The sequence below is a fragment of the Periplaneta americana genome, chromosome 13 (genome assembly GCF_040183065.1).
Source record: "Periplaneta americana isolate PAMFEO1 chromosome 13, P.americana_PAMFEO1_priV1, whole genome shotgun sequence".
NCBI lineage: Eukaryota > Metazoa > Arthropoda > Insecta > Blattodea > Blattidae > Periplaneta > Periplaneta americana.
In genome coordinates this window covers 43088552-43202952 of record NC_091129.1, presented here as the reverse complement: position 1 = coordinate 43202952, position 114401 = coordinate 43088552, and the positions used below count along the sequence as shown (strand labels likewise).

Below are 114401 nucleotides of genomic sequence, written 5' to 3'. Positions count from 1 at the left end.
CCATTTTGAAACAAACCATACTCAGTTTCATGACAAGAATATTGATTTCTTTGATAGAAAACGTGGTGAGTTACTAAATTCACAAAAGTTCTTAGCTCAGTCATCTTATAGTACAAATGAAAAAGCAACATAGGCATCTTTCATTGTAAGCTACAGAATGACTCAGGCAGGTGAGTCCCACAAAATAGCCGAAAAATTAATAAAACCCTGCGCGATTGACATGGTTAAGTGCATGCTCAATGAGAAGGAGGCTAAAAAATTATCTTCCGTGCCGCTTTCAAATGACACAGTGGCTCGTCGCATTCAAGATATGGCAGCTTACGTCAAGGAAGAATTAAACCGTCGGCTGAGATCATGTCAATTTGCACTAGAGATAAACGAGTCAAGTGATGTAGCAGATCTTGAAGTTGTACTAGTGTTTGTCCGTTAACATTATGAAGGTGCTATTGAAGAAGATATGCTAATACGTAAACCACTGCCAGCTAATGCAACAGAATCTGAAATTTTCAGACTTGTTAGTGAGTACTTTGAAGAAAATCATATACCCTGGGACAATTGTGTTCATGTCTGCACGGATGGTGCAAAGGCAGTGGTTGGGAAAACAGTTGGTGAAGTATCGTGCAAAACGTCAGTTGCAAAAAATTGCAAAATCAGTCCTTCTATTTTGCACCGTCAAGCTTTGGCCATATCAAAAATTCTAGTGTCCCTCAAAAATGTTCTTAATGAAGCAGTAAAAATCGTTAATTTTATCAAGTCCAGAAAACTAAATTCAAGACTCTTCAAAATAATTTGTGACGACATGGGAAGCCTTCATAAATATCTGCTTCTCTATACAGAAATGAGATAAGTTTCTTGTGGAAAAACTTTAAGTAGACTCTTCGAACTTAAGGCTGAGGTGATGGCTTTCTTCATTGATCACCATTTCGAGTTGGACGATCGTTTGGGTGACAATCAATGGCTCTTGAGATTTGCCTATTTAGCAGCATTTTCATGCTAATATTTTCAATGCAGAAAATAAAATCAGGGCTTTCAGGAAAAAATTGCAGCTCTGGATGAGAAGTCTAGCTGGCCGTGAATTAGAGAGCTTCCCTGCTTTGAAAGATTTCCGTTAGGAGAACGAAGAAACTCTCCGATAACTTGATGAAATCAATGAAGAATTTGTAAAGCATTTGGAGAATATGCGCCACACTGTAGAGCAGTATTTTCCAGAACAGGAAAGTGAAAACAATTGTCAAAACTTGTGAATCAAAAATCCATTTGTTATCAAAGAAAAAACCTTCCCTCGCTTCTGAAGGATATGAAGCATTACTGGAAGTGACGTTTGATTCATCCCTGCAACCTCGGTTTAAGAATCTCCCTGTGGTGGATTTTTGGCACAGCCTGAGAAGAGAGTACCCAGTTTTATCAAAGAAAGCTATCACAATTCTACTTCCTATTGTAAGTACTTATCTATGTGAAACTGAGTTTTCAGTGTATACGTCTATCAAAACTAAATACCGAAACAGACTGGATGCAGAACCGGACATGAGCTTTCCAACATTAAACCCGGTATTAAAGAAATATGCAGGCGTAAACAACAAAACCACTCGTCCCTCTAATCTATTTCAAATAGGTGTTTTTTTTTCTGAAAAAAAATTAAGTACCTGAATTTTAGTGTGAATATCAAAACAGTGTTAACAATGCAAGTGGACTTAATTTCATTTATACTTGTTATATATTTACTGACAAAAACATGTTAGTGGTAAAACTAAGCCAGAATTACTAATCTTTGTAATAACAGCAAATATAGTTCAACAATATTATTTATAATTTTTAAATATACATAATATGTGACATCAATAAAAATGTGTAATGTTAGTGGTAAAAATACATTTGGTAATTTAATATATATATATATATATATCACTAATATTCCTTTGGGTTCCGTAGAAAGAAAAGTTTGAGAAACGCTGGTTTAGACAATGCAACTTCAACTTGAGATCTGAGGCTGCACTCGGACATAGCTCGTTACTGATGAGGTTTCTTATCCAAAGTTTCCTCCTAATGAAAGCATGTTAGGCAATTCCATGGTGAATCTCATCAACAAATCCAACAGGAAATGCAATACATCTTCAGACTGTGGTACATATTTTAATATGGAAAACTAATAGAAAAAAAAAAAGGCTCAGGTAGATTCCCTTTACCCATCCCTGCATGCAAGCAAACTTCCCCATGTACAATGAAGAGATACTTACTCTCTGACTGAGTTCAATAATTGACGTGGCGGCCGAAATTGCGGCGGTGCTTCTGGGGAGGCCGCTAGTGGAGGCAACGTGCTTGGCCGCAGCAATGTCTGGAAGCACCAGTTCTCCAGCATCCAGGGCGCGAGTGGGAGTGGGAGCGGGAACGGGGCGAACCTAAATATTTGTATACATAGGCTATTCACACAAATAAGGGAAGGCAAAAATGGAAAATAAATTCAGTGATACTTATGCCATGTTAATACTGTAGTATGTAAATGTACGTAGTCTACGTAAGCTGACTGAAAATAACAGTGTATTAATTCTGAAATATATATCTCTCAAAATATTGTTGTCCATGTCCGAAGACGTGTTATTACTTAATTATACCTGTGTTATCATGTCGCCAATGTAGTATGTATACTAAGCCTACTGGAAAGAGCGATCTGTTAATTTTTGAAATACTATTTTCTCAAACCATTATTTTTCAATTATGTATAATATAAAATAAAAGTGATATAATTAATACAATACCTACGTGTATGATTTCATTTATGATGTCATATTTAAAAAATCGGGTATGATAAAAGTATGCGTATAGCAGTCAAGGGATAAAGAATTCTTCAATTTATATTATAAATATGTATATATATAATTTTATTTATATATTGAATCTTTTGTACGACCGACAGATAGTAAAATTTTAATCCACCCGTCACCCAGAGGGGTTCAGACTGGGAATAATAGAATTCCCTATTTATCGTTAACTGTCTTTAAATGTCAAGCGAAAGCACACAATTATAGAAAATTACATGAAATGTATGTCAGCACAGCTTTAGATCAATGTAGAACATTGGGTCAATGATAAACGGACGTAAAGGTACCAAAGGGTATGTTTTTGTTTAGCTAAACTACAAGACGTTCGGTGTCTGAAGGTCAGCTATTTTAAATTGAGTTAATCCTAGCAGGCGTTTTGGCTAAGAAAATCATTAATTCATGTAAGTGACGGTATGTAAAAATTCATCTTTAAGGACGAAGGAAAGCCTAGTAACGACAGTAATTGCATAGTTGCCCTTCTTTTGAAATATGGAAAACTAATAGAAAAAAAAGGCTTAGGTGGATTCCTTTTGCCCATCCCTACATGCAGGCAACTTCCACATGCACATTCAAGAGATACTTACTCCCTGACTGTATTCTATAATTGACGTGGCGACTGAAATTGCGGCGGAGCTTCTGGGGAAGCCACTGGTGGGGAGGTCATGCTTGGCTGCAGCGATGTCTGGAAGCACCAGTTCTCCAGCATCCAGGGTGGGAGTGGGAGTGCGAGCGGGAGCGGGGCGAACCTAAATATTTATATACATAGGCTATTTACACTAAAAAAGGGAAGGCAAAAATGGAAAATAAATTCAGTGATACTTATGCCATGTTGCTACTGTAGTATGTAAATGTACGTAGTGTACGTAAGCTGACTGAAAATAACAGTGTATTAATTCTAAAATATATATCTCTCAAAATATTGTTGTCCATGTCCGAAGACGTGATATTACTTAATTATACCTGTGTAATCATGTAGCCAATGTAGTATGTATGCTAAGCCTACTGCAAAGAACGATCTGTTAATTTTTGAAATACTATTTTCTCAAAACATTCCATTTTTTGCCGGAACATAAAATAAATTTATACAAACTTATCACATTTATTAATATTGGTTACAACATTTACATGAATATTATTATTAACAGACAACACACCAAGTCATTTCAATTATTCATTGCTATGCTTGTCATTGAAATTAATGTAAACGTGCGATTATTACAGTTATTAATATTAGTTACAAAATTTAGATGAATAAAATCAGGATTTATTTCTTTGCTTATTTCAAAGTCCTCTTTTGTCACAGCTAACTGAATCCTCCATAATAACTACCTCTTCGGAAACACTGGAGCCTGCTTCTCCGCAAAGAACCCTTCAACCCACTTCTTTCTTGTTACTTAAGCTATCGGCTACAAAACTTTTCATAAAGGATATTTCCAGAAGGGACTAACTTCAGAATTTTTTCCCAAACTACAGTCAGCCGCCGACGTAGGTCAGTCGGCCAAGGTGCTTGTCTGCCGATCCGGAGTTGCGCTCGGACGCGGGTTCGATTTCCGCTTGGGTTAATTACCTAGTTGGGTTTTACGAGGTTTTCCTCAACAATAAGGCAAATGTCAGGTGATCTATGGCGAATCCTCGGTCTCAGCTTGCCAATTATCATCCCGATATCATCAATTCTTTCGACGTTAAATAATCTCGTAGTTGATATAGTGTTGTTATATAACCAAGTAAAAAAAAGTGAAATGGTAATGTCTGAAATTTGTAATGGAGTATATATATATATATATATATATATATATATATATATATATATGTAAAACATATTTTCACAGAAATTAGAAATTAGCCTACAACTTTTTCTACAGACAATGTAGTAGGGCCGTTGTTGACCTATTTCATACTGAAAAAATATCTACTTTCTCAAACTTAACACAAAACCCCTACTTTAACAGTTTGATTATGAAATTTTGAGGTCAGAAATTCAACAATAAATATCATAGACTCTAATCAGATTCACTTTCAGACCCACTGTTATGGGTCAGTGCTTGTACTTTGTCAGATTTAAGATATAAGTAGTATGGTTTATTTTCAACACAGAAATACTGCATAAGGTTTAAAACATCGCCCAGTTCTAGAGCTTTCACAGGTAAGTCAGTTACATAAACAGATTCTGTGGGCATGCTTCTGATTTGTATGTCTGGTTTTACCATTTTGCATGCAATGTTATATGCGCCTTCATTATAGTTTCGTCGTTTACATTGAACTTAAAAAAGTTTGTACTTGCTTATAAACTTCTTATCTTCACAATGAACTTTTGTTTATAATAGTATGTAGGTACTCCACTGAAGTTCTTTACTATGTCCCTTCCCACTTTTACAACAGGATAACTCTCTTCTATCAAACTATTCCACCCTTCATAAGTTTCAGCTCTTCCTATTTTCCTTTGTTTTCTCTCAATCACGTCAAAGTGCCTATCACAAGAAGTTACCTAATTCCCTTTCACGGAAATGGTGAAGAACCTTAGTAAATCTCCTATTTATTACAAGTGACTGCAAAAATCTCAACATCGTTATATTTTGATTTTGCCCTCGACTATCATCAGTGAAAACATGCAGTTGTTTTACAGTTTGAAGCCCAGATCATATACAGGGTGATTCAGTCCGAAAATAAGTCATTTATTTCGGAAACTAGTGCATTAAAATTTGAGACAAAAATATTTCTAACTAAAGCACATGTGAACTTTCACTTGAGCTTTATTTCATCAATCAGCCTTATCAGGAAATAGGGTCAGTGGCGTATCACTTTAAAACTTCAAATGGGAGTCGGGGTCAAGTAAGGTACCATGTGATAGAGCTCTTCAAAACAAAAAAATCTTTCATAGGAAACATTTATCAATTCCTACTCTTTCAATGAGAAAACGTACGAAAAGACAATGCCATTAATTTTTACGAATGTACAAACTGTCTGCCGTTCTGAGTAGCACACACCCGTACTCTTCTTCTAACACTGTCAGTGACTCCTAACACTTAGGCGTTGTCAAGTGACTGGAAGGTCTCTCGGATTCGCTGTTTCATGTCATCTCTTGTTGTGGGACGATCTTGTTAGACGATGTTTTTAACAGTCCCCAAAGACAGAAATTCAAAAGGTTCAAGTCAGGAGATCGTGCTGGCCATGCTAGAGGACAGCATCTGTTTGTAGTAGCTACGTAGGAGGTATTTGTAATCACTCTTAACTTTTAGATACTTATTTTGTTAGTCACAAACGTAATTGAAAATTAGAAAAATGTACATAAGGTAGGTGTCCCTGATATGGCCATGCCAAGGTTTGAGAATTTTTCTAGCCGCCATTTTGAAAAAATGTAAACCACTTTTTTCTTACTCTTTCTCAGTCTAATGGACTTTCTTAAAACAACTTCCTTTCCCCATAAAAATAGCTTTAATTGTCCAAAAAGTTCCAAATTCCAAAAGTCTACCTAGCGGCCATATCAGGAACATGTGCACATGATATGGCCACCCTTGTTCCATGTTCTACAAATCGTGATTGTTTTCAGTTTGATAGCGCAGTTGTGTTAAAATTAAATAATTTTGGTATAAAATGAATAAAAATGATAATTAATAATCTTTTTTATAATTCAAAAGTGTAGTCAAAACAAGTTTTTCCATAAAAAATTAAATTGTTTTTCTTAAAATACAAAATGTTTGCGTAATCCCAGCTATAAGGCATGTAAATTTGTCAGCTGAAAAAATAAAAGTGAAATGAACTTGATATGGCCATGGTGCATTTTATATGGTCATATCAGAAGCAGGTAAGCTTTCACGAAAATTGTTTGATTATGAACAACTCGTAAAAGATACGCCATCAACTACAACACAAATCAACAGAACATTAAAAACTAAACGGAGTACGATGGTTTTCATGAAACAAGTCATTGAAAAACATGCATAAAACAAAGGAGACTTACCAGAGTAAAATAAGAAGAGGTCACATGAAAACCGCAAAACAGGCAACTGACACCATATTGCACAACCTGACTGGATGGAAAACGATCAAGTGACATACCAGGATGCCCTTTCACTGGATGCTGCTGCAATTTAGCGGATTTTTTGGTTAACTAACTCACAATAGGGAGGTGGCCATATCAGGAACATGGCCATAACAGGAGCACCCACCTTACGTAGATACAGAGAAAACAAAACACTTCCTTCTTATTGTATATTGTTGGGCAAGGCCACCTGAGCTTATTACCTGGCTAAGTACAGTCTCCATGTAGACCTGGCCGTAGATACTGTATTGGGGTGACTAAAGGAAACACTGGTGAGCGAGGAAGGGGAAGGGGTAGTTTACATGTATTCACCCCTCGACGGTGCTGTCGGCCACCAGGTCTGCGCTCAACCAAGTAATTGTGCGTGTGTACTCTGTCAACATTAAATGTACTTATCTAGTTTACATTATATATATGGGCTATTATTTTGGTTATTTAATAACGGTATATAAACTACTAGGTTATTTACCGTCAACGAGACTGGTAATGCGAGATGGTATTTGGTGAGATGAGGCCGAGGATTCGGCATTTATCTGACATTCATCTTACAGTTGGGGAAAACCTTGGTAAACCTCCAAACAGGTTATTGCCCGAACGAGAATGCAAGTCACTCCCGAGCGGACCTCAGATATCTTTCGACTACTGTGGGGCAGTTCTAAAAATATGTTAAGGGATTATAAGGATATAACATGCAAAATATAATTAATAATTTATTCTCTTCCTTTCACTCATATTTATACGTTTTCCAGGAAATCTGTGGTTCAGTAATTACTTACTTGTGATGAACATGACTGACATATTCACCAAATAATTTCAAGTTTGAAAGAAAATATCAAGACAAGTGGAATACGTCTGTGCTAGCTGGATGTTGATTTTCAGTAGTGAAGGGTGTGAAAGATGCTTCTGAGGTCGACTACAAGTTTAAAGCTATAAAATGACGTCTGTAATAGAAGGAAATTATAACCAGTGTTGAGAAAGATGTCTCTTAACTACGAGTATTTTTTTTTTTCAAATTACGACAAATAGGAATACATGTGATAATTTTGCGACCATTTTTATATTCTGTATAAAAATAATGAATTTCATTAGATATTTCAATTACTTGTTCTGACGACGACGTGGATGGAGTTACTAGGTATCTTCTAGTAAGAATTCTTAGAACTAAGCTGTTGTCAAATTTGAAGTATACCTGAAAACGATGTAAATTATTTAATAGAAGGGTGGATATTGAGCCACTACCTTTAAATTGAAAATGATCCGGAAAAAGACTGACTAAATTGAAACCATCAGCTAGTTCCCAGGATAAAATAAAAAATATTAATTTATCTTTGATTAACTGTGACTATAATTATAAAAAAAAAATTGAAAATGATACCGAAGGGAAGAGAAGATGGCAACGAATAAAATCAAATATGCAGAGTTTAATTAGGTCAGAAGGGAAGAACATAAGTACAGCGTATAATAATAATAATATACAAATATTAAATACATATGAGGAGTTAGCTTGAAAGATAAAGTTACAGAAGTGGTGATGTTGTCTTTCTATCTGGGTTGTTGCTGTATGCTGTGTAAAAGGATTGTTATTATATGGGCAATTGGGGTTTGAGATACCAAAACTTCAGTTTAGAAGACAACTGATACTGCAACTCCTGACTTTCCCTGGTACTATAGAATATAGGCTATCTGGACCATTGTTTTCTCCATTCCTGCAAGTTATTCTTAAAGGGAGATGTAAGAAAAAATTGAAATATAATTTGAAACGAAAATGGGAATCTAATTGTCGAAGGTACAAGATATAGGCTATGATAGCCACATTATATGCATAAATTATACATGTTTCAATTTTCAAGTTTGCCTTCATTAAAATTGTTTCCATAATTATGATAAATATTAATTGCTCAAGATATTACATGGTAAATTATTCTTATCCATATTCTTATCACTTTTTTCATTATTATTATTTGAATAATTTTGTATTGTTAAGCGCAAATAATATATGAAGGGCATACGGAAAAAGCAATGAATGTCAAAATTCCGTGAAGATGATATCATTATCTAATTTTAAAGATTAAACCAAAATTTAGAGTTGCTCATTAAAATTGGTGAAGAGGAGAATTATTATCAAGGGTATTATCGCCGCGCTCATGGTTAACATGTCGGCATCATACAATAACGTGCGGTGATCTTTTAAAACATAATTTTGCCCACCGATTGTTGCTCTGTAGGTTTCACTCTAAGCGTCGCGTTGTCACGTCTTGTTCATCGATAAGAATAAGCACTAGTCTGTTATATTGTTAATTATTTCATATACGAGTACGTTGACATTCTTAACTCTTAATAATAATTTTTAATGATATACCTTAATGTTCGTTCTCAGCACAAGACATTGCAACCTCGGTTTTAGTCCACGTGGATTAGACAAGTAGTTGTCATTTAATAATAATAATAATAATAATAATAATAATAATAATAATAATAATAATAATAATAATAATAGGTAGAAAAGCGCAAAATATGCATATTTTGTATGTTTGTTCTATGGATGCTTATTCACTACAGAAACTCGTTAGTGATTCGATTCTTAATCTGCATGAGAGGGCGTGGTATCTTTCACAGGCACCTTCGCACAATTTACACACGCACTCTGCACTGGGCTCATGGTAGCCTGTCGTTTTGCAGATCTTGAAATGAAAACCATGCACTGCGAAGCGTGTGATTGTGTGTCTGAGTTCGTAGTACGGTCTCTTCCACTCGTCGGACAGCATGGCCTCTGTTGTATAGAAGTCGCTCCATATTTGTGACCTCTTCGTTCGGAGTTCCTGTAGGAGATTCTCGTACTGGGCAGTGGAAGGGAGCAGTAGTTGGTGTCTCAAATCTTCGATATAGAAGGGTTCCCTTGACATTTCGTAGCATAGTCGTGATGGAGCATATTTTGATATGGATAGGGCTCTTTTAATAAATGTTGCTTCACTCGTTCTATGCGTTTTAAATTGCTCTTTGTAAGATCATTTAATAATGGAAGCAGCTTATTGACAGCAATATTGAAATTGAGGCGAGCGATTGGAGCGGCGACATAAGAAATTGAAAACAATAATGCAATTAAATTTCAAAGACCTGCCGAATGTTAAGCACGAGGCCGCTCAAAGACCTGCCGAATGTTAACCATGAGAGCGCGGCGATAATACAGTAATCATTTCCTTGATTTTCAATAGGAATAAAATAAATTTTGCAGTAATATAAAGAATTAGTTCATTATCTTACCCTTATGGAAATGTGACATTCATTTTTATCCCCTGTATCCCTCACATATTGATATGTACGATAGTATCTGTTCTTCATTTTCACTCAGTTTCATTTCAGTTAAGTGTGATAGAGATAGTATGATATGTTTTACATAATAGTTATTACATTATAATTGTGTAGTTTTATGATGTAACTTTTATAAACATATAAAAATGCAACATATTATTCTAGGACCTGTTTTTCTTTCATGAGTTCGAATTATATTTATAGTGCACATATTTCCAACCGCTGTGCAGCGGAACTTTCTTGCGCCGGGAAATTTTGGAAATTTCCTCATATAGATAAAAAGATTTCTATTACTCCAGTCAACAACTGATTAATTCAACACTATTATAATTCCGCTTCCCAATAGTCAACATCTTCTGCTTCAGTTCCTTCTGTTTTGTTTGAGCTATTGGTCACTAGGTTGAAGCATAAAGCAGATGCCATTATTTTGTCTTCAGTAACTGACGTGCGGCTCACGACAGGAAGAACTTGGCTGTGGGATCAAACTGCGCATGCGCGGACTTGGTTAATGAAAATCTAAACTAACCTAACCTTCGTATATGCAAGATGTTTAACCGGAGTACGATGGGAACTTCTTGATTAGATCTGGAATGTGCACGCGAAAGTAAATCCAGCTAAGGATCACGCTGGCACTGCATGATAAGTACGCGCATGCGCAGTTTGATATCACAGCCAAGTTCTTCCTGTCGCGAGCCCATCCTCAGTAACTTAGTCTGAGCATCTACCGTTCGTTTTCGTTGTTACACGTGCACTGCTCATTGGATCCCATCCTAATTGCATCTACATAATTAAGTTCGAAGTGACTTTAATTTTCTGCACCTATGATACCAGGGATACATTTTAGTGAAGAGCGCAAAACTGAAGAAAACATAAATTATGTTGAATTTTTAACTCTTGTGAGTTGTTCCAATAAAGTGAGTATAATAAAGAACACCATAAAAGCAAGTGTACATTAAATAAATAAAAATAATAAATACGAGGCGCAACAATCCATGAAGGGCCTTGGCCAACGAACAGGTTACTGGCCTCACGTAAACATATCTTAGCAAAGGTGAACGATCACCCAAAGGAATCGTGTAGTTATAAAGATGTTCTCCCCAGTCGTTATACTTGGCTTGCGAAACCGAATTTTGCTACCTGTCGTAGCTCCCCAAATTCCTCACAATGCTGGATGGGCACCGGTCCCATACACTGGCCGAAATATCATGAGAAAATTACTTCCCTATGAGGACTCGAGCCAGCGCGCATTCCGTAACTCGAATCCTAGGCAAGATGACTTAGACCCGACGCACAGTGGTTCATTTTCCCTAATTCCTGGCCAAAACTCCAAAACTGAAGCATATAGTGGAGGGTTGGTTTTTGTCTTAAGTTGAAGAGGAAGGACAGGGCATGTAGACATCGTATATCTTATCTCCCATCTCCAGTCCTGTGCTTGTAAATACATGGCTGAAAATGCTTCTCTCTTGGACAATGCAGTTGCTGAGTTTGCGTGGTGAAAGAAAGGTCGTTTTTGAAGTGTTATAAATAAGTGGTATAAGTGCGAAACTAAAAGTTGAAACATGGATTGGATTCCTGGAGGTGTGGAATATTTTAACATAGTTTTAATTAATTACCTAATTAACTAACGGCATTTAGATATTAAATAATATAATCACGTTGATTGTGGTTGAAAATGTGAAAGCGGCGGATTCACGGTGGTAAAAAGTTATCGGTCCTGCGAGGTCCTGTCAAGTTTCTCATTACAAATCATACCTATGAGGATGCTTTTCAGGTACCAATAAAGAAAGTCTGCTTCCAACTGCCACTGGGCCCACTAGCTCGAATTTAGTTTTGAAGTGCGCACAGCGTCTTTGCGTTGTAATACAAGGGAGGATCGGAAGGTAACGCACAACAATTATTTAACGGAATACTATTTTGGTTAGGACGTTCAAATTTGGCATATAGTTAGTTTGAAACTTGCACTACATACAGCAATGATTCGATTGTATGTCACCCTGGAGAAACGAGCTATGACTACTGAGTAAAAATGACGCGTTTTCTACCATCGTTCACTTGTGAAGGGCAGCGAGGTGTAGTCCGTTTTTTTTTTTTTGCGAAAAACAAACATTGGAGTGAAATCCATAGGGAAATGGTGGACGTGTATGGCACTTGATTGTCTGGACCATAACAACATCTCCACGTGGTGCAGGTTCTTCGAAAAAGTCCGCCGACAGGTGACAGCTGCAACACCACCCAATGTCAGAGGTATCATTAAGGCGGCAATCACCCACCCTACAGTCCAGACGTTGCACCGTCTCACTTTGACCTCTTCGGACCAATGAAGAAAATTCCTAGGGGGATAATGCTTCGGTTCGGATGAAGAAGTGAAATCAGTCGTGTGCAGGTGACTATACGCCCAAAAAACGGAGTTTTATGAACGAGGTGTACTGAAAAGTGTCACGATGGGAGAAATATGTCGAGAGACTTGGTTCCAATGTCGAAGAATAGATAAAACCTTTAGCTTTCTTGTGCATTATTTCATTTTGCTTACCTATGAAATACGCTGCCAAAAAAATTGTTGTGTTGTATATTAATCCTTCATCAATTTATTAAAATTTGATTTATTTCTATAATTCCTTTAAGGATATGAAAGTCATCACATAAACGTCACTAGGCGTGAATGTTTACTATACTACAGGAACGTTCATCATCTAATTTTGAAGAAAAGTATGATTATTTAAGAGAACGCATCAGAATCATAACCGATTTCCCTGCAACATCATCCGATGAACCAAAGAATGTACTAAAACATTTAATATATAATTTTAGAACCAGATGGCAACGGTCAAATAGGACAGTTGAAAGATTCCTGCCACAGAATAAGAAATGGCTTGAAAAACTACGAGTTTTCCAATATGCGTTACTGAAACGCGAGTCTAGCGTCCATTACTAGAATTTAGTAAAGTGGTGAACGTTATAAAAGACGAAAAGCACAGGGATTAAGACAAAACGTAGGTCCTTCAGAACTCGCATATGCCACGCAAATGAGTCTTCGTGAAGCAGGAGAGATTTATATTGCTGTTGCAATAAAAGATGTACAATTTTCAACACCAACCAGTACGTCAAAATGCAGAAAAACTTATAAATTAAGTTCAGAGTATTGTATACCTCTATCTGGAGTAAAACATTGTCCATTCTAGTTGAAATTCAATTTACAAAATTCCATTCTAACCAGATTAGGTCCGAGGCTAAAAATCCAACGCCTACATTTTCCAGCAATACAGAACGGTGCTAGAAGCACAAATGACATGCTATCCCGATACCAATGCCATTCAAATAACAGAAAAGTCTGCTGAAACTGATCTGCAAGTATTGTTGGACGATACTTCATAAAGAATATTGAAAGTCCCAAGAAAGAAACTGAAGCGTTTGTCGGGAAATGTAATATCATTTCTGTCAGTCCCAGATGCATCTACACATTTGGATGTGTCCACTCAAGGCTCTGATGAAGATGACTCGCTTATCTCCGCAGACTATGATGCTAAAGTGAGAGAATTACTGTACTATATACATATTATACATATAATATATAGATATATGTATATATATATAGATAAAATAGACTTTAACTTTGAATAATCTAAGAAGCAATCAAATGATCATCCAAGCCAAAAAAGAATTTACTATAGCTATTTATTTGAATTTATTAGGTATTTAATTCTTAATTATGTTACTTTTACGATTTGTTTCGACTTCGTTACGTTCAAATTAATTCAAACATCTCTAGAGGTTTTGGCCAAGAAATTAGGAAAATGGACCACTGTGCGACGTTCGGCGCGGGACAAATGATGTAAAATGGAATAGATAATCTTGTGCTACGGGAATGTAACAATAGTTAGTTAGCTTTTGATTTTTTAATGGATTGAAGATTTTGAATGATCAGGTCCTATCTGTATTGTTGTATTGTTTGCGAACGCTTGAATAATGAAGTAATGGTTCTAAACAAACCGCAGCATGTCACAGCCAAAATTCCCGGCGAGTCTCACAAATCAGCATCACATTTTGAATATCTCTGAGCAGAAGAACGTAAGGCAACAAACAGAATGTAATATGGGTTACCGTTCCAGATGGTGTATTTGCGGCGTCATCCAATGTTGACAGGAGAGATGAAACCACTCATGTTATTGGTGAAAGTTTAATTGGTCCAGCTTGTCAAGTTATTGTTTGAACTATGCTTGGAAAATAAAATAAAGAGCAAATTTCATAAGTGACTTTGTCAAATAAGACGATAGGATGACGAATTGAAGAAATGTCTGAGGACGTGAATCACAGTATCGTTAAAAATAAATCAAACAAACAATATTTTATCTTCAAATAGATGTGAGCACCGACAGAAACAACAAAGCTCGGTTACTTAGATTTTGTTGTTTCGTTGAGTAAACAAATTTTATTCAATAATGTTTGTTTTCTTTTGAATTAAAGACCACAAAGACTGAAAGTGACATATTTGAAACAGTGAATCATCACTTGACAAACAAAAATTCATCATGGTATTATTTCTGTGACTTTTGCATGACGGAGCACCATCTATACGGAGGAACTAAAAAGGGGTATATTTCTAGAGCAATGATAGTTGCACATCATTTTCTTCATAAGGAAACATTGGTAGCTAAAATTGTTAGAGAAACCTTATCTGAAGTGCTCGGAGACACTCTTAAAATGATAACTTTGATAAAATCTCACTCTTTAGCAGCAACTTTGCCATGAAATGGAGTCTATCCATAAAAGCCCACTTTTCCACATAAGGTGGGAGGTGGATATTGAAGAGCCAAGTTTTGAATCAAGTTTTTGAAATGAAGGAAGAGTTACGTGAATTTTTGACAAGAAGGGTCACCTTTAATTCACTGATTTTTCAACGATGAAAGTTGATTTTTTAAATTGAATTATCTTGCAGATATTTTCAGATAATTGATCGATCTAAACATTCCAATGCAAGGAAATGAAAAGAGTATAATGAACTTTTGGTTGAAACATAATGAAATGTTTTCAAAGGAAGCCCAGTTCCTATGAATACTCCAATTTTAAATAACTTTTTTGTAGTATACATTATGTTTTTGGAAAATAAAGCTGAAAAATTGAAGAATTTAATTCTCTATCATACAGTATTGTGAACCTGGAAGTAAAAACTGATAACTTTTTCCCTTGACGTCAACGACAAACCTAGACTAGATTATATCACCTTTTGAATTTTCTGGAAAAAAAAAAAAAATAGAGGTTTTGGAAACGATGGCAGTAGACTGAGACTAATTGATCTGTAATGTGATTATACATTCATAGTGAGACCAATTGATTCTGTGTAGTCAATTTGGCTAAGCATGATATAGTAGCATTATGCCGTGTCTACATAATAATAATAATAATAATAATAATAATAATAATAATAATAATAATAATAATAATAATAAATAATAATAATAATAATAATAATAATAATAATAATAATAATAATGTTTTATTTTCGCTGGCAGAGTTAAGGCCATAAGGCGTTCTCTTCAACTCAACCAGCCTTAATCAATACAATACATATTTAAATTACGAATATTTACTCTACACTTAAAAGATTCTCCAGCAATATTCTTCATTTAAGTTTTAACGACTACATATTAATTTAAATTTAGATAAACCTATAAGGTAAAGTAGTAATTAATTTATGAGCTAATTTTATTCAATCAATTATAATTAATTTGAGATTTGAGATAGCTAGTAAAATGATGAAAATTAATTTAATATAAGCTTATTAGAACATAGATTAAGACCAAATTTAGTTGGGGATTAAATATCAAGTCGAGGTTTTTTACAATCTGTTATGTTGTAAGGTGGTAAAAAAGTCCAAGTTCGCGGCGGAAGCTATAAATTATTCCCTAATGTTCAGGAAATTGCATCATTATTATTGAAGTTAAAATGGAGTCACCGCAAGAACGTGCACAATTTTTTTTTATATTATTGGGTTATTTTACGACGCTGTATCAACATCTAGGTTATTTAGCGTCTGAATGAAATGAAGGTGATAATGCCGGTGAAATGAGTCCGGGGTCCAGCACCGAAAGTTACCCAGCATACGCGCACAAATGATTGTATAGTTTGCTGATATAAAATGAGTGATACTAGTGCAACGAAACTTCAGACGTGTTTACAGGAAGAATTCACCTGATAAAAATTATCAAAGCAAGTTACAACAAATTTATTGCCATAGAAACGCCAGAAGCGAAGTGGAAAACAGAAAATATCTAAAGGGTGACTTGAGGAAGTTCGGCCAATATTTTGTCAAAGTCCAAAAGAAGTTCAACAGGCAGGCATCAAGGGAACTACAAATACCACGTTTCAAAATTCAATAAGTGCTTCACAAGCGTCTCAACTTACGTGAATATAAAATTCGAATAGTACAAAAAATCGAGTCTGATGAGAAAATCGAGCGGCACTTCTTTGCTACAGATATGTTGCATACAATTGACGAAAATTCAAATTATCTTGCTTCTGTGCGTTTTCAGACGAAGCTACATTCATTTAATAGATACAGCTAATCGTCACAATGCATTTAGGTTTCTGAAAATAGATATGTCATTAGTGAGCATATTAGAGGTGATCTCAGCGTTCTCTTGACTTCTAGTTATGGAGACAAATTTTATTCACTTTTTATCACATAAACTGAAGAGTAATGTTCTAAAATCATTAGTGTGTTCACAACGTCAAATTAAAATAAAGGACATTCTATGAGGACAAGATGTGTATGTAAGAAAGCTGTTAAATTGTTGCTCCATTTCTTGACATTGCGTTTCTGTAAGCAGGAATTTTCGCCATTGAACAATATGAAATTAAGTTGCAAGATTTGTCTCTCTAACGTTAAAACCAATATACAAGCTACATATTAAAATTATTTGAACGAGGATTTACAAAATTTGAGTGCTACATCACTCCCAAGTGTCGCTTTGATGGAATTAAGTCCTTAAATTTTTATTTGTTTCTTAATTTCTCAAAGGTTTTGTAATCAGGTAATAAAGGAAGATTCTCTTAACTGTATCCGGATAAAGTAATATTAATTAAATAGAAATCTTTTGTAAAGTGCATCGTTGCGAATTATTTTTCTGATCTCAGAGTCTTTAAATAAGTGTGCCGCTAAAATATGTTCAACTAAGTTTAGCACGAAATGAATAAATTTAGGAAACCATATTCTAGTGCTTATTAGCAACTTTATTTGCCAATTTTCTAATTCTGAATACATATTTATTTTATTTTATTTTACATATAGTAGACAGCCAGTACAACTAATAAATGAAAATCACAAAAAGTTCCAATAGTCCTTAGCACTGAATATTATATTGCGTCATAAAATTCCTAAGAGTAATGTGAAAATATTATTTAATTCTCAGGTATTTTTGTAGATTTTAGGTTTATTTCAAATCTTAATAACAACAGTAATGATAAAATAATCGTATTTAAAATATAAATAGTTTTCAATGTTGATTTACATATGCAATGCCAATCGTAACAATTAAGTTTAATCATAATTCCAGTGTCGAATTAAAATGGGCGATAAGAAAATATAATGTAATAAAATATACTGTAATAATATTTTATTATTATTATTGTTAAGTTAAGTTATATCATATTATATTATATTATATTATATTATATTACATTACATTACATTATATTATATTATATTATATTATATTATATTATATTATATTATATTATATTATATTATATTATATTATATTATATTATTATCGGCACTGTGTTAACAAACACTCGTATAATTTAATCTATTGAATTTTACATTGGCTTCTGAAACTGGAGACGGTTTTTTGTCCTCATCCAATAAAACTCTCCAGAGATTCTTATCGTCAGCTGAGTGTTGCTGAATCCTCAGTAGAAGGAAATCGTTATTTACTTAGTCTTCCCATCTTATTTCAACTTGATAAAAATTTTAGTTAGCGTCTGAAGGTAATATATTTAAAGATTATTAATTAGTCTTACACAATTATGTTATGGTAAGGAAAGACAAACAACTTTCCAAAAGATCCTGGTTTGCTCATTATAAGCTATCGGTGATATTCATGATGCAGTCGTCTATCTCTCCTGTTTCACCGGTCACAGCTTTATGCAGAGATATGTCACTGATTGTTTTAATGCTCCCCATCATTTTCATGTCATGTATGAAAGACCCTAATTCAAAATGTTGATTTTTCGCCAAGAATGAGCGTACAGTAGATTATACCACATTGAATGAAGTTTCGAATATTGCGTATTAAGGCTGCAACCCACTCATTATTCGATTATGGTAGAAAGTTTGTATACCGTGCGGTCTTTCGCAATCTTGGATTCTTTTCCATTGTTCCCCTGAGGAAATTTGTCTGTTCTCGACGTAGAATGTGGCCTAACCATCGTAATCTTCGGGTTTTCATCAGTGCTAATGTTTTTATACAGATTTATAGTTTCATTACGTTTTAGGATTCTCCGTGTCTTGACTGGAGCCAAAAGTCTTTTTCAAAATATTGTTTCAAATATACTAGGGCTGGATAAAAAGTAATGGCAACAGTTCGATATTTCTGACATGGATTTATTCACAGGGGTACAACATTTACATACCTTTTATATTTTCGCCCACCTTATTTATTACCTTTTGCCAAATGTTTGGAAGGCGTCGTACACCATCAGTGCGTCCATCTTTGTTGATGTTTCGTATTGACCGCCCTATAGCACGGATAAGTTCATCTCTGGTATTGTACCGGGTCCCTCGCAGTGGTTCTTTCACTTCGGTGAAAAGATCGTAATCGCATGGACTCATATCGGGCGAGTACGCTGGATGTTCCAGAATCTCCCATTGCCAGCGGCGCAAGAGTTCCTTGACAGCAGCAGCGATGTGACTTCTTGCATTGTCATGAAGAATGATGGGATTCTGTACCAACAAGTGTCATCGTTTTCTCCTGAGGGCTGGACGAAGGTGGTGCTGCAGGAACCTGCAGTAATAGTCCGCTTTTGCCGTCTGCCTTGGAGATACAGCATGCTGCAGTATTACTCCATCAATGTCATACGCCACAATGAACATCACCTTCACAGCACTTTGTATAGGGCGCACTTTCTTCGAACGAGAAGGACCTGGATACTTCCATTCATTTGCTTGACGTTTCAAGTTTGGTTGGTTCATATGAGCGAGCCCAGGTTTCGTCCATAGCGACGATTCGTCCAAGAAAGTCGTCATCTTTCCTTTGGTACCGGTCCAACAAGGCCTATGCGACTGCATAGCGGTGCCATTGTTAAACCTCGGAAATTTCATGGGGTATCCAACGCCCTGTAACTTTGCGGTAACCCAGAATGTCTTGCAGAATGCGGAGCACAGTTTTGTGACATACTCCGACTTCCGCTACTAACTCACGCGCAATCCATAGGAGATCAGCATCCAAAAGGGAAGCAAGGAGTTGAACTGTCTTGTCCTCCACGCGGGGTCGTCCTGTACGGAGATTGTCTGAAAGGCATCCCTGCCTTCCCGGAACGCTTTAACCCATCGTGCCACTGTGCGATATGGCAACGCTGCATCGGCACATGCTTCACGCAGATCCTGAAACACATTCTTGTGACTACGACCTCGTATCGCTTCAATTTTTATCCTGGAACATTGCTCTAGTTTTGTAAACGTGGTCTTAGGGCGCTCACACTATCCCTATGAAAGTCAACGTTCTACACACTGCAGTAGATTGACAGAGTACTATCGCCGCTGGCTGCACTAACTCATCTAACAGTCCTTGTTCATGTCCACACAGCTGGCAGCTCTTGAACGCATCATCGTCACGTTACATAAGTGTTGCCATAACTTTTTATCCAACCTAAGTATTAAGAGATTTTGCCTTATTTTTATCATTATTAATTCTATAGCATCATTTGGTGTTTTCTCGTTGAGCTCACAGATGGCGTTGCTTGCCAACAATGTGACTATGAAACGTGTCTTCAGGTTTCTACCCAGAAACAGTATTTTTATTTGAAGATGGTTAATTAATAACCGGCAAACTCGTATTCACAGAAAATTACAGACTCTAGCCACTTAGGTAACTCTTCCTTCTTAAGAAAAGTTTCCCAAGAACAACGATTGGAAATCAAACCCGGAACCTACATATCTCGAAGCCAGCATGCTGATCACCAGACTACGGAGGCAGAATGTTTGTTTCTCTTACAATCCGCGTTTCTCCGGTGTACAAATCACAGCTAATATTACTATTTCGTAGGCTTTCATGAGATATTTGGACCAGAGAACTTGTTAGAATTTGTAGCGGAGGCTCCACATTGTGGATTCAAATACAGTTGTGTTAGAGACTTAGAATAACGTGATAGAATACTACATAAGCTTTTGTGTTTATCATTCAAACTAAATACAGTACATGTCAGAAAATGATATACCGTAATAGAATTTCACGCTACATTTCTTGTGCATAAAAGGAACTGTTGTCCATTAAGCTTTATGTTACTTAGCTGAGGAATCGAATATGATATATTACTATAGCCTATAGTCTTTACAAATTAAGGGTGTGCATTTTAAAGATTTATTGAAAATTGAAACCAAGAAGCAATCATATTCCCTGTTAACATTTTCAGGGCGAAATTATTACAATTTAACTTAGCTGACTGTACACATAGTACAACGTTTATTGTCGAAATTGTTTGTACAACATAATGTACTTACACATTTAATTACTTCATAATGTGCGATTGCTATTTAACATTCTTTATACACTAGATTTTTTCTTTATATTCTTATAACACTTACAGCAAAGTTTTTTTTTATCCTTGTATGCATTATTTTCGTATGATTTATAAGATTCTTTGATTTTGAATTGTGTGAAAGTCAGAATTTATTATGCAACTTGTAGTCAATCATAAAAAAAAAACAGAAAATTCAAGTGGTGTACATAACTATGTCCACATCGATTCTTCTATTGCTTTGAAAGAAATGGCTATTGGATATAACAAATCTACTGTTTCATACACTTTTCTTGCTAGACTCAGCTCTTACATATTTTAGTTTACTTATACTAAAGAGTATACATGAAAGTGTTGCAGAAATGCATATTTAATACATTTATAAAATTATTTTGTCGCTTATAGCAGTCGACAGAACTGTATCATTTTTAAAACTGAATTGTTATATAAATCACTTAAAAGCAATATGAAGAGAATTCATTAATTGGGAATACTAACGATTTTCTTTGTGGACTAGTATTCGCCATATAAATTCGATAAACTTCCTTATAGGTCCTCCTGTCAGCCAATATTTTAAAGTGGAAATGAAATCATTAATGAACCTTAGAAAGATTTGCCATGTAAATGCGATTAATTCCCTTACAGGTCCTCCTGTCAGAAAATAAGTTAATGATTTCGGGATGAAACTATTGTCAAATATTCCTTTAATGAATCTGAATAACACATTATGAGGAAGATGCAGTTTTATTTTATAAATAATTTCCATTAACATTTTACGATTCTCAGGATTCATTAATATCTTAGGTATATTTGTTAGTATTTGTCCAATAGTATATCCTTTCTTAGGGTCTGGCTTCAACTGCCTTACAATATTTTCAAACAGTTGCAAGATATTTTCAATGATAGTAGAATAATCTTCCATCAATTGAACAGATTTCACGATTAGGCCATTTTTATCCATTTTCAATAAACGAGTTCCTACATTTCCACTAACTTGCAGCATAGAATCTTTCAGGGGTCCAAATTTTAGAAGATTACTCGATCCTATTGTATTTATGAACAAATTGACAAGAAAAGGGTTTTGTAAGAGTTGTGCTACACTTTGAACAGCAGGCATGTTTGGTAAATATTTCTTAATCATATTTCCAACATCTGCACTTATTTTCGTGAAGGAGATATTTGGGGATATTTCTTCAATAACATTAAAAATGTTTTCGTCGTTAAATGTATCATTCGCAAATAGTAATTGAACATACTTAGGAAGATTTACCAACGGTATTGGAAATTTAATTTTGGGAAATAGTTCCTCCACCATACTTTCAATGTGTAATAGAGACATTCCAAGACCTGCTGTATGATTAGCAAGACTATGTATGTCATTCGGTTCTTCTATATTTCCTGGGGGAAGGAGTATTTTCAATATAAAATTAGACATATCTCGAATTGGCTCCATAAGAGGAACAAATTTCTTAGGAATATTCAACGCAGGTAAATTACTTTTTCCATTTACAAAGTTGATTACCGGGGACAATAAATCGTCTTTTAAATTCATAAAATTTTTAAATAGCTTTGCAACATTTTCAGGAAGTGCTAACATGCTCAAGAGATCCCCTGGTTTGCTCATTATATCGGTGATATTCTTGATGCTGCCCATTGTTTCTTTTAATTCGTCGCCTATCTGCCCTATTCCACCAATCATATCTTTCTGAAGAAATATGTCACTGATTGCCTTCGTACTCCCTATCGCTTCCATGACGTGTTGTATTACTGACCCTAATTCAAAACTTTGATTTTTTGCCATTAAAGGGCTTATCAAGCTCATAACAGAACTAATTAACTTTCCAACATTTTTCATTAAAGCTGCAAATCCTATTTCATTATTCAATTGTGGTGCAAGAGTTGTTGTAGTAGTAGTTGTTGTAGTGGTTTGAACTGGTCGCTCTTTTTTAAATAATGTACCCAGGAAGTTATCAAGAAAGTTCCCTTTTTGAGAAGACGCTAATTTCTGACTAGATGGTTGAATTGAATCTATAAATCTACTTAGGATATCTCGATTATCTTGAGGTGCAGGAGTTGTAGTAGTCGTGGTAGTTGTAGTTGCAGTCGGCGATTTTTTAGCGGTTGTATCTGCGTAACTTGCAGGTTTTGATTTATCTTGTTGGAAAACTGTCTTCAGTGGTGCTTCAATCACTTTTTTTCCTAAGTCGACGATATGTCCAAAAATCTTTTCCATACCTCCCAGCACGTTGATATTTTGAAGGAGATTGCTGTGAACCTGAAAAATACATAAGCTACAATTATTAGTAAATATTTGTAATTACAACTACATTCATCAATTTTTCAGTAATATAGCATGCTCTGTTTTGTGTCCACTATCTAAAAACTCTTTATCAACTGCTTTATTATCTAAAATCATGGAAATTGGCACAGCTAGGTGATATTTGGCGCAGAAATTTCTTAAGGGGATAGTCTGGAGAAAAATGCGGTAACATTATGAAAAATTGAAAAAAAAATATATATATATTTCAATTTTGGAATCTCCTAACATTCGTAATTCATGGCATATGGCTATTTTTATATTGGGGAAGTTTACAGTTCCTCAGCCGCAATTTTTAAGTTACTGTGCACAGTGGACTCGACCCTCTGAATATAGCTACAACGTTTATTGTGAGAAATTATTTTCCTGTGCCATTTTATTTTGATGTAGGCCTAATATCGTTCTCAGAGTGTATATTTGTGTATAAATATGATTTTATCACAAATTTATTCTATACTTCCTTTCGTCTATAATTCTATACTACACTATCTACCAAAAAGTAATTGGGCACTGTTTTTTGCCCCTTTAGAACCTCGTGGTACCACCTCTTGTTGCTATAACAGCAGCCACCCCGTCAGGCATGTTCTCCACTAGTTTGTGTAGGATATCCACTGGAATACGTCGCCATTCCTCTTGCAATATGGCACTCAGTTGGACAATGGAAGTTGGCCGAATTTCCCGAAACCTCAATCGCCGGTCCAATTCGTCTCAAAGGTACTCAATGGGATTGAGATCAGGACTCTGTGCAGGCCAGTGCAACCGGTGAACATTATTGTCTGCATACCATTGCATAGTAGCCACCGAAACATGGCATCCATGGTAAAATCCTGGGTGCCCAATTACTTTTTGGTAGATAGTGTAAAAATAAAACTGTAAACAAAATTGTTCTGGTAATTCTTGCTTTTGCAAAAGTAACTGATGTTACAGTAAAATTAACTATTTTCATACCTAAAATCGAATTTTTGAAACTTTTGTTCGTATGTCTGTCTGTATGAAACGATTTGTATGAAAGTTGGTATGTATGGTAAATTAATTCCTACTTAGATTTTAGGCTACATGACATTCAAAATACTTTCTTTAAAAGGGGTGTTTTAAGTCAGTAAATCGAAATAACTCACTTATTATTGATTTCTATTTCTAAAACTTTCACATTACAAAAACTGCTTTAACATTTATTTCCGACAAGTTTTATTCTGTGCAAGATTTCGATACGATGACATTTCACGACATAAATATATAAGTTTTAAAACAACAATACGTTTTATGTCAATTTCGTTTCAATTAGATTAATATAATGAATTGAGAACAAATGACTCTACATTTATTTAAGGCGACCTGGCATAACAAACCTAAGACAGACGAAAGCTGTTAACTCTTCGATACGCACTGAAAGTAGCTGCCACTGGTTGTTCACCTGCTTATACATGTCTTTTTTCTAATAGAATCCATGACAAATATCAGAAAAACAGAATTAATCAAGTACCACCACATTTGAGAGTCTCCAAATATTGTGGAGAATTTAACATTGTTTTTCCTACAAGAAAAACTATTGGATTCCACAGTATTCCACCATGGACATTATCAAAACCCCATATAAATTTAGATTTAACCCAACGTACTAAAAGTGAAACCAGCCAAATTGAATACAGATGTTTGTATAATGAGATTAGAAATTCATACACTAATCACATCGTAATTTATACTGATGGTTCTAAATCAAGTGATCGAAGTGGATGTGCAGTGATATCTGAAAATGAAATAATATCTGTTAAGTTACCAGAATCCTTTTAAATTTTTTCATGTGAATTATTTGCAATCAGAGAATCACTACAGTATGTTCTAAATGAAGACCATAACAATTCCATCATATTTTCAGATTCTTTAAGCTCATTAAAGGCGCTGAGTAATGTATGGACAACTGATAAATTAACACAAGACATTCAGATCTTATACCATAAACTTATAGCAAAAGGAAAAGAAGTTATTTTCATCTGGATACCCTCTCATTGTGGCATTGTAGGCAACGATGCAGCTGTAGAGAAGCCAAACAAAGCACCAAAGATTTCACCAACCCCGACTATACCTTCTTACCACATCGAGATTTCATTTCCCTCATAGACAATAAATGTAAAGAATCATGGATTACACTTTGGACTCTCAATCCCTCCACAAAACTTCTCGAAGTCAAATCAAAATGATCCATTAATATACCGATCCACAAGCTTAATAGAAAAGACCATGTTTTATTATAAAGATTAAGAATTGGACATACAAAATTAACCCATTCCTACCTCATATCAAGAAATGAAACACCAACCTGTGAAACCTGTCATTGCTTCCTCACCATCAAACACGTCACCATAGAATGCCGAAAATACCACACCTCAAGGAAAAAGTACAACATACCAAATGATATATCTACAGCACTCAACAATACAAAAGTTCTTCTACAAGTAATTTAATTCTTTAAAGAAATTTCCCTGTAAAATATGATTTAATTGTAAAATTCATATTGTTCATATACTCTGTTTATTAATTTTTTGTTTATTTATTTATTTTTTACCTCTAGATACATTGCAATATATTGTGTACTTTGTTTGTAATCATTACTGCTTGTCTTGTATTGTTCTGTATATGAATACTGTGGTCGCAAAAAGACCCAGCAGTTATGCGACCTAAAAATAAATCTTAAAAAAAACCTAAGACATTCATTAACACTATTTTTATACGGTTATAGTTTTGTATTCTGTGATAGGCATATATAAATATTCTCAATATTACTATATAAAGAGAGAGTGTTTGTGTGTTTGTATGAGGTAACTCAGAACATACTTAACCGATTTGGATAATTATTTCATCATTGGAAAGTGTAGTTTCTCTAGATGAACGTAAGCTATAATGCCTTAACGGCAACTCCTGAGTGAATCGAAGACAGATTACGAATGCACCATTACGTAGGATTAAAATAAATCGTTACGCAAAGAAAACTTTACATACTGTCGAAATATTATACGTATTATTTAATTATTTGCATATATTATTACGTATATGATTAAGCAACGGTAATAAATAGGCATATTTAAATTTCTTTTTCTCCACATAAAAGACTAATTTTATGCACTTCAATTTGTTTTTGTCCACAGAACATAATCGCATTTTTACGCATTTTGTTGTAAAAGACGAGCATTTTCCCTGGTCCAAAAATACAATACGTAAACTACGTAAAAATTAGTATTTTATCTTTTAGCTCACTGGATATGAGTAATTTTACAAAGTGTCACGAAATGACGTTCCTGTGCTAGCAGTTTATCCATGTATGTTTCCTGTGTTCTTTAAAATAGTATTTATCTACCTTGTTTATTTTCATTTGCTTTTATTTACGTAAAATCTATGCACAATGCGACCAATGAATTATCTTCAAATACAATCCACGATATATTGAATTAGTTTGAGGTTATTTATTAAAGGATGTATTCAAGACTAATTTAGAAAAAAATTAAACGAATAATCCTTGCATCAACGAATGTTACCTGAATCAAATGATTCTATTTTAATTATGTGCATATAATAACAATTAAGAAACACGTTAAAAGGAATTATCTTTGCACCAAATGTGTGCTCTCTGTATCAAAATATCGTATTTATTTTACTTTACTACAATTTCAATTAAGAAACGTGTTAAAAAATTTATCCTTGTACCAAAAACTGACGCTCCTTGGACCAAATGCCGTATTTTAACTAAGAAATCACTTTATATTTCCATCTGGTATTGTATGAAGTTGTTATGACTGAGGTACGTATTGCTTGTTATAGGCCATAAGTAATTGAGCATATAAGAATTTTCACACAGTGGTGTTAGTGTTTGGAATGGTTTACAATTATGTTACTTTGCTAATTATCTGGTATGAAGTGTTGTGCACTGCAATTCAACTGTTAACCATTAAGCATATAACTTTCTGAGTGATCATAGCGTGTATCTAGAGTGGTGTGTTATAATTCTGAAATTATTTTCAATTATTTAAGTACGATTTTTCTCCCGTGTGTAGTGTGGAGGGATATCGAAATTGAATCTTATTTTGTAGTGGAGTTTGGACATTAATCTATTATCTGTCCTATTTTGAATGTTTTATATACTAGATGACAGTGTGAGGTTGTGCCCTACTTTACCGAGAATCGTGGCGAACAACATCTAGGCTCCGCTGCCTCCTACAGGAGCGGTAGCGCGTGTGGGGCTTTGAATTCGATTTGTGTTTCGTTCATTTTAGTGTAGTACGTACTTCCAAACACCAAAACAAAAACATCAGTTATACCGAAAGACCTCATATTCAAGGAAAAACAAAATTCGGAGATTAAAGATACGTTTTCCTCGGTGCGACTATTGCGATGATCGTGCAACGATAATTGTTGAACACTATTTCTTTGTATTTTCTAGAGTCGCGGCAGTCGCTCGGAGGAAAACAGCTCCATAGAACATACAACGAAATAGTGCTCAACGATTATCGTTGCACGATCATCGTTGAACGATCATCGCAATAGTCGCACCGAGGAAAACGTACCTTTAATAAGAGTGAGGAGGAACGGAAAATTCGCTTACGTACTAACAATTCAATCGTTTCAACGGCTCGATAAAGGAAAACTAGCATCCATCGCTTTGATCGACTTGTTGATAACTGAATTCGAACTTATCAGGTTTGAAAAAAAGAAACATCACTGAAGGTTCTCAGAGAATTAACGAACAACGAGACTGTATTGATTTAGTATACAGTAATAGTATATTACCTTAGCATTCCATTACGATCCAAATATTGATTATGCTCACTTGAATTGTATTCATATAAGTAAAATGAATAAACTATGCAATAAATTCAAAGGAAAAAAAATGGGTTCATGAGCCAAAGGATTATGTTGCTCTGGTGGAATAGTTGTTTCTCTTGAGATTCAAGGGCCCCTCCCTTCTCAACCAGTTAACAATTTACTTATGTACTTATAGGAGCACATCCGTTATCAAAACACTTTTTAAATAATATAATACAGTACAACACCTTATTCATATGTCATCGTTAGATGTAAAAGAAATACATGAAGTCAATTTTATGCCAAAATTACTATTTATTTATTTATTATTCTGATCCAACATTTTGGGTTTGCCATGCGACACAGAAAAGCTTAAAACAAACAGGTTTCAAACAAACAAACATATGTTTATCATTTAATTCGAAATTTTCTTCCAGCTGAGAGTAAAACCCCTCAATTCTTACAAGACGCTGACCAATTGCCTGTTATGTCTAACATAGTACCAAACTTAAAAGTAGAATTGATTGAACAACTCTAGAAAGTATTTCTTGTTATTCACAGTAATATTCATAGTTTTGAATACAAATTGGAAAATAGTTCAGGAGTAAACGACTTACAACATATAATAAGCTATTATTCACTAAGTAATACAGCTGTATTTTAAAATATAATAGATTTAAATCAATTTTATGTATTTATAGCAAGTGCAGCGGAGCGCACGGGTATTGCTAGTTTTATAACAAATCATTGTTCTGTTCGGCAGTAAAAAGATAAGTGTTCCCTGTGTTTTCAAGGAATTTCAATAATACTTCATGGCTATATTATTTTTAATCATTCCGTAGATGTAACGTCACTAGTCTCATTCCAAATGACATGTACAATGGCCTTTACACAACTGCTTTATTTTTTTGTGAATTGTCTGTTTGCTTGACGGTTGGAATAGTCAGAATTCCTTCTTTCCGGCCACCAATAGTCACTGCTTTCGTCCTGCACTTAGAAACTTTATTTTTCAAGCTTGTCTCTTAGAGTTAGTCACGTGATTGAGATTTTTTTATTTCAACATCTTAAACATTGTCGTCACGATCGGATAAAACAAGAGTAACTTATATCTCATTTAACAAAACTCAGTATATATCCTCAATATTCTCTCAATGCCACCATTTCCATTGCATTCGACAATATAATGTAGTTACCTGCATTTTTTATGTCATACATTATATTCTGTACTTCCTTTCTCAATTAATTTTCATATCTAATGTATTTGATGCAAAATTTGGATAAAATTTCATAGTTAAGCAACAGACCAGTAAAAATACCTTTCCTCCTGACTCACCCAGTAATAACAACGATCCCTATACCATATAAACATGTGTCCTAGTTTTGCCCATGTGCCATCCTAGGATACTGATACGTCCAGTACTCCTTTGTCTTTTATATTACAATCACAGCTATGTATGCTTAACATACTGCTGTAAGACCGAGAGAAAGGTTCATATTTTGTAAAAGCCCATCTTCCAGCAGTAAGTTTAGGTGATGTTGATAAATAGACTTGCTTATACTAGTCATACCCAGGGCGTGTGAAATCGACAACAAGCTTATTCTACCCTGGCCAGATCCAAAGAATGAATTTGTAATTCTAATGTTTACATCAAAAACTGTTTAATTGATGAGATTGATTGTATTCTTGGACCCCTGTAATTGCCGAGCTGGTACAATAATCACATTTAGTACATTTACAGCACAAGTAATACAGCATAGCTTTCACTGTCCCTAACTAGTACTTCAGTACTTACTGTCCCTTTTCCTCCTTTTTTCTCTAATTTTATTTAATTTGCATGTTTGTTTGGAGGCAGTTTTCTTGGCTATCGAAGCATTTATTACACTAATAAACACACAAAATAACTTTGATGTAACTCGTGAAGCTGACATCCCACTATAGGAATGTCATACATCCCTAATGTGCAGGAAATGAACTCTGCAGTGTATGCTGCATTACTGCACTATAGGAGTACAGAGTATTTTCAGAATAAAATGAAGGGAATTCGAAATTTCCTTTCGTTGCTTCTCAAGAAGAAGTTAGTGCAGTCGCTCTTGATGCCTCATTTTGATTACTGTCACACTCTCCACACTGACCTTAACATGAGACTGACAGACGGACTACAGCGTGAACATAATGCATGTGTTCGATTTATTTGCAACGTCCGTAGGTCTGACCGTATCACACCTTCACTAAATATGCTGTCCTGGGTCCGTCTCAAAGAGCGAAGAACTATTCACTCTCTCACTTCACTCTTCAATATTCTTCAAAACTCTAACCCTAGCTACTTAGCTTCTCGTTTTCAACATTTGTCCTCATATCACGAAATAGATACTCGCTCACAATACCATATCACACTCTCCAGTCCTAAACGCAGAACATCCTTCTATCTTTCACCGTCTCTGCAGCTCATCACTGGAACTCTCTACCATAACATGTCAGAGACTGTCGGACATTGTCTAGTTTCAAAAATAAATTTAAATTGCACTTTTTCAATTCAGATTCCTTTCAGTTATAAGCCCTTTTCTCTGCGATAGTTTTGTAAAAATAAAGGCTATATATTTCTTTTCCTTCCTTTCCTCTTTTTGTTCTCTTTATCAGCTGATGAATTTATTATCATAGCCTTTTATTGTGAATTTTATTTAATTTTCTTTTTTCTTCCTTTATTATTATTATTTTATTACATTCTATTTTGTTATAGCCTTCCTTACGATTTCCATATTAACCATTTGTACTAAATGAGTTGCTTTTGCTATATTCCAATGTATTTTACTTTCTTTTCTCTCTTATGGTATTATTTTCATGTTGCTTAGTGTCGATTTTATTATGCTATTAGTATTATTTTTTGTAATGTGTTAGTATTCTATTCTGTAACTTTTTGTTAAATTTTAACTGCTTGTATACTTTGTGACCTGATAGAGTGTAAGAAGAGAAGGCCCTATAGCCTTAACTCGGCCAGTATAAATAAAGAATTATTATTAAGGGAATTTTACTTTTAGTATGTTTATATGTAAGAGTTTTGACTTTTTGTCAAAAAAATTCAGTAAACCAGCTTAAAAAATTAATATCTCATCATGTGTAAGCATATTTAAAAAACCGTCTGTGAAGTTATTTAAAATGATAGAGTGAACTTGTAAACAAAAGTTTAACTATTTTAAAAACTCTTGTGCAAGGAACTTTTTATATTGATTTCAGATTTTTATTGATAAAAATACAAAAAAAAAATAATAATATCTTAAGAAACTATTCAACATACAGCCTCCTAATTTTATGTGTAAAGTAGAATAATTTAGTTACAATGATGTGCAAAGTGTCAAATGTGTATCTGAAAAAATATATATATTTCAGTAATTTCACGATATTATCTCCTAAAGTAAATATTTTATATTTGTCTTACTGCTGGGAGAAACTTCGAAAATAGCCAACCAGGTAGCCTACTTAGAACAATCATAATTTGAATTCATACTCTCAATTTGTTTCTTCTATTTCCATTGTGTCGATTATTAAATGAACACTGGTCATTACTATAGTAAAGTTTCACTAACATCATGTGATCAACATGGCGGAAAACCGTGATTAATGAATAGCAGTTCCTGTGTGAACCTAATTGTACATAAATTGATGCAACGGAAGAGTATTTAATTCACCAAACTTACCACCTGGATGGCTTGGCTATTATGACAAGATATAGCCTACCTCACAATATGCAATAATTATAAATAATGTAACAAGTACACAACACTATTTATAATACACGTGTAAATAATTTTAATTATGTGCTATTCTTATGTAAATGACTTTTTTAAATCTAAGTAGAAAACGTAAGGGCCATAAAGACATTATTCCAGATTATTCATGGTAAATTGAATTATTTACAAAAATTTAAAAATATTTTGTTATAATTCCTCGATTTTCATTGAAAACGCCCATAATTTACCAGGGTTGATCAGAAAGTAAGTTTACAAAGTCTGCAGTGAAACGTGTACATTTTATTTCATACAACCAATACAGCCAACTGATAGTACATACATTAGGTTATTTTTCGACATAGTCTCCATATCTGTTTAGGCACTTGTCGCTTCGTGGGATGAATTTGAATTGCCCTCCTGGTAAAAATCCTGTCGTTGTGTATTGAGCCACGTTGTCGCGTATAGTTTCACCTGCGAAGTGAATCGTCGGCCTCCTAGATGCTTCTTCAACTGAGGAAAAAAGGTAAAAGTCGTTTGGAGCGTGATCCGTGCTGTAGGGAGGTTGGTCGATGATGTCCCAGAAAAACCGCTCCAACAGGTTAGTGATCTTCAGGAATGTATGAATTCGCGTATTGTCGTGAAGGAAGATGACGCCCTCGGTGATGCGTCCTGGCCGTTTCCTCCTGATTCCTTCGCGCAATCGTGTCAAGGTCTCGCAATATCGGTCAGCGGTCACTGTGTGCCCTCTTTCCAAAATCTCTACAAGTATGACACCATCGCTGTCCCAAAACACTGTGGCTAGCACCTTCCCGGCAGATGGCGTCACCTTAAACTTCTTTGTCTTTGGAGAGGTGAAGTGTTTCCACTCCATTGACGACCGCTTACTGCTGGGGGTGTAGTGGTGGAGCCATGTTTCGCTCACCCGTGACAATGTGATGAAGAAAACTGTTCCCTTCCGCGGAGAACCGTTGCAAAAGTTGTAGACTTGCCCCCATGTGTTTCTCTTTGTGTTGGTTAGACATATTTCGTGGAACCCATCGGGAACAAACTTTCCGGTGCTGCAGAATATCGTGAACAATGTGACGAACGCTTCCGACCGACATTCTCAATTCTACCGTCATATGCCGTAAAGTGACCTTTCTGTTGTCCTGAATCAGCTCCTCCACGTGAATTGTGTTCAAATCTGTTGACGCCGTACTGGGTCGGCCACTGCGATCCTCGTCGGTGACGTTTTCTCTACCGGCCGCAAATTTTCGACACCATTCTGCGACATGCTGACGAGACATTACAGTCTCTCCGTAAACCTCTACCAGCTGCCGGTAAATTTCTGCCGCGGTTACATGTTTCGCCCACAGAAATCGAATAACAGCGGATTTCTACGCGAGACCAGATTTCCAAACGAGTCGCCATTTGTGTTTACCGACAACTAGCGCAAAGTTGCTACAAGTGTGAGTTGGTAGTTAAGAGTTTATAGATACATTTGAAGCTGTATAGAAGTAATTTATTTTATTTTATTGTGTTATTTTACGACGCGTATCAACATCTAGGTTATTTAGCCTCTGAATGAAATGAAGGTGATAATGCCGGTGAAATGTGTCTGGTGTCCAGCACCGAAAGTTACCCAGTATTTGCTTGTATTGGGTTGAGGGATAATCCGGAAAAAACCTCAACAAGGTAACTTGCCCCGACCGAGATTCGAACCCGGGCCATATAGACGTAAGGTGCCCGAATTAAAGACTAGTAACATTCCATTATATATAAACTATTAGAGCTTATATAGGCCTATACGATATAATTATGCAAACATTAAAATGCAAATCACGTTAAGATAAGGTTCGTCAAATTACCTTTCTTCTATTTATTCATTCATAGTCTTTCGTCCAAAGACAGGTACTTCACTGCAAATCCAGTATTCTCCAGTCTTTCCTATTTTCTGCCTTCCTCATATGATCCATGTATCTTAATGTCGTCTATTATTTCATACCTTCGTCTGCCATAAACACTTCTCCCGTTCACCATCAGTTCCGGTGCATCCTCAGTACGCAGTTTCTTCTCAGCCAGTGACCAAACTAATTCCTTTTTCTCTTTCTGATTAGTTTCAGCATCATTCTTTCTTCTCCCATTTCTTCCAACACAGCTTCGTTTCTTAATCTGTCTGTCCTTTTCACATGATTCATTCTTCTCCATATCCACATTTCAAGTGCTTCTATTCGCTTTTCACTTCACTTAGTCGTAATGTCCATGTTTCTACCCCATACAATGCTACACTCCACACAAAACACTTTACTAAGTCTCTTCCTTAGTTCTTTCTCCAGAGATCCGCAGAAGATGCTTCTCTTTCTATTAAAAGTTTCCTTGGCCATTGTTATCCACCTTTCGGCTTCCTGGAAGCAGCTCATGTTACTGCTTATAGTACATCCCAAGTATTTGAAGCTGTCCACTTGTTCTACTGCCTCATTTAGAATTCGCAAGTTTACTTTCTTTATTTTTCTTCCTATGACCGTCCTCTTCGTCTTATTTGCATCTATCTTCATCTCATACTGCTCACAGCTGTCATTAACCAGTAGTATATCCCTTAGTATCGTTTCCTTTTCTGCTAATAACGCCATATCACCAAATTCTAATTTTACGTGTTCTCATTCTTCGCGTTTACGTAACTGTAACGTTAACACCAGTCTCCATTTGGGAAATGGCTGTCAAAGTCCTACTGCTTACAATCGATCACCTTCTAAGATAGCTCCAATATTTCAACTGTATGACGTAAAGAGAGATGAAGATAAGGGAACTTGTACTTGAAGCTATACGAAATAAAATGAAAAAAAAATGTATACTTATGTTCTACAATTTTAAAATCGGTTTTTGATTCTAGAGAAAAATTACATTCTTATAAATCAGAATTGACATATATATTTTATCGAATATTTGTATATGAAACTGATTCCCGTAATGTATTTAACACAAAAATAAGACGCATCAGATGACACATGTTACAGTTTATTTAAAATATACTGGTAATTAGTTTGAAACATTTCACTACAATTGCAAGATACTGCTATAATCAGACGGAATAATCACCACTTGAGAATTATTCTCATAGAATAAATTTGATTATAAAAGAATGGCAATTTCGATATTTCTTTCTGTTGCTTTCAGTAATTTGAGGATGTATACTTGATTTAATTAATTTTCAATATGATGTCACAGAAAAGAAAATTTAAAACTTCACGATTCCATCTCAAGTCAGTAATATTTATAGACAAGTAACTTTAATTTTAAAAGAGATAGTTCGCAAAAAAGACATATCAGCGGAGGTGTTGAATGCTTGAAGTCAGTGGAATATAAAATTGAAATATCAATTGAAAGGCTGAGTACAACAGTGGTCTATGCCTGTTTTTTTAATTGAGATACTGTACTGCAAAGTTGACATAAGCCAGTTTTTCGTATTTTACTGTTATATCCATTTTAGTTCCATCAGTACTTACTCTGAACTTTGGTAATCTTTTATATATTAAATGAATTGTCTTAAGATGAAATGAAGAGGCTAAAATTGATTAAAACTTAGTACTTGACACATCGTGGTATGGGTTAGACCGCTGTTGCAAAGACCTATAACATTAGATTTCAGATAATCATTTTATACTTCAGAACAAAAGATTAACAATAATTGAATATTTCACAAAAGTACTTTTATTAACTATTTTTGTATTACTGGTACTTGAGAATGTCACAACATGTAATAGGAAATTTTAGAAACAGGATTATTAAAAAAAATATATTGTGATTAAATGTAACCAGGTGTCTCAAAACCATCATCTTCATGGTCCTGTCAGAATATTTGAGAAATAGGATAAAAAGAAGAAAACATTGTGACTATACATAATCAGGTATATCAAAGCCATCATCTTCATGACCATGTCAAAACATTAGAGAATTATTATTATTATTATTATTATTATTATTATTATTATTATTTATTATTTATTTATTTAACCTGGTAGAGATAAGGCCATCAGGCCTTCTCTTCCCCTCTACCTGGGATTACAACTACAATATTAAGAATACAATTACAATTATAATTACAGTTAATATTAAATTTACAAATACAATAAAAATCAAAGTACTAAAAGATTAACTATTAATGAAAGCTAGACAGTTTATTGTAAAAGTTACGAAGAGAGGAACATTTTTTTTTTAGGTTTAAAAAATTATTAGGTTTAATAAAAATAAGGAACACTTTGTGATTAGGGGAGAGTCGGGTAGTATCGGACAGCGGGTAATATCGGACAGTGAGTTTCTTCCATCTACCACACGATGATAGTACCTGATTGACATGGTTACGTTTCTGTGATGTCGCATAGAGAAACGTAACCATGTCATTCAGGTACTACCATATTGTGGTAGATGAAAGAAACGCACTGTCCAATATTACCCGATGTCCGATACTACCCGACTCTCCCCTATACATAATCAGTTATATCAAAGCCATCATCTTCATGGCCCTGTCAGAACAATTGAGAAATAGGATTTAAAAAAAAGAAAACTTTGTGATTATACATAATCAGGTACATCAAAGCCACCATCTTCATAATCATGTCCTTCCTGATCAGCATCAGAAGTGAAGCCATTGAAGAAAGCATGATGTATGGGTATGGGTGGCACATATTTTGGCAGCTCTGTGATATCTTTCAGTTTACTGGCTTTGATTGTCATTGGAGTTTTGGGCTTTACAGTGCGCTTAATGTTAGCAAGGTCAAAAGTATGTTTCTCTTACGTAATTTCCCCTTAGCGACATTTACTGAACTGTAACCCTCTAGTTGTGGCTGTAAATGCTTAAAAAATCATTTCCATGGGTGATCCTTAGTAAGTTTCAAACATACATTTTACTAAAATTAACTGCAACCTTATCTTGTGCAGAAAACTTTCTAATACATATTTTATCCACTAGTGGTTGTGCTAAAAGAAAGTCATGTTGCGTCATTTCTTTTACCTTGAATGAATGTTTCACTATGTGACATAGGTAATCGGTCACAAAATTAGATAATTGTATTTCTCTATAAGTCAAAGAACTTGTACAAATATATCAGAATCTCTTTAAGAAACTAAGGAAATGTTTAGAATGAGAATCGTGCTCTGAAAACGCGGTTAGGCATGGGTTTGGATTTTGATTCTGCTGATGACTTGGTTGCATTTGTCGAACTTTTCCTCCAATTACAAGACCAAGTAAAAGTAACTCCATGTCGAATCCTGGTACTTATCTCGCTGTAAGTTCACCGACACTAAATAATTACAATATTGTTATATAAATGATTAAACATGAATTTATTATAAATTGAATTTTAATAGTGCAAATTTATTTAAATGTTGAAGGAAAGTCACAAGCAGAGAATGAAGGAAATGGAGTCACATGTCATTATATCGAACATGAACAAAAGTATTTATGCTATGCGTAACACTGAATGTTTCTGCAGAAACATAATATGTAAAACAAGCAATTATTTCTATTTCCTGGTTTACTGCCTTTTAAAGGATAATCCCATCTAATCTTATATAATTATCCATTTGATTAGGCCAGTCATCAAAGTACTTCACCCACTTCTGTAGAAGCACTTGAGACACCAGAAAGTCTCAACTGTAGCTTCTGTAGTAAGGATAATCCAAGCATTTTCTTAATATATAGGAAGGAAGAAGTCACATGGTACTAGATCAGGACTGTAAGGCGGGTGAATAATTAATTTCAAACCTAACATGATCAAGATATTCACTGTCTGTCTGATGCTGCATCGTCTTGTTGGAGTATGGTACGGTTTGGAGGTCGTTCTGTACGCTTTTTTTCAAGATTGTCGCTAAATAAATTATGATATTCCACTCGGCAGTAACCGTACGACTATTCGTCAGTAAGAAAGAGATGAAAGGGTCAAAGCTACGACAGAATGAAGCTACCTTCTTCTAACGAGTGCTTCAGACTCTTTTGACTTTCGTTGGTTTATTTTCGTCTGAAACAATCAATTGAGCCGACTGCCATTTTGTAGTTCATAAGATATATCTATGTTTCGTCACTGTTATGATGTCAAAAAGAAAATTGAACCTGCCTCGAATGATATTTTTTAGAATTTTCGTCTACCAAACGACACGTGTTTGTTCTTCAAATTCTGGCAAAATTTTGTAGTTCCATCGAACACAGAACTTCCTCACAACAAAATTATTATGTAGAATCTTTTATATTGCACTCATGTCCATTCCCAAAAACGTACTAATCTCGGTGCAGGCGATACAATTATCTTGTTTAATAATTTCACGTACAGCATCTATATTCCTGTAGCAGGCTGACCCTTGCGGAAATGTTTGGCGTCAACGATGATTTAATATCGGAAAAATTGTAATCCGAAAGTTATGTCCGTTTAAATTCTTTGATTTGATATACTGCTAACTTGAGAATTATCTTGCAATTAAGAAGAAGAACAACAAAAAAATGTCATTTTCTTCCTATAAATATCAGTTTGCAGAAACTTTCAATGTGACCTCCGTGCCACCAGACATTTTGAATGAGATACTGACTTTTAGATTTTACCACTTTCAAATTACTTTTTGACACATCAAATATCTGGCTGTCTGTAAGCATATCCATAAGTTTGCTCGTATTAAGTTACAGAGTCTATCCTGTAAGTATGTCTTCTTTCACTTAATATCGTAGAAGAATTTTAATATATTTTTCATTCATAGAATAGTAGAATGTTAGAGAAATAATATTGTTTTGCTTAGAGCAAACGTATGAAACTCAACCTCATCAATTTCACTTTAATAATATTACTTTAATTGTTAAGATAGCAAGTAGTCCCCAATAGCACATACCTATGGCGTCTTCTCAAGATATCTGGGTTTAAACCGGATCTATCGAAGTTGTATTATATTTTCATACAAAAAAGTAGTAGCATGTTCCCTAGGCGTCTTATCTACCTATAATGTTTCAACATTTCTCTATTCTTCATACCAACATTGAGCCTATGAAGTAGAGAGGCAATTTCTGGTAATTATAATATATTTAGTACCCGTATTTAACGACATATAAGAGGATTTTCTGTAACCTAAAATTTACAGATATTTGATTAACGTTCTAGATAAAGTTTAGGAAAATATCTAATTTTTATCTGTGTTCGTTTAGAACGCAAAATTGATTTAATTCTGTGTGATTTCCTTAAACAAAATACTTCAGATATTAATGGCAATTTTTTATTTTGATTGGAATTATGAAACTTTTTTTTTTATTTTCAGTCTTCTAAAATTATATTATTTGCATTGTATTCTGATCATGAATTTGAAATGTAAGACATATTCAAATAATGAAACATTATGTTTGAGACATTGACTAGGCTTTTATTTAATGACATAATATGTTCACTCTGTGTAATGACATTATGAATTATGAAATAAAATTGAGGAATATTTTTCAGGAAACTTCTAAAGCTTTCATCACAGCTGTTTGCAATGGAATATGATACTGAGTACGGATATTCCGTACACGACATCTGCAAATAACCAGAGTAATACATAGACGCTTACTTATTGATGAAAGAAATTATTTAATTTACAGAAACGTAATCGGGATGGTTACAGTAATTACATTTTGACAAAACGTATTCACATTAAACCCACTCTGCAACACTTACCCCATTGTCTTTGGTATCTGGTGCAGGAACTGCTGCTGCATATCGCACATCTGTAAAAATATTCAAAGGATATCTTACTGTTTGTGTGATGCAACATTTGACCTTCATTAACAGTTATTCGTTCCTTCAGTATTACATATTATTTGGAGTAGGTATAAAACAAAATATTACTAATCAAAAGGTTACTGGTAGGAATAAATTTTTTTTTAATTATTGAAAAACGTAGAGAGATATTAAAAAAAATATTCTGATTTATAGTTTATGGTAGTAATGATAAATATTTAGTCTATTTAATGTTTTTCAATTATTAATACTAGAGTCTGAGTTATTGTTAACGGTTTGTGATGGTGTACATATTATTTATTTCCTGAAATTATTAAATCTTAATATCTGTCTTTTGTACTGTAATTTAATGCGACATAAAATGTGGACAAGTTATTTTTATACAAATGATTTTGAAATTTTCATAGCATAAATATTTTCCTCAAATCGAATATAATAATAATAATAATAATAATGGTTTATTTTAACTGGCAGAGTTAAGGCCATTCGGCCTTCTCTTCCACTCAACCAGCATTATAGAAAATTACTACAATGGTGTGAATATAACATAATTAATACAATACAATACAATACAATTCAAAGCAATACGATACTACAATACAAGACAATATAATACATAATTAATATAATACAATGACAATTCTTTTCATCTTCACAACACCAATAAAATAATTATGTAATAATAATAATAATTTATTATTATTATTTATTATTATTAATATTTGTGTGCTGAACAACAGCCAGAGGCCAATTATAGTTCAGCACAATACACAAACAGAAGATACAAAGGTGCAAAAACAAATAAATAATATCTTAAATAAACAAAAACATACATAAATAAAATAGATAACAAGAACAGTAAATACTAATAATCAAAACGAAACTATACCTTAAAAGGATCTAAATTGTGCCCATGGAAATTGGCATATTTTATGCATCTACAGACTGGAGAAAGTGATTTAGAATTTCTGTTATAAAAATTTTTTTGAAATCTTAAACCTTTTGTAGGAATACGAAGGCTGATGTTGTTTATGATAGACTCACAATCAATATCACCATTGATAACTTTGCAAAGAAATTGATAATCAAGATTTTGACGTCTAGAATAAAGGCTACAACAGTTAAAATATTTACAGGTAATCTCATAGTTAAAGTCAGAGGAATTGGGTATAAATCGAAAAGCACATAAGGAAATAAATTTTCTTTGAATATTTTCCAATTTAACCGAATCTGTTGAAGTAACGGAATTCCAGGCTACAGATGCATATTCAAGTTTATATCGAACCAAAGTAAAGTATAGAATTAATAGTGACTCTGGAGAAGAAAAAGAATAAGTTATATACCTTATTAAACCAAGCATTCTTATTGAATGATTATAAATATATTGAACATGATCGTGAAAGTATAATTTAGAATCGAGTAGTACACCAAGATCTTAAATAGAATTTTTCCTAATAATACAGACGTTGTTAAGAGAATAGTTAAATTTTATGGAAGTAGTTTTTCGAGAGTACGAAATGACAAAAGTTTTTGTTTCATTAATTTTCATTCCATTATTGTCAGACCAAAGTTCAATAGAGTTAATATCATTTTGAAGAGTTTGGCAATCGGCAGGACTATTTATTGAGCGAAAGATTTTGAGATCATCAGCAAATAACAGGTAGATTGAACTTATTCTTTTACATTTGTCATCTATAAATAATAAAAATAATAGAGGGCCCAATGTAGATCCTTGGGGAACTCCACATAAACAATTAAATGGGTCCGAGAGAGAATCACCTAGACGAACACAGCATTGCCTATTAGTTAAATAATTTTCAAACCAGCTCACATAGTTAGAAGACATACCAAAGTTTTCTAATTTATTTATCAAAATATTGTGAGGTACAACATCAAACGCTTTGCTAAAGTCGATGTAGATTGAGTCAATTTGACCTTGCGTTTCAACAACCGGCATAACAAGATTAAGGTAGGATACTAAGTTAGTAGTTGTTGATTTACCTTTAGTAAAACCATGTTGGGATGAATTAATTTTATTCTTAACATAAAATGAAACATGTTTGTGGATTATTTTTTCAAAAATTTTTGAGAAATTGTTACTATTGAAATAGGTCTATAATTGGAAACAACATTTTTTTTACCATTCTTAAAGATAGGAATAATGGATGCTTCTTTCCAAAGCATAGAGTATGTACCAGTTAATAAACTTAAATTAAATATAAAAGTTAAAACAGGTATTAGAATATTAGAACATCCCTTAATAATAAAATTAGGAACGCCATCAGTGCCCTTGGATTTATTAGGTTTAAGTTTTTTATGGCTAATGAAACGTCTTCAACTGTAATTTTAGGTAAGGATAAGAAATCAGTAGAATTATAATCCAACAAACAGAGATTAGAATTAGACTGTTTTTGAATCGATTTAAATTGATTAGCAAATGCATTAGCAACCCCATTTATTAATAATTCGGTGGGATAATTATTGGATTTTCGAAATGATTCTACATATTTCCAAAATTTCTTGGGTTCATTCTTCAAATTTTCATCAATGGATTGTAACCACTTAAATTTATCATATTTAACCATAGCTTTAACTTGTTTTCTGTGATTGGAAAAAATTTGATAATGATGATCAGTTTTGAATTTCTTAAAATTTCTATGTGCTTTGTTCTTTTTCTTAATAAGTATACGCAAGCTATTTGAAAACCATTTAGGATAGTGCGATTGTTTTACGAAGGTGACAGGAACAGCAAGAGATATAGCATTGTTCATAATTTGAGATAAAGAGTTAGTAGCAACGTTAACATCAGTAGCCTGATATATGGAATTCCAATCATGATTGTATAGAGTGGAATAGAGTTTCAAGTAATCACCTTGAGAATAATTAATGAAGGTACTAGATGGGCAGTGATCAGGTAGCGGCAAATAAACTTCAAGATTAATGGAGATAGATGGATGATAAAAGTCCTCCAAAACAAGAGAATAATTGGCTCGTTCTACTGTACTGTTAATGATATTAGTAAAGACAAGATCAAGTAGATTTTTACATGAAACAGTAAAATTAATTTGGTTTAATCCCAGAAGGCAAGACGAGGAATATAAATCACCGTACTTAATTTTAAAGTAGTAATGAATATCATTAAGATTAAAACCAGTTAACCAATCCATACCAGGACAATTGAAATCGCCAATAATTACTATTCTAAAATTATGAGTATCGAGTTTTTTTTCAAGAAAATTGAGGTAAGATTTTAAGTGATTATGACCGAAATCAGGTGGGAAGTAATGATTTCCAATTAATAAATTAATACCATCAGCCATTTTAATTTCAATCCAAACACATTCATTAATAATTTCTAAATCATATCGCCGACAGGTAAAAGGTAACTGGTTGTTAATCGCTGTTAGAACACCCCCACCTCTTTTTTTATTGGTGTCCTCGTAGGTTCTGTCTGCTCGAAACACAGAATAATTGTTAGGAAATAAATTTGTATTTAGTACTGATTCAGATAACCATGTTTCAGTAAGACAGATAATGATATCATTATTACTTACTACATTTTGAAAAATTTCATCAATTTTTGTATTAAGACCATGAACATTTTGGTAAAATATTTCAAGAAGATTATTAAAACTGTGCATTGAGACTTAGAGAATAATATTAAGAGGCATTAACCCTAGAATCAACAGAAGTACCTGGTGGAGCAAAATGCTGCTCAGGTTTAAGTTTACCAAAAAAGGGTGCAATGAGGCATCCCACAGGCCAAACATCAGAATTATTGATTAACTCAAAATCCCTCTCATCAACTGATATGTGAAAAGAGGAATACGACTGGTGTTTAGTTTTCAATTTCGTTATTACGAGAAACCTAAGTTCACGTTGATGAAAGAGTGAATTCTTAATATTATTCTCGTTTACATTAGGACTAAATCTAGAAACAAAAAGGGATTTGGTTCTGATTCTCTCTGGAGCCATTTCTAAGTTGCTATTAGTTAAAGTGCCAACTTTAGGATCTCGTTTCTTAAATTTTTTACGAGTTACAGTTTGGAAACCATCAGAGTCAACGTTATTTGATAACGCAACAGTGCTATCGTCAGAGCGTACGACAGCAGAGATTACTTCATTACTGTTATGTTGACTAAGAGGAAATGAAGTACTTGGTGCTGACTTTCACATGATTGCTAGATTTTACAGTGTCAGACAAAACACTACTGAAGTATTTAGCAACAGGGTTAACAGTCGACTGTTGAACCAATTTAGAGACAATCTGATCAGGCTTACTAGGACAGGAATTTTTTACCATAATTTCAGCCATTTGTAATTTAAGGGCAGTATTCTCACTCTTTAACTCACCCATTTCTTTTTCCAGATTTTTAACATGTTCAAGAATAACTGTTAAAGTATCTAGAATGGACTCACTGTTGAGTCTCACCGTCTCGACTTGAACATAAAGGGACTCCTTACTTTGTAAATTAGGTAGATCAAGTACTCTAGTAGGCGAGATGATCTTCTTTTCCGCCTTATTGGTGGGTTTCACAGGAGTGTTATCACCATGAACCGCCTTCGCAGCACTGATACACTTATCACACTTGAAGGAGGAAATGCCTCCCTTCATGAAAAAATCATATTCCACTTCACTCAAATTTAAACAGTTCAGATGAAATCTTAAGCCACAAGGCCCAGCACACTTCAGGAACTTTTGTCTGCCGAAGAAAGCAGCGTTACATTTCGAACACGTATCTTTGCTAGCCGGCATTTTACGCAGTTAGCTAAGCGCCTTAAATGAGGACACAGAAGAATGTAGTAATAACTGAACACTGTGAAAACTGCGGAGCTACACAAAAAGTCGACTGCTCTTCATGACGACTAGAAGCCGATAATGACTAGAAGCCTATAATAATAATAATAATAATAATAATAATAATAATAATAATAATAATAATAATAATAATAGTAATAATAATAATAATAGTCATACCTAAATTAAATTAAATATTAAAATTCATCTGTGTAAAAGCAGTACTACAAAAATTAAAAAAATTACCTTCTAGGGAAAACAAAATGAAAGTTTACTGATAAATAAAAAGAAGTTTTTAAGTTTAAAAATGGTAGTAATTTGTTTGTAGATACGCGGTCTGAAATTTTCTTCAAGATGTCATTACCTAATTCATAACTGTTTAATTTCCTTTTTAAGAAGCATCTTGAGGTATTAATCCAAATGGAAAGGAAAGAGGACTAAAGTTTCAACGTTCCATCGTAAATACATACTGTACTTCAATGTGTTTTTTTATTTTTTTTTATTTCAGCCAGTTGAACGCAACTTCTTAAATACAGATTCAATGTCCATCTGTGGCTATCGTAATTGTTCTGAGTTTCCTGTGGAAAATACTCAAAACTGTACAAACTGAATTTTATATTCGCAAAAACATACTCAGTATGCCTATTTTATCAAGGGAGAATTTTATCAAGGGAGATGAAAATACATACGTTATGTTTCATTTACAAATGTTTTACATTTTAGTTTCATTACTAATTCTTGAAATTAAACTAAATTCTGTGAAAACATGACTACTGTCGAAGTTTTCTATTTACAAAAATATGTATGTATGTAAGTATGTATGTATGTATGTATGTATGTATGTATGTATGTATGTATGTATATATGTATGTATTGTTGTGTATATCAATTCTCGATGCCCGTGCGTCCTACTTTAAACGGCTCAAACCTACCCGCGCAAACTAGAGTCGCTGCTTTCTCTCTCTCAGAAAGCAGGTTGGCTCGCTTTTTTCCCTCTTGTGAGGGAGAAAGCAAAGATCGCGCGGCGACCAGTCACGTTGGCAATAGAAATACCCCCAGGCACTGTGACGTCAATGGCGTCCTCAACCACCATTGTTCCGAGGGGTATAAATATAACGCATCTCCGCGACTTCCTACCAGCGTTGCCAACCGTGGCCGAATTTGGCTAAACGTAGCTTAATTTTTAGTCATGTAGCTTGTAGCAGAATGGTCGTAGCCGAATGTCAAAATGTAGCCGAATTGAGATTCGATCCAGCGACCATGTGTAAACACTTTCTTTTGACAAATTTATTTTCTCATACTAATACCCACCAGAATTTCCTCACTTCCTCATTAAAATACGAAAACATACCGGTTGAAACTTCGTGTCACAGACTGAATTCTGAACATTTATGGCAAGAGTAGCATTCCTATTTTCAGTTTTATTTTCCTGTTATGTGAATAGCGCCTATTACCTAACTGACAATTTCTGTACTCGTGAATTTGCAGACACCCGTTAGGCGGTTTATTAGGGGTCGCCTACCCAACAAAAGTAAACCAGTAACCTGACAGTTCCTCTGTTTGCGAACTTCCCGGCACACAGCAGAGTTTTTATTAGGGGTCGCCTACTCCGCAAAGTAACCGTACTCCGACTTCAAATAACAATGAAACTTAAGCCTCTTAGATTTTAAAAACTGGCTCTTCCCACGAATATCTCATTGCCCACTTGTTGCTACACTTTGTGCAAACATTGTAAATATCATAACATTGATCGTCGGTTCTATTTATTACTCAAGAATAAGGGCTATCTCTAAAGTTCTAAAATATCTCCAGACATACCGCTATTTACGAATGGCCTTCCGATGACATCGTGTTTAGGCCTACAATGTTTTGCACAAATGTCGCAACAAATTGGCAATGAGATAGATATGAGTGGGAAGGCCGGAACGGCCAGTTTTCAAAATGTGTGAGTCTTATGTTTCATTGTTATTTATTTCCTTTTATGTCGTCTTCCCTCGTCAGTATACTGGACATAAGGAAAACAGTCTTACGCGTGTCTGATTTCCAGTCAGTCGAGTTCCACTAAGATAGCACCTACTTAGTAAAAGTAACTTTTGTGTGCAGTTTAGTGCAGTGTATTGTGGTTTCATCTTGAGTTCTGATACATCTGACAGTGAGTGCCAATCATCCACGAGGAAGAAAACCCTGCCGCATAGAAATTAATCCACGTGCTTGCTACAAGCACACTGATTGGTCTCCTGTTATCGTCGCATTGTAAGATCCATGACAAGTCAGAGTTATATCCTAAGGCAGGACCAAGTGACGAACAGCAGGAAGAAGAGGTTGATGGCTTCTTCAATGTGTGTTAGTTAGTGTTTACAAAATTTTCACTGTAAATATGTATAAATACGTAGACAAATATATATATATATATATATATATATATATATATATATATATATATATATATATATATACGTGGACACTGCGACATTTTTTGTTTGTGTTAGCAAGTGTTATCGGAAGGGTCAACTAGATTTCATTAGGAGAGTTAATAAATATTTTTCCTTTTTTATATTGCTGCATGCTTTGTAGACTGAGTTGAGCAACGCTTTACCAAACTTACAGAAGTGTGTTGATGCTTAGGTCTATGTATTGATTTTTCTGTTTGTAAGAAATAATGATTATTATAAATATTAACATTCATAACCTCATTAACAATAATAATAATAATAATAATAATAATAATAATAATAATAATAATAATAATAATAATAATATTTAATTATATTATTATTTTTTCTTTCGAATAATTTTTATTAAATTAATGTAACGGGCAATGAAATCATCGCTAAACGCAACACATTGAAGAACATATACCTACGCAAATTCTTCAAGTTTTGAGCGTAGCTTATTTTCAGTCTTTGTAGCTGAATTTCGAGATGTTTGTAGCCGACTCGCTCGTGTTCAGGTTGGCAACGCTGCTTCCTACACCAGCCGAATCTTCTTCACTTCTTACCTACGTATTCTAAACTTATTTTATTCTAGTCTCGCTACAAGCCTCATCACCACCTCCAACCCGCACGCTTCTCTCCCCTGATCACCCTTATCTCTCACCATCCTGACTTCGACTCCCAGCTCTTATCCCGGCTTGTTCGAATAAACACAACTATCTCCTCAGCCCCCCCCCTCTAGAGTCGGTAAGTCGCGAGTGCGCTCTGTTGATCCGTCGATGATAGAGGTCACCCTTCCCCGTTCCTGAAGTCGGTAAGTCGCACAGTACGCTGTGTTGATCCTCCGATGCCAGGAGCTTGTTCTCGAAGTCGGTAAGTCGCACAGCACGCTGTGTTGATCCTTCGAACTAAAGAACTAACCTTCTACCCCATTCCATCTCTCTCGTTATCCTGCCCCCCCCACAACACACCTGAGAGCAAGCCGATTTTCCCCAGGCACTCCCGTTACCCCTACCTTCCTCTCACTCAAGTCGCACTTTACTATCACCCATCATAACTCTCCCCGCATCGAAGCCTCAGGACGAATTTCTAAACTATCCATTTCTATCACGACTCCCCCGTTACCCCTACCACAGAACTAGGAGGGAACCATAGTTACACTTTCACTGTTATTTCTGTAATAAACAATGTTACTTTAAAAACAGTCTTTCCTTTAAACTTCACCACAGTTTCGTATCATCCCACCCACAAACCACAGCCATCTTGTCACGTCACTCCCGTTTCCCCTCCCCACCTCGACAACACGTCGGAGAGCGAAACGACCAGGAGTCCGGCGTACGACAGTATGTATGTATGTATGTATGTATGTATGTATGTATGTATGTATGTATGTATGTATTAACAATACAATTGGGTATACACCCGGTTTCAGTGATATATAATATACAATAATTACAATTACATGAAATAAAATAAAATAAACCTAAATGAAATAAAATAAAATAAACGTAAATCTATAAAAAGTAGATGCAATAAACCTAGGACTACAATTAAAAACTATTCTATAATAACGCCTACGATAAGCAAAAGTAAATCTAACTTATAAGTACTTCTATTTCACCCAACTATTACCAATTTAAATACTTACATATCACCTTAAATAATTACATACAAACTTAATTACATATCATCTTAATTAATTATATATCAACTTAATTATTTTACATATCAACTTAATAATTACATATCAACTTAATTAATTATATGTCAATTCAATTAAGTACATGACACAACTTAAATAATTACACTGCACCTCCAATTACATTTTCAGTCTAATCTTCTCAACCTTTCCTTAAATGTATTGATTTTAAGAGGACCACCCTGAAATTTGTCGTATTATGGAATACTGAGGTAAATTTTTCAAGAGTTCTTTAATACAATTGAATTAACCAAATTACTTTATGTCAAGTGGTGTCGAAGAGAAATGAAAATTCTTTACAAATCTGTCGATTTGATATCTGGCTGTTTTTTATCTGGCTTCCAAACTACTACTTAAAATGTTTAAGTGTTGAAAAAAATATAACAGCAAGGAAGGCTAGTCTAAGGAGACAAAGATACGAGTAATTTTGAAAATAAGTTGTCTTGCAGACACCAGTATATTACATGTTGGATGGTATCCTTTGTTTTTGAATAGAATTATCGTTAATTTCAATTATACAGGTCACTTTAATATGGAGGGTTGAAAACAAACAAACGCCTCGTCTAAATTACCAAGCCTTCATATGATTTAGAAATAACTGACATAGGTAAAAAAAAAACCATGAGACAAATCTTATCTAACAGATTGAACATGAGGATGGTCTTTAAAAATGTTCCTAATATTTCACCCAGAAACAATGAGACAACCGGAAGGACATTTGCACTATCAGCATGGAACGAACCACGAAATAAATATTAATGTGCCCGAAAATGTCATCACATGTGATGAAACGTGCATTTTACAATACTATCGGGAAAGGAAATGATGATCGATGTCACTAGAAATACCTACTTCACTGAGAATGAAGGAAACAAGAATGAGCAAGTCGAAATAGAAGAAAATGATTATTGCTCTCTTTATATCAGAAGCGTGAAACTATTGTTTTTTGCGGATATTTGCATTCCAGTCCTCAAAGACCCTATTTAGTTTCTTCTGGCTTTCACCAAAGCGAAAAGTACATTGGAAGAAAATTATTTTTAGTCTTGGTGATATTATATAAAACTGTGAACCTGCTAAAGAGGTATCAGTTATGGCTCTATGGTACTGATTTCAACAATTGAAAATTAGGTCTAGTATACTTCTATGTAAAGATATGTAGGAGATTCGGACACGCTAGAAAAAGGTGATTTAATTTGTTGAATTTCAAAGATAATAATATTTTTCACTCCAGGCGTGCTGTTTTATAGCTACATTTCGTAAGTAGCATGAGTCATTGATAAATAAAAGCGTCATTGTGTGCACAGTAGTTAAAGAGCAATTTTAGCGCTGTGTGGAAGCCAAGACTTCCCTTCTGTACTGATAATATTTGCACATTCAGCTATAGTGGTTAGAACAAGATGCACTTGCAAAAATAAATAACGATGTATAGGTACACAGAAAGATAAATGGGAAGTAACAGTTGCTGATACAGGAATACGAAACAAGTTTGAAAAATTACGATTATTATAATATCTGCTAATTGAGGCTTGTAACGAAAAATTATGATAGTCTTATAAATCAAGATCAAGATAACATGTGAGATCTGTTTCTCTACCTTCTGTGCGTCTCAAGACTCGTACAGGTGCGAATTAAGATTTCTGACGAGGGGGAATAGAATCATCGAAAGAGAATACCATACATAAAATTATTATTATCCTCAATCGATGCGGCTCAATGCTTGGTCGCACAAAGTTGCTTGTCTTGCATCTTGATCATAATAATAATTATATCCATGAGCAGGCTAAAGATAAGATGTGTAATTTCTAAGTTATTGATTGTTGTCAGCTTGCCGGTGATGATAATACATTAATATTATTTTCTTTGCATACTTTATACTGTACTTTATGAAGTATACTAGTATTAGAACAGTTGAGCCGTTCAGAGCAAAAGTGGTTTAAGTCAAAAATGGGTAATGATGTTAAAGTAAACATTCTGTAAAATACAGCGCAAAGTAGCAATGATATTTATTTAAACTATTAGTAGTCAGTGGATAGCACGAAAGACATATTAATTGCTACTTTGCTCTGTATTTTACAGAATTTTGACTTACACCACTTTTGCTCTGAACGACTCAGTTATATTTTGTGAGGGGAGATAGAAGTTATCCCTGGCAGGGATGTTAATATAAATTGAAGCGTCGGCTGGAACAACGTTATAAGTTACATTTAATAAAATTTACAGAAGCTGCAAAAATGTGTACACGTACAGCGTTGTTCTTATAGGGTAGCAAACTTTTGAGTGGACAAATTTCACGTGCTGCATTGATGGACAGTTGCAAGCCAAAGAGTACAGCAAAGTAACATGACATACAACATTATTACACGGAAACACGCCGAATGAAAATTTTGTAGCTTACAACGTTGTTCCAGCCAACGCTTCAATTTATGAAAGGGAGATAACTTTCCAACAGGGGGGGGGGAATCCCCCCATCCTCTCGTTAATTCGCACCGTGTGTAACCCGGACCTTCAGTTTGATTGCAATTAATACTAGCTACACAATTAGATCTGTCTTACACTTAGTGCAAGTGTGTTTTGATTTATTGGACTCGTATTATTACCTATTCTGGGCACAATTAACTTATTGTAGTTAAAAACTTCAATACCGAAATTAAAGAGTTAGGTTCGATTTGAATGTTAGAAGAAAAATATGGAAGTGACGTTCTTACAATAAACGAGGGAACATTGTGTAAGGTGTGCAAAATAGAACTAAAATCATAAAATACCTGGGATATTGAAAATCATTGCAATAGCATATCGCATAAACATATACCGAACTTAAAATGAAGACGTCCTTAAAATAACTAAATGTTCGTTACAGTCAGATGAGCAATCAAATTTCAACAATGAGTTGTATCAGATTATGGTAAATGTTAATATCCCCTTCGGTAAACTGAATAATTCACATTTTCGAGGATTTCTTAAAAAGTACACAAATCACAATATCCCGGATGAGTCCGCCCTACGTAAAAACTATTTACCGTGTTATGGAGAAACTACAAACAAAATTATAGAACTTGTGAGTGATAATAAAATTTGGGTTTGGATTGATAAAACTACTGGCGCAAGTGGCTTATGTGATTGTGGATATTGTCACCTACAAATTCAGGGCAGAAATTTTTTATTAGCCACTGAAGTTTTACAAAACGTGTACCATTTAACTATTGACACACTCTGTGAAACATCTATGTCCCTTTTATGGCATCTTGGTATTCAGTACGATGATATGACGCTTTTGTAACAGATGCTACTCCATATGTCGTTAAAAGTTAAAAAAAAAAGAAAAGAAATATAAATACGTATCAGAAAATACGTAACCTGCCTTGCTCATGGATTTCCTAGAGTGGTTCATAATGAGGTTCAATCGAACATGAAAAAAATGCTTCGGAAAGCACCTTCCAGAATAATAAACTTCAAACAAAATGTCACCTGACATTACCTTGCCTCCAAGTCCAGTACTCACAAGATGGTGTTCTTGGTTAAATGTTGTCTCGTGTACGCAAAGCAATATAATGCAATTACAAATATTCTTCATTCTCTGAATAGTGAAGCGGTTTCTCCGATTGCAATAGCTAAAGCACTGCTTTCAAAACAATTACTGGAAAGTCTACATTTTATAAACAACAATTTTGGGGTGTTATCAACAGCATTACGCAGCTACAAGAATGTAATTTAGAGCCGTGTAAAAGTATAAACATAATCGAGGACGTATCCCAAAATTTTAACAAGATACATACTACATCAGCTGCCAAACGAGCAAAAAAGAAAATTTACAGTGAATAATTTGCAAACTGTACAGTGTTCTCCAAAAAATGGTTGGTTTTCAGTGATGCGTAACGTAAGAAATAAACTTACTAAACAAGAACAAATAACTCAAAATCCTATTACTCATATGCACCATTCGAAAGAACTTTCTCCTAATGTAAAAACTTTTTAAGAGACAATCGCAGAAAATTATATTCGAAAATTTACGAATGTACATGGTGTTCATTGCAATTCCCGCATCGAAAGCAACGAAGAGGATGGCATCTTGTAAGGTATGTAACATTTTTATCAATACCAGACTGTACAAACGTAGATCCTCGATTACAGAGGATAATACGATAACCACTACATTCACAGGGACCGATGATTACATATTATGCAGGGCCGCCGAGAAGGGGGGGAAGGGGTGAGTGCATATGAGCCCGTGAGCAATAAGGGCCAATCAGATTAAGTGAGTCTATTTACTTTTTATTATCACGAATAATTATTCGTAGATACATACGGGTAAATATGACATATTAACTCAACAACAGTAGAATTAATACAAATTACCACTTCATATGACTTTTATATAATAGAAGATCGGTTTCCCGCATTAAAGTTCACCGACACGACAATTGAGGACCCCGGCATTTGCCTGAACTATGTTCCCGTCGCTTGTACTGAACACGTTTAATTATTTATTGGCTTGTCCTTTTTAACTACCAAACCCCCGCTGGCCCACCACAATATGCTAGTGGACTCTCTCAAACCGAAGTCAAGGATACGTTTCTCTTTCAGTAGGGGAAACCCGGACAAAGCGGATAAGCTAAGAACAAACAATGCCACAGGCTATATTTTGGTACTCCCGAAATAAAATCTTCATGACATTGGTTGTGACACATGTTGTCCATATATATAAAAAACAGCAATTCGTTTCTCGTACCTACGGACAGTGATATGATTTGAGAAAGTAAATATAGCTAATTATTCGCTTTGCCTGGGTACACGGGCAAAGCGAATAATTAACCCGAGCAAAGTAAATATCCCTATAACATTTTCACATTTCTATTTAATTTCTATTCACTGATATTAAAATTAAATCAACACATAAACACGATGTTAATGAGTTATATTAGACGATAGGATATGTTATTTACAGCCCATTACAGCACGTTAGATTAGTACAAAATACAAATTTGAACAAGTCGACGTTTCACTAGCACTGAAGACTTGGATTTCTTCTGTTTTTGCTCCTGCCCATAAGTTACTTTTCTTTCAACGTTTTTAATCGGTATAGATGTAAGTACTTCAGACCGCTGACATTTTCTTCGTTGAACTCGTATCTTTCGAGTATCCACTTCTGGCACTGGTCTAAATCAAAAGAACTGACTTGGATTTTCTTGCTGACGATGTTGAGGGTTGTGGTGTAACCGGAACTGAAAATCTGAGTGTAATTGATGTATTGAATATTCCTTCAATCTCTTAAGATAACGACATCAAAGAGGTGGTTGATTCTGAGTGAGTATTAACTGTTTCTTCAGTCGCTGAAGAAGCTGGCACCGCAGAATTTGTTAAATCTGAGCCAGCTGTTATTTCGCTGATTTCCATCTCAAGTGGGCGATCTGTAAGTTGATCTTGAGCAAAATCTTCATCAACAAACACATTATGGTTGTATGGCCAGATAGCAGAACCAATGATTGGAAAATTTTATTTCTTCAAGTGCTTTCTTCATGGCTTCTTCAGATCATTTGGCTTATTCCGTCTTCTTCCTGAAAAATTAAACCATCTGAAAACACATTACGACCTTTTTAAGAAAAAATTAAGATCAGTGTTACTGATTTATAATTTAATTAGTGTAACTTAATGCCTCCACTATGTAAAATAATCTAACACGTTTTATTACAATAGACAAATACATACAAAAATACAGCTAACGCTTATATAGTCAAATAAAGGGGTCAGGGCAAAGCGGATAAGTTATCCACTTTGCCCTATTCACTTTGCCCGCAGACGCCATTTCGCTTTTCATTTAAGGTTATACAAACATAAACATCAATAATCTTCTTCGTACGTACGGCACTATAGAAATAATCGAATCGCCTATATATTACTATCACATAACAAAAAGTTTCTGGAGTATTGTGTGTTGTACATTTGTTTCTCTTACCTTGAAATATTTTAAGAAAACAATCAATTTTCTTCAAACACACACTGACTTCTTCTCTCACTAGCTAGAATGACGACAAGTCAGTTCCAGCAGCAAAATCTGGTTGGGATTCTTCCCCAACATAGCAGAAAGCGCTACCTGTTGGCGTTTCTAAGAAATATTGTCCGGGTTATTCGTTTTGCCCGGGTCTCCCATACATTGTACGTTTCGTGTCGAAACTTTCGTCTTCATTGTCGTTTGTCTAGTAAATTCTGTTCATTAGTGTTACTGGTTATAGTTTAACTGCACAATGGACAAGTACAAGCATAAGTCGGGAGCTGAGAAGCACAAGAAGAGACAGAAAAAATTGGAAGATATTAATATGGGTGCTAGACTGCGTGAAAAGTATTATGAAGATATTAATAAAGAGATCAGTGTTCAGCCGAAATATTTAAAATCAATTCATGCCTCTAATTTAGGGCCAACCCCACTGAAACCTATGAATCTCCTAAATAGTCTGAGGGAATTAAATCTTGATAGGCCTACCGATACTTTATTTCCAAATATTTGCATATAATCATTATAATATTCTATACAATTCCTGTGACAGTTGCTGATGCTGATAGATCCTTCAGCAAAATGAAGGAAATAAAAAATGTATTCAGATAAACAATGTGTCAAGAACAACTGAGTAACCTTGGCTCCTTAGTTTGGAGAGCGATCTTGCTAGGTCTTTAAATTTTGATGACATAATTGATGATTTTGCATCACTGAAGTCAAGGAGAGTTGTTTGTTGATGTTGGACTGCAAGTTAGAAAATACAGGTATTTATGAATAATGTTTTATGAATATAATATATTGTGCTAATATAAAGTTTTGCTAAAAGTTTTCAACGTAATAAAAGTGTACACTTTTAAGTTCGTATCTGTGTATAGGGTTATCTTTAATTTATTTGCAAATAATTGTTATGATTAGAATAACTGGTAACTTGTACTTGTTACTTTTTTCAACGGGGGTCCGAGTACAGTATTGCATAGGGGCCCATAAATTCTGTCGGCGGCCCTGATATTATGTATCAATATATTAGCATCTTTAGGAAATATGGTGCATTAATTGGTAGTTTTCTCTACTTCTGTTATTAAATACGATTAATCAAATTAGGGAAGCAAAAGTACTCTTGAGAAAACTGGTCTGAGCACAATGTTTGTGATCAGTAATATCCAGTCGGCCTGGCGAGACCTTGTCTTAAAATTTTTGACGTGGAAGCTATGGCAGCTTAGGCTTAGGTAAATAAGGTTATTATCATTTTAAAAAGTAAGCTGAACACAAGGTTTCTGCCTATCATACTTATTTATTTCATGAGTGACTGTCAAAATAACAGTATTTTCCCTCAAGGCCTCATTATTATCAGTCAAAGTGTTATCGACGTAGCGTGTAACAAGTCTTCATGCAATACTCGAAGCTCAGATAGTGACGTAGAGGTATGGGAATTTTAAATTTCGAAATGAGTTGTCATCAATTTTGCGGAACTCACATTTCAACTATTCATGTTATGTCGGCTTTTATTCGATGAGTGACACCGGATTTGAACACTCCCATGAACTTTTTGAAAAGAAAAAAGGAATATTTAGATTTTAATATTTTTTATTAATAATCATTTTCCTTTCTCTAATTTTTTACTGTCAGAATAAGAAAATCTACATCGACATAAGGCATAGTTCTCTTACCCTTCCTTCAATATAATCCCTGTGCTTTGTGCTGTGGGACGTTCGATTTATGACAATGCTATCTTTATTATAGAAAGACCTACTGCCTAGTACCGACCCTGTAATAAAATGAAGCTGGAACAATATGAAAATTAACTTCTTGTGAAGCATGTTGAAACGGTTGATTTGACAGTTCTGCAGTGCCAATGTTAAATATTGTGCATTGTCGATTTTAAACTCATTTTAAGAGTGGTATCCACCCTTTCGTTAGTTTGAGTTCTGACTTTAGTATGAAACGTTCGTTTAACATTTTGTGCAATGATATTTCATGTTTTACAATGTAAACTTCATATTATCGTTCCGGGTTCTTTCATTTGTCTAAGCGACCGCAAAGCTAAATTTTACAATTTTTTAGCAAAAAGTTCCATAATGATTCTCGAGAGGTCAGTGAAAATTATACATTGGCAAAAAAAAAAAAAAAAAAAAAAAATAATAATAATAATAATAATAATAATACACAAAATTTGAAATTCTGATAATGTAAAATGTAAACAATTTTAATAATGACAAAATTCTGCGTACACCACTGTACATTTTGATATTTGAAAACTGTTGGATTCCCTTCAAGTGAGTAGATGTCGCTGCCAAACGTCCAGTGAAATACAAAAATTAATACCAAAATATAAAAATATTCATAAAGTAGTTGGCATTAGAATCTGTGAATATAGCTTCTACTCTACTCTTCGTATCCCACCCTCTAGGAAGAGCGAGGTACTACTTTGCTCTTATCTCTCAAGATTAAGATTGACTACAGAACACAAACTATCTGCTCTTGCCAAAGACGGCTGCGTCTTTGTCACAAGTGCTAGATCGCTGGTCTTCCATCCAGGTGGCCCAGGTTCGATACCTGACCATATTATGATGGAATTTGCGGTGGACAAAACAGACGTTACAGAGGGACTTTCTGGGGGTATTCCATTTTCCCTCTATCGTTCGACCAAAACTCTCCATTTCCCCCCTCATTTAATCTATCATCCACAATAGTAGAAATAAACTCGGTGGAGTCTTGGGGTAGTACGGCTTCCCGTTGCTGATGTAGGAAGGGCTTGTAGCTCCGGGTCCTGTGGCTCATCAGGCTATTCGTATGCGGATGGGACCTGGCTCTATCAGGGCTGAGGCAGGATGGCCCAGCTATCAGCGGGGATTCACAAATGTCACTCACTTCACCCATCAGACTTCGGCAATCATCGCATTTAAGGGCGTACAAATGGCTAAACCGTGCTTAAGTGTACGGAACCGTCCCGGAGTCCAGCCCACGCAAAGCCAAATCAAGTCAGTGTATAATGTGAACAGTAAAGCAACACCATATTATATGAGGACCACGAAAAGACAAAGACAAGGCCACGATAAGAATCACGATAAGCACAAATATCACATCATGGACTACAATAAGAATCACGAAAGGATTACAATAAGATTCATGAAAGACTACATTAAAGACCAAGGCCATGATTAGGAGAATGACAAAGACAACAAGTAACGCTATAAGAATCATAACAAAAAAAAGGTGAACTATTAAAGACCATTACAATGACAACTAGCACTACGAAAAAGATAATTATAATTACGATCAGGAACTTGACAATGGCGATAATGTCCACTGCGAAGATAAAAGGATCACGATAAGAAATACAACAATGGCGATAAGACCCACGGCGAAGACAAAAAGGATCCCGATAAAAAAAACATGACAATGGCGATAAAGCCCACGCCGGAGACAAAATGTATCACGATAAGGACATAACAAGGACATAGAAAAAGAGCACGATGAGATCATGGCATTTACTATGATAACGACCACAATAAAGACAAGGATCATGATATGGACAACAAGGAGAAAGTAAAGACAAGGACAAGGATCACAAGGATCACGACAAGCACTAGGATAAAAATCACAACATGGACCACGACAAGAACCGCGACAATGGAATAATCACGATAACGTTCATAACAAGAACCACGACCATGATAAGGACTATGAAAAAGACAACAGGGACTTTAAGGACAATAGAGACAACAATGATCTTTATAAGGATAATCACAAGGTTAAAAATAAAGACGAGGACAACAAAGACAAATCATAAAGATCACAACATGAATGATTACAAGCACCAAGATGAGGATCGCAGTAAAAACCACGACATGGCCACGACAAACAGAAGGATCGCGATTAAGGACTATCCTAAAAACAACAAGAACCACTATAACAACCACGAGAGGACAAAGACAAAACCCACCATAAGAATCACGACAAGGATAACTTACATGGACCACAACAAGGATCATGATAAGGAGCACGATAAGGTCCACGACAAGGACCAGAAAATGACCAAGTCTAATACAGAGACAACAAGGACCATGATAGAGACCACGAAAAGGACGAAAGAAGACGAGGACAACAAGGATAATGATAATGACCACAAAGACAAGGGCCACGATAAGTATCACGATAAAGAACAGAAACACGCTGAGGATTATAAAGAAGACAACAAGAAACATGATAACGATCACAACAAACAGAACAACGACCATTATAAGGACCACGACAAGGCTAAAGACAAAGGCAAGAACAACGACAATTTATCAATGGCAATTTCGAAGCTTTCCAGTCAGCTCATTATTAGCTTTAAAAGTGATAATGATTTTCTCATTGTAAAAATGTACCAGTAAAATTTAAATTAAATTGCTGCCTCTGTTTGCCTTGCGATGAGTTCATATTTCCTTGAAAGTAACAATCAGTGAGGAAGTTAGAAATATAACGATAAGGTTAAAATTAACTTCTTGTTTTATAATAAATTTCAGTTCTAATTCGTCAGTTGATGCATAACAGAGATGAACAAAACTAACTGCCGCTCCCGCTCGCAGTGTTCTTTGCACTTGCCTTTCAAGTCTCGTCTCGTAACTTTCGTGCGCTTCGAGTCTAGCTCATCATTCTTGAAATAACATTTGGTAGGCTTGGAAAGATTTCGTAACTATGAATAACATACATCATTGAAATAAATAACATTAGAGATGTTTAATTGATACAAAGAGACAAAAGAGTATCTTAGTTATCAAAATGTTCTGGTTTTATGATCAGATATTGCTTACGGTTATATAAATAAAAAACATTCTCAAATAAATTTGCATTTCTAACAATAAGAAACATAAAACATAATGATACATGAAGCCTTAATATTTTTTACTTGTAATTATACACTTGATCTAAAACATACTTACTTATGGCTTTTAAGAAACATGGAGGTTCATTGCCGCCCCCACATAAGCCCACCATCGGTCCCTATCCTGAGCTAGATTAATCCAGTCTCTATCATCATATCCTACCTCCCTCAAATCCATTTTAATATTATCCTTCCCTCCACGTCTCGGCATCCCCAAAGGTCTCTTTATATCCGGCCTCCCAACTGACACTCTATATGCATTTCTGGATTCACCCATACGTGCTATATGCCCTGCCCATCTCAAACGTCTCAATTTAATGTGCCTAATTATTAAATAATATGTCAGGAATGGTGAACGGGAGAAGAGTTCGGGGCAGAAGAAGATATCAGATTCTAGACTACATTAAGATATGTGGATCATACGAGGAGACAAAGAGGAAGGCAGAAAATAGGAAAGATTGGAGCATGCTGTGTTTTCAGTTAAAGACCTACCCATGGACAGAACATGTATGTATGTATGTATGTATGTATGTATGCATGCATGCATGCATGTTAATTATGTCAGGTGAAGAATACAACGCATTGTTCTGCGTTGTGTAACTTTCTCAATTTTCCTGTAACTTCATCCATCCATCTTAGTCCCAAATATCTTCCTAACCACCTTCTTTCAAACACCCTAAACCTGTGTTCCTCTCTCAAAGTGAGAGTCCAAGTTTCACAAGCATACAGAACAACCGGTGATATAACTGATTTATAAATTCTAACTTTCAGTTTTTTTTAGAGCAGATTGGATGACAAAAGCTTCTCAACCGAATAATAACAGGCATTTCTCAGATTTCTTCTGCGTTTAATTTCCTGACAGTATCATTCATATTTGTTACTGTTGCTTCAAGATATTTTAATTTTTCAACCTCTTCAAAAGATAAATTTCCATTTTGTACAATATTCTGGTCACGAGACATAATCATATACTTTGTCTTTTCAGGATTTATTTCCAAACCTAATTATTTACTTGCTTGAAATAAAATTTCCGTGTTTTCCCTACAGTTTGTGGACTTTCTCCTAACCTATTCACATCATCCGCGTACACAAGCTGATATCAAACATACAAAAAAAAATCCTAGCCTTTTAATAAGAGCCTAGTAAATGAATAAAAATTTCAGAACGGATTAGTATACACTGAAAGGTAGAGTCGTAGAGATGATGTTTCAAATAGGCTTTTTAATTGCTTATACATATATAACTGTTGTCAAAACAGATAAAAGTTCAGTCTGGTGCAAACAACTGTGCCGATTCAAGGCTGCTTGACATTCAAGAATTGACCACTCCTAATATCTTCAACGTCGCTTGATTCATGCACAAGCAGTCAACGACGTAGGCAATATTGTCTTTAGGGTTTTCGGCTTTGTGGGCGCTGTTAGTCTTGCTTTCTCAATCGTTGTTCAACTCTAATGAAAAACTAGCTACTAGTAACATGCTTGAATTCAGTGTGTTTCTACGCAGTAAATTTCAAAATTAAGTTAATACATTTGGATCTGACTGGCGGCCAAAATCGTCTATGCAAAATACCTGAGCAGGCAGTGAACACTGGAAAAAATATTCAACATTTCAACACATTGAACAAGCAAACACAAATGCGTACTTTCAAAGCAAACTAAGAAAAAGTAGATTTCTCTACTACTATGAGAATTGCAATATTAAGTCCGGAATACAATTTATATTGGACTTGTCTGAAGCTATTGTGGATGCCGAAATCCCTTTATGAAAGAACAAAAATCATACTTTAATACAAGTTTAGGAGAAGCATACTAACGAATCTGTACCTAGTGAGTTAACTTCGCGAAAAATTTATTTAATGAGTGTTACGATTCTTTAATGAAAGTTCTTCAAGTGAAAATGAAAAATAATAATAAGATCTGAATCTCAATCTGGAAAAACTCTAAAAGTAGGCTATTATTTCCAAACATGGTTTATGTGACCTGCGTAGCCCACGAAATTCTTCAGACGATGTACGATGCTTGTTTCCAGATGTAGAGAAATTGGTTTCCAGTATTAAGAAAATCTATCTGAAATCCCGTCACAAATTCAGACATTTAAAAACGTTACTCCAGGTATAGCTCTGCCTCCCAAGCCTACCAACAAAATGGGGAAAATAGATTTCAGCATTTGTTTACTATGCTTGAAATTTCACGGGTGAAAGGTGATCAGCGCTCTGGAGGATGAAGCATGATCGATCACAGCAGATACGAAACTTGTGGGATTTTCGGAGGTGAAAAATGATGTAACTTTCATTGCAACTGAGTTGGATTTCCTACAAGAAATGGTCACTTGACTTCAAGAAATAGAACAGCCTTTGTGGAAGTCAGTGAAAATTATGGAAGATGCATTGCAATGACTAGACAATGTCCAGGGGAAAAGAGTTTATTGGTAAGGGCAATGTATAAAAGAGCATTTTCTGAAAATTATGTTTGGACAAACTTAAAGAAAAAATTAAAAAATTACTTTCTATTCTTCTTCTTCTGTTTTAACTGAATTGCTATATATCATTCCCTATCTTTCCTCTTCTGTTCTCTCTCATTTCCCACTTTCCTATTAAATATCGCATATTCCTTTCCTTAAAAATTCACATTATTTTTTTTTCCTCTACTCTCAAATCTACCTATCCTTAATCATTCTTTACCAGCTATTTTTCCTGAATTAATTGTTTACATTTCCCTTATCTCTATTTTACAACACTTACATCACTTTTTTTTTAATATTCTACCCTGTGTGTATTTATCTCTTTCTCTATGCTTCACTCTAACATTGCTTATTTCATTACCTCTTTCCATATATTTATTTCTATAATACTCCTACAGTTATGGTCTAGTTATAGTTATAGTACTACTCTCAACCCACAACACTGAAAAATGTGACATATTTAATTCACTTAATTACACTTCCAATTTCTCTCTCTTCCACTTCACATTTGTCCAGATGCTTTTTTTCACTTTAATTTTCTTTTATTCATTATTTAGGGGAGAGTCGAATAGTATCGGACATCTGGTAATATCTGACAGTGAGTTTCTTTCATCTACCACACGATGATAGTACCTGATTGACATGGCTACGTGTCTGTGATGTCGCATAGCGAAACGTAACAATGTCATTCAGGTACTACCATATGGTGGTAGATGAAAGAAACGCACTGTCCGATATTACCCGATGTCCGATACTACCCGTCTCTCCCCTATATGTCTATCTTACTACACTCTTATACTATCTTCTTACACTTAATACTTTCTTCTCTATTCCTATTCTATCACTTTGCCAACGCTAACTTTCTTACACTCACTCTTTATCACTCTTCTTCCTCGCCAATTCCATCCTCCTCACTATTCTGTTCTACATTACGCCATTTAATAGCCTCTCAAAAGCCTCACCTATTCTGTACTCCTATCACTAATATTGATAGTCGCTTCATTCCTTCGCTCATTTTTATCATGTCTTCTCTTTCATTTCCTCCATTAGTCTTGTCTACGCTCCTGATTTCAGACACTTCCAGCTGTTTCCTTAATCCTCTGTCCGCAGTATTTTGTATCTGCTTCACGTTTTGTTTTCCTCCTTGATTTATTCTGGTCAGCTATTTCGTACTCGAAGACGGCGTCAAGTACCAAAATTGTACACATCTCGTTTTATTGATATTGAAGTTTTGTGTCATCTGCATTTTTTCTTTCTTCCTAGCGTGCTGCCTTGACGTACGCATATTTTCACGTCCATTGAGCACGTAATATAGCATTCTGGCTATTTAATGAGTTAGGTAGTCCTAAGTCTGCATAAGTGGGATGGTTAATTGTGGTTGGTGTACAGTCTTTTCCATAACAAAACATACAATAGATTTTTCATACACTCTTGACGAAAATATTACCCCCCTTTTCTTTGGCACAAAAACATGTCGCAGTTGGAGACGAATTTCGCAATCGCAATCTTCCTATTTTCCTTAAATTATTGAGGTTATTTTCTTGCGGGAAATTCTTTATGAAGTACGGAATCGGTTAATCGTAAGTTACTACTTCTGTTTTGCCATGCGCGATACTTAAAACTTTATACTTAATTTTTATTGATAAATCAGTAATTACAGTTAACAACATCAGGACATCACAACTTCAAGTAGTATAAATACGAGAAGGAATTAAAGGAAAAGTGAAAGTTATTTATATAAGTGTCCTTATTCTTTAATATTATAATTATTTAATAATCGTAATTGTCCTGCTCTTGAACAATATGTTAATTTAGAATCTCATGTAACTATAAATTACATCGAAAAGGTACTAAACATTATTGAGAGAAATACAGGGTCAATGAAAGCAGAAAGTAAGATAAATCGAGAAGTAAAATAAGGATGTATCTTGTCAATAACTATATTGATGACCTTAAATAAAAGGACAAAAACAATAAACTCTGCATACAGGTAAACAAGAAACACCAGCTAAATATTAATTATTATGAATGCAGATGTTATAACAATAATACTGCATGATGAAGACGATTTGCAAAAAGGTGTGCATAAACGTCAACAATTAAAGACACAATTATATTTAAATAAAAGTGCCAGTAACAAAATAAAAGTGATGGCACATTATGGAAAATGTCCTGCACGCTCAATATTATTTATTAACAATACACGAATGGAACAAGTCTCGTGCATTAACAACTTAGGCTCGGATACGTTTCCTTCGAGATCGACACGTACGAGACAAACGTAACAAATTAATATCAACGAATTGATTGTGCAACAAGATAAACGGGATATTAAAACATAAGGAGAATAAAACATACAGCAAATTTTGCGAAACAGTGACAGTATCTGCGCTTATTTGTATCAGTGACTGATGGATTAATAGACTAATTAGGAGAATAAATTAAATGTACTAATTAAAAAAAATTAGATTTCTGAGAAGAGTTGCAGGCGTACGAAAAGAGACCAAAAAGAGAATAATTTACACAATCTTAATAAAAACGTAAAGGAATATAATATATGTTATTTTAACCTTATGTGTTCTGAAAAACTACCCAGAATGATAATAAAAAATAAGCCCCAATGAAAAAGAGATATCGGACTTCTAAACAAGGGTGGATCTGAGGTAAAAAGTGAAGGAATAATAGGCATTTCCCTAACCCTTGAAATGAAAAATTATTATCGTTGGAAACATTAGATTAATCAATCGAAACAGTGCTTGTAGCTAACGTTTTGCAGCAAATAATATATAAGTAGCTAATTAGTTCTAAGATATGTAAATTAGGTGCCAACTGTAACATTGCGTGGATGTCAATACACCTGTTATTAAAGCGATGCACTATGTTAACTCGGCATAATTCTCACCAACGTCAAAAAGATTCCTTCGTATTTTTCCGTTTAATATTTGAAAACTGAGATCTTCCCACTGTATGGTAGAAGAGGACACACATAGTCGTAAATTAAACAAGCAAATACAGTATTAGACTGTTAATTGGAAAGATAAGTTTTATTGTTGAATTTCAACTCTGAAGACAGAAATTGAAACGCCGTATACTAGTTCGAGTGGTTTTGAGGCTGTTTCTGCTGTACTCTTGTTTTCCTTTCTACACTATTATTATGTTTGCATAATTCACATTCAGTTTTCATTGCTGTGGATAGGGTGCAAATTAACGGGGGTATTTCTCCCCTTTTGAGAAGTTATCCCCTCTCATAAATTCATATTAACATCCCTTCCAGGGATAACTTCTATCCCCCCCTCACAAAATATAATTGTTTTAATATGAGTATACTTTATAAAGTACAAAGTAAGCAAAGAAAATAATATTAATGTATTATCATCACCGGCAAGCTGACAAAAATCAATGACTTAGAATTACACTTCTTATTTTTTAAGCTGGTCATGGATATAATTATTATTATGATCTGCGACCAAGCGTTGAGCCATATCGCATTAGGATAATAACAATGTTAGGTATGGTATTCTGTGTCTAGGATTCTATCATCAGAAATCTTAATTCGCACCCTGGTTGTGGAAGAGAACAGCACATTACCAGTAATCCTGAATTCTAATGTATGTTATTGTATTGCCCACTATCTATTAGTTGAAAGGTTAATGGATGAATTAGAAGAAGCCGTAATCGATCTTGCTTTATATTTGAAAATCCCATAATTATTATAACCGTTTAAGATCAGCACAAGCAGTTTTACCAACTCGATTCTTATAATCTCGCTAAGATACAGTGCAGAAACCGTTAAATAGCTATATGTCAATGTAAAGATAAGATTGTTTTACTGCTGTGAGTGTTAAAAAATCGCTAAATCCCTATATGAGCGATACCAATTTCATAAATTTTACCCGCTAAAGTAACATTGAAAAACGCTAGATATAGCGGGAAAACCAATGAATTGACAACACTGAGCATAAGATCGGCAACGTACAGTAACTTTCATACTCGCTCTGCCATTGTGAAATGATATACTGTATTAATTCTTACTAACATGAAGAAAAGGAACAAAATAACGAGGTTGAAGATTTCCATTTCAAGTTGAGTAAGATGATAATATTCACTCACTGTTCGAATATATAGAAATTCCTTGAAGAAATAAAGCAAATACAGCAGGAGAAGGAAGATGAAGTTTTCGAAATCAGAGGCGGTCAGTTGAGAAAGAGATATCTTGTTTTAAAGAGATACATGACCATGACGGAACGATTTGAGCGACTCGTAAAAAAACTACGTTCAATATCAAAGGGACATAAATATCAAAATGTATCTCAGAGTAGTTTCCACCATTTGAAAGTTCGCAACAGCAACCAGGATGATGCAAATAATCAAGAAGATTAAGTTAGCTAAATTTCTGATCAGCGTTCAAAACTATTTAGGGTAATTGAAGAAACCATTTATAACTCATAATGTTGTATTATTTTAATACAGTACATAGCACAGAGCATTCGACGAAATGAGGTAAAATAATGACAAATAAATAATTAGGAAAAATAGAGTGCATAAAAGTACAAAAGGATTAAATAAAAATGTATTGAACAAACCGACAAGATGAAAACTTACAAAGAACAAAGTAAGCTCCTGAACGAAAAACATTGCAACTTTGCATAGTGCATTAAGGGGAACGCCTAAGATTTCGATCTGTAACTCCCAAATAGGGACGCTTAGGTGAATGATGAGAAAAAAGTTATATATATATATATATATATATATATATATATATATATATATATATATATGAGTGCGACGTTACTGCTTTCAAATACTTATAGGACTTAAAATATATAAGGTTATTCAAAAGTAACCTCCCATTTGAAGAGTCCACTGCAAAAATGATGTATGTTATTTGGAATACATTTTGCAGGAGAAGCAATTTGAAAGTTTGAAATGCTTAGCGCTTAAAGCTTATCTGTGATTTTCCGATCATTCCTGGACAATTACTATCAGTGTTAATGCCATGTAACTTTCTATGTACATTCTGTATGTCTTAATCTATGCATTGACAGTCGTAGTTCATTTTCGACAAGAAAGTGACATCCATCATTCTTGCAGTGGACTCTCCATTTTGAAACAGCTGTATCTTCTGTACATATCAGCAGTTTGGTTTCATATAAGGTACCATTACTGTTTAGAAGATGTGGGGCTTTTTTTTATCGATCCGTGTTTCGTTGCTATGGTAACTGTGTCACGCTTGTACAAACAATAATTGTTGTTCAGAATACAGACGGCATTTGTAGGAGGGTAATTTTTATAATTCGTACAATGGTTTTACCTTTACGAGTTCGAATTGGTCTCCTTCAGTGCTATTCTAGAGCTAGGATTCGTATGTAGTAATAGCTAATATTTTTAGTCGGTATAGTTTACAAACATGCAAGCCATGCCCCCCACTTCTCATACTGGCCATTCTTGTCATTCAGTACTTCCATTAGTTAGCGCTAAGGTCTTAAATCCTCTTAACCACCACTTACAAAACAGCAGGGGTTTTAAAGCTGCATTGTCTAGTCATTGTGACTTTTCCTGCATTTCGATTCTTGTCAACCAGGCTTAAAACCTTCTTAATCGGCATCACATCGACTCAACTATACTCGGCGTCATTCTTAACTCATACTACATATAAATCCTAGCTTTAGCCTATTATGAATGCAGTAGACAATATGCATATGCATTGAGAAGATATCGAACGTTACATCGATTGAGAAACGGGCAGATGGGGCACATTTTAAATTAAAGGGACGTGTTAACACTCATAATTGCAGGATATGGGCAGAAGATAATCCGAACACAATTATACATTTATATTTCTTTACGAACAAATTGGTGCTTTTATTTTTGTGGACTCTAAAAATTTCACAAACCCATTACCATTCCAAAATGGGAACTTACTTTTGAATTACCTTATATTTACTCAAAAGCATTACAAAGCATCACGTTCTGTAACGTTAGTAGAATTACATCACATATTCATTATATGAGGTCTCGCCATCCTCATTGAATATTAACACGACTACTATGAAGTAGTCAATGTGTATTATTACCTTTAATTCGAGAAAAATTCTTTTCGACACCGGGAATCGAACCCGGGACCTCTCAGCTTCCGGTGCCGGAACGAATTTTTCTCGAATTAATGGTGATAATACACATTGACTATTTCATAGTAGTCGTGTTAATATTCAATGAGGATAGCGAAACCTCATATAATGAATACGTGATATATTAAATGTTAACAGTTTTCCCAAACTGTTGTTGAATATGGCCATAAAGACATTTAAATATGCCCTCCTGCATATATGGTTTATATATGTCTAAAATGCAGGTAGTAGGCCGTAAACATTACAATGAGAAGGTTCAACCGGCACCGTGGATTGTGTCCCGGCATAGCTCAGTTGAAAAGAGTGCTCAGCGCGCAGAGCTGAGAGGTCCCGGGTTCGATTTCCGGTGCCGGAAAGAATTTTTCTCGAATTAAAGGTGTTAGTAGAATTACTTCCGTAAAAAACGCAAAAAATATTTTCTGAGCACATAATAACTTTGAGATATCAAGCAAAATGACGAGAAAGCCAATTTCAAATTGTTCACCGCTGTGAGGTAGAAGTTAACCATTCTGAGCTTGAGACGAGTGAGCCTGAGTTCAAATCCTGGGCAAGACAATTGACCTGTTTGAGATTTTTCCACGAGATTTTCCCTCAACCAACTGAAGCAGAATTGCTTGGTAAATTTCGGCGTTGGACCTCGGAATCATTTCGCCATCCTCTCTTTCATCATCATCTCCGTTTCTTTCCTAGCTTTCGGGATTCGATGAAGAGTGGGATGCGAGCCGTCATCGAAATTTGACGCCGTGGATGTGTGAACATTCGTTATTGATGGTAGTGCTATGTACCATGGGATTTCCACTGGAATCATGGTAACTCGCGTTGAGATCTATGTGGAAAATAAAAGGGATCATGTAGGTTGTAGGGGAGTTCGGAGGCAGTGCGCAGGGTATCTGTAGCTCGGGGAACTTTATGGCATGCACACCATTGCACCCCGGGTAGTACAATGGGTCAATCTGAAAGATACGTGTACGAGAACAGTCTCAGTCAATGTCCTCCCACGCAGGGGGACTAATAGATACAAAAATGGACACCTCCCCTTTACGTGCCAGAATTTGAAACAAAATCAATCTTTGCACCAGCATTGTATTCTGCAAGAAATTATTAAATCAAAAAACAAATAAAATTGTTACCTTACTTATTTACTACTCGGGACAGCTATCTTTACCGGCGGCTTGTTTCTAAACCAACTCAATTGCGCTGCGATATCGGGAGTACACTCTACAGTAGTCATGTCAATTGATGCCCATAGGAGCAAGCGCGCGCTTTAGAGCTCAGGAGAGTCTGAGCGCTTTACAGCGGAAAGGAAAGAGACAGACGAAAGAGGTAGTATATGCAGCTTGGTCGAGCTATATTTAGGGATGGCTAGCACTGATTCAAAAGATAAAGGCAAGAGAACTTATTAAAATTATGTCCATGTTAATTTTTAGATTTGTGTGAGAAGTATAAGTGCATTATAAGAATGTAAGTTTTAATTTTAATGCTCATTTTTCACAAGTTTGATTTTTCATTCAAAAGAAATATTTTCTCAACTCTTTTTATAGAAAAGTGAAATTTTCAGTTATAGGCCTATTTATTTAGTAGCCTTACAGAATGTTTTCGTAAATCTAATATACCGTAAATACGTATTACTGAAAATAGTGTATTGAAAATTTTGAAAATATTCGCATGGAAATTGTTTGTAAGGAAATGAATTAACAAAGCAACTACTGCTACATCATAAGCAAAAGATACGTGCCCATGTGTTGTAAAAATGTCCGCACTATATCTTCAGCACATTTCGAGAAAATAATTTAATTTTCTGATGATAGGAAGTTGCTCACCAATATCACCTTAAAAGCATAATGCAATAAGAGTTTTGTTATGGAATATTATTTACACTTAAAAAACATATATAGTACCTAGGTAACTTTGCTTTGTACTGTCATATTGTTTTGATTAGTTTATTGATTACTTTTATAAGGCTAAAGATACCATCAATATCAATTCCAACTTATTATGTCATATGCAATCTCTTTTTTTTTTTTTTTTTTTTTTTTGGGTTATCACTTTCTTTATGAATGATGTGTTACATCCATTTAGTACAGTATAGTTGTACCACTATGGAATTTATGCGAATATCACTTCTTAACTCTTTATTATGTTATTAACATTTAAAATATAACTGCAATATTAAGAAATTGGTATTAGTACTTTTGTTTTATAGACAATATAGATAATATGAAACAGAAAGAAGCCATATAAAAATAACGAAATCAAATTTCACGTTCCGTTTGAAGTTTGTGCACCACTGTTTTCTTAATCCAACAGGCTGCTTATTCATATACACAACCCTTCCTCTTTCCATACTTAGCGCTTGATGCCCGCGCACGACATCAAGGTCAGAAAAATGCGCTTGCTATGACATCACTGCTCTACAGCAAATATTGATGTAATTAGTCGCTCCTCTATCACTGTGCGGAAAGGAAGTTACTTCGGAACAGACTTGACTGGATTACACAATTGGTTCCCAGTTATCGTACGTTTGGTTGGAGGATCGTATACTACATATAAAATAGCCCTATTTTGATTATTTTTTCTAAACTCCCTCAACAGTGTTTTATTTAAACGATTTTTTGAAATTCTTATAAGGACATAATTGTTAAAAATTAAATATCAGCAAATAAAATGATTTTTAAACACTTTGTTGTCTCCGTACCTTGGGAGGATCTTCAGAAAGATCAACAACAGCAGGGAGAGGAGAGCCGGAACCTACATCTAGCTCTTTTACAATTTATTTCATCAGAGCAAAACCAAGCTTAAAATTTAACGAATTGTTTACCATAATTTTCTACAATTTTCTTTCAGTCCTGTATATTTAGATACACTGGACGTAGATTTTTTGGGAGTAGGACCTACTAGGGCCACTATGACTATCTCCTGATTCAATTGCGACTATTTCACGTTAGAACCTATAACAATAACATTTGATTTCTTACTTCCCATACACTACCACGAAACACGACTAGCACAAGCAAGTACCTGTTATATAACAGGCTGTTCCTTGTTCCCTTGTATGTACAAAATAAGCCCATATATTGAATATGTTTACTTCCTTTTTCTATTATGGGGTTCTCAAAACATTACAACAGACGTATTAGTTATTACATGCTTACGTGGCTACATTAATTATTATGTTTAGACTATTGAGAGGATTGGAAAGACCATTTCTCTGAGATATTTGGAAATAAAGAAAGGAATGTTTGTCAACATCATTTTTTAATAGCTACAAGTAATGGTCATTACGTGATTTCTTGTCGCTATAATAATGTTTACCAAAATCAACTTGTCATATCATCTGGACTTGGAGACATAGGAGAGCAATGTTTATAGAAAAATATTTTGCGACAGTCTACTTCTACAGTAATTGTAACACAGAAATGCTACATGCAGAAAATACTATAAATGTATAAATGAAATATAGCCTACTCGTAATACTGGAGGAATGTATATATATAATTTCATTCCAATAAATATTTAAAAACCTCTCCATTTGACATATTTTACCTTCTTTGTCGATAGGGTTCTACACTTTACGCACCATCCGCGTATCGCACGATCGTACATTATACCAAATTCTTGCACATGTACGATCCATATCGTATGGCTGGCAATGCTGTTTCGGAAGTATTTTATACGTAGTGATAACATTGTGTCTAATTTTGAAACAAGGAAACTCCGCGTAGGATGTAACCACGGGGAAATACGTTCGCAAAGTAGAAAGATACAATATAATGTATTTAAATTCTGTAAAGAAGGAAAGAGAGTTATCTAGCTACTCCTCTGAAAAGAGCTGTGGAAAGAACAGCGAAAACATAGGGGAAGAGTGAAAAATCGGTGAGAAACATAGCAAAAGAATGCGAGAAAGCTATCTTTTCGGACACGAAATGTATGCCAATAACATAGCGCATTTCCCCAGCTATGGATAACATTTTGCCATGTAGTAGTATGTAGTATCTTCTCCCTGCTCTCTTCTGTGCTATGATTGTATATTCGATTTAAGTTCACGCTCCGAGTTATTCATACGCGTCTCGGATAGATAGGCTACTGCATCTTTGCAGGTTGTGTACAATAGTGGCAAAAAAAAAAAAAAAAACCGGACCGACCCTTGTAGCTGATTTCAGAGCCTAGTTCACTCCAGAGCACGATAGACTGGTGGTTCGAATCCTGCCTGGGAAGGAAACTTTTTTTTGTTCCTTTTCAAATGTATTCCCAATACTTTTCGATTGCTGGTAAACTTCATGATCTGTGAATAATAAGTTAATTAAGTAGTAAACTATCGCTCCAATAGAAAAGTATTGGGAATAAGTTTGAATAAGGAACAAAAAAAAAAGTTTCCTTTCCAGGCAGGATTCAAAGCATGAAAGTCTTAATTACCAGTCCATCGTGCTCTAGAGTGAGCAAGGCTCTGAAATCAGCTACAAGGGTCAGTCCGGTTTTTTTTTTGCGACTACTGTACATGCTCTCTCTCTTTACCTCTACTCTCCGTTCCGCCTAACACGCTTATAAACATGATAGTGGCGCCCTCGGAGAACTGAGGTATTCCTATTTGTCTCGAGTAGTACTTTTGATTTTTAAGGAACCCGGAGGCTTATTGCCGCTCTTACATAAGCCCGCCATCGGTCCCTATCCTGAGCAAGATTAATCCAGAATCTACAGTCATATCCCACCTCCCTCAAATCTATTTTAATATCCTCCCATCTACGTCTCGTCCTCCCAACTAACACTCTATATGTATTTCTGGATTCGCCATACGTGCTACATGCCCTGTTCATCTCAAACGTCTGGGTTTAATGTTCTTAATTATGTCAGGTGAAGAATACAATACGAGGAGTTCTGTGTTGTGAAACTTTCTCCATTCTCCTGTAATTCCATCCCTCTTAGCCCAAAATATTTTCCTAAGCACCTTATTCTCAAACACCATTAACCTCTGTTCCTCTCTGAAAGTGAGAGTCCAAGTTTCATAAACTTACAAAACAATCGGTAATACAACTGTTTTATAAATCCTAACTTTCAGCTTTTTTGAAAGCAGACTGTATGATTAAATTTCCTCAACCGAATAATAACACGCATTTTCCATATTTATTCTGAGTTTAATTTCCTTTCGAATATCATTGTGTTCTGGTGGGATGTAAGACAGGGTCCTATGGCCTTAACTCTACCAGTATAAATAAATATTGTTAACTTAATAATAATAATAATAATAATAATATTATTATTATTATTATTATTATTATTATTATTATTATTAGTTATTGTTGCTCCAAGATATTTGAAATTTTCTACCTCTGCAAAAGGATAAATTTCCGATATTTATATTTTCATTCCTTACAATATTCTGGTCAGTAGACATAATCATATAGGCCTACTTTGTCGTTTCGGAATTTACTTCCAAACCTATCTCTTTACTTGCTTCCAGTAAAATTCCCGTGTTTTCCCTAATTGTGTGGATTTTCTCCTAACATATCCACGTCATCCGCATAGACAAGCAGCTGATGTAACTCGTTGAATTCCAAACTCTCTCTGTTATCCTGGACTTATCTAATGGCATATTCTAGAGCAGTGACCGGCATGTTCCGTGCTCTGTGACGTCATACCACGGAGCCGCCATGCTCTTTGCTCGAAAAAATCTACATACTGAGCACAGCGTGGAGAGAAGGTTCAACTGAACAGTGGTGGTACGGCGCCTATGCACTGACAGAGCGCGATCCATTCGTCTGAGATAGTATGGGAACAACACAATTACAATACATTTGTACGAAAACAAAACTGTACAACCCTGATAAATCAATGTAACAAAATATTTCGGTTTGTAATCAAATTTAATATACTTATAATAATCATAATACAGCCACTTGCAGAAGCGTTCGCATTATATAAATGAGGCTCCGAGACTGCTATAAATATACAAATATAGAAATAAATAATTTAAGCAGTACTACAACACTTTGTCTACTCGGAAACTTGAAAACAGTTCAACTGTTTTTAACAGTCATTTTTCTACACAATACACAGATTGAACTATCTAGGCCCTACCTTGGTGAGTAGTATGCAAAGTATATTTCAATTTTTGAAACACACCATCACTTTGTGTCACTACCGTGCCCAAGCTAAGTACTGTACTTTGTTGAGATCAAACTGTGTTATGGAGTATGGAGGAATAGCGAAGTGTTTGATTTGTGGCAAGCTGTTTAAGCATGTAAAGAAGTTCAATATACAACGCCATTATTCTGTATGCCACACGAATGATTATGACAAATATGGGGGAGAAGATCGGCAAGTACTAGTGCAGAAATTGAAAAGATAAATTATTGTTAAGAGAAGCTAGGGAACACACTGTCAGTGAATCAATGGTAAGCTTAAGGCTTAAGATATAGGATTTCACTAGCCATTGGAAAGAACATGCGTTCTTTTAATGACGGGGAATTTGACAATAATGTTGCCATCATGACCGCAGAGGAGTTATTCCCTAGCAAAATACAGGAATGTGATTCCATCAAGTTATCTCCAAGAACTGTAGTATCACTGCTGCACCGACGCCACTGCGCTGGTGCGTATTAACAGTAATACGACTGAACTGCTCGCTCTTCCAAGCTCTTGAGTCCTGACTGGCTCTTACGTCATAACTGCAGCTTCTGCCGGCCACTGTTCTTGAGCAAAGTTACAAATTAAAGGTGATAGTTCGTCTTCTTGCTTTAACCCGCAGCGAATTGGAATAGCATCCTGCAGAAACTGGCCTATACGGACTCGTTGTACTTTACATTTCGGAAAACAGTAATTCAAAATAATATTAAATTACCACGTTTAACATAAGAATTATCTTCATTTTTTCGTATTATATTTCAAGACTTAATGCATTTTCTAATTCAGTTACGAATAATTGAGGGGTGCACTGAGCTATCCCACAACAACTACAAAGGGAGAATAATAAGACTTTTACGAGGATGGCCACATCCTAGAATTTGTCAGACTGCTTTAACTTTGGCTGGCGCAATGCCACATTTCCATAGTTTAGGGAAAGAACAACAGATCGTAGGTACTACTAAAAACACATGAGATCTCGTAACATCTTTGAAATTTCTAACATAGCTCCCTCGTGCACCGAACCTCTCAAATGTTGGTGTTATTTAACTAAGTATACATTAGGCCTACAGTAACTCCATCCACACTGAAATTTTTTCAATTGTACTGCTCACATGGCATCCAATGCTCAATCTCTGTGAAAAATTTCAAGGTCTGACTCGTTTGGTGATACCTTCCATTTATATGTAGAAAGCGGTGTGTTACGATTGTCCTGCTGCAGGTTTCTCAAACGAAAGTGATTATGTTATTACTACTAACTATTTTATATTATTAGTACTCACAAACTAATCTCAATATAGGAATGTATAAATTCATCATATTTGATACAAATTTCTCAAGTGCAGCGAAGAGTAGGAAGCTTACGAAAATGAGTGAATTTCTTACGATTTTGTAAATTTCTGCAAGTAAAATGGCTTCACATAGAAACAAATAATCTGAATAATAGGGTTGCCAGATCTCTGTGCGCCGAACGGAGTGCTCGGTTTTACAAATTCATTTCCGGCCAACAGGAAATTTTTTCGCGGTGAAAATGCGTTTCAAATGTTAATAATTAGCAATGTTATAGTGAATATTCACTGTCCATCAAATAACTATTAAAAAGTGAGCATCTGTCTTAGGCTTACAATAACGCTAGTATGTAACTTTAATGGCCGCTTTTTCCAAGTATTATTAGAAAATTGAACGACTGTTAAACTCTAAACAGTTTGTTAATTGATAAAATTGTTGGCCGGTTTTTCCAAGTATTGTTAGAAAATTTAACGACTGTTAAACTCTAAACAGTTTGTTAATTAATAAAATTGTATGTTTTCAACACCAGTTTGGTTTAACAGATTGTTAACAGTTTGTTAATTATGTAGGATTTCGGGCAGTTAACTCGTTTAACAGTTAGTTAAATATGGCCGATGTCTCCACAGCTGTCGCGAAATTAATATTTTGTGTCTCTCTGTAGGGAACGTTTAGCGTATGACTGGTAATATAACATTTAAAAAAATACTTTGGACTGTTTAAATATATCAGTGTTATTTTGTTTCTTTCGTATTTCGTATCCATAATAGCAATGAGGAAATATAACCTTACTTTGTAATTATTATTCAGCACGTCACCTACAACTTTCATTTGTCAACTGTTTGTTTATGGAGCGTGGCCTACTATAACAGGTTGTCATTTTATGCAAGTTTCATGACTCACTGTATAATATAGAATTTAAAGATTAATTTTAGACAATCAAAAATTGTCTTACATGTGTAGAATCATTACCAACTGCTTATGAGTAGTTAAATTAGTGCTAACAGACGTTATAGTTAAGTGTTGGTTATCTTAAACAAAATTATGTTGAACAAATGGAAAATACATTAACAAAGCTTTAAAAATAAACAGACTGTTAATTTAACATTTGTTAAGCAAAATTAAACATTACTTGGACAAACTGGCCATAAAAGTGACTGTCTGTGTAGTATGGAAGTTCCAGCGCGCTTCTCTTTCCGCCAATCAGACATTACTCTCACACTACGCCAACAATCAGCAACAATGAAAGATGACAGGAATAGAAAATTAAAGCAGATAATTTTGATATGATGATAATATATTATTTCTGAAATATGACTTCAATCAACCATTTTCAATTAACTTTTGTCATTAATAAAATTTTGTTAGCAGTGTTTTAACAAAACATGAATACGTAACAATTTCAAATTTAAAGCTCCATAATCACTTCCTTGATCCTTCACAAGTCAATTCTTAACAGTTTTATAGTACAGTGTAGTGTAGCCTGTTATGTGAAGTATGGGAATTTGTGCTAGTGTTTCTTAGTATTCTGTTATGTTCAATATGAATTCGGCAAAAAGATACTTTGTTCTTTTCGTGATGAATGGTTGACAAATTATAAGTAAAAGGACTGGCTAGAAAAAGGAGAAGATGAACTTTATTGCAGGTGTAAAGTATTCAGTGTTTCATGTACAGTAAAGTATGATGGCGTTAAAACTGTTAATAAGCATTTGGAATCAGAGACGGACAAAGAACATTAACAGAGTACAAAGTATGAATAATTCTATTCTGAAATTTATGCCCCCTCAATATTCAGTTAAACATGATACAGTTACAGCAACTGAGTTGGCTTTAACATTTCATGGTGAGAAACATCACCACTCCTACAATTCACAAGATTGTGGTAATGAATTTACTTTCGCGTTTTCAATGGCCCTTCAGTAGCGAAAAAAATAAGCTGAGCTGAAACCTAGTTACAAGCTCGTTTTTACCATTCTCATAGGAAAGGTTTCTGAAGGACTTAAAAAATACCCTATTCTCATTAGTTCAGATGAGTGAAATAAAAGTAACAAGAAGCATTTCCCATTAGTGGTGACACATTTTTGTGTAAAACATGGAAAATGTAGCGATATTGCAGACTTCTATGAAAACAGTAATGAGAGTGTTGAGGATATTTCAAATAAAATTATATCAATGTTTGCAGAAAATGGATTTAGTTCAAGTAACATCATAGCTTATTCGATTGGCAATGCATACCTATGTCATCTATGGTAAATACAATTTTATTAAGTGTTCAGAAAAATGAAAGACAAAAATCGTAATGTAGTAAAGGCTACTTCTTGTTGCCATGTACTGCATAATTGTACTAAATTTGGTTCTAAATTCCTTAAGTATGTTGTTGAGGCATTAGTCTTGAAAATACATTCCAACTTCTCGTCGTCATGTAAGAATATCGAGAAACTTAGGTCGTTTTGTGAATTTGCTCAAAAGGACTATTTTCAGATTTTGAGTCATATTCCACAGAACGCCATGGAGGCCAAACCGATTGTAATAATTGGGGGGGGGGGGTACCGACTGCGAGCGAAAGGGTCAATTTTTGTCCAACTGCGCGCCAGCTACTGAAGTGTAAACAGGCCAACTGCGAGCGAGCTTGTGTACCGCAAATACGTCAAAGACTAGCAAGTCTCTCTCGTGGCAGCATTAGTAGTAAATAGATTGTGATTCTGCGTTTCCTACAGAAATTTTGGAGCCTGAGATCACATCAGAAAGAACAACCAATGCTTGTGCGGCATTCCACTGGGGTTTCGGATTAACTTTAACAGTGCAAACACACACACACACACACACACAACTTTCTTGACGCTATCATTGAAACGCAGGAAACCACTTACATCAGAATGAATGATACTGGTACTTACAAATCTAAATGTGCCTACGAAAAGCGTAGGCAGTACATAGAGGAATTAATTTTAAAATACACGCAAGGAATTATCTCACGATTGAATTTGCTTAAGAGTGTTTGTGAAAATAAATAATTTAAATTAATTTAATAATTTTAACTTCTTGACACATTCCCTGTTCTAATACGGGTATGCATATTTTAACTTCTTAACAAACTATACTAATTTTGATATGCATATGACACTGCATTTTAAACCTTACCTATGAATGGTACATAGGACTCTCTATGAATGCTAGCCTAATGGCCAGTTTGTCCAAGTAATGTTTAATATTGCTTAACGAATGTTAAATTAACAGTCTGTTTATTTTTAACGCTTTGTTAATATATTTTCCATTTGTTCAATATAATTTTGTTTAAGATAACCAATACTTAACTATAACGTCTGTTAGCGCTATTTTGACTATTCAACAGCAGTTGATAATGATTCTACACATGTAAGACAATTTTTGATTGTCTAAAATTAATCTCTAAATTCTATATTATACAGTGAGTCATGAAACTTGCATAAAATGACAACCTGTTATAGTAGGCCACGCTCCATAAACAAACAGTTGACAAATGAAAGTTGTAGGTGACGTGCTGAATAATAATTACAAAGTAAGGTTATATTTCCTCATTGCTATTATGGATACGAAATACGAAAGAAATAAAATAGCACTGATGTGTTTAAACAGTCCAAAGTATTTTTAAATGTTATATTACCAGTCATATGCTAAACATTCCCTACAGAGAGACAGAAAATATTAATTTCGCAACTTCTGTTCGAACAGCTGTGAAGACATCGGCCATATTTAACTAACTGTTAAACGAGTTAACTGCCTGAAATTCTACATTTAAAATTAACAAACTGTTAACAATCTGTTAAAACAAATTGATGTTGAAAACATACAATTTTATTAATTAACAAACTGTTTAGAGTTTAACAGTCGTTAAATTTTCTAACAATACTTGGAAAAACCGGTCATAAATCTCCAAAAAATTGGAAAGAAAATGCAGGAATAATCGCCACGCGCAGTTGACCTATACCCAAAACTGACCGCCGCGCGCAGTCGGACGCTTTAAAACAGGTAGGAATTTATCTTGCGGCAGTCGGAATCATCCGATAATTTAACACCAAAATCAGAAGAAGAAGTATAGAAGTTGTTAGGGATTTTTTTATTTCTCTTAGGTAAGAAGTTACGATTACATGTTGGGATCCCTATAGAATATATCAGGTAAATTCCTTAGAAAGAATCCAGTATAGGGCAGCTAAATTTGTTAAAGGTAGAAGAGAATATGGAAACGATACGATAAAAGAACTTAAATGGGAAACTTTGGAAAACAGATGTAGGAAAACTAGAATAACATCATTGTATAGAGCACATCTAGGTCAGAAAGCATGGGTAGACATAACGGCTCTGTCAGAAAAGCCAAAGTACTATAGTAGGAACGATCATGATTTTAAAATAAAATGTAGGAAACAGAAAATGGATGTAGGTAAGTTCTCATTTTTTAAAATAGAACTATAAATGTTTGGAATGACCTACTTGCAGCGGTTTTTGAAGGCTGTCCTTCCTTAAGGAGATTCAAGAATAACTTAAAAAGTTGTGTATAAAGTACAAATTAAAATTAAGGTGACATTTAACATTTAATTTTTTAAGGTGACATGTATTTATTTAGCCTGACGAGTTACTCCCTTGGTTTGAATTGTAAATTATTTAAAAATAGCGTGTAAGAGGGTCTTAGACTAGAAATGTTTAGCTTAAATGTAGTTCTGTTTATAAGTATGCATAAGGGTGTAATTATTTTTCTTATTTGAGCTGTTGTATCAGTAAAGCGTGGTGAGTCAGTGAAGTTATGGTTTTACAGTGCAGTGAATAGTTCCGATCAGTGATAATTTATAGAGTAAATGAAATATGTTCTATAGTGTCAGTGAAATGTGTCCTAAAGTGTCAGTGAAATGCGTCATAGTGCCACTACAGTGAGTGAGATGAAGTAAAGTGAAAGACTATTATCAGTACCAATGTGGAGCTTATGTAGGGCCTATACATATGTAGGTTGTATTGTAAATTTAGGTTCACTTGGTAATTAGGTTATTTTATGTATTATTATTAATTGTAATTATTGTGTTCAATTGTATTGTGTATTCTTATTGTATTGTGTATATAATTGTATTGTGTATTGTATAATTTTATTTGTATTGTATAATTGTATTGTGTATTGTAATTTTATTGTGTATTGTTTATATTGTGTATACCAGTGCCACCGGGTGCTTGCCCACTTGCAGTGTAAATAAACACATTCACGATATATCAAGTAATAAATTTGATCCCATACTGTTAATAAATAAAGCATTTAGTTCTGAATAAATTCAATAGCATGATCTGCAATTTTGAAGTTTCATTATTCATAATTTCTACAGCTATTTTCAAAATAATGCAAGCCCGTGAATATATTGCACGAGCGAAGGCCATGTCATCGAATTATTAGGCTACATTCAAATGTTGAGCAAACAAACAAACAAATAAATAAATAAATAAATAAATAAATATAAAATAAGTTAATAAGTAAATAATTATGCTTTCATTAGTCAACATTTTTATTAGTAAAATATTGCTAATAAATACCAATCGAATTTTCATCGGTACCTAGATATACTTCTCGTGTTATTACCTACCACGTACCAGTCCACCAGTTAAATGTACGAATCTGTTTAATTTCAACCAACAATAGTCATGTCACAACATAGCGTGAAGAGTAAGCATTGTCATTAATTATTATTTCAGGGGGTTATTCTTTGTACCTCGAAAAGGAAGCAATTCAACGTTTTGTTCGAGATATGTCAAAGAATAATCCCCCAAAATTAATGATATTACTTACGGTTCACTCAGTTTACACGATTTTACTTTACCACATTAATTGTCCTATCGAAGATGGTTCGCAATTGTTTTTTCTAGACAAGCAATTTAGAATTCCATGACCTCCTTGCCCTTAATAATAATTTGACACAAACAAACAAATTGGAGTCGTTATTACGAATTCTGAATTGTAATAAATTATGGGATTCAATAAATAACAATTAATGAAGGAAACTTCTTACATACAGTCACTAGTTAAAAATAACAACAAAATTAACGAATAAAATTCATGACCGATATCTCAGGAAGAGACAAGGTCAGCCAACCGCCAGCTGGTCTCAATTCACATGACTCAGAACAGGTTAGCGATCACCCAATCTGAATGGAGGTATCGTGTAGTTGGCACGACCATATCCTCCAGCCTGGTTTCCAAAACCGGATTTCGCTACCTATCGTAGTCCCCCAAATTCATCGCGATGCTGAGTGGATGCCGATCTAGAAATGTCATGAGAAAATTTGTTTTCCTTGACTACTCGAATCAACTATCATTCCGCAACACGATTTTTAAGCATGATGTCTTAGACTACTACGACGCTATGGAGCGGGATAGTTAAAGTACCTAGTTCATTATAAGTTATTACTGTATAACCGCAAATATAATTAAGTCTAACTTTGATCTTCCAACAACCATAAATTTACAGCATATTACTTTCGGAGAACTGTAAGTGAATCTTATCTTGTCGAGAATGCAGTTTGGGAGACCGAAGCCCGAAGGGCCGAGGATTCCAAGCATTCGAGATCAGATGAGTGACAGTTTGCGGTTATTGCAGTGGTTGCCAAACACCAGGAAATTGTGACGTAATAGAAATTCAACCTGCACGCCGCTATTGCAGGGAGAGGGGTGGAGTGGGTATCTCCTCAGGTAATGCAGTGAATGACAGTGCACTGTGACCAAAAAACAAAAACAATATAATATTCTTATACTTATTAACTACACACACTTTCTCCGTGTTAACTTTTTATCCTGCTATTCATTATTTTTGAGTTTTTAATAAAATAAAATATATTTTCTTATTTATCGCAAAAAGAACGTGTACTTTACATCAGCAGATATTTGAAATTAGAAAAAAACCAAAGTTAAAAAAGCAACCCCAACTATAACAAAAATAACTAATAAAACAAAAATAATAAATAAACCAAAAACTTCCTTAAACATAAATACTGTCTATAGAATAAATCTACATTCAAAGATTCTAAATCCATTGCACTTATTTGCCAAAATAGTAAAAATTAGTTAATAATACATACATACATACATACATACATACATACATACATACATACATACATACATACATACATACATACATACATGTCCACACCTTTGGAGTAACGGTTAGCGCGTCTGGCCGCGAAACCAGGTGGCTCGTGTTCGATTCTCGATCGGGGCAAGTTACCTGGTTGAGGTTTTTTCCAGTATTTCCTCTCATCCCAATATGAGCAAATGCTAGGTAACTTTCGATGCTGGACCCCGGACTCATTTGACCGGCATTATCACCTTCATCTCATTCAGACGCTAAATAACATAAGCGTCGTAAAAATAACTTAATTCATACATACATAAGTGTTCTGCCCATGGACAGTCTTTCATTGCAAAGTTAGCATTCTCTAATCTTTCCTATTTTCTGCCTTTCTCATAGTCTCCGCATCTGATAAACGTAATATATTTTTTTGTACATGACATAATTTTCAAGATATTAGAATCAACTTTCTTTTTCTAAATGCACACCAACTATATTTTGTATTGCAAATATTGCGTTGCCTCTAATAACAACTGACTACTTTACTGTCTGTTTGAATGTCACCGGTAAGAAGAAACATAAGCAATGTCTGACCAAGGATCTAACAGAGGGAGAACAATACTGGTTTGAGTTATGCGTCAATTAAATCACAATCACAATGTGCTGTACATTTTAATACTATGGAAATGTTGCACATAGTGAAGGAGACATAAAAGTAGTGTACAATAAATAATAAACAATTATTCTAAAAAAAATCTCCGGTGTGCAATCACATTTCTCGCCAATGTATCATCGTTCAATACAGAACTGAAGAATAAGGGTTGTATTGGGTAGTGTACAGTACTGTGGGGTGTTCGATCTTCAATTACATCAACATTATTAAGTAGACATATAGAAGTATGCGTCAGACATTGTTTATGTTTACTCTTATGTTTAGAGACATTCAGTCTCTAAAGTAATCAGTTGTTATTAGACTGAGCTAACGCAACGTTTGCAATACAATACATAGATGGTTTATATATAGAAAAAGAAAGTTGACTCTAATATCTTGAAAACTATTTCATGTACAAAAAATACATTACATGAATCATTTGAATCATTATGTCCCCTTAGATGTAATTTAACTTGTAATAATGTCGATTTGTGTATATCTGAAATATTTCACACGCTATTGGAGGTGAAAGAGTTAAGTGGGCCACTCTGCATATCACAAATATTTAAATTTTCAAATAATGCGTGTCCCTTATGTCTTTGTTTGTTTAAGATATTGCTATATAAATTCATTACAATTTATTTACTTCTGATGATTATACTGTGCATGGCGTATCTCAGGCACTTATAACATAAATTGTATCATTTTATGTTATCGTGATTTCCCCTAGAACTACAGTCCCTTCTTTATTGCAACACTTTCTACATCCCTGCCTGAACGCTGAAGAGTCGTACAGTTATATGAAGGGTTCAGAGCCATAGTGGGCCAAGCGCCATATTTTAAAAACGGAGAAAACAATGGTTAAAATTAAGTGAATACCATAACTTCACGAAACATATAGCAAGAAATATGCATATTAAAACTAAATGATATGTCAATCTTCATTAAACTCTCTTATTCAGTAACTTTAACCTTTCTTTTCTCCTTTTTTTAATAAATGGCGTTTGGCCCAATATGGCTCTGAACCCTTCAATTTCGTCCTTCAAGAACGAATACATTCAAAAATCATAAGTTGCCATGCTGATTTCGTGACACTGCTTTCTTACAGGTTGAAATGTTTAGAACATAAATTAAAAAATAATATCTGCTTACCTGGATTAAGAAGGAATAAACCAAATAATGCAACAATACAGAGCTTAACCAAATCCATTTTCAATGTCTATTAAGATCTATAGGTTGCAGAGTCCTACAATGCACAAATATGTTTTACAAGCCATAATGATGTTTTGCGTTACTTCTGCATTTCAACTGTCTGTTGCGACGTCAGAGTGGTGATGACTAAGTCTTATCGGTGTTCCGCTTCACAAACTGAAAGTGGCCTTTACTTCTCTATCGCAAAAATGTTACGTATCTTTGCTATTGTTTGCTAAAGTTAAGCTTTGAAGTACAACATGGCTTACACGTTGAAATGCACCATAATATTCTCTTCTATTTCAAATTCTGCGCACCTCAAACCCAAGTTATCTGTCGTCTCTCTTGTGTATTTATACTCCAACCATAACCTAAATACTCGATCTCAGATCATCGATACATTGAATATACCTCATCATAACACTTCCCGATACTCTTCATCATTCACCGTTTCAATTTCTCGTCATTGGAACTCCCTACCTCATATCTTAAGGGGCTGTCAGACATTTACTAATATTTCAAAACCCGGTTGTCAGCTAGACTGCTGAGCATTCTTAAAATATAATTTTTCTGATATATGATTTTTATTTTTAATATATAAATTTTCTTTATTAGTTTAATAATTACTTCGATCTATATTACTGTAATTCATAAAATTATATTTGACTAAACTCCTACGCCTCCGCTTCCGTCCGCCTCCGTCATCGTCATCATCATCGTCATTGTTATTGTTAATTGTATATTGTTCCTGTATTTCTGTCATTTTTATATTTGCTATTGTTCTTATACTGGTTGAGTGGAAGAGAAGGATTTATGGCTTTAAGTCTGCCAGTTGAAATAAAAAAAATAAAAAATAAATAAATAAATATAAATAAATAAATAAACAAATAAAGAAACAAAGAAACAAACAAACAAAGAAACAAACAAACAAACAAAAAATAAATAAATGAATAAATAAATAAATAAATAAATAATGGAACACTCTTTACAGTTTGTGAAAGTAGTTTAAAAATCCTGCCCTTAGTAATTTTATCACATAAAACATTTATGTAACTTTCGGTTTCCATAATTTCTGCCCATATCTACATATCAGCTGGTGTTCAATTTTTTCTGAATATTCGTTTTCGCCAACTATCCACATTATTCCGATATCCCTAGACAACCATCCTATCGTCGCTGGATAATCTCTTTGTCTGAATGATTATCACCACACCTTCAGCTTATCGCCATTGCATCGAAGTTTGCTTCAGAATTAGATGACCAGTATACCACGATCTCATAGCCCGGAAAATCCTTGTTCTATTGAATCCGGCCGTGAAGCCTACATGTTAAGATTGTAGGGATGTCTCAGGGGAACTGGAGCACCGGGAGAAACTCCAGTTTTGCCTGCACGACGAACACGATACAAGTTATAATTTCTGAGTAGAGCGGGATTTGAACTGCTCCTCCTGACCTAGCACCCCAGGACTGATCCATCCATCGCTATAGCTTTCAGTTAAACTTGTTTTATTAGCAACAAGAAACAAACAGAATCTGTCCTTTCTCTCTCCTTAAACTTCAATGTATGAAAAATTGTTTTATTCATTCATTCATTCATTCATTCATTCATTCATTCATTCATTCATTCATTCATTTATTTATTTATTTATTTATTTATTTATTTATTTATTCATGTATTTATTTATTCTGGAAGAGTTAAGTCCATGAGGTCTTCTCTTCCACACTACCAGAAGTGAAATACACAATTAAACAATATCAAAAATAGTAATATTAATAGTTAGGCATACATTTAAATATAAAATCATGTACTTTAACTAGCTTACAAACTCTCTTCAAATTACATAACAGGTTACCCTATCCAAAAATTGAGTCGGTGTCGGGTGGAGTTCCTGGATAGCTCAGTCGGTAGAGCTTTGGTGCGTTCAGCCAAAGGTCCCGGGATCGATACCCAGCCCGGAACAATTTTTCCCTTGAAATTATTGAAGTCTGCTTCACAGGGCTCTTTACCTGAAAGCTAGATTTGGATATTTAAACGGAGATTTAATTCAGGGGCAGTGTTCCTGCATGTTGTATGTCATTGTCCGAACTATGAAGAATTTCATCTCTATAATCCATGCCTCATTTCATGTATCATCTGAGGCTGAAATAAGTGAAATGCTGAAATATGTAGGCTATAGTTCGTTGTAAATACATATGTTTATATTTCATTGTAATCGTTTCTTAAGTAGTTTATTTTACGACGCTTTATCAACATCTCAGGTTATTTAGCGTCTGAATAAGTTGAATGTGATAATGTCGGTGAAATGAATCCGGGGTCCAGCACCGAAAGTTACCCGTCATTTGCTCATATTGGGTTGAGGGAAAACCCCGGAAAGAACCTCAACCAGGTAACTTTCCTCGACCAGGAATCGAACCCGGGCCACCTGGTTTCGAGGCCAGACGCGCTAACCGTTACTCCACAGATGTGGACCATTGTAATCGTTATTTTTACTTACAGTATTATGTGTAGTTTTTACCTCTGATTGATGTTCTGGCTGATATGTAATCAGCAGACATCGGATTCTAGGGCAAATGTCTATTTTGTTTCTTTAGGAGAAAAGTAAAAATAATTATTAATATTTGTGTTTCATGGAAATTGAAAGGTATTCAAAGAGTTTTATAGTGCCCTAAAATGCTCTAAAACGGTTATTAGAGCCTAATTTGTTAATATTCGCCTAAAAATGCCTAACTCACTGTAAAGTTTCGCATTTTACTCTTACTTTTTATAATTTATACATGCATTCACTGCGAAAGTTAACGCATTTAAAAAGTGGAAAGTTTGCTTCACACCGGCCATGAAACCATTGATAAAGGAAACAAAATATTTTGAATCTCACGACACTCGCAATAGATTTCACCGAATTTAACATGTTTGGAGGCATAAATGCCAACAAAGAACCAACCTTAGTTTTGAAGCAGGCAACAATCACATGTGCTGCTACCGATTCAGAGATATACTATACTATAAAAATGACTGTTTTCGGTCTGAAACCGATTAGCTGTACTGCCCTTCAGAGTGTCATAAAATCACAATTTTTGGAGAAAGAGTGTTTTTGAAATATGTATGAAAAGTCGTAAAACTGCGAATTAGTAGGGTAAACCGTTACAAAATATTTAAAAGAATGGCCCTCCTAGTGTTTACACTACCAGGAAATGCAACAATAAGTGGAACTTTGTATTTTTGTCCAATTGAATCTCAATAACAACGGTTCATTTGAATGCTCGTTAACAGTTGCTCTTTCCCTCACCTTATTTGTGTTGAGAAGTTTTGAGCGGTAGGACGTTTTCCTGTGAAGTTTAACGCGATAATGCGGAAAAATATAAGTGCAAAATCTACATTGATCCGGCAATGGCTAACAGAATATTCAGAATTCACTTATGATGGAAAAATAATATTCTGCAAGATTTGTAGCAAACAGGTATGTAACAATAGTTGAAATATATAAATTCTATTAATTTTAATGAGTAGGCCTATAATATTTATACATTGACTGAGCTATCCTGAGGTATAATTCTTTTTAAGACCACTACACTTTAACCTTTTAAATTCCGATAGTTAAAGTATTTGCAGGTCATTAAAATTTTGATTGTTCGAACCCACTAACTTTGTGATAGAAATACGGCAATACAACAATTAGGATTTTATTTTAATTCAGTTTACTTTACATTTTTAGATTTCGCAAGAAAAGAAGTGCCACCTAAAGCAGCATGCGCAAGGAGCGGCTCATAAGGCTAAAGCTCAGCAGAAAAATCAACTGCAACAAACTTTACTAACACAGCCTACTTCATCCAACCTCAGCAGCAATTTCTATGCTGATTTAACCAGAGCGTTTGTTGCTGCTAACATTCCCTGGAATGCAATTGAAAATCCGGTTTTAAGACAGTTTTTACAAAAATACTGCAAACAAAATATCCCATCTGAGTCGACCCTAAGAAAAAATTACTTAGACAGAATATACAATGAAACTTTAGCTTCCATTCGGGAGGATATAGGTGATTCTTACATATGGGTCTCTGTGGATGAAACCTCAGATCCTATGAATAGGTATATAGCAAATATGGTAGTAGGAAAACTTAGTCCTGATGGACCTTCGATTCCACACCTCGTATGTGTTAAGGAACTTTCGAAAGTGAATAGCCAAGCCATTGCTTATTTTGTAAATAAAGGCCTACAGTCTTTATACTCAGGTAATATAGACGATTGTAAAGTTCTGTTGTTTTGTACTGATGCTGCCTCATACATGGTTGCTGCAGCTCCACTTCTTAAAACATTTTATCCTAACCTCACGCATGTAACCTGTCTAGCACATGGCCTTCACAGGGTTTCTGAAACAATTCGGAATGAATTTCCTCTTGTCAGTTCGTTTATTTCTAACACAAAAAAATGTTTTTGTAAAGCCCCATCCAGGATTTCAATATTCCGAGAGAACTTTCCAGATATCCCACTCCCACCTCAGCCGGTTGTTACACGATGGGGAACCTGGATTCAGTCAGTGGTTTATTATTCTAAGTATTTTAAAGAAGTTGTCACAGTTATTGATAAATTACCTGAAACTGATAGTGCAGCGTGTGTGGAAGCAGTGAAAGATTGTCTGAATGACTCACGAGTGAAAAACGATATTGCCTACATAACATCAAACTTTTCTTTCATACCTGCAAGCATTGAACAATTAGAACGTGAAAAACAATCTCTTTGTAGCCAAATAGCAATAGTAAAGGAAGCTCAAGTGAACATACATTCTGCTTTGGGCGAAAGTGGGAAAAAAGTTAAAAATAAGTGGGACAACGTATTAAATAAGAATGTAGGATTTTCATTGTTGGAAAAAGTATCAAGAGTGATATCGGGGGAAAGTGTAAATGTTCCAGTAAGTATTGATGTTTCTATTGTACCTAATTAAAAATTTGCGCCTCTCACATCAGTTTCGGTTGAAAGAAGTTTTTCTGCTTTCAAAATGATTCTCAGTGACAAAAGGCAAAGGTTAACTGTGGAGAATTTAGAAAAAATTCTGGTGGTGTACTGTGCAGATAATTATAATAAAGTCTGAGCATGGAACTGAATTTCAATAACTTAAAATGAGTAATCTTGATATCAATAATCATTATTTCATTAGTTTCAATATATTAAATTTGTGCAGCTCTGTTTATAAATATAATATAGTATTCTTTTTTAATGTTTAAACATACTTTTTTGTGCGTATTTTAGTGTATAACTAAACATTTCAGTGAAAGAAATAAGTATGATACCTTGATGTGCCTAAAATGCCTATTTTCATTAAAATAGAGCCTAATTTTACAAATTTTGAGCTTACTTTAGGCGCCTAAAACTGCAATTTTTAGTGCCTAAAAATCCGATGTCTAGTAATCAGGCAATACATCTCACTTGACGATATGTGTCAGAGGAAGAACAATTGAGCGGCCCAGTAGGAAAGGAGCTGATGCCACATTTCTCTTGATTTTTAGTTTCTCCGATAATCCGACAGATTTTGCCATCTAGGACCTCTTTTATGAACTTTCAGTCTTGTGGTATTTATCTACCGGATATGGTAAACATTTATAAATGCCTCTTCTTCACTTGAAGAGAGAGAATCTCAGTGGAATAAATGTTTCTTCTGAAAAACAGAACATGAGACAGATAAGAAAATACTGCTGACGAAGAAATGGAAACAGTTGGAAGTGTCTGAGATCAGGAGCATAGACAGGACTAACGGAAGAAATGAAAGAGAAGGCATGATAAGAACGAGCAAAGGAACGAAGCAACTATCAGATATAAGTGACTGTGAGGACAGAATAGTTAGGGCTTTTGAGATGTTATTAAATGGCGAAATGGAGGAGAAAATGGTGAGGAAGAAGAGTGCTCAAAATGAGTGCAAGAAAGTCAGGAGTGACAAAAGTGATGGAATAGGAATAGAGAAGAAATTGTTAAGTGTAAGAAGATAGTATAAGAGTGTAATAAGATAGACTTATAAACAATGAATAAAAGAGAATTAAAGTGAAAAAAAAAACATGTGAAAAAATGATATGTGGAAGAGAGACAAATTGTAAGTACGTGAGTTAGATATTTTATGTGATTCTGTGTTGTGGGTTAGGAGGAGTATCAGGGGTACTATAAATGTATAAGTATTATAGAAATAAATTTACGGTAAGATGTAATAAAAGAGGCAATTATTTGAAAACTTTTTACATGAACGATGACTGCGATCCATTTAACACTATTACAGAATAACTAGTACCGCTCACAATACTTCCACAATCAGAACTAATCGCCAAATTGTTCATTTCTTGTCCAAGGATACAACAGCCACCATATGACCTACCCTCCGTGCAGCTGCATAATAGGGGTAATAAAACAATAAACCATCGCTAAGGGTAACACTCATTTATCCCACAAAAGTGAAAATAGGCTTCAAATAGTTCCTTAAAAGAACGGAAATTATATATAATTGTGTAAAAGACTTACACTACGTTAAAGAAAAGAACCTCTCTCAAAGTGGTAGGATTTTAACACATTTTTATACGATTCACTACTAAAAATATAAGTTTCTGAAAAATGTGACGTGTAAGCACTTTTTCAATGCCATAGATCTATTCGTAATCAGGACATACAAATTACATAAAAATAGTTATTCTTGTCCATGTTATGAAAACCTTGTTGAGTAGTGTAATTCGCCTCAGCGTCCAAAGCCAGGAGAACAGAAAAGGCTGTTAAAAGCCTCCATCGCACAACATCTACGAGTATGTTTGATATTTACGAATTTTCACATCCTAGCATTCAAAATAGCCCGCTGCGTATGAACGGTACACTCAACGCGGGAGTCAGCAGCGACTTGCTCAGCATCAAGTTTCCTGGCCAGCAATGAAACAAGCACTGTCTGAACAGGTTTAAGGCTGGTATTCATAGTCGACACTTTCGATTAAAGTGTCCTTTGGAAGATGCAAAGTATCACTTTTCCGTTGCATAGTCGACACTTTGGTGCAAAGGAACACTTTGGATGAAAGTGTACTTACGACCACACTTTGAGCCGAAAGTGTCACTTTGTAGAAAAATGGCGGACGTCTTCGAGGTTGTCGAATTATTTATTAGAACCTGCGGAAGAGGTGGCACAATTAGTGAACAATGTACGAAAGCGCTACATTAGGGATAGGCCTAAAGACAATCCCGTGGAATTTTATAATGATATAGAATTTAAAAAAAATGGTTCCGATTTGATAAAAAAAACTGTTATTGAGATTGCTAATCTTTTCGATGACCGGTTGACAAAAACGAATAACAGTGGTTTCCCAGTGACTCCAATAATACGGTTATTGACTGCATTAAAATTCTATTCGAAATCATTCTACCAACCATCAAGTGCTTCGTATCACTGAAAAAATTGCACAGGGCTTTGAAAACAAAGAACAGACTGCAGTTGCATTTCTTGACTTCACTCAAGCATTTGATCGAGTTTGGCATAAAGGTCTTCGGTACAAATTACACAAGTCCGGCGTTCCAGACTACCTATGCAACATAATGACTAGTTTCTTGTCAAATCACACATTCTCAGTCAGAGTGGGTTGTACTCACTCCTCTGTTAGACCCATTAGTGCTGGCGTTCCACAAGGCTCTATCTTAGGTCCGATATTATTCAATGTATATACCTCAGACATTCCTGCAACACCAACTGCACAAATTGCTATGTATGCAGACGATACAGCTATTTATGCAACCCATCGCAACATTAACATAGCCTCAAATCACCTTCAGGAAGCCTTAAACATCATATGCCCTTGGATTGAAAATTGGCGCATCGCACTGAACTACAATAAATGCGAAGCAATGATATTTACTTTGTGTCGTCCTGCTAATCCTCCATGCATAAATCTTTCAACCAACGTGATACCGTGGAAACCAAAGGATGAAGGTGTAAAATATCTTGGAGTGCACTTAGATCGCCGTCTGTCATGGAAACATCACATCAACAACAAACTTAAATTGGCCTACTCAAGACTCGCTAAATTATATCCTCTCCTCAACAAAAAATCATCTCTAAAGCTACAAAATTGCATGCTACTTTACACATCTCTATTACGACCTCTACTGCTTTATGCCTGTCCTGTCTGGGGAGGAGCTGCAATAAGTGAAATTAAATACATCCAGTCATTTCAAAATAAAGTCCTACGAATTTCACTCAATTCTCCTTGGTTTGTCCGTAACAGCCAACTACACAGAGAAACTGGTATTGACACAATCAAACAGTTTATTCATTCACAAGCTAAGAAGTTCTATGACAACCTAGAAAATTACTTATTAACAATTATTGTTGTTCATTGAGGAGCCCAATCTAGGCTGCCCTCAATTCAGTGTCATATATTGTATTTATAATTTTTAGAAATGATCTGTATAGCGCTAAATGCGCTGATCGATCAATAAATTGTAAAAAAAAAAAAATCTATGCTATAGGTATGTATCATACCTTAATATCCGTAATATTATAGTTTAGGTATTTCTATAGTAATATTCGTATATTTATAACCTCAATTCGATGAAGTGATATGTAAGTACATATTCCTATATAACCTATTTTTTATTACTGAAATGAATTTTTTTAACTTAAATAATATTAAACTAACGTCAATCTAATGTAGGCGTAACTATCTTAAATTAGCATTGAGAGACCTCACGTGCCTGCCTTCTAAGCAGATTCCATAATTATATTGGGTTTAAAACGATTTTGATTTTCGTTGACTACCTATATTTTGAGATAAGGTTTATCTTGATGTTCATTTAATCATTATTTTGATAATATATGTTTTCATGCCGGTAAGCAATACTTCTGATATGGTTGCTTTTGCTGAGATACTATCTCTAGTTCATGTGCAGTCATAACCTCACCATGAAAAGAGATCTCATACCATTAGGCCTATTTTGTTTTGCATTGTAGAAAATTTGACATTAAAAATATTCCTGAAGAGCAGCCAATAATAGAAACAAGAGAGAGAGAAAATAATAATAATAATAATAATAATAATAATAATAATAATAATAATAATAATAATAATAATAATAGCAATAGGCCTAATGTGTTTATTTCTTTCTTTTGACTTCTATTCACTATTCACGAAAAAGATAAAAATGAAAATAAAGGGAATAAAACGATATGTCAATGAAGCAGGTACGTATAAAAACTAACCTAACGATATAAATTATATATATATATATATATACATATACATATACACACAAAACTTACAAAATCTAACCTAACTATATAAAGCAGTGGAAATGATACATACAAAATCTAACTTAACGATAGAATTCAATGAAAAATATAGGTACAAAACCTAACCTAATTTCACCAGCAGTATCACTACCTATTTAATGAAATATTATATATCTGAACTGACTGAAATAATCTAAACTATCGGCAGCGAAAACTAGAAACTGAAATATATATTTTCTTTCTCGTGCGATAAATTAGGCTCCCAATTCAAATCACAAGCTTTATAATCTGTAGGTTACACATTAATTTCTTATTGTTTGTTCACTTGTTTTGAAAGGCATTGTGGGATTTCTGTTACCAACCAAATTGTACCTCTACACTTTGCTGGCGTAAAGTGACACTTTGTAAAGTGCACTTCTTCAATCGTCTATGAATACCACTAATATGAAAGAGCCACTTTCGTCAAAAGTGTCACTTTGCAAAGTGGTGATGTAAAGTGTCGACTCCTAAGCTCTGTGAGTTCTCGATACCATGCCAGATAAATAGGCTAATTATTGGTTTTCAGTATAGTCAGTGACTGAAAGAAGCATAGTAAATTTAGTGCATTTTAACTTGCAAGGAATGTACTTCGAAAGGAAATAAATAAAGGAGAAGGAAGGAACTGGACACGCTACTCTATTATTTCCTGGTTTAGTTGCCTCTTGAGTGATGCCCTATTGCTGACACTTGTGCGGTTCAAACCCGTATTCGGACAGTTGACTATACAAGAACAATAGACCTAGTAATAGTAGTAGTAGTAGTAGTAGTAGTAATAATAATAATAATAATAATAATAATAATAATAATAATAATAATAATAGTATTGGTTATAATAATAGTAATGACAATAATAAATGTATTTTGAAGGCGGTCTTTGAGCACAATAATTAATAGCATGGTAGAAAAATTATACACAAAAAAGAGAATTAAACTTCAAAATCGAAAATATTCACACAGATTATATCATAAAATATTTCGTAATAAGCCAAATAGAGTTTCAATTTCACAATTGTTTAATGCTAAAAGGATGTAGAGTCATTTTCTTCGCTATTTTATGTGTCACAATTTCGAAGCTCGAAGTTGTTTCAGTCAATCAGTCAAATTTCACACGTTTTGCTGTCTAGTAAAATAATGATGGTAGTCACCTCTTACTTCAAATTCACTAATGCTACTTTTGACAAATAAAAGCGACTGAAGTGAGCCTATATAAAAACAAGACAGATTTAATATTTCTGTAAGAATATATTAGGAGAAAATCCACAACCGATTAAGAAAAATACAGAAATTTTACTTGAAGCAAGTAGAGCGATAAGTTTGGAAGTAAATCCCGAAAAGACAAAGTATATGATTATGTCTCGTGACCAGAATATTGTACGAAATCAAAATATAAAAATTGGAGATTTAGGCTATCATTCGAAGAGGTGGAGAAATTCAGATATCCTGGACCGATAGTAAAAATATAAATGACACTCGGGAGGAAATTAAACACAGAATAAATATGGGAAATGCCTGTTATTATTCGGTTGAGAAACTTTTGTCATTTAATCTGCTGTCAAAAAAATCTTAACGTTAGAATTTTTAAAACAGTTATATCACCGGTTGTTCTGTATGGTTGTGAAACTTGGACTGTCTGAGAGAGGAAAAGAGTTTAAGGGTGTTTGAGAATAAGGTTTTCAGGAAAATATGTGGGGCTAGGAGGGATGAAGTTACAGGAGAATGGAGAAAGTTACACAACACAGAACTGCACGCATTGTATTCTTCATCTGACATAATTAGGAACATTAAATCCAGACGTTTGAGATGGGCAGGGCGTGTAGCACGTATGGGCGAATCCAGAAATGCATATAGAGTGTTAGTTGGGAGGCCGGAGGGAAAAATACCTTTAGGGAGGCCGAGACGTAGGTGGGAAGATAATATTAAAATGGATTTGAAGGAGGTGGGACATGATGATAGAGACTCGATCAATCTTGTACAGGATAGGGACAATGGTGGACTTATGTGAGGGCGGCAATGAACCTGCTGGTTCCTTAAAGGCCACTTGTAATTAAGTATAAGATAAATAGATTTGTAGTGTCATTTATTCTTGAATAAGTCATTATTTTAACAGCGTTTTTGTATATATAATAACAAGTGCAGTGTTAGAATACTTTCGTTCCTGTCCTTCTGTAAATTAACAAATTTGGCGATATTTTAAAGACTCTGTATACAACATTGTTATCCACATAATGCATTTTTATTTCTTGCAAAATAATGGGACCAGGAAAGCACAAAGTGTTCATATTATCCTTTAAGAAGTAGTTACTAATAAAAAGATGGTTTGGAAGGGCGGTAGGCTATGATTCCCAGAGTTTTGAGCGAAGTATTTAATTGAACCAGTTATAGATATAAGTTCGGTCAAAGTAATTGATTTTGAACTGTTGCGATGAGAGAATATTACAATTGGCAGTGCTGCGTGTAGGAATTTAATGTGCTAATTAGTAATGCAAAGAGAATGTAATATCAACGACTTTCTTTCCGACAGACACAAAGATGTACGGCACCTATTAAAAACAAAGGACCTCAATATTGGACAGAAATTTGGCGTTAACATTGGATTACAATCTACCTACAATGTACTTAAATTGAAAGATATATTTGAAACACTTCGACGTCTGCTAATAAATGAAATTTAATATTGGAATTAACATGATCTACAAGATATTATCACTTCATTATAGTTATAATTTTAACAAATAGATGCTTGATATAACGACACAAACCATTAATTAGTAAAACACAATTTATATGATCAAGTGCAATACAGTAATAAGATATATTCAGAAGTAATTAATCTTAAACACAGGGTAACATTTAGATAATTTGAACCTGTTTTAATGTCCATAATTGTAATTTTTTGTGTGTTAATAGTTGTTTTAATTATTGTTATAAATTGAAGTAGATATGAATATTGATTTGGATTTAACCATTACACAAATAAATTAGTTAAAAACAATAATTAACTCAACTGTTATTTATTATTTATTTAATTTGTATATATGGTTTTAATATGTTTATTTTAAGATTATTTATGCATATATTTAATGATTACTGCAATCATAGTACAATTAATATACAACATGAGATATTTCGAATATATGCCTGAAGATGCCAAATAGGCGAAAACGGTAGCATTAAATCTTTTAACTTCATTGAGTTACTTATATTTATAAATATTTCCTGTTGTTTTCAAATTTTGATAAGTAATTTTACTGAACATATAAAATAAATATTCTTATATTATATTATACTATATTTTGACTTACCTGAATATTGTTTTCTAAGATGGGCCTATGACCTAATAGATCGACTATTGATCAGATTTTTTGTATTCGACAGATAATGGAGAAAAAATGGGAGTATAAGGGTACAGTACATCAGTTATTCATAGATTTCAAAAAGGCATATGACTCGGTTAAGAGGGAAATATTATATGATAATCTTATTGAATTTGGTATTCCCAAGAAACTAGTTCGATTAATTAAAATGTGTCTCAGTGAAACATACAGCAGAGTCCGTATAGGTCAGTTTCTGATGCTTTTCCAATTCACTGCGGGCTAAAGCAGGGAGATGCACTATCACCTTTACTTTTTAACTTCGCTTTAGAATATGCCATTAGGAAAGTTCAGGATAACAGGCAGGGTTTGGAATTGAACGGGTTACATCAGCTTCTTGTCTATGCGGATGACGTGAATATGTTAGGAGAAAATACACAAACGATTAGGGAAAACACGGAAAGTTTACTTGAAGCAAATAAAGCGATCGGTTTGGAAGTAAATCCCGAAAAGACAAAGTATATGATTATGTCTCGTGACCAGAATATTGTACGAAATGGAAATAGAAAAATTGGAGATTTATCCTTCGAAAGGGTGGAAAAATTCAAATATCTTGGAGCAACAGTAACAAATATAAATGACACTCGGGAGGAAATTAAACGCAGAATAAATATGGGAAATGCGTGTTATTATTCGGTTGAGAAGCTCTTATCATCCAGTCTGCTGTCCAAAAAATCTGAATGTTAGAATTTGTAAAACAGTTATATTACCGGTTCTTCTGTATGGTTGTGAAACTTGGACTCTCACTCTGAGAGAGGAACATAGGTTCAGGGTGTTTGAGAATAAGGTGCTTAGGAAAATATTTGGGGCTAAGCGGGATGAAGTTACAAGAGAATGGAGAAAGTTACACAACGCAGAACTGCACGCATTGTATTCTTCACCTGACATAATTAGGAACATTAAATCCAGACTTTTGAGATAGGCAGGGCATGTAGCACGTATGGGCGAATCCAGAAATGCATATAGAGTGTTAGTTGGAAGGCCGGAGGGAAAAAGACCTTTAGGGAGGCCGAGACGTAGATGGGAGGATAATATTAAAATGTATTTGAGGGAGCTGGGATATGATGATAGAGACTCGATTAATCTTGCACAGGATAGGGACCGATGGCGGGCTTATGTGAGGGCGGCAATGAACCTGTGGGTTCCTTAAAAGCCATTTGTAAGTAAGTAAGATGGGCCTATGGCTAAATTTCTAATGAGAATGTTAAAAATGAAGTATCAGAAACAATTTATTGTTCGAAGAGCAACACAGTAAATAATTATTTGTGTTTCCTACGCAAATTTACAAAAATGGTGGAAATAACTCATTTGAAAAATTAACTTTCATTTTGCAGCAACTGAAGAATGATAAGGGGTACAAAGAATTTTCTCTAACTGTCTTACAGAGGAGGGACCAGAAGGCTTACACCGCAGTCAGAAGCTTATTGTTCTTACCAATCCTATTCAATGCATGATATTTATCGCCGAACAATCGCGCTCTTATACTATAAGCCTACGAGGGTGGACCCAAAAGTAACTGGAACCGAACTGTTGCGCGCGCATGCTTTGTAATTACGAGTTGTACTGTTAGGTGGTGTTAGTTTGTGGTCTCTCGCGACCGTTAGTGATCTGGCGTCATTCTGAGTTAAGTGGTTTGTTTGTGGTGCTGTGTTGTTTGCATTACTGTTTCAACCGTTTGGCGATTAGTGAGTTGGCCGACTACAAGGAACAAAGAGTGTGTGTGAAATTTTGTTTTCTGTTAGGAAAAACTATAGCCAAGACCGTTGGAATGCTTCGGCATGCCTTTAATGATGATGCTTTGAGGAAATAACAGGTCTACGAGTGGTTTTCCCGTTTCAAATCTGGCAACATGTCAACTGAAGACATGTCACGCCCCGGGCGTCCTTCGACAGGAAGAAATGACAAAAACATTGCTAAAATCAAACGTGCAATTGATGAAGATCGTCGAAAGACCATTGACGAAGTTTCTGAGCAAACGAACCTGTCGTGGAGCACGGTCCAGCTAATATTAACCGAAGATTTGCACATGAGACGGGTGTCTGCAAAATTTGTTCCTCGCTTGCTCACAGATGACCAAAGAGAAAACCGCGTGAGAAATTGCCGCGACTTGAAGAGTGAAGTGTAGAACGATCCAAATTTTCTTAAAAGAATTGTGACTGGGGATGAGTCTTGGTGCTATGGGTACGATCCAGAATCAAAGCAAGCATCGAGCCAGTGGAAAACTCCGAATTATTCACCACCCAAGAAAGCATGTCAAGTGCGATCCAGTGTGAAACAATGTTGATTTGTTTTTTTTTTATGTGAATGGCATTGTCCACAAAGAGTTAGTTCCGCCAGGACAAACAGTGAACCAACATTTCTATTTGGATGTGTTACGAAGATTACGAGAGAGTGTGGGACGAAAACGGCCCGAAATGTGGAGAAATGGAAACTGGTTGTTTCACCACGATAATGCTCCAGCCCACACAGATCTAAGGTTGGACAGTTTTTGACAACAACAACATGGTGCTTGTTCCTCATCCACCCTACTCACCCGATCTAGCTCCGTCGGACTTTTTTTTTTTTGTTTCCACGGATGAAGAAATGTCTGAAAGGAAAGCGATTCAGTGATGTGGATGACGTCAAAGGAAACACGCTTTCGGCTTTGAACAGTATCCTGCCTCAAGAGTTCCAGCACTGTTTTCAGCAGTCGCAAAAACGTTGGGACAAGTGCATTAATGCACATGTACAATACTTTGAAGGGGGCTAAAGTACTGTGAATGTAGATTTCAATAAAATTGCAAAAAACAAAAGCATTCTGGTTATTTTTGGGTCCCCCCACGTATAACATGCTTTTCCGTGAACTTAAATCGGGCTTTGGTAATGACATTCGTCTATCCGGAGAAACATTTACGTAAATGCATGTTGTTCCGTAACTGAGTTGTTGATGTCAAATTGTTGTTTGAACACGCCTTCATCTGGTGAATCAAAAACAGAATATGTTATTTTAAAAATTATTGCTATATTATGTCTTTGTAAAATTGGCGTGCATTTGGTACGTTACTGGAACAACAATGTACAATCGGTCAGTAGTGCGCATATTTTTGTGGCGAGTGCATGTGTGTTGAGCAACAATGGCATAAAGGCAATTAGATAAATGTATTAATATTTTCATTTGAAGAAGCAATGACATAAATATGCATTTTGTGGTATTTGCAGCTATTATTATCTATTTCTCTACTACTAACTTTGGACAAATGTACAACATGTCCTTGTTACTCTAAATAATATTAATCCATAATTGAGAAATAAAGAAGCAAATGTGTTTTCTGCTATTGTTGTCGTCACTTTGGTCAGTTGGCCTGAAGTGATAATGACAGAATTGTATTTTGTGTTGTAATTGCTACAATAGCAAATAAACATGTATTTGTCCCATGTGTCTCTTTAGCTCAAAGTAATTTCATATAAATGAAAAAGGATTTTGTGCCGGTGTTTCAACGGAACTTCATTATTAGCAAGGTATTCTTTAAAGTGTATAATGATGATGTCCACACCTGTGGAGTAACGGTTAGTGCGTCTGGCCGCGAAACTAGGTGGCCCGGATTCGAAACCCGGTAGGGGCAATTTACCTGGTTGAGGTTTTTCCGGTGTTTTCCCTCAACTTAATATGAGCAAATGCTAGATAACTATCGGTGCTGGACCCAAGACTCATTTCACCGGCATTATCACCTTAATTTCATTCAGACGCTAAATACCTGAGATGTTGATACAGCGTCGTAAAATAACCTACTAAAATATTGATGTCTTATCTCCATAACTCAATTTAGAATAAATAATAACTATCACAAAGAAAGTGAGATACCAGTCTGATGAACTAGAGTGACCATTCAGATGCAGAGTACATTAAAAGACAAAAATTTAATTTATCTAATAGAGATAAAACGGTACTAATTTGGAAAAAAACTATTAAATGATGCTAAAAATTATTATTATGCTCTTCTTGTTATTGTTACTTTTACTGTTTACTGGTATCTCACTTCTGTACTTCTATAGTGCTGATTAATATTTATTACATATTATAATGAAACTAACATCTGTCCATTCCTATTATTACCATTAATTTCTCTAAATAGATTTACAAAACCTCTAAAGGCAATTACATTAATATTCTCATTATAGAAATATATTTTAGATTTATATATATATTTTTTTTTTCTCCATGTAACATAGTTCTAGTAAGCTTATATTAAAATAATTTTCATCATTTTACTAGCTATCTCAAACCTCAAATTAATTATAATTGATTGAATTAAATTAGCTCATAAATTAAGTTATTACTTTACCTTATAGGTTGATCTAAATTTAAATAAATATGTAGTGTACTAGTCGTTAACTTAACTGAAGAATATTGCTGCAGAACCTTTTAAGTGTAGTGTAAATATTCGTAATTTAAATATGTATTGTATTGATTAAGGCTGGTTGAGTGGAAGAGAAGGCCTTATGGCCTTAACTCTGCCAGCGAAAATAAAACATTATTATTATTATTATTATTATTATTATTATTATTATTATTATTATTATTATTATTATTATTATTATTATAAAATGTTAGTTTTTTATTTAAATTTACATGGATACTATTCTTGAGCATAATTCTACCAATTCTGAATAATTTTTGATTAAACACAAGACTCTAAATTTATAAGCAAGGCAATGGACACTGTTGCCCCAGTTTTTCTTAGAATGAGCCATATCTGGCATGTAGACATCACAACCATGAGGTCCTTCTGGAGGAAGTATTTAGTGTCTGCATCACAAAAGGACTATCAACTGGACCGGAGATCCTACTGTTTAAGCGGTTTAAGAAGTTCTGGCCCATTATCATGCACTGTTCGCTCACTGATTACAAGTCTGTTGTAGGAGTACCATATATTACAGCCGAACTAAAGAATGTTTCCACAGATGTGAAAGAGTTTGTGGTTAGTCAACTTGAAGTAACCCATCCTACACGTGATGATTACGGAAAAGTATTGGAATTGACCTTCTTGTTTTTGGGAGAAGTCCCTCCGCGAGGTGTAGACCTATCATAAGCCAGGTGCGATCCATCGAGCACGGTTCATGGCAAGATTGAGCTTGTTCAGAGATACGGGTTTGAACCTAACAAACGCAGAGAAACCAGGTCTTTGGAATTTCTGTGTCTTTGGCGTTGGACTATACGTCAAAGCCTGGTTCCTCTACCGGCTGTCAACTGCAGTTGAACTGCAGTGACTAGGGTCTGTTGAAACTCCTTGTGGCACAAACATCCCCAGCAGCCAAGGGTGCCCTGAAGAAGCTGTGTAGAGATCTGTGATATCTAGGCGAAGAGCTGGTAGCACTGGGATACTTTGAGAGACATACTGACTCATCAGAGAAGAGGACGATGGTGAAAAGACTGTCAACGACACCACGGAACGAGAGGTCGCCCTCTTGCAGGAATACAATGCTTTGCTGACGAAAGACGAGGAGTAAACATAGTACATTTTGCAAGTTGTCCAGCATATTGCATGTGCTATCCCGATTGAAAGTAGTCTACACTCCTCCAGGTTCTTTCTTCACCCTCTGTTATCGAATAGACGGCAGATGTATTTTGCTGGAATGTGGACTGAGTAGTTTCCCTTATAACAACATCACATTACGTCACATCACATCACAGTTTCTTCTGGACGACTCGTAATGTTCTTATATATGTACTTTCAGTATCGACCTTCAGCTTTCTATGTGAAAATGTCGCTGTTTAAATTGTTCCATCTTGTTACCTACAATAATAAAAGGATTATACATCGATCGATTAATTGATTTAGTAGTTAAAACATAATTCTAACGGATCCTCTTAACACGCAGAATAACCGCTCAGTAAGGGAAATTTCACTTGGATTGATCATACCTTAAATATTAACCTATTGGATCAGAATTTCACCCATATTAGTTTTAAGCCAGGGAGAATTGATTGAAAGAGTGGGAGGGAGGTATTTCCAAAATTTTAAAAATAAGGACCACCCTAATATATATAACTCTGATGATTTCCAGAGCGAATAACACATATTACACGCAAAAAGAGTGCTATACCATACGTTTAACACCCTCTTATTCGGTAACTATTGCGTGTAGAACCGTGATTGTTGTCCATATCGATAGAAAATCTAATACAGAATCACTTATCCCCTGGCGTATTTGTATATCCTGGACGGTTTTCGTGTAAATGTAATTTAAATGCCCCTAATATCAAACCACTGAACGATGCGAACAGACTGCAATGTTATAGTCAGAGAGGAAAGAGAGAGATAGTTCACCTAGGAAAACAGACTTGTGTTCGTTAACCTCTTATTACAAGAAGAAAGAACAGTGTGCTAGCGGCGATGTTGCCAGACTGTTGAATCTTCCAATTCAATTTTGTAACTAACCGTGCATTTAATCGCAATACGTAATATAAAAAATCTGATCAATAGTCGATCTATTACTCTTAAAATCGCACTGATGATCCCCAATAATTTCATCTACGTACGGAGTTAATCTTCTCAAAAGATTATTGGACAAAATTTTGTACGATGTCAACAAAAGTGATATTTCTCGAAACTTACCACAGTTAGTCTTGTCCCCCTTCTTAAAAATAGGTACAATTATGGACTCCTTCCATTCTTCTGGTACAGTTTCCTTTTCCCAAATACCAAGTAGGCCTACAAGTTTATAAATTTCGCTAGATAAAAGTTTTACACTCTGAAAGCAACACTGTCAATGTGTCTATAAGAAAAATAATACCATATTGCTGCAATGGCATAAGTATACCCACTTTTGTCAGATACCGACACATAAAACACAAATAGGCCTATCTCAGCATGTACCGGACCCCAAAGAGCCTTATGTACAATTTAATTCCAAGGTAAAAATTGTTCCGGGGCCGGGTATCGATCCCGGGAACTCTGACTTAGCGCACAAACGCTCTACCGAGGAATACGAGTACACCCATGATCTGCACCCGACACCATCTCAATTTTCCCTTTGTGTCCACACACTTCAAATGGGCGATTTTAAAACTTTAATAATTATTACACTGATTACTTTGAAACGAAACTTTCACTTTACATTTAAAGTATACACAATAGTATGTACCTGTAATTCATGAAATTCTTATTTTTTGAACACTAAATCCCGCAGGTGGGACCCATTTCGTTGCACACGTTCTTGAAGTCTAAGTCTAGCCGTGTGACTGATCGCGCCATCCTGTTGAAACCACGTGTCTCTATTGATGAGAGGATTATTGGCAATTTGTGGAGACAAAAATTGTTTAATCATTCGGACATATCGCTGTGATGTTACAGTAACAATGTCCCATTACCGTCTTCAAAGGAAATATAAGAACCCATGATTCCAAATGACGCTATTGCACACCAAACTGTGACTTTGACACTGTGTAATGATTCCTCATGCATTTCATTAGGGTTAGTTGGTGACCAGTATCGAAAGTTTTCTTTATTGATGTATCCAGAGAAATGAAAATAAGCTTCATCACTCATCAGCATATTGTGGACAATGTCTTCGTTAACATTTAGATCCAAGAATTATTGGCAAAAAGTCATGCGGTTTAATTTATCAGTTATGTCTGCATCACTTGAATTTTGTATGAATGCATCATGTGTAAGTCCTTATGAAGAATTCTTCGTATACTGGTGTTTGACAAGCCAAGTGACATGACGACGGACAGAACGTTTTGAACTACGAATCATAGCAACTCTCACGGCGTTGATGTTTTCCGAAGTACGCACACATCTTTGCTTACCTGGAGCCCTCTTCTTTAAAGCAGAACCAGTTAGTTCAAAATTATGGATCCAGATTTTTATATTAATGGGCTGATGGCATCGAATCATTGCAATAGATATTGTAATGGCGTCGAAATTGCCGTTGTCCAGCAATGAGACTATCATTATTTTTGTAATATGCCTTAATAGCTAAAGCACGTTGTTCATACGTCCAACGATCCATTGTAAACAAATGGTATCGAATGAAGAATCGATTGTTGCATGTAACAATTAAAATATCCGACAACAGCCGAATCACGAATCTGAAAATCGCTCGTTTCATTGACTCACCTTGTAGTAGTGTGTCTTTTTTAATTTCCCGGAGAAATATATCTCTTAAACATCTTTACACGTGATTTTTTTGTCAGTTTACCGGAACTGTTGCCTCGACCACGAGATTTAAGCTGCGGTTTGGCTACGACGATCTTCGCCGAACGAACATCGCTGACAATTAAAATCGCCAGCGTTCATCGTCAGAGAGTGATTTCTTCACCGGCGAACTTCGTAGGTGGAGAGTAAACTATTTTATATAGTTGACCATGTTGATAAGTGGATGATAATATGATAACGTTATAATATAAGTTTTGCTTTGAAAAACAAGTATGGATCTTTAAAGTAGTTAATTTCATGTTTAGAAATAGATATACAGACGGCTCTTTTAATTCATTGATATTAAGACATCTTGAAAATGAGCCCACCAATTTTAAGGAATATTTCAGACTTCCTCCCGAACATTTTCATTTTGTTTTAAGTTCAATTGGAAATGATATTGTAAAATTACCCACAAAATTTATTTACAAACCAATAAGCCCAGCTGAAAGATAAGCAGCAACTTGAAGGTAAAAACCAATGATATAAACAATTTATTTTTACTTTTTACAATGTTATTTTTTCATTTAGGAGCATTTATTTAGGAAATAATGTTGCAAATAAAAAAATAATGTGAGAAGGAGGTTGTTGCACTTCTCTTCTTCGCTCGGAATTCCACTTCACTTACTATTTCACACTCAAGCTTTTGCTTCAGTAGCTAAATATGCCACATCATGTGTGTGTTCTTCAATTATGAATCATTTTACTCAATTGTATTAACAGTTCTGGTTGTTGCAAAATATAGATTTTTATTGTTTACATTGGTTCTTCTTTTTGGCTCATGTCGAACAGGGATTTGTGTTTAATCAATTAATATCTCGTCTTCATTAGTGGAGAAATTGCAGAAAGATTTCTGTTTTACCACCATTATGGTATGTATGATGTATAAATCACATGTTATTGAATGATTTAATTCATGACCTACTGTAATTTTACAATTGGTTTCTAGACGATGATCGAAAAGTTTTTGCCCCCAAGGCAAACGGTGACGATGTTCGTCGAGCCGAGCGACGTTCGTTGACGTTCATCGCCGTAAAGAAACGATGCACATTCAAATCAACGGGACAGAATCCCAACGATTATCGTCGGCGAAGATCGCCGTAGACAAACCTGTAGTTTAAATGACTTATCTTTGTTTACATGTTGTTTTATTTTAGGTCCAAATTCCTCTTTCGGTTCTTGAAAGCATAGTGTGTACAGTCGTGTTCCTAGACTTCCAGCTGCATACATATGGATTTAGACTGTATACGAATTAATGACTGGAATGCACTACTACTCTACCAAATATGAGTTAAGAAAAAAAAAATTGACTAGAGCATTAATGCGAGAGTTGTGATACGGTGTCGGGGAACTATGAAGATCCGAGTGAGCGCAAGAAACAACGATTTTTAAGTCAATATATTTCGTAAACGAGGGAAAAGCGAAACGGAGACTATCACCACGTTTCTTAACGAACGAAAATTAGTTTAAAAATGCATTTTCATTAAATTCAAGCTCCATGACTTGACTTGAGATGATTTCTTGTCAGTGAAACCAACTTAAACGACTGGGGGGGGGGGATGATTCTTCTAACCATACTTTACCCAGTTCTGATTCCCTCTGCTGAGGGATGTGGACTAGGGTCAGCAGCTTTGGTCCTTCATGGGTTGTCCCGCCACGGAGTATTATTATTATTATTATTATTATTATTATTATTATTATTATTATTATTATTATAGAAATAAGTGAAAAAGTATACTGAGAGATTTGTATCACTTGGATTACTTTGTTTATATAAGAGTTAGCTTTCACCATATTGAATCCATGACTTCATTCTTATTTTTCCTTTAATCATATTTTTATCCCTTTCAAATTCATTTAATATTATTTTTGCATACTCGTTCAGAAGCGCCACACCATTCCACTTATTCATAATAAAATGTGATGCCTTCTTTATCGTAAAGATGGTTATGTCTTGTATGAAAACTAATGAACATTTTATGCTAATAATCCGTTCATATCAGTCGTGTAAATCATCCTTGACTGATACCTGCAACAATTTTAAACATGTCGTGTAAATCATCCTTGACTGATACCTGCAACAATTTTAAACATGTATGTGGGCACAACGATCGGGTAGCTATTTGCGCCTGAATGACGTCTGCAGGATGGAGATAACTGTTTTCTGAATGCACAGTTTACTTGTTAGTCGTAGTTCAAAATATTTTATGAAATAGGTACACATGTCTAATACAACAAAAGTACGTTGCACAAGTATAGTAGACCACAGACCTGTATCTGGTAGCAGATACATCTTCACCAAACGGACGGCAGTTCTAATCTCTGCATTTTGTGTAACACTGTTTTTTTTATAATTATTGCTCTACTTTTTCTCGTCCTCTTCATTTCTTTTCTCGTTATACTGGGTGGCACAGAAAGAAATGCATTTTTCTTTAAATTATAACTCGGTTATTTGTATCTATGCACAATTTTAATTGTAGTAAACTCAAAATACAGACCTTGGAAAATCATGTGTGATAAATTACATCATTCAAATGTCTATCCTCACGATGCTGACACTCCTCCAGGCATGTCCTGAAATTGCCAAAAACAGCTTGTAACATGTGTTGTGGAATGGCTGCGATTTCCTCCTGAATGTTGTCCTTCAGCTCTTGCAGATTGGCTGGAGTTGTGCTGTAGAACCGACTTTTCAGTTATCCCCAGAAGAAGTAGTCAAGTGTGGTTAATTCGGGACTCATAGGGGGCCAGTTAATGTCACCCCTCCTTGGGATGTGTTTCTCTGGGAACAGTGCTCCGATAGTTCGTAAGGACAAATTTGCAGTATGGCTCGTAGCCCCATCTTGCTGGAACCACGTTTCATCGTTGAAGCCTACGAAGTTCTGAAGTGCGGGACCTAAGAACCTTTCAACCATCCTGGAATATCGGTCTGCATTCACTGTTACGGTACGACCACGCCAATCTTCAAAGAAGAACGGCCCTATGATCCCTTGAGATGACAGTGCAGCCCATACTGTGACTTTAAGGCTGTGCAGAGGTCGCTGATGTTTCTCTTGAGGTTTTCCGTCGACCAGTAGCGACAATTATGCTTATTAACATATCCATCCAGATGAAAATGGGCTTCATCACTGAAGATAATGTTGTTAAAATCATTGAAACGAGTTAACATTTCATCTGCAAAAGCAAGACGATCAGCGTAATCAATTATCTTCAGCGTCTGCACTAACTGGATTTTGTATGGATGTAAAGCCAGATCAATTTTCAATATGCGCCGCTTACTGGATCGGTGCAAATTTAGAGTTACAGCTCGTTTGCGCACTGATCGGCGTGGATCCGCTGCCACAGAGTGCTGAACACGCTCAATGTTATCTTCGCTCCTGATGCTCCTGCGACGACCTACAGGCCGTCTGTTTGTTGTGTTACCAGTTGCCTCGAATTTCTTTACCCATTGCTTAATCACATTTGCAGTTGGACATTGTCTAAAATCGTGCAGGCGAAAATGTGCACGAAATAAACGTTGAGTAGTTTCGTAGGAATTGTTGTTTTCGTAATACGACTGCACACAAAAAGCACGCTCTGCACCGTTGAAACGAACCATCTCTACTGAATTTCCAAGTCTACTTCTCGCCAGCAAATGAGGTGCCTAGAAGCAACATCAGCAATCTCCACTTTGGAAAATTTTACAGTAGAAGCAAGAAACTTTTTGACGTGTTCACTGAACGACAATTCCATTAAAAACTATTTTCTTATGTAAATATACATCGGAAAAGCAATTTTACATAGTATCTTTACTTCAAAGTAACTGTGGAACAATATATTAAAGCTTTTAATATGGAGATTGCTGTTTTTGCTTCTCAGATGTGGATATTACAGTCTTTGCATGTAAGACGAAGAAGATTACCAGGTTTTATTGCAGATTTCAGAAGTCATGTGTAAATATCAAATTTAATTCTGAATTACAAACATTATTTTAGGGATAACAAAGCATACAATTTTTTTTCACAATATTCAACACTTGAAAAGTCTTATTGTTCATCTTGCTACACACACAATTCTGGAGATTCTTCCATGAGTTCACACTCAGTCATTAGTGTCTACCTCCTTAGATAAGTCCAATGCATCAACAATGTCAATTAGTGGCTTGTAAAAACCCAACTTTGCGTTCTGACGCCAGTTCTGACTTAAGTGGATTTGAAGCAGTCGTTTGACATCAGAAATTTTCTTAGAATGCACAAGATTTGGTTATAGAGGCGGAATACGTTTTGGAACCATTCATTGTACATTCGGTGAAGTAGTGCAATATTCAATTGAGATGGCAAATATTTTCTCCCTCTTGGTGAATGGCAGTAGTGAAGTTCAGAGGTGATACGAATTTTATCACAGCCTCTTTTTTGCCTGGAATATCTGAGAGCAGTGATCTCCTCCTCGTTTTTCAGCTGGAACATTTCCAGTGCTAAAAACTGTTTGGTTACAAATTCAACTCTTGCTCGCTTTATCTGGATAATCCCGAGAAAAGCCTTCTGGTATACAGGGACTAGATTATTACTCTCACATTTTCTCACAAAGTACTTTGTTTGGAAATATTTTCCTCTGAGAGTACCTGTTGTCGATCTCTTTCGGGTTATGGAGGACACTTTACAATACTGTAATAAAAAGGCATTTTGACTGGATTGATCCTGATTCGCATAGAACAGCTTATGAAAATCTAGGCACTGCTTCATAGATAAGGTTGAACATCGAAAGCTTTTTGTAGCATGCCCACATGTAGGAAAGGCTGGCAGCATTGGAGGCCCATACCTGTGGAAAAGAGGGAATTCTCTCTCTAATTTTTTAAGCTAGGTCTAGGTACTTATTTCACAAATTGTGGACATAAACTACAATGTTGTCAGTGTTAAAATCAAAGTATAAAGAGTTCTACAACAATGTACACTACATTTATTTACTTATTTACATATTTATTTATACTATTGCTTCATCTGCAATAGTAATTTTGAAACTAGTTTTCATTAAAAGAAACCAAAGCAAAGCAATAAGATATTACATAAGAAAATATTTAACTAACCTGAGCTGTTTAGCTTTTGATCTTTTCCACTTCTCAGGTTGAGATTTCCTTTTCCTTGCTTTGGCGAGACTGGTGTTATTTTCTCTATACTATTCATTTTACTGGAAATTTTATGATAGCTGTATTCAGTAAAACAAAGTAATTTAGTTTACTTTTACCTCAGAGAAATAGAACTGACACTGTAATAATCATAATAACAATGAGAAAAAGGAAAGAAGACAGCTGAGATCACATGACCAAATGGCATTCTCTGATTGACCAATGTGGATATTGGTGGCTTTGCTTCTCAGATTGTAAAATTTGAGCATGGATATTGCTGCCTTTGCTTCTAAGCCCGGTTTTCAATATGAAAATTATACCATTTACAGCTGCTTTTGCTTCATATAGCATATGGAGATTGCTAGAAAACATCAAGAAGAATCCAATGCTACCATAAAATAAGTTTCTAAAAAAAGTGGAGATTGCTGACTTTGCTTCTAGGCACCTCAATTTAACAGTGTTGCAGCGCCCTCTCTTATATTTGCAGCGTAATTTGAAATACAAAAATGCATTCCTTTCTGAGCCACCCAGTTTCTCTTCAACCTAAACTTTAGTCCTCTACGAGTTTGCTGTACTCAACTTTCAGGTCTCTATCTATTAGTCACTCTTGAGGGAGGGACTCGGGTTGTGGACTGCTATCGATGTCAGATAATGCTAATCATTACTGAGCGCCGGTGGACGATTGCATAACAATTTTCCTTGGGACATCTTATCAATGACGTGTCATACCATGAAGGGCGAAGACCACAAGCCAGGTCCACATGTCTCAGAAAGGTGAGCGATCATCGAACCAATATGGGGGTTACTTATGGTCAGTATGATAATTCCCCCAGCCGGAATAGCTGGTTTCCGAAATCGGATACTAATACCTTTGCATCTCCTAGAGTGCGTAGGATATGCCCAAAATTATTAATTATTAATTCACAAAATCGTAGTTTCATTCCCGCAAATACTGCTGCTAAAAACATAGGTACAGTAATTTAATAGTATGGCAACACTGGACACTAAAAAATACAAAACGTGGTGTAGAGTTGTTTCTGTTTGTATATTCAATGAGAAGTATTTCATCTAATGATTATTTTTAATAGGAATACTCGTCGTAGAAGCAACCAGATAACACTATAGTACTTACTATTACTAAATTATATTGTTATTAAAATAAACAACTTAAGCCTAACTTTTATTAATAAATTATAGAAGTCGCTTTTTCGTGACGTCATTCATACAGTTGTTCCTACGGATCGTTTTTTAGTTCGTTATTTGTCTACTACGAGGTTATTTAGCGTCGATGAGATTGGTGATAGTGAGATGGTATTTGGCGAGTTGAGACCGAGTATTCGCCATAGATTATCTGGCATTAATCTTACGGTGGGGGAAACCTCGGAAAAAACTCAACCAGGTAATTAGCCCAAGCGGGAATCGAACCCGCGCCCGAGCGCAACTTCAGACCGGCAGGCTAGCGCCTTAACCGAATGAGCCACGCCGGTGACTACAGATCGTTGTTGCGACTACATACTGAAATGCCATTTCAAAACTGCTGTCTGTCCTATGGTTAATGTAGTTGTATTATAATTAACTTGCTATAGGCCAACAACTAGCAAAACTCCGTTGTAGGGGGTTACTAAATCTTACCGCTGTGCTGTAGTTTCCCCCCATTAATCTGAACCATTGTTGCTACAGATTGACAAGTCTTCTGACGCATCACTGCTATCAGTACGCGCTATTATTGGCAGACAATTGAACCGTTCAAAGCAGAAGTACTGTAAATAAAAAAATGGGTAATGAGGGTTAAAGTAAACATTCTGTAAAATACAGTGCAAAGTAGCAATGAATATTCAATTTATTTAAACTATTAGTAGTCAGTGGATAGCAAGAAGACGATATTAATTGCTACTTTGCGCTGTGGTTTACATAATTTTTACTTTAAGCCTCAGTACCCAATTTTGACTTACACCACTTTTTCTTTGAACGCCTCAATTAGGAAGGATGAGGTGAATAGCATATTGTGTCACAGTACCCAATTTTGACTTACACCACTTATGCTCTGAACGGCTCAATTAGGAATGATGAGGTGAATACCCATGCGCACACCAATGGAGTTTTGTAGAAGAATGGAGTTTTTATAGAAGCCACCGGTGTAGCTCAGTCGGCTAAGGCGCTTACCTCCAGATCAGGAGGTTCAATTCCCGCTTTGGCTGATTACCTGGTTGATTTTTTCCGAGATTTTCCCCAACCATAAGGCGAATATCAGGTAATCTATGGATAATCGTCGACTTCATCTCGCCATGTACCATCTCGCTATCACCAATACCATCGACGCTAAATAACCTAGTAGTTAATATAGTGTCGTTAAACAACTAAACAAAAAAAAAAACTTGCTAGATCAAAATTAAAAGCAGTATTTAAGTGTGATCGTTTATGTTTAAGAATGGAGTTCATGAAAACGGTAAAAAAATCATTACGTGGATCTCTTGTTGTTGACCATTTATGTGTGTTGTTGGTTGCCCGCTCCTATTGGTGTATCTACTAGAAAAATACATACCTAAATAACGAAGTTATATATTCTCCGATACTTTAGCCTAATCCTCCATCAAGTCAACCATATACTATAAACGTTGCTAAGTTAGCCTATTTTGTAGATATTTAAATACGTTTTACAAACGACATCTATTTTGATCAATAACATAAAACTAACAAGCTCTTACACAAATGCTTTGAATCTGAATTGTAGAAAAAATCTGTCGGCTAAAATAGTACTTCAAAAAAAAATAGAAAGAGAGTAGAAAAATGAGAGAATAAACAAAAGATTACACACTTATTAAAGAAATACTGGGATTCGAACCACTATATGATCCGAATAAAGGAATGCTGTGTCATCGCACATATACAATCTACTCGGCATCAATCGGAGCTCTTCGATTGAAAGCGCGCAAACAACTGCCTCGGTAAAAACCTAATCACTCGCACCACTATGCAGTTGTCTATATTTCATCAATTGGAGCTCTTCTTTAAGTTTTTGTATATCTGTTAAATCAATTCCTCCTCCTTCTTTTTAATCTTTTTTCTCCTCTTCTCCTTCGGCTCTCTGTTCTTCTTGATCATACTTTTGTTTATAAATGCAGCCGAGATAGTGCATTTATGTTGATATTCCGTTGACTTAAATTTACTATTAACTATTCTGGAAAATCGTTAGAACACTGTTGCTTCTTGTATGTTGAATTATAACATTAATCACTTTATCAACAAATCTGTCACAATCCATAAAGTGACTGTTCACCGCAAAACTGTGTAAAAAAACGACTCTATTAGTGTTGTGTCATTATCGTCGATTAGGTAAGATTAATATGTTGTATTTCCTCACTGTTATGAATAGTTAATTTTAAGTTATGTAAGTTTTCTTTCAATTTTTATTGTAAATACTGAAACGCAGAGTGTCCATTTTTCTTTTCTGTCATTATTGCCGAAATACAAAATGTTTAATTCATATGCATTTAATTTTTTTTTAGTTGTGACGGTTTTCTTACATTTTTAAATACATTTCAGATTTGTTTTCGTTTGCGTTTACCTTTCTATATTTTAGACAACGTAAGAATTCAACAATGGAATCGACAATATCAACGCGGTAAACTTGAAAGGTAATTCGAAAATACCAAAGCAAAATTATCAGTGAGGGGCAGTTGAGATCGAATATGGAAGTTGTGTATGTTTCAAAATAATTATGTTAGTACTTTAATAGGGGTCATTTTTATTCCGCAATACAGATGAACGTAAATTAACATTACTGACATTATTTGACTTCGGTAAGGCATTTGATACAGTTGACATGGACCTTCTATTATGTAAATTAAGACTTCTGAATCTTTCTAAAGTTCTGTTGCTTGGTTTGAATCCTACCTTCGCGAACGTCAACAATGTGTCATTGCAATGCGATTATTCTTCAAAATGGTGGGTCATGAAATCTGGAATTGAACAAGGATCAGTTCTCGGACCTTTACTCTTCATGATCTATATTAATGACGTGACTAATACGATAAATAATGCAGATACCATATGTATGCTGACGACTTGCAAATTTATTTGCATTTCCATCCTGACGAGGCTAGTGACGCAGTAAATAAAATAAACGAAGACTTGAATTCGATTTCACTGTGGGCACACAAATTTGGATTAAGGTTAAATTCAGAGAAATCGCAAGCAATCGTAATGGGACATAATCGTCTACGAAGCACTGTTGATAGTAGTACTATACCACATATAAAATTGAATTGGATTATTGTTAAATACAGTGAAACAGTTAAAAATCTTGGAATTTTTATGAA

At 34.9% G+C, this 114401-nt stretch overlaps 1 protein-coding gene across 1 annotated transcript; it reads right to left on the bottom strand.

Annotated features, from left to right (window-relative positions):
* Positions 1-17373: 17373 nt before the first annotated feature.
* Positions 17374-84311, bottom strand: LOC138711827 (uncharacterized). Its single transcript, XM_069843087.1, has 3 exons — positions 84120-84311; positions 39397-39446; positions 17374-23170 (listed from the first exon to the last, which is right to left on the bottom strand). Exons 1-3 carry the CDS (start codon positions 84175-84177, stop codon positions 21389-21391), a joined length of 1890 nt encoding a protein of 629 aa, XP_069699188.1. The 5' UTR covers positions 84178-84311; the 3' UTR covers positions 17374-21388.
* Between the last annotated feature and the right edge of the window lie 30090 nt (positions 84312-114401).

What these genes read in the sequence shown, in the direction of transcription:
- LOC138711827 (XM_069843087.1), bottom strand. Translation starts at nt 84,177, where the DNA reads ATGGATTTGGTTAAGCTCTGTATTGTTGCATTATTTGGTTTATTCCTT. An exon ending in TTTATTCCTTCTTAATCCAG is followed by an intron (nt 39,447 to 84,119) that starts GTAAGCAGATAT and finishes ATATTTTTACAG; the next exon opens with ATGTGCGATATGCAGCAGCA. An exon ending in CAGATACCAAAGACAATGGG is followed by an intron (nt 23,171 to 39,396) that starts GTAAGTGTTGCA and finishes TGTATTTTTCAG; the next exon opens with GTTCACAGCAATCTCCTTCA.